Source organism: Cryptomeria japonica, chromosome 6, assembly GCF_030272615.1.
Source record: "Cryptomeria japonica chromosome 6, Sugi_1.0, whole genome shotgun sequence".
Lineage (NCBI taxonomy): Eukaryota > Viridiplantae > Streptophyta > Pinopsida > Cupressales > Cupressaceae > Cryptomeria > Cryptomeria japonica.
Genome location: NC_081410.1, coordinates 40,872,984 through 41,017,162, shown reverse-complemented (window position 1 = coordinate 41,017,162; position 144,179 = coordinate 40,872,984). Strand labels below are relative to the sequence as shown.

The window sequence follows — 144,179 nt, the reverse complement described above, 5'->3', positions numbered from 1 at the left end:
TACAATGACCACATAGGTCTACAAATACCAATAATCTTCAAAACATGAGATGAAGCATGAGCCACGAACCACAGGAACACATGTGAAGCCAATCCTCACATGAAGGTACAAATCTGAACATCCGATGGGAAGTGGCACTACCACCCGACCATGTAATTCCCCAAATGGAATCACCCCACCATGCTAGGAGATAGTTAAGGACCCTTAAACAAGCATAAGCATGACATGGTCGACAAAACAATACAACTCCACGACAGCACAGAAGACTCCACAAGAATCCAGGTGACTTAACTTCACAAACACAAGCGAACTGACATCACAAAACACAAGTGAACCAAATGAGAGAGTTTCATCGCATAGCTTAAGATGGATACCATGGTACAGCCTCCATAGGTAACCTCTCCTGACCTCTAGCTCTAACTAAGTCTTATGCGCACCCTACTAGCCTTCCGTGAAGGCAAGGTGGTTGGTTTGCCATTCCATGCCTTCTCGCCACATTATGAGCCCTGTACTAGCACTCACCTATGCATGAGGTACAATTATCTTTATTAATGTTATGATACTACCCATCTAATCAATTCATTAGATTACCATTTATTATCTAACTTTCGTTGGGTCGTAATACCTACCACTTTGGGTGCAACCCCCAAGCAAAAGCCACTCTCTCAAAGGACACTACACAAGCATGGTCACTCCCCGAGGACCCTATGGTGAAGCAGACAACCATAACACCACTATCAGAAACAAGTGGTCAAACAAGGACATACTAACTCTTGACTAACCATAAGGCAAAGACACTACATGGTTAAGACAACGGAGCCAACATATATCTCTTGGTCAAAGGTACCAATTACACCACCACAGGATGACTGAACCACAAACCAAAATATCACAATAAACACTTGTAAGGATAGCTAAATACATCAAGTCCGCACTCAGACAATATTTGAGAATATCAACATCATAAGCATTGGCAACATCATTGATTGAAAAAAAAATGAAATAAAACACTCTTGCAGCAGTCACATTATTCAATTTCCAAATCAATGTTCCATAAGAAATGAAGTCCACATTATATATTCAACTAGTTATAACATGAATTCCAACAGGCATTTAAATCATTTTCAGAGTATATCCAAAACTACCAATTTGAATCTCTAATTCATCCCTTAATTTTCATTGATAAATTTACTAACCACATAATAAAAATCACATGAAAATCACATTACATCACGCAATACCACTTTAAACATTCCATTTGTAAAATTTAAGTTCTTAGCACTAACCAGTTTGGAGACCAGTGAGGGCTCAAAGCTAAGCGGGGGTCAAACCAACCCGCGGTTGTGCTGTTGTCGGGGGCAATAGACACTACCTACCGGTAGTCCTACTACCACTGGTAACAGCCCTACCAACCGGTGGCTGCCGCTACCAACCGATAGTGGTACTGTCGACCAGTAGTGCCCACTGTCGACCGGTAGTGGTACTGTCGACCGGTAGTGCCCACTACCAACCGGTAGTGGTACTGTCGACCGGTAGTTCTGCTACCTGCGGGTAGCAGACACTACCGACCCACATGATGAGGCAAGCCCATCACGGGAGCAGTAAAGTCCACAAGAGAGGCACAAGAAACATGCCTCCATGCATTTAAAAACCAAAAAGATACAAAATCAATAACCACAAGGGATATTCCATTTCCAGAATTATTTCACGGGCACACACATACAGTGCCAATTTCCAAAATTTCAAGGAGTTTACCAGCAAGGTAGACGGTGAAATAAACACACTGGAAAGGATAGCTAGCCAATTCTTGATAGTATAGAAACAAGGATGCACCCAGCAAACCCAAACTAAAATTCTTTCTTTCAAAAAAAGAGGTAAATCAAGAAGTTGTTTGCTATGAACAAATAACACACAGCAAGAAGAAACGCCTTTCCTGAATGCAACCATATGCTAATAGCATCACAAAATCAACTATATCAGGCAATCTTTCTCCCATTTCAACATTCCAAAAAGAATCTACAGGTAGATTGCATAAATTTCCACACACAGGAAACAAACTGAAATTTTCAAAAATAAATTCAAAACAAGAAGGAAACCTCCAACCTTGAAGCAATTAGCAAGGAAAGAGATGAAGAAAATCCAGTCTTGCAACCAAGTCGAATCTCCAGCTCCTCCAGAAAGTTTTCCAGAATTTTCTCTCCAAAATCTTCTTCTTCTCCTGCCATCAATGCCCAGAATGGATGCCCAAAACTATCTTTTAACTCGAGTTTCTAGGTTAAAGTTCTCATCCAATCAAATTTAAATATTTTAAAACTAAAAGGCAATCAAATTTATTTCTTTCCCCCAAAATAATAATTCTTTCCAATGATTAAATTAAAAAAGCAAAAATGGAAAAATAAAAAGGGAAGCTTTTATTTATTTGTTTTTCCATAAATACTTCCTTCAACATAAGTATTTAATGTTTTTAAATGGCTACGCAATTTATTTATTTCACAAAAATATCAATGCAACTTTACACAATAAATTAAGCCATTTAACCATTTAATCTAGCAATTCATCAATTTAATAAATCAATAATCATAGAGCATAATAATTAAATGATTGCGCCAACACAGGATAGCATCATCCATTTAAATTAAATAATCATTCAAATAAATGGAAACACGCAAAACCAAGATAGATCAAATAACGACTCTCAAATGACCAAACCAAGGCACCATGACACACATAACAGCCAGACGGGGAAATACAACCGACTGACAACACTCACACAAGTGTAACTGCGGTCAAGCTAGGGTACAACAACTATCTCCTCCACTCCCATCAGATATATATAAGGCATGCTTAGACCTGTGAAACTAGGTGGAGTCGATACCTCGTACCTACTTGGTACTTGTACCTGCAATGTCCTGCACCAAAGAACCACAAGTGCATATAGACAATATACATACAGACACGGTAAACACACCGATGAAGGAGAATCGTGGTGTTCCATGTCTCACCGGAGTGAGTGAAGTAAAATCATCCCCTCGCATCCCAATACACTTGCAATCATGCAACATATAAATAACGCATCGCAATATAAGGGAAAAGTGTCAGTCCATGATAATGATCCATAAAAAATAACATTACTCATAAGCACTGAAATACTGCATAAAATCATACACCATAAATCCAGATAAAGTATGAAATAACATCGCATAATATCTGAATCAAAATACAAGAATGTTCCACAGAACAGTCACTGAAGTAACTCCAAACATACAAAAGAGGTTGATCGAGGAGGGGTACTACACTCTTGGTCTTCCATAGGTTGATTCTAGTGTGGTTGCTCGAAATGAGCTAATGGTGGTTTCTAATAAGTGGATTCTAATTTGTGACTCTTGGTCTTCCACAAGTTTATTCTAGTGTGGTTGCTCGAAATGAGCTAGTTTTAGTTTCATGGTTCTGGTTGCTCAATATGAGCAAATATTATTTAAATGTAATGGTCTTAAATCGATGCTCATATAAGCATAATATTTGTAAACGATCTGGAATATAAAAAAAAACCCATAGAAATCAAATATGATTCCATCCTCATTTTCCCGAAGGAGTAATTTGTACGATCAAACTTGGGATTCTTGTAAGATCCATCTTGTTGTTGAGACATGGACCAGCTAGGACTCGAACCTAGGATCTTCCATACGCTACTGGAGTACTCTACGACTGAGCTACTGGCCCCTCTTGGAACAATCCATTGTCAGTCCGGGAGTGGCTTATTTCCAACACCAATAACCCCCCCTTAAGCCACACCTCTCGTGTGCTTGGGGCTCCTACCCTAGACCTAGCTCTGATACCATGTTGAGACGTGGACCAGCTAGGACTCGAACCTAGGACCTTCCATACACTGTTGGAGTGCTCTACCATTGAACTATTGGCCCCTCTTGGACCAGTCCATCATTGGTCCGAGTGCGACTTATTTCCAACACCAACACTTGTGCCATCCCAAACCTTCCCCAAGAGGTTAAGATTCTTCTAGAGGAACTTGTCTTTGATGTCAATTGTTAAACATATCCCAAGACTAAGAAGGTGGGGTGAATCATTCTTGATCAAACACTTGAACTTTATACCACAATTTAACACCAACTTAACCTTAATCTTATGATCAGCAATAAAAGATAAAACAATGAACACCATGCACAAGAGAATACCATATTTACGTGGAAACCCCAAATAGGCAAAAACCATAGTGAGAGTCATCTCACAATATATGAATTAGATTACAATATTTTTTAGGCTCACTACCAAGGAAGTGCATTGCTCCGTAAAGGACTCTCAGGGTGAGGTGCACTACCCAAGGGAAAGATATAAAACTTGCGAAGGAGACCCACTATCTTCAAACGAGGTACATGAACATATGAAACAATCTTGATGAATGGCCATTCAACAATACTACCTCCAGCAATATTCAAGTATGAAGTTGTCCTTGAACCTTTATCTCAAGCAGTCAACTTCAAATCAACCACCACACGCTTATTTTGCCTCAACTTCACATCAATAACTCTTCAAATGATATAATCATATAAGTGTAGCACACATTTATTTACACACTCAACATTGATTTGATCTTCTATATATACCATCTTCTTCATTGCAAACATCAATTAGGTTATCCAGAGTAGAGGCCGAACATAGGCCCTATTAATTTGGACACCAAAAGATAGTTATGGTAAGTGGTCCAATATAGAAGATAGAGATGACCTCAAGGCATCATATCACTTCATTACAAGTTTTTCAAACAATTCACATTCTATTACACATCCTCCAAAGTCAATAACAAGGGAAAGTGTAGATAAGCAATGTAGCACATCACTAGTCGGCCCAAAACATATCTTCCAAATGAATAAGCCTAATGTGGATTCTCACACGCCAAGATAGGACCCAAACATAATCTCCAATCCAAGTGAAGACACCCAGGGATACACCACAAGGAAGACAACAAAATTTGTTGGCCAAACCACATCAATTACCTTGAATCACTAACACCAAGATAATGCAACATCAAACAAATAATCTAGCATCATGATATACTTCTTCCTCACTATCACATCAATAACAAATGGCATAGCATGAACAATACAAAGCACTTCATTCTGGATGGCCAAGAAGACCAATCATAAACAAATCACCAATATCAACTCTTTTAGACAATGCCAACACCTAAAACTTGAAATGAAATACAAAACTAACGTTATGAAGATGCCCTCCAAGCCACAACACCTAAAACATCAGGGTAGAGAACTGTGGTGCATTTTCTAGAACAATTTTCACAAAGCCAGATTATCAACAAACCGCAATCACCAACCACATCAACTACAACACTAGGGACCTAAAAAGATAGGAGTGCAATGTCCACAAAGCATAAACATTATGTTCAAAATTGCAACACCATATCATCAAATGTGGAGGAATAATGAGAATTATTCCAACTTGTCTTCAACATATATTCCTACAACAACATACCTCACCAAAATTTCCACAGACCAAAATGTCCCAAAAACATCAACTTCTCACTCAGGAACAACCAAGAGATATAACCACCATACTATAGCATATACACGATTAACCCAAACATCTTCATTCTATTGCTATATTTCTAATCCTTATCTTAACATTCTTGATCTTCATTCCAATTTATCTAATCCCTGTCTTAATAATTCTAGTCCTCTTCTAAATAAAATAATATCATGATGTTATCTTTGTTCTCAATCAAGAGCATCAACATCATCATTATCATAGAAAAAAAAAATTACTATGACTAACACTCGAGGCAACATTAGAATCATCATTATTAGCATCAACATATCAAATTGAATGTAGACATCAAACACCAAGAAGGTGGACATCCACAACACATAGCAACTACAATGATCAATGATCTTCACTGCATTATTATCATCATATATGGTGAGACATCAACACAAAATTGATCGTGGATACCAATATCATAGCATGTTGGATGTCATCACCAAAAAGGGTATACATCAAATATGAAATGTCCACTTAAATATTCTCTAAGATTCTTCATTAATGTCAACATAATCTGCAACATCTCTACAAAAGAACATCAATCTTATATGCATTCATTTGAATTCACCATATCAGTACCTAGGATATCAATTGGCTCAATCCACTAATGTCAATGCATTATGGAGGGTATTATATTGTTCATGCTAATTCTTCCTTGGTTTCTCTTAGAGTGATTTACGAGACACTCTTGTATTCCTAATTTGGAGGCAACCTTTCATCCTCAATTGATCCTGATTCTTTAGAATATTGCACATGTATTTTCAACTCAAATTGGTTGAACAATAATAGTTGAGGTCACTCATGTGGACTCATGTACCATTTGTATCAACAAATGATAGATATTATTACCTTTATTTGTCATCTGTTCATTGTTCAAGTACGTCTGTCATTGGGGGAACTCATGCAGATTGTTGTCTTCTTGATCTTGATCATCACCCTATTTTTAGAGGAGCTTTTTCATTTACAACTCCATATCAATCATCATTTGACCATTTTCTACAGCTTCTTCATTCTTCAATGATTTTCTTCATGTTTTTTCTATTGTTGGGACATTGTTTTGGAGACTTCTTAATCCTTCATCTTGTTTGAGTTTATTCTCATTTTATCTAGTTGTGAGAGATTGTTTGTATATAGATATAATAATCAAGCCTTCTTGTTAGGACCCATCTTTGCATTGGTTTTGTTCCTCTTTAAGTCACACTTAAGTGGGGGTATTTGTGTAAATAAGGTTATTGTAGTGGAGGAAATTTATTACCTCAAGGATGATGAATCCTAGAGAGCAAATTAACCCTCCAATACATCTTCTATACTGGCGCTAAGGGTGAGCAAGGGGATGAAAATGAAAAATCTAAGCTAACAAACTGCAAATGAGACTCTCAGATGACTTTGTTGAGTCTTTGTCCTCAAGACGAGCACATGTAACTAGGAGACCAACGCAGCGTGCTGTCGTCCTATACAGATGAAACTCAAAAGATGTACGAAAGCGACATGTATGATAAAACTACTACATGAGTGATACAATAACAAAATAAATCAATAGTAACAAATACAAAGTACTAAAATAAAGTAAGAAAAGATGAGGGAATCTTACAACTGGTCCATAGTTGAAGCCTCCTACAATATGATTGTCTTTCCATGACTATAAACCTGCACACAATCAAGAAGGAAAATGTTAAAGGTTGTGTTTTGGAGTTTGCCTCAGTCAGACCCTCGTTTTGGTGTTTCCACCTCCATGGACAAACCGGATAATAGCAACGGTGAAATGGGATGATAAAGATGAAAGAAGCACAATTGAAATAATAGATCGACTAAAATAAAGGATTGTGAATATGCAAACAAATCAAGGAAAGTAAGTGTGCTCCCCTTCCAAGACTTGTGAAGACAACATTGTCAGTTGTTCGAGAGAGCGCAACAATGGTGGTCTTATGAAAGCTGGTGAATATTGCTCAAGAATATCACCAAGAGATTCAACCTACAAGAAAATGATCAAGAATCCTCTAAAACTCCTTCAAATGGGAGAGATATAGCCCCTAAAAGGAAAACCGACATCGGTGAGTGCATGCAGAGGCATTAGAATTCCTTCCAAGCACAAGATTAATGCTCAAACAACCACCTGTGGACTGTTAGATTTGCGGGATGCTAGCACATCGTGCGAACATCTCTGTGTCAAGCTAGTGTCCCAGGGATGACAAGTTGACAGAGTTGGTAAGATTCTAGTTTGGAGTTGACGAAACGATCTAGGTGGGAAAAAAGACAAAAGCGATAGTACATGACCTCCAATGATGTAGAGGAAGGCACCATTTGTTGCGTTGAATTGTACAAGGTGTGATTTTCTATATTACATTTTGCCCATAATTTAGTGAGCATGTCTTTGCTGAGAGATGTGAAGCTAAAGTAGAGGAAGATAAAGAAAAAAAGTCATGATAGGGAGGCAAAAAAAATTTGATTAGACGAGATTCCCCCCAGCGAGATGAAGCTGAAGTTTGGAATAGATATTGCTAACTGATACATCTCAAAAATGCTAGTTTCAGACTAACATATCAGATGATAGATAAGATAGCGTAACAAAAATGAACCTCGCCTTGAAGGAAAGCCCCTTATCACGAAAAGATATGAGATAAGCAACCATTGTGATATGAGATACATCAGCATGGATAACCATGTTGGTATTTTGGTATGGTTTTGTCATTGATGTTAACACCTACTAACACTTATCAACTCTGGCACTTTGAAGAATTGGAAATGTTCACTGGCAAGCGACTTATGCACAGTCACCGGTATCTGGTACACCAACAGGATATAATGTTCACCAGCACTTGGAATGATATGGAGAACACTTGGTTATGTCTAAGACATCGTTTGGACACTTTGTCTTGGAGATTTGTTCATTGGCACATTTGTATTTGCATATTTGTTGTTACCGACAAATGGGTCCAGAATAAGCACCGATAGGCTTATCTATTCCAGATCAGCACGACAAACTATGGAGAGGATTTATTAATGTTGTAATTGCATTGAGCCGACATGTTGAATCGGTTATTGCATCGAACATTGTTTTATTTGTAAAATGTTTTTATTGTAATATCCTTTAGAGCCGACCTACTAAAATTGGTCTTAGGTTATGGTATAAATGTAAGATCTTATTTGTAAGGTCGAATGTGGAATGTTAAAAGGAATTGTGTGAAGGTATATGCGAGAATAAGAAGAGCTATACATGCAGACATCATTTGAAGGTTGAAGGAGGGTTTTTGTGAAGACAATCATAACTACACCGGTACTGAATCCAGCATAGAAAGATGCTAATTTGAGCAGTACATCCTTATTGGATTTAACCATCCAATTGTAGTCAGTGTGACTCCTATTTGTGTTTGAGCAGTGAGCTCTAGGCTCTGATACCAATTGTTAGGTCCCAGGGACAACTGAGAAGGGGGGGGGGGTGAATCAGTTGTCAAATAAATTCAAACCAAAACAGCTTAACCAACTTTAATGCTTAATACCAGTAAACCAGTCTTTTATGCCGGTAGACAGTTTTATCAGTTAATTACAGTATCGGTAAAGATTAATGCATGAAATAGAAACACAATAACATCCACAACACATAACACCAATATTTGTACGTGGAAACCTTGTAAGGGGAAAAACCACGGTGGGAAATCTTACCCACAATCAAATGATACTACTGCAGATAGTAAAGAGAAGATTGCAGATATTTTCACTAAACCTCTGCCTAAGGAGACTTTTGAATATCTCAGAGATCAGCTTGGGGTTATACCCCCACCGATAGAGACTTAGACAATTGATGTTTGTCATCAACCGGCAGAATTAACAGAGAAACCTTTTATTCCGGCTTTGATGAGGAGAGCCACTTCTCAGGGAGAGTAGTTAGTATACTAAATTGGTTGGCATTTTGTATCTGAAAAATGGTTTTTATATTGCTTTGGCATTTGATGTCAAAGGGGGAAAGATTGATATGGAAAAACACATTATCTCTTGGGGAGAGATTATTCATTTGGGGAGATTGCTATTTTGGGAGAGACCGATTACTCTCTGTATCTATATTTTGATTTCTGGTTATGATCTTTTTGGGGAGATTGATTGGTTTTTGGTATTTGGCATTTCTGTTTTGGCACTTTGATGGTTTTTCCATCTTGTGTTACCATCAATGCCAAAGGGGGAGATTGTTGGTATTTTGGTATGGTTTTTTCATTGATGTCAACACCTACTAACACTTATCAACTCGCACTTTGAAAAATTGGAAATGTTCACCGGCAAGCAAGTGACTTATGCACAGTCACCGGTATCTGGTACACCGGCAGGATATAATGTTCACCGGCACTTGGAATGATATGGAGAACACTTGGTTATGTCTAAGACATCATTTGGACACTTTGTCTTGGAGATTTGTTCATTGGCACATTCGTATTTGCATATTTGTTGTTACCGACAAATAGGTCTAGAATAAGCATCGGCAGGCTTATCTATTCTAGATCAGCACGTCACACTATGGAGAGGATTTATTAATGTTGTAATTGCATTGAGCCAACATGTTGAATCAGTTATTGCATCGGACATTGTTTTATTTGTAAAAAAAAATTATTGTAATATCCTTTAGAGCCGACCTACTAAAATTGGTCTTAGGTTATGGTATAAATGTAAGATCTTATTTGTAAGGTCGAATGTGGAATGCGAAAAGGAATTGTGTGAAGGTATATGTGAGAATAAGCAGAGCTATACACGCAGACATCATTTGAACGTTGCAGGAGGCTTTTTGTGAAGACAATCAGAACTACACCGGTACTGAATCCAGCATAGAAAGATGCTAATTTGAGCAGTACATCCTTATTGGATTTAACCATCAAATTGTAGTCAGTGTGACTCCTATTTGTGTTTGAGCAGTGAGCTCTAGGCGCTTGGCCTTTCTGCATGTGCAGACCCCATTTGTATACACATACTATCTGCAGTAGTATCATCTGATTGTGGGTAAGGTTTCCCACCTTGGCTTTTCCCCTTACAGGGTTTCCACGTACAAATATTGATGTTATGTGTTGTGGATATTATTGTGTTTCTATTTCATGCATTAATCTTTACCGGTATTGTAATTAACTAATAAAACTATCTACCGGCATAAAAGACTAGTTTACCGGTATTAAGCATTAAAGTTGGTTAAGTTGTTTTGGTTTGAATTTATTTGACAACTGATTCACCCCCCCCCCCCCTCTCAGTTGTCCCCGGGACCTAACAACCCATACAATAGGGTGAGAGTATGCCGGTATGGATAACCATATGATAGGGCGATATTTTTGTCGGCATGGGTAGCAATATGCTAGGTAGCCATGGGATTGGGCAATCAAAGATAGATTTGATAATTAGTAGATTGGCCCTTACAAAGGCAAAACATGATAAAGATCAAGATCAAGCAGTTTGGCCCCCACCGAGGCCAGCATAATAAAGAAAAAGATCAAGTGGTTTGGCCCCCACCCTGGCAAACATGACAAACTTGTCAACAAGAAACATAATGCAAGAGGCTAAATAACGAATGCATATCATGCAGATATGATGCCCCCCCTTAGAATGATATGCCTGAAAGGCATGTTATTGTAAGGAGAAGAGCAGTTGTGGCACGTCAACATAACAAGATGTTTTCATGGAATGCCACCATTAGCTGGTGACACATAAATGTCCACAACATCAATGATGAATGCAAGAGGACGGGGGGATCCGATAGTTTGGTGTCAGAACCCAAAGTAGTGAGAATATGTAATAGAGTTGCGAGATGGGTATATCGGCATAGTGCAAAATTTATCGGACTTGAAGAAGAGCACATGAAGACAAAGATAAAATAAAAATTTAGGTCAACATGGAAGAAGGTCAAAGATGTCCCCAATGCTTTACATCATTCCTGAATATCACAAAGCAACATATGACAAATAGAAGAAGTAGAGAGGCAAATAGAAGAAGGTGTATGACATAAAAAATCTCCTATATCTAAGCACCTATAGAGTAACTTGGGTCCTCTGGAAGAGAAACATAGATAAAGGAAATCAACCTCCCATATCTAAGAACCCAAGGAGTAACCTGGGTCCTCCAAGAGGGAACAGACATATAAATCAAGCATGAGGGAACACAATCAAGCTCACATGAAAAAGATGTAGATAAAAGATAAACATCCTAAAGGATATCCCTTAGGAGATCATCGTCCTCCCAATCTAGACCATGGAGAGAAGGAGGACGAGCTCAGAGAGGGACTACTGCAGAGCTTCATCAGGAACCTCACTAGCAGCGAGGGCGAGGGACAAAGTAGTAGCAACATCTGCTTCCACAAGCTCGGAGGAGGTAAGGTTAAACAATCATGAAAATATTGTGGACAATGTCAAGATGTCCTCCAAGGAGCCAAACATGAAAGCCTCCATAGAGGAAGTAGGTGACTCAGTTGGAGGAGATGAAACAAGAATAAGGCTGTCGACCTCCAGAAGAGGAGCAGTGACAAACTCAGGAGAAGGCGAAGCCTTCTCAACTACACACACAAAAACAGGCAAAGTAGCAAGCACTAAAAGAGGAAAATAAAGGGACGAGGAAGATACCTGTGAATATTTTCGTCGTCGTAATTTTGGGACGAGGATTTTCTCAAACTTGCATTTGGTATGGATTGGAGTAATATGTCTCTTGTCAATGGTAGCAGGCTAAAGGACCCCAAGAAAAATCTAATGTAGGATTGGCTATGAAATAGGGATCTGAGAAGACAAAGTTGTGCTAGACACCACTAGCATATGCAACATATCAATAGGTCAAGACAATGGAGGTACATCCGACAAGGAGGTAATAAGGGGTGGCTCCAAAGAAGAAGCAATGAAAACCTGCACCCATTTAGAGGGGGTTCATCAATGGACCTCGAAGCCATTGGAAGTAAAACCAAAGATGATGTAGAAACAAAAGCAGCCGATGAAATAGGATCTAATGTGACACAACTTAGTGTTGCAGATACACCAACAGATTCTAGAGTAGAATTGAGCTCTCGGGCCATGACCCGTCGATAGTGCTTACACTCACACGCACGCTGATTGCAATGAAGATGAGGGCCACCAACTAAAGCCCGAGAGGACTCGGGAGCATCATGCTCCATAGGAGAGGCCTCTGAAACCTTGTTGGGGCTAGGAGAAGGCCCAACTGATGGAATGAGAGGTGCATTCGAGATAGGTACTACTTTCACATCAATGGGCATCCTACCTTGCTTAGCTTGAGGAGCAGTTGGAAGAACAAATGGTGCCGACATGGGATGTGAAACAAGAGCAAGTGATGAAAAATGAACATGAGAGGAATGCTTCCCTTTTTTCATATTTAGAGGGTTGAGGTATATTGGCCATGATTGGGAGCTCGAAGGGAGAGTGGTCCGTAGACTTAGACAACATGAGTGCATTTCCCTTGTCTGCACTGGGTGTAGTCGCACGAACAGAAGACACCCCTGGACGCTACGCAATCCTAGCTGGAGAGGGAGGTCTATTCAAAGGGACAAGCTTAACCTTAGCCCCCGACGATCAAGGGACATGAGGCACTACCTGCTCCAACACAAGAATAGACGGGGCAGAGGTTGATGTAGGAAGAGGCAACAAATAACTAGGTTAAGCTGATTTAGGGGCCAAATCCTCCATCTTGTACTTATAATATGGGTGGTACATTAAGTCACCACAAGGAAGCATGGGGCCCACTGAAGTAGGCCAAAAATGATCCAGCAAAAAATCGCCACAGGCTACTAGGGGTTGATATCCATTATCATCGATGACATGCACCAAACCCTCATGAGGAAACTTGAGGAACTTATGAATCATTGAAGGGACCGCGTCCATGGAAATCAACCAGGGAATGCCTAGTTTAACCTGAAATAGGTCGGATTCAAGAATGATTCACAAACGTAGAAGACACAACCTTGGGTCTAACAAGGACCGTCAAGGTGATGCTACCCAAAGGATGGATAGAGAAACCTTCATGTGTCCCCAGGGTTGCTCGATATTCATCATATGCAAGCCTATGCCAATTGTTCATGAATAGAGTCTCCTGCATGATGGCATTGACTCTGCATGATGGTTCAACCATCACACCTATGACAGTTTGACCATTCAACTTAGCAAGGATGTACAAAGGAGCTTGCTCTCCACAATATGGGGCATCCAGAGGGGTGAATCACAATGATGTGTCAGACACCTTCCTCTTCTGACTATGAGGCGAAAAAAATAAGAGTGATGGTGACCATGTTCACAAATGAACCATCATTCTAAGAAGGATCTAATGTAGAGATAAATTTTGTCGAATGTGGAGGAAACAAATCAATGTATATCTGCAAATCCTTGTTGGTCTTATCAACAGACTTGTTTGACTTATGCTTCCGCTCATCAACTTCAATTGTGCCACAGTGGATGTGGTCTTGGACAATATTCTAAAGACGATAACATCGCTCAATGTCATGATCAAGTACATGATGGTAATGACAAAATTTTGATCCATCATACCAACGCGGACAGGGTCTATTATGAAACAGTGGTCTAACCTCAAGAAGGGTAATCAAATTATCTTTTAACAATCACTACATTATGCTTAGGTAGGTCGATTCATTCAATTTAGTGAAGACTCTATTCTGTTGTGATCCTTGTGTAGCATCCATCGAAGGAACAACCATAACATTAGCTTACAACTCTGTTCATTCTAGACCCTTTTGTGGATGTGCCTGCGAAAGACCCATCACGAGGGTTCGAAGTAGAATCTTTGAACTACATCATGGTGTGTTGGTAGTCCATGAGTGCGGAACACATATTGGCAAAGTTTTGATAATGAATAAGAGAACTTCTCCCTCAATGCCGGTTGCAGGTTGCCACTGAACATCCTTTGCAAATCGCTATTTGGTAGGGCAAAGGGGATCCTGGGAGAAATCGATTGATATCTCAAGATAAAGTCTATGACTTTCTCGTTGGGTTTTTGCTTACAATGAACAAGGTCAGTGGTAGTGACCCTGCTGCCAATGTTAGCCTAAAATCGCTTAAGAAATAGATCCAAAAGCTGGTCGAAGGTACAAATGGAATGATCTGGCAAGGAGCTATACCACTCTAACTTAGTTCCCTTAAGGGACCATGAGAACTGTTGAAGAAACACAAATTCCAAGCTATGGTAATCGCTACACATGGTCATAAAAGAGTCATTGTGCACATTAGCATCCTCATCACTGTTGAACCTGTCGATCTTCAATGATTTAGCCATAAGTAGAAGGATGGTGTTCAGGATAGTGATGTCAAGGGGACTCTTCTTATAATATGCAGGCATAGACGATTGACTAAAAGTGGAGGCTAGGTTTGTAAGTTGTAACTATAGCTGCCCCATGTTATGTAAGATAGTGTTCAAGGCAGGATTAGAAGGTGGAGGAGGTGAGGCGCGCCAGATGTGCCACCACCTCCACCAACACCTCCAAGAGAACTAGTGCTACCAACAAATGAAGTACTAGTGTTGACCATAGAGATATGAGCTACAATAGAGGCAAAGGTTGAGCTAGTAGACATAACTGTGTAACCTAAGGGAGTGGATAAGCCATCGATGCTAGGAATAGTAGAATGCACCATATGCACGTTCAACCCCCGTATATCAATGTCGATTTGGATAACTAGAGGCATCAAATTAGTTATCTTGAGGGGGTGCATTTGCCTAGCGTACATGGTTTTTAACAATCATGGACAATGCTCTCAGCATCTCTAAACCTTTCGTATTTGAGATGAGCATGTCTCTTAGAGTGTTAACCACATTCCCAGCCTGAGGGAGGATATTTTCCCAATTAAGGAACCCTTCGAAATCTCTCAGGTTCTCTTCTAGAGATTGAATTTGGTCAAAGTCAATAGTGATAGCAGAGTCGTAGTCAACGATAGGAGGAGAAGGCGACGAAGAGTTTGTCGAGGAGTTATTCTAAGAACTAGCAGCTGACGAGCCTCCCATGAAAGCTATCTAGAGAATATGAGAGGGGAAAGGCTCGTTTGAGTCAAGCAAAGGATTTCTGATCATCATGTTGAGTAGAGGAGGACTATAACGATCAGGAGGGAAACTCTGTCTAGGTGTCCTCCTAACTACAACTCCTATGGCAGTCTGGGTTGTAAAGCTCATAGACAAGCCTCACAATGTTGACACAACACTACAAGTGCACGAAGGGTTTGGTCTAAACCTTTCTAAATGGAAAGATACAGAAAAACATATGCAAATGCTAAAATGGAAATGCAAACTATGTTCTTTTTTTATAATTTTATTATATATATATATATATAATTTAAATTTAAGATTTTAAATGTATGCAATGAAAACCCTCTAATACCTCTTCTATATTGGCGCTAAGGGTGAGCCAGGGGATAAAAATGAAAATATAAGCTAACAGACTGCAAATGAGACTCCCAGACGACTATGTTGAGTCTTTATCATCAAGACGAGCATACGAAACTAGGACACCAGTGCGACACATTGTCATCCTATACGGATGAAACACAGAAGCCATACAAAAGTGCCATGTATGATAAAACTACTACACAAGCAATACAATAACAAACTAAATCAACAGTACAGAATATGAAGTACTAAAATAAAGTGAGAAAACACAAGGGAAGCTTACAACTGGTCCACAATTTTTTCCCACAAGATGATTGCCTTTCCATGACTATACACCTACACACAAGCAAGAAGGAAAATGTTGGTAGTTTTAATTTGGAGTCTACCTCAGTCAAACCCTTGTTTTGGTGTTTCCACCTCCACGGACAACCCAGATAATAGCAATAGTGAAATGGGATGATAAAGATGAAAGAAATGTGATTGAAATAATAGATAGACTAAAATAAAGGATTATGAATATGCAAACAAAGCAAGGAAAGTAAGTGAACTCCTCTTCCAAGACTTGTGAAGACAACACAATGAGTTGTTCGAGAGAGTGCAACAATGGTGGTCTTGTGAAAACCTATGAATATTGCACAAGAAGATCACCAAGAGCTTCAACCCTCAATAAAACGATCAAGAATACTCTAAAATGCCTTCAAACGGGAGAGATATATCCCCTAGAAGGAAAACTGATGTTAGTGAGTGCATGCAGAGGCATTAAGATTCCTTCCAGGTGTAAGGTAACGCTCAAATGACCACCTATGGACTGCCAGATTCGCAGGATGCTAGTGCATCATGCAGACATCTCTATGTCGTGCTAGTGTCCTAGGGATAACAAGTCGACAAAGCTGGTAAGATTCCAGTCTAGAGCTGACGAAGTGATCTAGGTAGACAAAAAGGCAAAAGTGGTGGTACACAACCTTCGATGATGTGTACGAAGGCACCATTTGTTGCCATGAATTGTACAAGGTGTGATTTTTGAAATTAAAGTCATATACTTAGCTAGTTCATTAATTAGGACATATTCATGTGTTAAATTTACTTAGGGCCTAGGAATCTTTTTTGAAGTCGTAGTTGTCTAGATAAGATCTTATCTTATTTACTTCTCAATACCTCGACATTTAATATTTATTGTGTTAGTTGTCTCATGTCATAGGATTAAGATAGGTGTCATGATCTTGTCACAGTTGAAAGGATGTGGTCATGTTAAATCTCATGATGGAAGTATCTTCTTGATTTTGTTTAAGCTAACAAGTCCCCACTAACAAATTATTTAGGTATAACCTTATTCACAGCAACACATACATCATGTACCATCCATTTTGATGACAAAAATTACTTAAAAGTGCAACTTCTAAGAAGTGAGGTCCAAATGGCCTCTTAATCTAGCATGTTTAACCTAATTATGGGACCAAGAGTCCCTTGCCTTCTATTTAATTTGATTAAATATGTAACTATGTAGGGAAAATAAAGAACAAAATTTATCATGAATTGTGGAGCCCCTATACAGCATTTAGTTTATGTTGCACTAATTGGTGTTTAATTTTAAATAAGTGTATTATTAGTTTTCCTCCTACAAATGCCCTAAATAAACCAATGATTCTTTTCATTCACATTTCTTTAGATTACATAGCATTTGTTCTTTTAATACATCTAAGACTTATCTGATGTGGACAATTATGTTCTTTCGAAGTTGCACTAAAAATTAAGATATCATCTTAGACAAATTATCATAAAACTATCTTTTAAACCCCTTAAAATATCATTCATCAATCTCATAAAAGTTGCAAGCGCGTTACCCAAACCAAAAGGAAGTATTAACCATCCATAGACCTTGCTTCCCTTTGCAAGAATTATTCTAAGTATCTTCTTTCATTCACACTTAATTATAACCATACTTAAGTTCTCATTTAGTTAAATACTTCTATGCTTTAGTTGGTCTAAAAATCATCTATCATCAAAAGGGCATACCTATTAATGGGAATTTTATTAAGAGCCATATAATTGATAAACACTCTATAAGAAACATATTTCTTTGACTTCATCAATATAGGTGACTCACAAGGTGAGGTGATAGGGAGAATAAACCCTTGTTCCAATAGCTCCTAAAGTTGTCTATTTATCTCATCTCTCTAATAGTGATTGTTGATACAAGTAAATATTAGGTAGAGGATATTTTGGTAGAAATTGAATATAATTTTCCACCTCTCTTCTTAGTGGCAGTCTCCTTGATTCTATGAGCACTTTTGAAAACATGACAAGAATTCATCAAAGCCTTTTAATTTAGACTTAGTCATGGTAAAAAATAATAGTCCATCCTCTATCTAACTTTAAGTAAAAGAAGATAATTGCATGGTTTCTTGAAATAAGTTAATGATGTGATTAGAAGTTATAGCTATTTATTCTTTCCCCTCAATTATGTACTTAATCATAAGCTTAACACATCAATAATTGTTAGCCCTTCTCATTAAAATAACATCCCTAACATATAGATAAGCAATATGAAGAACAATATCAAAAGAGTTAAGGAATTAAATGCTTCAATCTCATCTTTGTGTTATTTATTAACCCCAAATTTAACCTTGCACCTATTTGTTACTTGTCTTTAGGCCAAGCTCTTTTATCATTTTTTAAATGATATTACATTGTGAATAAAGATCCACAAACGTGTCCACTCCAATCTTTTAAATTTTTCAAACTTCAAAACAAAAAAAATCTTCTTTCTCTAGTGGTTGTGCATCCAATTTTATCATCTATATTTGAACTATTATTTATTTGGATACGGTCATCTTAGATGGTTAACATGGATTTCCTATTTTCATCTTTGCATTTGAAAGAGTTGCCTTCCTTTTCCTCCTCCACATCCAAGCATGGGCACATGTCTTGCCATGTCCCTTGGATTGGTAGTGACTATCCTCATTTGGATGTAGTAATGGATCCTACCTAGATACTTTGTCATCATGTCCTCATCTAAATTTATATTATTTACCTTGACTTGCTGATAGAATTTCAAAGTATACTCTTGCACACTTTGACCTCTTTGTTTTTTTATTTTACATCCATTTAGTTTTTAGATCCACCTTCTACCCAATGGGATTAAAATTTATTTGGATTAATTCCTTAATTTTTTCCTATTGCTTAACAATACAATTCTTTCTCTTTTAATAGTTATTAACATAACTTGTCCACCATACACAAGCATGATCCAAATTAACGCATGGAAAGTTAATTATTTGTGTCCCACTCATTTTATGCACACTAAAATACACTTCAATTTGTCTGACTCATACATCACATTTATTTGTTCACTAAAAAATTTAATTTCTACATTTGTATCTACTTCAAATAGACTTTTGTTTTCTACTTTATCCTCTCCCATAGCTTCTTTCTCACCATTCCAATTTTTTTGCCAGTATTTTTACTAAGCCACGTATAGAAGATTGTTCTTGCAATATTTTACCTTGATTATTTTTCATTAATAAAAGCAACAAACTAAGGTGTCGACCCTTTAAAAAGAAACTTTGACAAAAAAATAGGCCACTTACAACTTTGCATAGGCCATTAACAGACCATTTACACTACATAGGACATTAACATACCACCTACAACTTTACGTAGGCCATTAACAAACCACAAACAACCCACATCAAGCGTGGGTAGCATTCAAGCCCACAACTCGAGGAAGAGTTTGGAAAGAGGAGAAAGAAGGAACTTTCCTTTGTCGGATAATAATAGTCTAAGAAATACTCATTAGAAACGCCAATACAAGGGAAAGCATGAGGACATTCCTCCACAGACAACCTGTTTGCATACGAAGCAAAAGGATGGGGCTAAACAGGGGCAACAAAACTAACAAGAGATGAAAGGAAAGAAGTTCACAACAATCCCATATTTGAAGCCTCCAACTAGCTCACGAGCCTCCTTCGATAACCTACATACAAGACAGATGAAGATGAAATGTTCAGGATATGTTTTAGAGGTCTACCACAATCAGACCCCTGCATTGGTGTTTTTGCCTCTACAAACAGCCAAGACAATAGATAATGGATAAAGAAGATTCTATGTGATAACACAAAATAAATGAGATGACTAAAATGTTATTGGAGATATGATACTATAATGAAAACAAATAGGAAGAGACTCCCCTTCAATACCAAGAGAACAAGAGCCTATCAGAGTGAAGGTGAGCACCAAGAATCCTCCAACACACAATTGCGACAATGGTGACAAGATCAATGAAATGCAACAATAGCGGAATGCAAGACCAATGATCAAGAAATTGCAGGTTGTGTAGAAATCTCAAAGAGTGTCCAAGAGGTTTGAATGAGTTGCTAGAGAGCCAAAATGAAGCTAGCGAGGGAAGATATGCATGTTGGGAGCTAAATTTATGTTGATGGCCAAAGGAAGAGCATTACAAATCTTGCTAGTTGTAGTTGTAATGCTCAAATGGCCACCTGTAGACTGCAAATTTGTGGCACGCTAGCACAGGGCACAAACATCTCTACGATGCATAGACATTAGCGAGCCATATAGTCGATAAGGTCAAGAAAAGGACAAACTAAAGGTTGACGAAGGGAACCAAGCAAACCAAAGAAAAAAAAAGGGAATGGAGTTCTCCAATTATCGTTAAGCAAATGCACTTATGTAGCATGGAATTACACGGGGTGCAATTTATGTACTACGTTTTGCCCCACTTGAGTGAGCATATCATTATCAAAGTAGAGATAAAAAGTTCAAATAATTTTACCAAGATGTGAAGGGGAAGTAGAATCCTCTAATTGTGCAGAGTTTTCAGGGCAAGGAAGAGACATGAGCCTTTGTAAGTAATTGTTAAGTTGTTTCATCATAAAAATAGTTGCAGACAAACATGTTAGACAAAAAAGCAAAGACTGAGACATTGAGATAACAAGATAGTGATCACTAAGATAAAAATATTTCACCAATATGGGTAGCAAGTTGTGTTATGCTAGATAGTCATACGATAGGGCGATCGTAGATTGATTTGATAGATAGTGGATTGGCCCCCACAAAGGCAATAAAATAATATGATCAAGTGGATTGGCTCTCACAAAGGCAAAAGATAATAAGATCAAGCCGATTGGCCCCCACAAAGGTAATGCAAAGATATAATAGCCCCACCTTAGAATGGTATGCATGGAACACATGTCATTCTAAGGAGAAGAGCTATTGTGCCACTTCAACATAGTGAGATGTTTCCATGGAATTTTGCCTTACAAAAAATGACACATAAGACCCACAACATCAACAAGACACAAAGAGATAGGTGGATCCACTGATTCAACGTCAGAAGAAATCGCAACAGTGAAATTTAGATAATGTATATGGTTGCATATGAGTTTCTCATCATGGTTCTAAAGAGTACAAAATTGAAGAAGGCATGTGAAAACAAAGAAAAAAAATTGGGTTAACATGGAAGAGATCCTAAATGCTCCCAATGCTTTGCATTGTCCTCAAATGTTGAAAATCAAGATACAACAAATAGAAGAAGGGTGATTAACAAATAGAAGAAAGTTACAACAGATAATTCCTTGTTTTTAAGTGCCTACGGAACAACTTGGGTCCTCCAAGAGAGCACAAAACACGTAAAGACAGGCATCACCCCCTATTTCCAAGCATCAACAGAGTAACTTGGGTTGTTCAAGGAGGCACAAAACATAAAAAACAAAGCACGGGGGAACAAAAACAAGCACAACCTAATCTATAAGATAAATAAAAAGAGGTATTGTCCTACAGGTTTTGCACCAACAAGTCATAGTCCTCCCAATTTTGATCATATGGGGAGGGAGGCTGAGACCGTAGAGGGACAACCATGAGGGCAACACAAGGCGCAACAACAACAACAAGCACCAAGAATGATGCAACTTCCAAATTCTCATCCAAAAGTTCCTAAGATGCAAGGGTCAACGATTGTGTGAAGATTGTAGATAGTCTCAGGATATTCTCTAAAGAGTCAAGCAAATGCTCCTCAATAAAAGAGGTAGATGAATTGAGTGGCCCGAGGCAACGAAGAAGGAGTCAGATCATTGACCTTTGGAAGAGGGGAGGAGACAGACTCTAGAGAAGGTGGACCCTTCTTAACAATGCAAATGGATGCAAACAAAGAAACAAGCATCGAAATAGACAAAGAAACCAAAACAAAGGTCATTGGAGCTTGCTTTCGATGACAAAATTTAGGCAAAAGGCCCTACTCAAACTTTCGCTTAGGTTTTTGTAGAGTTGAAGGCCTCCAATCAACCGCAACAAGCTCTAGTACCCTCGAGAAATATTTGATGTAAAGAAGGTTGTGAGGCAAACAAAGTAGACAAGGCCACACTACACCACCTATGTATGTAGCATGTCAACAAGTTGGGAGAATAGAGGAACATTAGGCAAGGTGTAATAAGGGTTGGCTCCAAGGAGGGACTGATAAAGACCTGTACCTTTTAGGATGAGTTTCATCGGTAGTCCTTGGAGCGATTGTCAATAGAACGAAAGATGAAGGTGCAAAGGCAACACGAGCAGGAGGAAGCACGAAAACAGCAAAAGCAGGGGCGAACACCAATGACTTGTGTATAGCCTTTAGGGTGGCCTCACACTCTCCAACCATCATCCATCAACGATGCTTACGCTCACGCACAAGCTATTTTCAATGTAAATGAGGACTAGGTACAAAATCTTGAGAAAATTCAACAACATCATGCTCCATGGGAGAGACCTCCGGAGCCATTGTCAACAAAGGAGAAGGCCCAACTAATGGAGTAGGAGGTGCTATTGAAATAGGTTCTGGAGACACAGTCATAGGTGCCCTTATTTGTTTTGATTGAGGAACAGTTTGAGGAATAGGAGATGCCTTCGAAGGCTATGAAGCAGGAGCCAAAGGTAAAAAACGAGCTCGAGGTGAACGCCTGCCCTTAATGTACCAAGCAAGACAAGGGATATCAGCCATAGTTGGAAGCTTGAAGGGAAGGGGAATAGAGAACTTGGAAAACATGAGTGTCTTTAATTTGCCTACACTAGGTGCAATCGTAGGAATAGAACACACTGTCAAAAGTTGCATACTCCTAAGCGAGTGAGGAGGTCTACCTTAAGGAATGAGTCTATCCTTAGCCCCAATGAAGAAGGAGGAGCGAAAACTAACGTGGGGGGAGATAAAGAAACTTCAAGTTGGACCGATGTAGAGGCCAACTCCCTGGTTTTATACTTATAATAGGCTTTGTACAATAGATCTCCATGAGGAAGCATAGGCCCAATCAGAGCAAGCCAGAAGTGATCCAATGAAAAGCCTCCATAGGCAATCAATGGTTGAAATCCAATGTCTTGTATAACATGCACATGCCTTTGTGAGGGAATTTTAAACACTTATGAACAACTGAAGGAATTGCTTCCAACACAATCAGCCAAGGGATACCCAGCTTAACCCAAAACAAGTCTAATTTGAGAATAATGATAAAACTAGTCGACACCACCTTAGATCCCATGAGGACTGTCAAAGTGATGTTTCCTAGAAGAGGAACATAGAGCTTATCATGTGTGCGAACAAAGGAATGACACTTCTCATATATCGCCCTATGTTGACCATTGATGAATAATGCCTCTTTTGTGATGATATTGAAATGACATGTCGGATCTACTATCACACCTATGACAGAGTGACTATTTATCTTAGCCAAAATGTATAATGGGGCAGGCTCTGCACTATAAGGAGCATCCAAATGTGTAAAAGATATGTCATTATTTTTCAACCTTTGGCTAGGGGGTAAGATCGGAGTGATGGTGACCATGTGAACAAACGGGCCAGCACTCAGCTCAGGGTTTACTGATGCAAAAATGAACTTTAATGAGTGAGGAGGGAAAGGATAAGTATAGATTTAAAGCTCATTGTTAGTTTTATTAATAAAATTGTTAGATTTCTATTTACACTCACTAACTCAGATGGCATCGATGTCTTTATGATCTTGGACTAAATGTCTTAGATGAATACATCACTCGGTATCATGTCCAAGCACACGGTGATAATGACACAATTTGGAACCATCATACACTGAAGGTATGGTTTGTTTTCGAGCAGCGGTCTAATCTCGGGGAGGGTTATAAGATTATCTTTCAACAGTTTTTGCATAATAATCAAGTAGAAATTAGATAACTTCGTAAATACCTGATTCTGTTGTGGGTCTTGCACAAACCTCTCAGTAGTCTAAGGGATAGTAATAACATTTGCCACATCCTTAATCTTTTTAAGCCCCCTCATGGAAGACGCACCTCCAAATGTGTCACCACGAGAGCTTGAAGAAGATTCCCCAAACTAATTCATCATGTGATGATAGTCAGTGAGTGGAGAACATAGATTGGTAAAGAGTGAAAAACAATTAAGAGACACTTTCTCTCATAGTGTCTTGATTAAAATAAGCAACAAAACAAGGGTGATGGCCCATTATACAAACAACCTATAGGCAACAAAAAAGAAGGGTCCAAAACAAAGGTCCAGACCCTTAATAAACCTAGGTATGGCAGGCCTTAAACAACAAGCCAAAAGACCACTGTTGAAATCTTGCCAAACCAACAACAACCCAAAAACCCGATTCAAGGGTGGGAAGGAACGCATAAAACTTGACACAAAGGAGTTTGGGGCGGGGAGAGGCTTACCCTTCCGCCTACGATAAACTATAGTCCAAACAATATTATTATTAGGAACATCATAAGAAGCATCAAGCGGGGGAATCTCCACAAAATTTATATCTGTGGCAGGAGTAGACTATTGTTGCAAAACAATAGTTGGAGTAGAATCACCAGGGGCAAATCGATGTTGCAAAACATGAACAACATGTGTAGGAGCCTCAAGGCCAAAAAAGGCCATAATAGTAGCTACAAGAGGGCCAATAGAGTCCTCAACAACACTAAGAGGCATAACCTCAACTTAGGAGGAGCCATCATCCTCCTATGAAGAGTCATCAAAAACATTAGAATCAAAAGCTTTGGCAGTCAAGTGATCAACAGTAGCATCTTTCCACTAAGTAGTGACACCTTTATTGTGTGAGAGACACCAATCCAAAGCTAAGTGACCCATTGAGAAACATCTTTGACAGCAAAAGGGGAGGCCCTCATAATCCAACGATTGAGTCCATGGCCTATCCCCAACCATAAGAATCACATCCCCAAGGAAAGGCAAGGAGATGTCAATATCAATAAAGATGCAAGGAAAGGTAGAATGACCCATGGTAGTTGTGGAATCATCAACCTTCAAGAATCATCCAATAAAGTTACCAATGACCTCATAACAAGAATGCTCCTAGAAATGAAGGGGAAGATTAGGAAGGTGAACCCATACCGGACACACATTGAGTGGTCCAGTAAGAAGCTTAAAAGAAGTTGTCCAGGGTTTGACGGAGAGAGAGTTAACTCCCCAAACCCACAACTTGCCCAGCACCAAATCATGATCTTGAGAAGAAGCAAAAAAAGAAATGAAAAAGCCTTTAGCACAAGAGTAAAGCTCAATGCTACCAGCAACCAAGCATGGGGGATTCACTTAGTGAACTTGGGTTATATCACGTGCATTCATGGCATACTAAAGAATCCCCTATTTTCAAAAAATATTGTCCTAAACTTTGTTTTTGTCACCCCCTCCCAAATTAAAAACCCCACTATTTTTACTATATATTGCATTTTTTCATAGCCCAAATTAAAAACCCCCCTATTTGATAGGCAATATATTGAGCTCATTTTTTGAGATATTAAACCCCCCAATATGAATACCTGCAATAGGACCACCGTCAACAATGGCAGCAACAACATCACCGGGAGCAGCCATTACACCATCACCCATGAGAGGGGGGCAAAACTAGGCATCCCCCAGACCCACATTAGATGCAAGGAGGGGAACATCGCTAGACGACAGAGTAGGAGATGCAACGACGACATTCAAATTCCCCTAAGCGAGAAGAGATTCGTTGGGAGCGATGGAAGCTCGCGGAACAAACATTGTGAAAGTTGGTTTTTTTAGTAGGATAGTATTTTTACCAATTTCTCTCTTAGTGTCAGCTATAAATTTTTGATGATCATTCTTTGTAAATCACTATCAAACATCACAAAATGAATCTCTATAAAAATTGACTGGTAGCGAGAGATACTTTGTAATCCACTTAGGTTTTTGTTTGCAATGAACAAGGTTCGCTATAATGACCTTGCTTTCATTGTTAGCCTAAAACCGTATATGAAAGGCATCTATAAGTTGATTGAATGACTTGACTGAGCAATCATGCAATGAACTTATACCATTCTATCACGGTTCCATTAAGGGATCAAGAGAATAAATTTAGCAACACAAAATCTAAATTGTGATATTCACTACAAATAGTCATGAAAGAATTGATATGAATGTTTGGATCCCCTTCTCCATTACATTGATCAAACTTTAATGATTCCACCCCTTGAGGGGTGATTGTGTTCAGGATGCTTAGATCGAGATGACTACGACAATAATAAGCAGGTGAAGAAGATTAATTAGCAACATATTAAAGTAGTAAGTTGGTACTATAACTATCTCATATTCTGCAGAATTGCATCAATGGATTGTTAGGCGAGGGTGGTGCAGGTGGAGTAGTAGAGCCACGACAGTTCGTACCACCTCCAAAACCGCCACCAGTACCACCTCCAAATCGCATACCAGCACCAACAAAGGCATGAAAGGTTGTCAAAGTGGTAGCCATACCAGTATACCCTAAAGGTATTTGTGAAACATTAACACTAGGTATAGCACTACCAACATTCAGATTGATAGTAGGCCCAGTTAGACCATGTGGACCAATGCCCCAAGGATATCAACACTAATCTATGGGCCAATAGCACCAGATTTGTCATATTGGGCAAGGATCTCAGCGAGTGATACATGACTTCTAACGATCATAGTTGTAGCTCTCAACACCTTCAAACCATTTATGTCTGAGATAATCATATCTCTCAGATTATGAATAATAGAGACAGCCTAGGGGAGGACATTTTCTTGTTCAAGGAAACCCTCAAAGTCTCTCAAATTCTCCTCTAAAGAGTGTACTTGGTCAAATGGAACCTCAATAGCAAATTCAAGATCGACAACAGGAGGAGACCCTAAGGGGCTATTTGTCTGAGTATTTATTCTGAGAGTTATTCTATGAAAACCCTTAAGGGGCAAGAGGGAAAGGGATCACTCGAATCCATCGTACCTACAAACATCAAACGCAATCAGGTAGGACTATAGCAGTTTGGTAGAATGCTCGGTCTTAAAGTTCTTCTTACAACAACCCTAGAGGCAGTTTGGGTCGTAAAGCTCATAGACAAGCCTTAAAACACTTCAACAATTTAGAAGAAGGTGTGAAGAAGGCACCCAACACAAACACTTAAATATTTTAAAGTTAACGCACAAGATAAGATTCACATCAGGTTCACCAAAATGTAGGAGGGGATTTGCTACCCTCGAAGTGATGAAACCTCAAGGAGAAAACCTTCATTTGCTACCTCGCTAAATTGGCGCTCTAGTGAGCCAAGAAGATACAAACAACTAACTATATAAACATATGAATGAAAAATACTAGATGGAAGCATATATAATATTAAAACTATATTAGCCACCAAATCCAAAAGAACAAGTCACAGAAACCCTTTGGTGATCTCTTCTTGCTCTTTGCCTAAGGACTCATGCACAGGTTGTGGACGACAACATGACGCATTGGCGTTCTATATGGATAGAGTACAAAGTCTCACACAGAGATTACAAAACGACCAGACTTCGAGATTCTCTTATATTCTTAATGATACGATAGTAAACAAAATAACAAAACTAATAAGGAATGAAAGGAAAGAAGCTTAAAGAAAAGAATCTCACAATAGTCCCATATTTGAATCCTTTAGCTAACTCACGAACCTCCTTTGATAACCTACACACAAGACAAACGGAGATGAAATGTTGAGGTTGTGTTTTAGAGCTTTGCCACAATCAAACCCCCACTTTGGTGTTTCCACCTCCATGTACAACCAAGATAATAGATAATGGATAAAGAAGATGCTATGCGATAACACAAAGTAAACAAGAAGAATAATATGCTATTGGAGATATGAAGCTACAATGAAAACAAAGAGGAAAAGACTCCCCTACAACACCAAGAGAACAAGAGCATGTCAGAGTTAAGGTGAGCACCAAGAATCCTCCAACACACAACTGCAACAATGGTGACACGATGAATTAAATGCAACAATGACGAAATGTAAGACCAATGATCAAGAAGTTGCAAGTTCTGTAGAAAGCTCAAAGAGTGTCTGAGAGGTTTGAATGAGTTGCTAGAGAGCCAAAATGAAGCCAGAGAGGAAAGATATGCATGTTGGGAGTGAAACCGATGTCCATGGCCATAGGAAGAGGCATTACGAATCCTACTAGTCACAGGCATAACACTCAAACGACCACCTGTGGACTGTAGATTCATGGAACACTAGTGCAACATGTAAACGTCTTCACAGCACACAAGCGTTTGTGAGCCATACAGTCGACAAGGTTAGGAAAAGGACAAACTAAAGGGTGATAGAATGAGCCAAGCAAACAAAAGGACACAAGGGGTAAGATTTATGAAGTGCTTATATAGCATGGAATTACACTGGGTAAGATTTATGACACTACACCACCAAGTAGCAACACCTTCACGACATGAGAGAGAAAAAACCATGGCCAAATGTCCCATTGAAGAGCATCAACGACATCAAAAGGGGAGACCCTCACAATCTAGCAGTTGAGTCCATGATCTATCCCTTACCATTAGAACCACATCCCTAGAAAGAGGCGTGGAGATGTAAATATTAATAAAAATGCATGCAAAATTAGAATGACCCATGAAGGAAGTGCTATCATCAACCTTCAAGAAGCGGCCAATAAGGTTGCCAATGGCCTCATAACAAGAGTTTTCCCAAAAATGAAGTGGAAGATTGGAAAGACAATCCCACACCAAACACACATTAAATGTTTTAATTAAAGGGTTAAAGGAAGTTTTTAAATGTTTGGCGAAAAGAGAGTGTACTCCCCAAGCCCACAACTTGCTCAACACCAAGTCACAATCATCAAAAGAAGCAAAGGAATCAATGAAAAAAACCCTTAACGCAAGAGAAGAGCTCAATGTTACCAAAAAATAAGAGCTTCAAAGAATTCATCACCCAACAATGAAGATCTAGGAGAGAAGGCCAAAGACCAAAAAATCCACACACCAACCCCCAGTGTTGGTGGAAATCCGCATTTTCCACCCCATCTTGGCCACAAACCACAATAGGGGATGTCTTGGCACAAGGAAGAGGACAAGATTTCCCCTTGGGAGGATGGGCAGTAGCAAATCTAACAACAAAAGCAAAGCTACACCTACCAATAGTAGGAAAAGGCCTTGGACGGGGGACCCCACCACCCAAAGCACCAACCACAGCAACGACAAGAGGCAAAACCCCCTCACTAGCAACAACGCGAACTATAGTGATAGTATCACCAAGGAGAGAAGGCTTAGCCACCACCAAATTTACAAGATTCTAGGGCACCACAGTCATAGAGGAACTGATAGGGGTAGACCCAAAGAGAGACAACTGTAGTAGAGCAAGGAGCAATTACGCCCAAAGCAAGTGTATCTACAGAGGGAGGCAGGGGAGGCAAAGGAAGACCTGTAACTGGGGTAGATGACCCAATCCCCACCAAATCATGACAAACCCCCACACAAAAGAGAGGGGCATCAACTAGAATAGGTACGATCTTCACAAGAGCAAGAGCCATCACAAGGAATTTTTAGTGTATATAGTCAGATTATTTTGTTGTTGCCTTATCCATTATTGATTTTCCAAATTACCCTTCGTATGAGTTTCAAGTGTAGTCACTCTTGCATTCAATTCTTCAACTATCAACTCCTATTAAAATTATCACACAAAACCCTTCACAAGCCTACAGAATTAAACTACTCTAATACCAAAATTGAATTGTAAAATCTTAAAGTTCAAAATGTCAAAACCAACAAATTTTAAAATTACTTGCTACATACTTATGCAAATGAAGTTTTTGTAAAAGGAGAATACTTTGATCAAAACATAAATTAAACTTACAACTCACAAACCAAATTTCTTTTATCTAGAAAACTATTGATAGGGAGGAACCCGGGCATTGTTACCTTCTTTATTAACTTAGGAAGATAATTAAATTAGGTGGGACTTCATTTCTATTTTCTATTTTTGTTTACCTCCTCACAATGAATGAATGATTTCTACAACACTTGTCTGATTCTCCAATCTCAAAAAAAAACATAATGTTTAACAAACTACAATTCCCTTTATATAGATTTCTAATGACAGTTCTCCTGGGCCCTAGAAGAAATTTTACAATTAAAATGTAGAAAATATACAATTCACATTCCAAATATTACAATGTTCACTATCGTTGGACAATAATGAAGTCGTGGTGTCGGCTGATTGCTACTGTTGTGAGCATAAAGTTCACACTGCTCAAGAGCTAAACCTATCCGTGAATCCAAATTCAGTTTACAATTCAAGTTTTTACATCTAAATACATTTTCCAGATCCATTTAAATCCGAGAAATTTATTTTCAAAATTGTTGTTAGTTGCAATCACCCTCGAACCTCCACTATAGGGTTTGGCCACTTTAGCAGATCCTTCTCTTGGGTCATCAGTGAATAGCGTTCAACGGTACGCACAAACTTATTGAGAAAGTGCTAAGCGAAAATTTTACTTGGTCAACTTTAGCATTAGTATTAACACCACTGAAGATGTTAAAGTTGTGTTAACAGATTAAACAGTGGAAATGTGTGCATTGCAAATATATTAATCTGTATGGATATTTTCTTAATATAATAGCATACAAGGTGATTCGCGGGAAGAAATATTTAATATTAACTTGTGTATTGAGTGCAAGTTCTTCCTTTAACTTAATGGTGGTGTGTTCTATAAAATAGTGCTTATGAACTAAAAAGCAGTCAGTCGACCACAATTAAAGAAGAAAACGAAAAAAGCGTCTGCTAAGTGTTAAAACCATCTGAAATATTCACCTGACTTCGGTTTAATTTATATGCTCTCGAACTATAAATAGTAACACAATAAAATTCACCCCCTACCTCCCAACAAACTCTTCTTTTAGGTTGAGGGTGAAATTTCTTCTCACTTTTGAGTTGGGTTCCTAGCTGTTTTGTTAGTGTGCTGTTAAAGGACTGTTTTGGCCTTTGTTTTGCTTACAATGGTTTTGTGACCTGTTGTTAATGACCTGTTCTTTTTTAAAGCTGTTTACGGACTATTTATATAAAGGGTCAGCATCCTTGTTTTACTTGTTTTACTGCTTTAATGATTAAAAACACAATAAAATTAAAAAAATTGAAGATACATATAAATGAACAAAATGACTGCAATCCAATCTTTTAATGTTCAATCAATGTAATAGCTCATTACCGAGAAAACCATTCAGCCATTCCACCTTTTGGAACCACTCTTCATTTAGATTCTCATGGAGAATTCATGTAATCAACCATAATGCATTGGTAAATAAATTCAATGGTCTAATCATTCAATGGTGATGAAAATTAGGAAAGGAAATGATATACACATTCGGTCAAGGTATCTGAAACATTGTATATGACCTACAGATGGTGTTCAAGCAATGTATAGGTGATCAATATAGTTCTATGTTCACCAGTAAATTATTAAGAAAATTGGTTTAATATTTGATTGATCTACATATTTTCTTAAAATATTAATGATGCCATTAAAATCTCAAAGGTGATAAATTTTTTATTTAATAAATAAAATTTCTACATTTATATTTATCCCCTGTATGAGAAGATCTTATTGATAATGTGGTTATATTTGTTGTACCAAGGAAACATAGTATAAGACTTTTAATATCAAAGTTTTAACATTATTAAAAATTATACTTGTTTTTTAAAATTGAATGGAGATTTACCAATGGATTTTTAATTCCAGTGTACCACAGGGATGTATCCCCCTGGGTCAAGGTGGTGTCCCTGATGTCTTGAGGACTTGAAGACTGCATCTCCCTTTTCTGAACAGGATAGGATAGCCCACACCATTTGATGCATAAAAATAGAAAGAGCTAACTTTTAAGGAGAAAAATGGTCAGGGAAGGGTTCAGTTACAGCTCATGTTTCAATAACCAGTCATTTATTGTTCACCCAACCTCCCAATTACTAATTTTAAAAAAATAAAAATAAAAAGATAATTAAAAACCCACTAAAATATTTCACATGTACCAATAGCCACCCACTTGTACCCCTGATTATTAAAATTTTAACATTTAATTAGAAGAATTGTGCAACTTTATTGGTACCCATAGCACAGTTATTGAGGCATTTGTGCATAAGTATTGGTCAAAACAGTTATTAGAGGAATATGTATTGAAATAGTAGTCCAGATCTTTTTGAGGTGGTTGCAGTACATGATTATTGGGGCATCTATAAGTAGATACCAGGCATCACCTCTAAATGACTACATTTTGACCTTTGTGCACATAACAAATCATCTCACATTCTTTGTAACTACCCAGAAGCTGAAACAATAGTTTTAAGTTAATAAGTTACACATGAAGGCAACCAAAAAAATCATCAAAATCTGATGCACCATTTAGAATCTTAGGGTGCGCAAAGTTAGCTACAACAGCTATTGGTACCCTTCTAAAGCTTTCTAAAAACAGAAATATCGCATTTACTTTTTATTATTTTAACTCTTTTAAATTTGCTTCAGTTATTTAAATAGCCAGCCTCGAAACTGTGTCCCAGCATTCCCATCTCAGCAACTCAGGGAAACATTGATTAATTCTCAAGCACTTCTCCCCAAAAGATGTCTGGGAATGTCATGAATTTTAAACTTCAATGTGGCAATCCAAGAAGCACACCACCATCAACAAAACGGACAAGTAGCAAACAAATGACGGACTAGCCACCCACATTAACACTATTCTCAAATACTTCAAACAAATTCAATGTCAGGTCATATTTCATAGCTGGCAAACTAAACGTGGCACAATTTAACAGATATTTTTCAGGGAAAGAAAGCGTACTTAGATAAAAAGTGAATAAGAGCCCTTGAACTTATGAGAGTTGCCATTCACACGTTGAACTACTTTTATAGTGTCAGTTCTCTCTGGAATTATTTTCTGTGAACTTGCTTTCTTATAAATACCTCAACTCTGAAACCAAAAACAAAATTTCCCATTGGCATGCAAGCATTCTTGTTTTCCAACGATTGATGGCAACATATGTTGGGCCTTCATATCCAAAAGATTCTGAAAATCCCAGCAGAAAAATTGCATAAATAATACCCTTGCGACTAGATGTTGCAGCTATTGACAGATAAACAAATTTACAACAATCCTTTCGCCTAGACTCCAACCCTGCAAGCAATGAGAAAATATAATAATCTTAATGCAATTCATATTATAAGTAAAAAAAGTACCCATTATATGTGTGTGCCTGTAGGTTTGTGCTTATGAGAGAGAAAATGTACTTCATACCAAAGTAGACAGATTTAACTATTATTCCCTGGGGCAGCTTCTAATGCTTTTTTCTCTTTCTGCTTCTCTCTTTTCTTCTTGTTTTTAAGAGCACTCTTACTCATCTCTCTGCAGAAGAAAATTGATTATAAATGTATAAGCTTACCATAACCTTCAAGCCTAGGTTTTCGTTAATATTCAGCAAGAATTACTTTTACACAACTAATGGTTTTTTCCTCTTCTAGAATCATTTTAAATAGAAAAGTTAAAACAAATGTACAAATTCCCATTGTATGGTTAAGTCACGTACTCGGAAGATTTCTCCTCGCCAAAGAGCTGTCATGCAAAAGCATTGCTTACTATTAGCAACAAGCAGTTATGTTTAGACCAAAACTGGTTACCAATTCCTCACAAATATCAATGGAATCAAGTCATAAAACATCCTACCTGAGCATTTATAGCAGCAGCATTCTTTGTGTGTGGTGGCCGATATGCTGCAGGTTTTGCTGGGGCTGCAGGTTTCACTGGAGCTGCAGCTTTACTTGAAGCTGCAGGTTTTCCAAGATTGGCAGACAAGTTTGGCTGTGGATTCGAAGTCTTGGATTCTGTGGCAAACCAAAAAAATGATACAGATATTGATAATTAAAAAATTGCCAAGTTTCACAAAGATTAGTTTTCTGCATAACTTTGTAAAAAGTGTGCAAGATTATACTGAATCTTCATTGTGCAGATATTACCTGCAATGCTTTTGTCAATTGTCAGACTTTCCTTCACTTGTTCAACTAACTCTGGAAGATCTCCATACAAACTAGCTTCTGCTGGTCTCCAATCTGCCTATATTAATGAACAAATAAATTCAGAACAACTAAAGACATAATTACATGATGGTAAATATGTTGTTTACATCAAAAAATCTACAGAAACATCCAAACCTGGTATAGTTTATCAAACATCTTCTTATAATATAGGGATCCATTATAAGAGAAAATTTTGATCCTGCAGTACACAGACAAGAATATTCAGCCTTACTTCCCTTGGTTTTCTCTACATACCAATGGCGGCAAACTAGACAATTGGAAGTTAATTATATATTCATGATGCATACCCATTATCTATCTGTAACCGTGGAGCTGTTGTCGCTGTCATAAAATATTTTCCATCAGGAGACCATTCACTAGTTACTGACCATTCAGCCCTTGTACTCCCCAGCAACTTTTTGGCAGAACAATCCCAAAAGGCCTACAATTTTTAAAAAGATTGACACATCACATAGAAAGCAAGTACGATTACGACAGTCTGAAGCTTGCAGTTCACTTTGCCCCAATTGCTCACAACTTTCTCAGAAACATTAGGTATAACAATACCTCTCATAATATTATCCTGGCCAGCAGATGGTGGCATGATGAGCATATAATATATTGGATTACAGAATATCATCTCCATAAGACAGTTATAATCTTCAAAAATAAATTTGTAAGAAGTTCCAAGGTCTATCTATGGCTGAAATTCCCTATGTATTTCCATGGTTTGTTTAGATAAGTAGCAGTTCAAACTCTTCAGAGTATAGTATAGGATACATATATACTTGAGGTACAATTTAATTTACTAGTTCTACAGCTAGAATTTAATGTGAAAGATTTCCATGAATTTACTAAGCTATTATTAAGCCAAAATCATCAATTGGTTAAAATGCACAAGGAAACCAAAAAGATGTACATTCAAACAACAGTAAAGTCATAATGCTGAATTCTATTTGAGCTAGAACTTTAGTAGCATATGCTAGAACTTTAACAGCACATGCTAGAACTTTAGCAGCATATAAAGTTTATCTTTCCACATTTTCTCCAAAGTGACTTTCAGACCTGCCTCCCAAGAGAACATCATTTTGGTGAGCAAGACAGAAGACTACAGATATTTGAACAGAATAGGAGGGACCAACCAAAATTTTAAGAATTCCAAACATGGTGTCTGGCTCTATGAATTGCCTAAATTAAATTTTCCAAGCTGCTAATCCATACTATTTTTAAAGACGCTTTTGGAATAAATTGCAGACAGCTTTTTACCAAAAGTATTTTTTCTGAACTTAACTACTCTTATGGATAAAATAAGAGTTGATTTATCAAGTTCAAGTGCATCTTGCAAGACACTGCAAACTGACAACCCTCCAAATAGGAAAACCTATAACTAATAAAGCTGGTGCCATAGAAACAGGAAGATGTGAACAAATATACATCAATGGGGACTGGAACATTCCAGAACAAAGCTTGTGCAGCCAAAAAACGACACTTCAAAATCAAATGTATAGATAGAAGACAAAAAATGGTCCCATGTTAATAGACACTAATCAATTCCAGGAACACAATTATAGCAAGATCAAAAGGAACGCACTTCAAAAACAAATGTATAGAAAGAAGACGAGAACTGGTCCCATGTTAATAGACACTAAACAATTCCAGGGACACAATTATAGCAAGATCAAAAGGAAAGCATTTCATACTAATGGTAGCCATATTAATGAACCCCTTTCATTCGCACTATGATTTTTCCTCGTAACCAAATGAAAAGGAAAGGCATATTTGTTATACCTTGTTTACTTTGAATTTCTAACGGTTTTTCTACATTAGTTTTACACATTGAATGTTCAATATAGCTGAAAGGTTTATTAGATAGATCCCTCAGTTACTCTATAATTTGTCCCCTGTGTAAACACTTGTGCTTCACATGGATTGTTGGCATAAGTGCAAAATCTTGCTAACCTTCCTTGCCAATCATGCAACATACCTTCGCACTGATAGAGTATTCCTTCTTGCTCAAAGTAGCACAAAGAAGGTATACAACCCACTTCTATTTTAAAATATAAATAACAGTGACAACATAAGGCCAAAATGTCAGTTCTTCTACCAGAGCTCTGAAACATGAGCATCCATTCAAGGTGCCAGTCCATCTCAACATCTCAATGTTACAAGGAAAAATCAATGTTGAGGCACCGAATGAATGGTTTCAACTTTCAAAAAATGGAGACTACATCTTTAATAAGTTAACAAATTTCAAAAAGATAATTTCACAACATTATATAGATCCAAATGAGTGTTCAGCTTTGTTGTCTAATGTTTTGAAACAAACACAGTAAGGGGTTTAAAAATCTCCTGTTTTAATGCCTCATTAATTGGGTACAGGTTACCAACATCTAGAAAAGACCAATTAACAAAAAATAAGAATGAAATTCTTCACCAAAAAAGTTCAAAAAGAAAAACGAGAAATTGGGAGTGGCAACAGAATATAAACTAGAAACAAATATTTAATATGCTTTTAGAGATGAATCATTAATGAGATTTATTCACACTTGGAAGCTACTGAAAACATCTTCTGGAACTGTCAATAATTGAAATAAAGAAGGTTCAATCTAATTATCTAGTGCCAAATTTAAATTTAAATTGATTAGCTTAGCACCCTGAATAGCAGATGCTCAAACAAAGCACTTTACTAACCAAAGAAATGAATTCAAATTAATTTCTCAAAAACACCGAAGTTGCAGATGTAAATAAGTACCAGAGCCTCGAAACAAATATTTTTCAAATCCCTAATTATGGAAGCATAGCCATGGCAGAGGCTTGAATCTATGCTAATAATTAAGAGTAACACACAGAATGTTGAAAAGAATTTTCTCTCCTACTCATTGCACAGCCATCGCAGAGACTCTCAAGTCTATGCCAATAAGCAAAAGAAGCATAAAGAATTATTAACCAAAGGTTGCAGAGTGATGAAGCTCCTTTGAATTAAAATCTGAAAATAATTTGGTGTCCTTCCACAAAAATGTCTCGTTCCAAGCCATTCTATCCTCCTATTCAATATCTTCCATTCTCTCTTATCTCTATCCATCCATCTATTTCTATCAGATATTGATAACCCCCAAGTGCAATATAGAATAAGGAATGTGAACCAATGGTTGCAGGCTACAGCCATGTCTCTTGAACATCCTCAAATAGTTTTGAAAGTCTCTTAAACTTACTCTTGCTTTCTTGGTCATTTCATTATTTTATGATATGAAATGCAAGAAATTAATCAAAAATTTATTTGTTCTTGGAGTTTTCTCCAGACTTTTGTCTTTGTCTTTCTTTCCCATCTTCTTCCTGTCTGAACAAATCTTCTTTCAACCAAACTTGGGTTGAATGAAACAAATTGTGGAAAACATTAAATATTAAAAAAATCGAAGAATGGTAACATACAATCCCGTCAAATAAAATCTTACAAAAAATATTAATCAGAAATGTAACAAATTTCACTTCCTTAATTACTTAGATATGAAGATGCCCCAAGGAACATAAAATATAGGGATATCCACTTGGGAAACAATACAATGAGATTATGACACATCTCGCATCCTTGTGCACTACTTTATCTTTTCCTATGTAAGTGTATGAGGATATGAGACATTACATTCTCATTGTGTCATTTGTGGTCTCCTCTATTTTATGTTCCCTGGGGCATCTTCATTTTCCACTATCAAAACATGGGGATAAAACAACTTCAAAATCTTTTGTAAAAGGCTGTGAGGAGGCACACAAGATCATGACAAGTGTCACGATCTCCTTGTTGTCACATTTTTACAATTCGCCCCATTGCACATGGGGACTCCACTTTTTGCTTAATAGCATAGTGTTTTAGCTTAGTCATCTAGTTTGGCAATAATTTTGGTATCTTGAACCTTTTGCTTGTGAGAAGATGCAGTGCCTTGATTGTCAAAAGGTGGTCAAGTCAAGGAGTTGTGTTTCATGTCCGGAGTCCATGGTAGAGCGACAGGACTGAGTTTTAGTGTTGAGGTAGTGAAAAGTGTAAAATGTTGTTGTCAAGTTAGGAAAGTTGTCAACAGTGTCAATATTGCAAGGTTGTCAAGGAATAAACTCAATGAAGTCATGATCATATAGAGCTTAAGTGGAGCAATCAATCAAGGAATGTGAAGTATTCCTAAAGGTGGATTTCAAGAAAAAGACAAGTGAGGATGTGTTGTGACCTTTTCACACATCGCCCCATTGCTAACGGGGACCCCCTCTTTTCCTGTTTTCTGCGTTGATAGGTTAGGGTTTTGGCAGCTTAGTGGGCAATTTTGTGTTTCCCGTGCCCGAGTCTCGGAGTTTTGATCATGCCTAGTGTCATTTAGGGTTTTGAAGTTATAGGATCAAGTGCGTGAAAAATGAGATTTTAATGATCCTAGTTTTTTCTAAGTGTTGACTTTTTGGAGCGTTGACATGTTTTTAAATGTCCTCGTCAGTGATTTTAAGTGCTAAGGCGTTTTCAGGCCTTTTGGAGTTGTTTTCTCGCTCCTAGGGAGTTATTCGAGTTGATTTTGCAATTTTTCCCGATAGATTTCCTTGTGTTACGCTCCAATTTTTGATGAATTTGCCTAGGTCCAGTTGAGTTTTATTGAGTTTCAAAGTTTCTAAGTGATTTCTGAGTGGAAAAATCATCATTTTCTGGATGAAAATCCATATTTTAAGGGTTAAAAGGTCAGAAATCCATACTAGAGGTGCTTTTCCCCTCATATTCCTGACTACCCATGGTTTTCCCCATTTCAAAATCCAAACTGGACATGGATTTCCCTTGAAATCCATACTTGCTTCATTTTTCCACCACTGTGAATCCATACTAGGGTCGTTTTTCCCCTGGAAGCATTAAATTTTGACGTGTCAAGATTTATCCTGACTACCCACATTTTTCCACCAGGGAGTATGGATAGGATTGCGGATGACATTTGTCTTGATTCCACACCTGGGTCGATTTTCCACCAGGTCTTTTGTGACGAGTTTTGAGGATTTTTGTGCAGACTCTCAATCCAGACTAAAGGCAATTTTCCACTGAGAGCATTTTTAATGATTTTGAGTCCGGATTTTCATCCAAACTGAGGTCGAGTTTCCACCAAGGGGTAGTTTGAGTGAATGAAGTGCATTTTGAGTCTGGATTTTCATCCAGACTAAGGTCGATTTTCCCCTAGCCCCATTTTGTGTGCATTTTGATGGATTTTGTTTGGAAATTTTGTCCATACTTAGATCGATTTTCCCTTATGGGGAATATTTTGACATTTTAAATGATTTTGATGGGATTTTTAAATCCCTACTTGGATTGATTTTCCTAAGTGGCTCAAATTTTGATTTAAATTGCAATATTTTAATAAAGTGAGACTTCTTTTAATTGTTTTTTAAAAAAGCAACAATTATTTAATAAACTTAAAAAACAATTAAATGATTTGCAATAAGCATTTAATGTTTTCAACCTTCTAGAAGCAAATCAGTTTCACCAAAGCAAGTATAAGAACAAGTGTTTTATTCCACATTGCTTGTGTGGTGAGATTTGATGATGAAAGTGAGTTCAAATAGAGAGAAGTCCAACATTATTTTATTGTTAAGTTTGCGAAGTGTCTCCATGCAATGACGATTTTCTCTCTTATTGGCGATTTTCGATGAAGTGTTTTGGTGGAGTGGTTGATTGAAGACTTCCATTTTTTCAGCTTGGCAATTCACTTGATTGCTGCCATTGAAGTTCCTTGACTCCATTGTTTTCAGATTTTCGATTTTTTGGGAGATAGCAATTTTTCCTAGTTTGGCAACTTTGATGATTTTAGAGGACTCTTACCTCTAAGTTGACGATTTTCCTTGGGGCTGCCATTTTTGCATGCTGTTATCAGACTGATTTGGCTGCCATTGAAGACCCTTCATGCCACGATTTTTGGTCAAAGTCCACCATTTTTAGGTGAAATTCATGATTTTGGTGAAGGGGCAATTTGTTGTGATGGGGTTTTGACTACAAACCTTGATGATTTTTCTTGATGCCACCATCCTCCCTTGCTGTTCTCAGACCATTGTTGGCAGATTGTATGCAGATTGAAGACATTTTCCAGATTTGAAGGTGACGCCATAGTTGGGAAAATACGATTTTTATTTGGCAAGTGTTTTGGGGGCATATTTTGATGGATTCCATACATGCTTGATACTCCCATTGCTCCTTACTTGCTGTCATTCCTCAGATCTGAACTTTGACGCCATTGTTGCAGCAGGGGTGACCTCCATTGTTGGCTGTCCATCTATTTTCAGATTTAAACTTTCATTGCCAGCCAACTCTAAACTTCGATTTACCTTTGGGAGAATTTTCAAGTCATTTTCAGTCAATCACTTGACCATTTGAGGGCTGTTACAGGTCTGCAACTTCGCAATGGCTGCTTGTCCTCAGAAAATTTAACTCTTACCAGCCATACTATTTTTCCCGGATCTGATTTGCTTTCATTGTCTAAGTTGTTTTCCATCAAATTTATGCACGTTGAGGTGATTGCAACTTATTTTCAAAGGCTAATTTGTACAGTTGCAAGTTGTCTTCAGACTTTGTTGACCTCCATTGTTGACTTCGGAAGGTGTCCTCAGACATAATTTTGTGTGAAAACATCATCTTTCACGCCTTTCCTTAGTCACTCTTGATCCGGTATACTCCTTTTCACTATAATTTGCACAAAATTTCTAAGTATAAGGAGGTGTTGATTTCATGAGGGTTTCATGCCCTAATCTTGTCACATTTCGAATTTAAATTGTTAAAATCTACCTAGAGTGTGGACTATTTTCCTGATTTCCATACCCTAATTAGCCTAAAATCATTAAGAAGTCGGGAATTTTATTAAGAATATTATATTTTTCGTAAGTTCTAACTTCAAGCTTCGTACAGGTGCGATGTCGAACTCCGGACTTAAGGAAAGAAGAGAACAAGAGAGGATTGTGGAGACTGGATTCTATCCAGAATCCAAGATGTCATCCAGATGGAAGGAGATTACGGATACGAACATGCATTTCCTGAGCCTAAACCTGATGCGACGGAATCAGATTCCTTCCCTAGCGTATGTAAACATTATGAAGAGTGGTATTTTTCAAGCCGTTGGATTCCCACAGTCCATACAGTGCAGTGAGCTTATGTTGGAGTGTGCAGGATGTTATGATCCTCGCTAGCGAATGATCAAGACTCCTAAGGGCGTCGTCATTGCCTACCTTGTTGAGGATGCGATTGCTGAAGTGTTTGAAATTCCACGTGGAGCAGACATGAAGAATGTAACTAAGGATGAATATGAAGATCGATACACGAAGAAGATGGATGCGTGTAAAAATGTGGTGAACAAGGAGTGGATGATTGAGCCTAGGCTTCATCATTCCAAAGCTCCCAAGACACTCATGTGCACAGACTTCAAAGAGGAATATAGTGACTTAGTATTCCTGCTTAACCGAGTGATGGGGGTGCCGCAGGGTGCAATATACGATGGATAGATGTTCTATTTCATCCAAGATTGTCTTAGAAATCAATCTAGAATCATAAGTGACAATCTGGACTTTTAGCTGAGGAATGTAGAGCGGTCTAAGTCATTCGCCATGACATCCTACTTGGTATCCCTACTTGCACGGTTTGTTACATACAAAGGATTGATATGTAGAGGTGAAGTCGAGAATGGGCAAGGACAATTCAGGAGTTATGAGTGCTATCCCTAGCTGAGCATGTATAGAATTGAAGATTATAAGAGAGTGAATGATGTATTCACAATGCACATCACGCGGATGCTGCAAGGCGGAATCCACATGAGGTTGTCCAAGGAGGCAACAAAGCTAATAGAGAAATAAGGATCGTGGTATATTCAATTTCCCACTTTCACGTACCTTAGGATTCATGGGTTTCAATCCGAACCCTACAGGCTTCCTAGGTATCCTTCCGATAGAATGATCTTGTTGGAAATGGTGAGACAACTTCTAGAGTTTGATTCCATTCAGAAAGAGAAGCATAGGACAGGCATGACATTCCCTATTTAAGTTGGGAAGACGTTGGAGGTTTGCCAGTCTACCTTAGCTGCCAGCACTACGAGTGAGGAGCTTGCATTCTATCGATTTGCAACCTTCAAGAAAAGAAAAAGATTTGATCCAGATAAGAAAGTTGGAAGGATCGGGGGAGAGAAGTTCATCCACAAGACAGACAGAGGATTATTGGGCCAACCTGGTGGACGAGTAGACAGTGAAGAGACGAATGTGGTCCAAAATGTCAGTAGATTTCATGAGGAAGTGTGGACTTTTCCTCATTCCTGATCAGGTGTTAAATGACAGAGATCATACGCATCCACGGTATGAAAATGAAATGAATAAGGCGATCTTATTGCCTAATAGGTCAGAATCAAATGAGATAGATTTAAAGATATTGATGAGAGAGGTCTGAGTTTCTCTCGTGCATGGGTGGATATTCAGATGAATAAGTTAGTCGATATGGGCGTTTCCTTCACTTATGAAAAGATGAAGCCAGAAGAATCTACTTCCAAAGATGATCAGAGGACTATCAGTGATGTCAAGATTCATGCAATTGAAGAGAGTCAAGCTCCCAAGAGAAGGAAAAACACACCAAGAAGAGTCAAGGCCAGAGGGAAGAAGATTGAGGAGGTCAAGAAGAAGAAGCAAAAGACCATCATTCCTTCAACCCCTCTCAATGTCTCATCAATTAAGGAAGTTGAAATAACAGAACAAAATAAGGAGACCCAGCAATGTTCCAACATAGTGATACTACCAGAGAATATTCAAGATTTACATGCCACAGCGACATCTGCTCCACTAAATGAGAATGATGATCAGTCAAGATCCCCTATTGTCCTTTTGGAGGTAAGTTTGGGAAATGAGATATATGATTTGACTAGGAGTAATCCTGATGATGATGATGATGTTATCTCGACATTGAGAGGACTTGACCGAGATATGTGTCTCGATGATGGTATGGAGATATCCGCTATTCCTGATTGGCTGATGAAAAGTAAGGAAAAGAGTAAGAAAATGATAGAGGTACAGTCTATTGATAACATTGATGACTACCTAGCTAGGAGCAATAACGAGAAAGAACCCCAGAGAGCTGAGATTTTGTCTCACAAAGCTAGAGATGAGACAGGAATGCGGATTGTGCAGGTGGTTGTTCCTATTGGAGGTGTGACGGCGAACACTGCTACTCCTATGGATTTCCAGATTACTTTAGTTGCCCTCGGCCGTACTACAAGAGAGCAAGAGTTTTAGGAGGTTGGCGATAACCTTAGGGCGATCAGTGCAAGGTTGGATAGAGAAATTGAAGAGAAGGAGAAGTACATAGAAGAGAATATCAAACTTAGAGAGTATATTGCGGGGATAAGGTGTGAGAATCCCACCCTTATTTCCCCTATTGCGGTTGATCATGGACTACATTCACACTATGAGGCAGCGAGATATACACTCTCAGAGGTGGAGAAGTGGATTGAAAGTGCAAGAAAACAGGCGGATTATTTCCTTGCTCAGTTTGTCTAGGCATATGATAGGACAACAGGGCTCATGTTTAGAATCCAGTATTTGGAGGGAGTTTGGGAAAAATTTTGGCCCATCCAGGAGAAAACTATTCCACGCCTTAGAGCTTTGAAGAAGATTCCCAAGTCCATGGTGATCAGCGAGAATATTGTGCACAGTGGAGACAGATACGATTTCCATGGCTGGTATTGTTCATTGGCCATGAAGAACTCAACTTATGGGAACACCCAGCTGAGTTGTACAAAGATGGAAGGATTGATTCAGGACATTCAGATGAAGATCCTTGCCTCAATTGAGGAGTTATTGGGTGTTGATGTTAGTGATGCTAGTGGTTTACACTTAGCCGAATTAAGAGACAAGATGATACTTATGTACTTTTGTCAGTTAGACTCTTTGAAGAAGAATTAGATGGATGATTTGGTCTCTTTGTTGATTCATGTTCATAGTTCGCAAAAGCTCATGCCAGATTGGGAGAACACTTTGGACGCTTGCTCGGATTCATTGGACGTGATTGTTTTGCAACAAGATACCTTACCTAGCATTTCCATGGAAGAGTTAGATTCTGTATTGGCTAGATTCTTGGAGTATGCTAGGAGAGGAAGAGAGAGATCAAGGGAGGAATCTTCTAGAAGATTCCCTATTTGATGACTAGGTATCTTTTTATTGGTCCATATGTTAGTGGCTCCATTTTTTATGTAAGCCCTAATTAGGGCAATTCTAGGGTTTTGTTGGCATGATCTTGGCCCTTGATTTAGTTTTAATCTCGGCCATCTATTTTGTAAGAGACTCTATATATACCTCCTTTTCTCTCATTTGTAAGGGAGAGTTTTTGTAGAATTGTCGGTATATGCTGCAGCTATTTGAATCTAAATCATTGTTCAATTGTTGGTGATTTTGCTCTTCAAATGTTGTCTTTGCATTTCATGGTTCTCGATTCCTCCAAGTTAGATTAGAATTTGTTTTCATGTTTATTAGATTGAGTGAAAGATTTGTTGAATATATTTGTGTGGAATCCTTAATCCATACCACTAGCCTCTTGTTGTCGGTAAGTGCGCCTTGTGTGGTCGACTAGAAATTTCAGTAAGCTTAACTTCAACTATTACGCATCCCTTGACAAGCATCAACTTGGATGGTGTCAACATTTGATGGTAATAGTCTAAAAATCCTTGAGTATACCTTAGATGATTGCACTAAGCTTGTGTCAATACCTGTTTGTGAGACTATGCCTAGTTTGATTCCACTAAATTTGTTCATCATTTCCTACATTCCTAGGCCTAGAATAGATTTCCTGAACCCTATTCCTTTTGACCATTTTTTAGTAAGAATTAAGTCTGGAACTACATTGCTAAATCCTAAGTTGTCAGCACACCTATTCTGCATATTTCATGATTGAAGAAGATAATCCGAACATTTGTGTAAGTCCCCAAGTGAACACAGCAATTCACATCGACCATTGAGTTACCCACTCGTCAAGACCTGACATTTAGAAACCTTGGAATCATTTTAGTTGATCTTACCCTTAGCATCTGAGGTGATTTTGTTCAAGAGAGGGTAAATTACTTTGGTATTTTATTCTGAAATGTTATGTGCATAAAACACACATTAACAGGATGAAAGATGAATGAAGGATATAAGTGAAGAATGGGTTAGTTTTCCTTGGATTTCCAGAAGGAAAATCAAAGGTAAAACCCTTACCAAAGATAAGAGATCACCTTCAATCAACCTAGCAACAACTTTTTCCCTTGGTGAAATTATCCATGACTTGGAGAGGAATGATCAAATTTGTCCATGACCTCAAGAAATCCAAGCCTTGGAGGTCTTGAAGGCTACATGGGATGAGAGCTGCATTAATCGAATTTATCCCTGGATCTTGAAAATTTGCAAACAAAGGGCTTTTAAATATGAAAATAAGTGAGAGCTGAAGAGATCAACCTTTTCCTTGACTTGAGATGAAGATTGACACTTTTCCATAAGTCCACAAAATCCACGACTCAAGCAAATCCAAGACCTTGGGATGACATCTCCAAGTTGTCCTTGACTGCAAGAAATCCACAACTTAGAGGTCTTGAGGGGTATGTTGGAGGAGAGTTGCAATGAACAAATCCGTCCTTGAACCTTTAAATTTCACAAATAAGGTGTTTTTAATGATCAAAGATAAGTGAAAGCTCAAATGATCAATGTTATCCATGACTTGAGGAGGGGTGAATGAATTTGTCCATGAGATCAAAAAATCCATGACCTCCTATTATCCACGCCCAAGTGAAATCCACAACCTTGGCAAATCCACGACTTTTGGGTGACAATGCATTCAACTTGTCCTTCACCTCTCAAAATCCACGAAATTAGCTGATCCTTGCAATTTCCATGACGTGACAAAATCCTTGCAATGCTTTTCATGTTCAATGCATAGGTGAAGGATGAAGAAAAGGCAACAAACTTGAAGAGGACCTCACAAGGTTTGCAAGTGGATAGAAAGGAAAGACTTCACTAAATTGAGCGAGGGGTCAAGTGATCCAAGAAGGTTGATTGGCGTAAAGAAGAACAATCTAACATTCATCAACATTGTAAGCAAAGAATGAGGATTCATCATCACAAAATCAACAATCCAAGGGATGAAGGAACTCAAGGACATACATCTCCAAGAGGGAAGATAGTGAGACATGAAGGCTGCAATTGCAAGGACTTCATAACCTCAACAATGCAATTACAATGTGGAAGATTCATCAAAAATGCTAGGAAGATTGACATCAAGTCTCAACAACATGAAGAACTCTACACGATGAAGAAAGTGCAATCACAACATCAAAGGTATAAGTATCAGGACAAGGACTTGGGCATTACCTCAAAGGTATAACAACCACATGGAGATATTTCTACAACCTCAAGGATTCAAGACATTTGAGGTGAATCAGGCAACACAGCAATGAAGATGAGGATACTTTCCCATACCTTGATTTTCCTTCGGAAATCCAAGGTTACAATTAGTACAACATGGAGGAGTTCAAGTCTAAGACAAGTGAGATAGGATGTGCAAGGGGCTGATATCACAACATGAAGAAAGACTTCATCACATGAGAGAAGGTCGAGGCAGTGTAAAAAACATAAGGAACACTTCAGCAAGGCAAGGAAGATCAATCACCAATGCAAGGAGAAGTTCAAGTACATCAAGCATAGACGTCACAAGGTCTATATCAAATGTAACCAAAAGGTGGAATTCCCAAGTACAAGAAGATGAAGAGTGAAGTGTGATCAAGGAATGAAGATAGTTTCAGAAGAGTTAATCAAAGTTCGAAGCTTGATCACTTAGATGATGCAATTTGGAAAAAAGTCCCATCTTCATCACATTGAGCAACCGGAAATGTCAAATATCAAGAGATATTGCTCAAGATGGAGGATTTCCTTGCGATGATTCACAAGATATACATTACTTGCCACCAACCAATCCATTAATTCCAAGTCAACGTGTCCAAGTTTGATATAACTGACTCATCAACAATCATGGATGTGGTGGCACAAACTTTGATGTACCTAGCCTCATTTCCTATTGGTACAAATTCAAAAGATGGACATGTGTCCCATGTATTATAACTATTTCATTGGTTAAGGAGTTTGTTGTAACAACCCTAATTAGGGTTTTCTCCTATAAGCCATTGATTTGGATTTGATCCTGGTCGTTCATTTGTAAAGAGAAGTCTATAAAAGGGCTTGCTCTCCTCATTTGTAAAGGTTGAGTTTAGCAATAGTTGATAGTCAATAATTAGTGAGTAGGAGATTACCAGTATTAGCAATTAGAGGATAGTAGGAGGAGAAGGAAGATATTGTTGCAAAGGCATGTAAATAAACATACTTTTCATTGAATTTATGGTGAATAGTGTTGTTTCTTCTACATATTGCATGGTTTCTTGTTATATCCTCAAATTAGATGAAGTTCATTAATTGTGGAGTAATGTATGGATGTTGATAATTCCTTGGTTCATACTATTTGTGCTTGGATGATTTCTAATTGCAGTTCATAGTTAGCCTAAACCTCAAATTGTGCTAAGTTCGATTGTGGAGATATGTTCAAGCTGCGCCATATTTGGGTATTTGAATGAATGTTCATGATATGAAAACCTTCTATCATCCTTAGAATATTACTGGTTTTGTGGAGTTGTTCCTAGCATGGCAAAGCAAAACTTGGTTTAAGGAATGTATTCATCCAAACATCATCCATTGTTGTCATTGACCTTAAGAATTAGATTAGTCTTCCTAAGCCCCTCCTCTTTTATCTTTTTTTCAATTAAGTCAGTTTAGGAGAAAGCATCATAATATTGCAATATCGGATGATCAAGTTCCAATCATATTGAAGGAATTCTAATTGTAGTTCAAGTATAAACGTAAGTCCCCTTGTGATTCCAACAATATCACATCAACCATTGAACCTATCCACACGTCAAGACCTGACATTTGGAAACCTTGGAATCACCTTGTTTGATCACGAAGTTTAGCATTTGAGGAGATCTTGTTTAGGAGAGGATAAGATACCTTGGTATTTTATTTTGTGTTCAAGGTGCATAAAAACACATCAACACTCCTGATTCATAACAGACACTGGTAGACAAAGAAATGATATGATGCCTAGGAAAATGAAAACAAAGATGCACTTTGGCACATTATCACTTAATCAAACTAAGAGAAATGAGGCAAAAGCAATCTTTTAAGCTTAAAAGAGAGAATTCCAGGAAGTATAGAATGAGATGGCAAGAAATGTCACCATCTCATAAACTCTAATAGGAATAAAAATTAAATACACACAAAAATTAACTTTGAAAAAAATAAGAATACACAGAAGTAAATACAATGAAGCCAAAAAACAGAAAAAGATTGCATTCTGAGCACAAATACAGAAACCAATCAAAGAAAGCATGCATCACCACCTCCTCATCTGATTCTGTCTCCTCACTGTCATCATCTCCAACTTCATGAATTTCTATCTCAGGCTTCTGGGTGGAACCTTGTTGTGATGATACTCTTGTAATATTTGAGGGCCCCTCCGTCTGATCTTGTGATCCTTCTCTAGGAGTCAACCCTATAGCCACCCTGGGACCCTTGCCATTAATTCAAAGTGTTAATTAAAAAGCTTAAAATCAGTGGCCCCAAATTTTGCAAGAAATTTATGTGTGTCGTTGACAACAACATGCTGGTGGATACCTTATACTGCAAAGAAAGAAAGAGAATTTTAACTTGCTGACACATTGTTCGAAATCACAGCAGAGATATGCGCAGCCATCTCACCATCTCAAATACTAGCCTGACATGTACATTAGATCCTGATTGTTGAAACAAAAGAAGGATCATTGTCTGTCACTACATACAAAGTCTTGAAGTACACTTACATTCTCTGTCCCTACATACAAACTGTAATGGAGTTCCCACCTAAAAACATGCCATCAAATTCAAGCACAAATTGTCTAGCAAACATATATTGGGCAACTTACCCACCCTATATAGAGAGGAGATACTCATATTGCAACATACTTGATTTTGGCAAACAACCAATGGTACATGTATTTGATGTGGCATCAAAATATTCATTAAAGACATGGGCACAATAGTTCCAGCAATTGAGAAAAGTTTGCCCGTCTCTGGGATGTCCCGAAAGCCTCCAGTTGCTTTGTCTTTAATCCCTTTATAAGACAACCAAGGAGCCCATTTCCATCTATAATTGATGAAAAAAATATTAACCTAAAGAGAGAGAAAGTAAGCCCCAGTCCAGTGTGTCGCCTTGAATCAATAAATATTAATCATTGACAGGGTGAATATTTTAGATAATTACATTACACAATGCATGCACTGATGACATTCTCCTACAAATCTTTATCAATGGAACAATTTTGAAGTGTTCTGATTTGTTGTCAAATTTGAGATTCACAAACTAGGTTCAAATTATTTAAATTATAAAATATATGTCTCTTTCCTAATCCTCTAATGCTATGGAGTAAGAGTAGTAATGCTGCATATTACATTTTCCAGTATTCACATAGTGTGATGGTTAAGTAGCAGTGATGTTGTTCTTGCCATCAAGGTTCAAACCCCGCTGGGTGTTATTGTTAAGTGTTCATATTGGGGATGAGGTTCCCCGTTTCTGATCACGCTCGGGATCAAAAGCATTTACCCCTTCAAAAAAAATTGCTGCATATGAGATTTATCAAGTAGCAACATATATGTAAAGAGATTATTAAAACAAATGGAATACTGGACCACAAAAGAATGCTGGGAAATTCCAAATCAAATTTCTTGAACTATGGTTCTAATTAATTCATTATCACATCATGCACCAATAAATAGGCAACCTAGTGAAAATTTCAATCTAAAAGCTACACAACCATATCAACTGCACTCCACAATCATGAGAACATTTTTGCAATAACCATTAAAAAACCAGCATCAGATGCTATTAAAATACACTTCAAAAGAATTTCAAAATATGAATTCCTTCTAAATGCTTACCATGTCACCAGGCAAATTACCGAAACCTGCTATACATAAAACTACACAAAAAGGAAAGAGTTAAGGAAAAAGACACTAATAACAATTTGGGAAATAAACAAGCATGATATAAGAAAACAGTTGCTTTGAAAAAAAAAAAAAATTTGTTAAAAACTGCTGAAATTGTTGCTAAATGCTCTTCTTAATGGGACTGTTTGAACTAAGTCAAAAGGGTTCCTCCCTCCCACAGCTCCTTCAAGTTGAATTTGATGCAGCATCCAGGGGCGATCCAGGTGTGTTGAGTGCTGGGTGAGTCATTCATTATTGCTTGGGATCTTTAATCAGAGCAGATTCTAAGAAATTGCTGGAGGGTACAAAAAAATGAAGCAGAGGCTCAAGCTTTGGTTTTAAGACTCCAAGTAGCTGTAAAGTGTGGAGATTTGAAGATTCGCATTGAAGGCAATTCCATAGTAATTTTGTAGTCAATTAAAAATAGAGGCTTGCCTAGTTTAAATTGGAGAATATTCTAAGAATAACTTGGCTGTTAATAGAATCATTCAAATCTTTCTCCTTTGGTCATTGCTTCAAAGAGATAAATACAATCACAGATTTCTTGGCCAGCCATAGTATTAAATCAAATTAAGAATTAATAATTGATAACATTATTCGATGGGACAGCCTTGTGGGGGAAATGGGAATTGGGATCCCAATGTTCTGAATTTTTAATGATTATATCTTTCTTCCAGCAAGACAAACTGTTAGATTAATTAGGACAATTATGATATTATCTAATTATTTATTAGGTCCCTCAATTACTTTTTCAATTAAGCCAAACTTAGGTGTTTTTTCTCATCTAGAGTTATGCTTTTCTATCTTTAGTTCAGCTTTAGTTGAGCTTTATTTAGCTCCTCTTTGCTTTTCTTTAGTTCTCCTAATTTTAGGATTAGAGCATCTCTTGCTTTCTATAAAACAAGCCTTCGTTCATTCATTGTAATCATCAATATTGTGTGCAATAATACAGAATTCTCAAGCTGTTATTGAGCATATTATCTTTGTTTGATCTCTTTTGTGTGACAAGTGTTTTGCTTACAAATGATTCTTGGTTCATGTGGTTGTATCATCACCTTCTACATGGTATTAGAGCATCAAATCTATCAAGTTCTTGTCCACATGCTTGAGAGATCCAACCTTGAGTGATTTTTCTATGCACATTGGGCTCAAATGGAGATCACCATTGTGTTCGCAACATCCAAAAACCCTAAGATTGACTATAGTTTTATCAAAATTTGTGCAGTTGAAGTTTTGGGTCAATTTGGCTGAGGGCACAAAATCGAGGCAAAATTCGGATGTCGCTGAAAAATATGGGCTCTTTGGAGCGAAACAGAGATCACTCTTAGAAGGTTCGAGAACCCTAAAATCACTTGGCAAATCACAAAAAACAGTGTAATTGATTTTTTCAAAAAAAAATTACTGGGCTTGGATTTCCATACCATTGAACGGATCAATATAGCATACAATTTGTATGCAATCCTAGTTCAAAAATTGACGGCCAATAAAAAACTCAGCACTAAAGTTTTTATTAAATAATTTTTGTCAAAAATTTGCTAAAAGAGAGTTCGACTTTTTTTTTAAAAAGGCGACTTAAAACTTCTTGCGCAGTTTGTACAACAAGTACAAGCTTGCACATGCATAGTGCTAATGTCAACCTGAACTAGAACCACATCAGCAACCACCTTGCCTGTATCAACATATTCTGACAAAATATTCTCTTTTCCAACATAATCTTGAAAGAATATTTCAGAGCATCTTTTTTTAGGTCATCGAACTTTTTTGCAGCCAAACAGAATATTCCAACAAATATTCTACTAACAGCAGCAGTACGGTTAGCTTGCATGCACCCTTCAAGCCCTAAATTTTGATTTTGACCTAGCCTTGGTTTTTTGGCCATAACTTTGTCATATAGGCTCAAAATCATATAAACAAGACATCGTCGGAAAGCTAGTTTTGGCATCAACCCAAATCTGTGGGTGGTTTTGTCAAATTCTGCTCCAATTTTCAGTACAACACCTCCAAAGTCAACCTTCAATTTTTCACTTATGGGGCCATAACTTGCACATCCAAACTCCATTTTTTGAAAACCAAATGTTGTCGGAAAGCTCTCAAAGTCCATCCTAATCTGTAGTCATTTTTTCCAGAATATTCACTAGGTACTCAATGATCTCATTTTTTGTCATTTCTTGATTTTGTGATTTCTCAGCTTATAAGTGCAAAAGGGTTCGTTTTTCTTGTTGTATGGGGGTAGAATCATCTTTCAAATTCCTATATTGACCTAACCCTAGCCTAATGGCAGATCATTCTATTGAGAAACTCACACCACGTAACTATCATAGCTGGAAGACCACAATGACCAAATTGCTTAGGTCTAGGGGTTTATGGTCTTGTTTAGATGAGACCCAGCCAATTTGACTTGTCACTTTGAGATCATTCAGCGTAGGGATAAGATGGACGAGGCTATGGGTTTGATTTGTTTGCATGTTTCAGACAGTCTCCAGTTCCATATTGATTCCTGCAAAAATCCTAGGGCTATATGGTTCAAATTTGAGGACATTTTTGGGGGTATTAATGGGTTTCGTGCACTTCAACTTGAGACAAATTTGACATCATTGGTACCTAATTCATTTCCTCCCATTGAGGACCTTCTAGAGAATTTCAAATCCATCAAATCACAGTTACAAGGTTGTGGTAAGGAGAAGACTAACAAAGAGTGCATCTTACTGATTCTGTCAAAACTTGAAGGCCAATTTCAATTGTTTGCTTCCTCTTCTTATTCTAGCATGGATGCTTTGGGCACTGCATTCACTATGCCCTTTATTTGAGGTGTTTTGTGAGTGCCTAACACGAGAGTAGGCCAAGCTATCATAACTTGATTCAGTTTCTAGTTCCAAATCTTAGGCCTTAGTTGATAAAACTCCTACATCTACAGGGAAACAAAAAAAGTAGCAAAAGAACAGAGGTACACAGTCTACTCAGCTAGCTTCAGAGCCACATGCACGTGATTCAGATTCTTCCACCTCTTCCAAGAGGTCTTCATCCAGGAAAGGCAAGCCTAAGTGTGCTTATTGCACCAAGTCGGGATGTGATGAGCATCATTGTTATGCAAAGCAGATTGATGAGCTGAAAGAACTTCTTTGAAAGAATCATATTCAGCCACCTTCATCTAACACATCCTCTTCCACCACTTCAAGACCTACACATTCCGAGTCCTCTTCTATGGCACATGGTGAAGACAAGATGAAAGGCCATGCTCTCTTTGTATCCACACATCAATCCTCCAAGTGGCTTCTTGATTCAAGAGCCTCACATCATAAGGCATCATCAGTGGGTATCTTCTCTTCTTTTGAGCATAGTCCTTTTCCACCAATTTTGATGGGTAATAACACTTACATGAGTGTTAATGGGACTGCTTCTATTGAGGTTGATGGTGGCACATTCAATAATGTTCTTTGTGTCCCTTCATTATCTTCTAACCTCCTTTCCATTTAAGATTACTCATAGTGGGACAAGCAATACAGTTGAGTTCACCCTTGATTCAATGCTCATCAGAGATCTTCACAGTAGAGAGATTATGGCAATTGGCAGTGTTGATCATGCATCATGGTTGTATGAGTTCTCTCATTTTGCTCCCATTGAGCATGCAATTCCATTGACTAGTCTTATCTCTCATGCATCGGGAGTGGATCAAGTATCTGAGGAGAGGAGAGGTCACTTGAACCTATGTGTGCTTCAGTCATCCACAATGATTCCTAAGACTTATGTTGATCCTCCACCTCCTACTTCTTTAGAGATCAGTTCAATTCACCAAGTTGATTGTTCCCTTCCAATTTCAACAAAATGGGATGAGTACTTGCCAAATATTGCAAATTTGTTTAATACATCACACACTCCAAACAATGGGGGGCATGATTGAGGATAATCCATTCCTCCCTGATGGCAGTTTGAGCATTCATGTCATTCTGTCTTTAGTGCCTTTAGAGGTTGTTTATCAAGTATCTTCATAGTTGTTTGGACTTGCTTCAGTCGATTTGGCATCTTTTGATTCAAATAGTTGAGGAGTCTTCCATGGCACGCATCATTAGACATTTCCTTCCATCTACATTCATGGAGTTGCTTCTGCCTTGGCCATTTGATTTGTTTCTTCCCAAGGGGAGGAACGTGGTTTGTAGCTCTTGGAGTTTCATCAACATTCTCTCTCAAGCCTTCATCTTCGACATTGGATTCATTTTGGGGGAGATAGATTGTCTCTTCTTTTCTCTCCTATGGGGGGGATCTTGATTGTACTTTTGTGATTGATTCAGTTCTTAGGGGGGCATCTTGAGTCCTTCATGCTTGTCACGTGTACTTTCTTTTTCATTTCTTTTTCTCTCTTTTGGAGAGGAGTTTTTCCCCATTGGGTTTTTCTCCTTTTCCCCGTTTGTGAGAGTTGCATTGTTTTGCTCTAGTTTGTACACGAGTAACTAATCAGGCCTTCATTGTCAAGACTCATACATGCATGCATTTTGAATTCATCTTTAGCTTTTTAGCTACTCCCTAAGTTAATCTTAAAGGGGGGTGTTGGAGTAATTAGGACAATTATCTAATTATTTATTAGGTCCTTAAATAACTTCTTCACTTAAGCTAAACTTAGGTATTTTTTTCATCTAGAGTTATGCTTTTCAAGCTTTAGTTGAGCTTTATTTAGCTCTTCTTTGCTTTTCTTTAGTTCTCCTAATTTGAGGATTAGAGCATCTCTTGCTTTCTATAAAGAAAGCCTTCATTCATTCATTGTAATCATCAATATTGTGTGTAAAATAATACAAAATTCTCAGGTTGTTATTGAGCATATTATCTTTGCTTGATCTTGTTTGTGTGACAGGTGTTTTGCTTGCAAATGATTCTTCGCTCATGTGGTTGTATCATCAACTTCTACACAAACCATCTAAATGATGGGAGATCTTTCAAGTTAATAATGGTTGGGGGTGTTAGTAAGATCACAATAGTGGCACATAGTGAGTTGGGCCATTTATACCCCAGATGTCTGCCATTAAAACATGTGGCAGTGGTTTCCTGTGGGATTTGGGTTTTGAGTTGTCAATGGAGCCCAAGTTCTTTTTGTATTCAGGAGAGAGAGATGGAATTTAGGGGGGCAGTCTCTGTACTAGTCTGGCAATCATCTTGGTGGTAGGAGGTCTTGGGCACAGATTTTTTGTGGGCAGATTGCCTTAGCAGAGTAAATTCTGAAATTGCATAAATGTTTATCTCAAGAAGCAGTGAAAGATTTCGCATAGTTCTTTGCGAGAAAATAATTTACAGGTCAATTAGAGGTAGCATTGGAATTTGCCACCTCTGATTCCAAGTTGATAGTTTTGAGGTCTTGTTTCTATGTCATGATTCAGAGTGTTGGAAGCCCCTTGCATTGAAAGGAACAGTGGAGCAGTTGCAAACGTTTGTAGTAGAAGGTGGTGGGGAGGGCTCTGTCCCTACATTTGATTTTTCAAGATTGCAGTGCACTTTTTGTTTGCATTATCTAAATTTAGATAATGCATGCACGTAAAGGGTACAAAGGGCTATAATGTTTCTGCCAAAGATGGTGAGCATGATTGAAGTTGGTAGAAATACTAGATAGTTAGGAAAGTTGCCAATAAAAGGAAAGTGTCCTAAGGAAGGATAAGCCAATTGAACTGTGATGAAGTTTTTATTCTGGTATTTAGCAGTCTCCTTTTGGTACTTTTTGGTTTTAAGCTCCTCAATTTAGGTTTAGCAGCCATATGGACTCTGGAGTTTCTGGTTTTCAAGCAAGACTCCTGTAGATTTTGTGTTCAGCAGTTCTATAAGGTTTTATAACCATTAAATGGCAGCATACACACTTGAACTGTACTTACTTTTTCAAAGTTAATTCAATGAGTGAAGGACCCTACTCCCTCGATATATGCATCAAAAAAGACAACATTATTGTCAATTACTTTAAAGTGATGAAATGATTTCAACCGCCTGCACAAGCAATGGATTATATTGTAAGAGCATTCTCAAGGATACGTCTTCCATGAGGATTCCATCTAAGTGTATTATAAGGACCCGTGCCAAAATCCAACAGAGGATTGCACTTCTTGTCAAATAATGTTGCGCTCGCCGGCATAACTGAAGTCTGTCAAGGAATGTATCAAGCATCAACAGTAATATATGGCTTAAATAGAACAAGAACATATGCACACCCACTAACTTTATTTCCTGTTTAACTGAAGATATGAAAAGAAGGATACATCCGTACACCACAGCAAATTCAGATCCCGAAGGAGACCACTGGACATCATGGACAGGTCCCTCCTTGCCTAAAGAGTCAAAGAATTTAACAATCAAAATACTAGTACATTGTATCAAATCTTCTTGTATTATGTATCCAATATATCCTCAAACCATCTACATAAAAAAATAAAATACTAAAATAAGAGGAGAAAGAATCTTGTTCAGAAGATGACACATACGAAGAGGCACCATCCCTTCATGACTCCCATCGGTTGTCAAGTAATGCAATCTGGATTCCCCATAGTAACTTTGGTTGCTTTTGTCAACATCAGAGTGTGCTAAAACCAAAAGTCCAGTTGATCCATGGTTCCAAATTAATTGTGCTGTAGAACATTTGAAAAAGCTCCGCCGAGCCACAGGCTGTGCCTGGTCAAGTTTCTCTCGTTCAAATATCCGAACACTAGCTGGTATTCCCTGGATCCATAAGAAAAGAACAAATTTTCAGAATTATTCTTAAAACAAAGCTACAATTATTCCAAAATTCAATGGAAGCTATGCTTAAATATTGAGGCCTTTGCCCACACTAACAGTGACACAAAAGACAAATATGAAATTTGTAATACCTCTGATGGCAATAGTTCTAGGATGTGAAGTGATATAACCACTCTCTTCCTAGTCTGAGACATAAGCTACTTAACATAGGCTAACAGAAAGGAATCAAGGATATCTTATTATTTCAGGAAACATTGCCCTTTCTTGGAGACATAAGCCACTTCACATGAGCTCCGGCTGACAGCAAGGAATCAAGAATTAAAGTGAGGCTTCATAACCTGTGTGAAATCATGAAACTTTTAATACAGTTCATCTTTTCTTGCTGAGTTCTCTTGTTTTTTGAATAGTGCTCAAATTTTCTTTTCGGTTATCATTTTCCTGACCCTTAGTCTTGTAAGTCATCAGTAACAGCAGATGCATCACAACCTTCTCGAGAGGAGCTGCAGCAATTTTTGCATCAGTATAGTAGGAGGAAAACAGTATGGTCATATTTTTCATATAAGCTTTTCAAAGGCTACTACTAATAATCTGAGGCATTTCCCGGGTTAGAATCTCTGATAGAAGATGTGAAATTCTCTTTGGCAACAGAATGAGAGGATTAGATAGTCCATTTCTGAGCTTATTCTGCATTATTGGAAATTTTCTTCTCCTGTTGAGATCATGATCATGTCTACCTTTCAGAAGCTAGCATTGAGGTGAATTTTCAAGATAGCCAATGTCTCATGAATTATAGATGCTTTGAAAAATCAGGTTCCTGGTTTAATCCAAAAGACCCCTCAATGGTGGTATCCAGCACAGCGAGTCCCTCATTTAATCCGGCAGGCTCAAAGATAGCAAGGGGTTGGCAAATTTTACATGTAGTTATAGCTTCTAAATGTATAAATTATAATCAAGCTGCTAAACTTCATTGAACAATATATATAGTTGGAATTCAAATAACAATAACATCCATGGCATTCAACATTGATCAGTGAAAGCTGAAATCCAAAATTGAGTGGAACACCTAATTATGACTATGAAATTGTCCATTTAAGTAATTAATAGCTCCTTAAATAGGGGTCCCCAAGGAGACTTGAAAGGTCAGAATCAAAAATCATTACACAGTTGTATCAAATAGATCATATTATGTTTACTTATAAAAATTTCCACCTACATTTAATTGTCGTATGATCAATGACCATGAAAATAAATGTTCTAAAATATTTCTTTCTTTTTTTAAATGATTTTACAAAATTGTTTCTCTGTTTTAAGACAACAATTGACAGGGGTATGTTAGGATGTCCCTGGTACATCTCAAATAGATGAGGCTTGCCTCAAGGATGTTTGGGCATCCCCATGTATCCCTCATAAAACAGGATGCATCCCAATGGTACTAAATAAGCCTGAAATGTCCTCTGATCGTGACTAAATATACAGAAAAAAGGATACAGGGTGGTGGCATGGGTGGGAAGGGGGGATGAACAAAACATCCAAGAGCACAAGAGAGACATCCCCATGAGACACTGCCCATAAACAATGCTTTTGGAACTGCCTTTTTTGAGATTGACTAGCAACAAAGTACAAAAGTTTAGAGATGCTTTCAAAGCAACTCTCCCAAAACTCAACAGTATTGTAAGAAATACCAGTAAATTGGGATTAAAACATTTTCTATGGCAATCTGATTAAATAACAGATGCAATACAAAAGAAACACCATCTAGCATCAACCCAATAAATAGAAAGTCCAGCACACTGAATATGCTACAAGATCAGACCTTTGATTCAGAAACATATGCAGCTAGATATGTTGGAGGAGATGTAGCAAGTTGCAACCCAGCTAATCCAGGAAGACGTAACTTATTTACAATTCCTCTGGCAAAGTTTTGTGTATCAAAAATATGTATCTCATTGGTTGCCATTCGACAGGCAATTGCATCATCTTCACTGAATTGGAAAGAAGGCCTGGAAGAGAGATACAATCTGTGAGCACATGAAAATAAAAAGGCTATGCATTTTTAGATCACATATTAGTTGAAACAAAAATCAACTGAGAAAAACAACTCCAACACAATTCAACCATTTTTATCATCAAACTCTTGCACGTGGTAATGTACCAAAGCAAACACCAATTTATCATAGTTTTCTTGGAATTAACTGAATGTCATTGAAAGTTCCAAAGCAGTTAATTCAGGAAAAAAAGTAAACCTCAAGAGCAGTACAGCATCCAGGCAAATAGTTCAAAGAAAATTGCAGGAAAAAAAGTAAACCTCGAGAGCAGTACAGCATCCAGGCAAATAATTCAAAGAAAATGAAATAAGGTAGAAACCATCTACCATTGAGGATGTTTCTTGCTGGAAACACATTTTATGAAATGGACCACGGTTGTTAAAATGATGAATTTAGCTTCCCGTTAAATGGTTAGCAGTCTCTAAGAATAATCAAAGCCAGGAAAAGTGGAAAGCCTCTTTATAAGGGGGGAAGCATCCTTTGATGAAGTTCCTTGTGGAATCCTGGTCTAGCAAGTGCTGGATACATGTTACAGGATGCCTCAGGTGCTTTTGTGATTGGTGGATCACAGAATTTAGATTTCAACTTCTTCTGGAAGTTTCCATAATATCACAATGGACGGAATCTCTTTAATTTTTGTCAATGATTTGAGGAAAGCGCACTACTCCAATTGGAAGCTTCATGCTATATTGGAAGAAATGTTGCTATAGTATTTTAGTGTAGGGTGTTGTTTATAAATCCAGGTTTAGTAAGTTGTGCAATTTTTGTAGAGGTTATTAAAGTGGCAGCAGAACTATCATCCTGCCACCCTCCGGGGTATGGCAAAAAACTAAAAATCCAAGTTGGAGGAGGAAAGAGCAGACCTGTTTTGAGACACCATGATAGGAAATCAGGCAATAAAGGACTGAGTTGCTGTAGATCTAGGAAAATATGCCCACCATCATCCCATTACAAATCAAGAAAATACCAAAATGTCATAAAATGGAGAAAAATCATATGCAAATCGCCGCCCAATAAGTTCTATTCCAAAACCCTCAAAGCCCATGTTCTTACAAAGGGAAGAAAGAGCAGAACTAGAAACTACTTATATGGAGAAGCTAGATAGACAATTCAGAAATTCTCAAGGAAAGACTGATAATTTCAAGGTAGCTATAACATTGACAAGTATTTGGACTTAGTGGGAAAAGGTGTGCAAAGAAGTTAAGGAAATAATCAAGGTGACAATAGAAAGGACTTGAAGCATGATAAACAAATTAACCACACCCACGTTTGATGGCACAAACAAGATCCGCATAAGGGCTTTGTTTCACAAACCGCAAACATATTTTTAATTTTACACAGAGTCAAAATGAAAGAAGATGCAATTCAGTTTGCTACCTTGCACTTGGAAGGTTTAGCACATGATTGGTGGCATCATTGCCTCATCACACAAGGGCAGACTTCTAAAAATTTCTGCCAGAGGTTGCTGGACAAGCTTGAGCAGAAGAATGAGAAGGGTATTTCAGAGAGCTAGCCAAAATAAAACAAAAAACCTCAATGAATGCGTGTCTAGTAGAATTCTAAAGAGTTGCAGTCATGGTACCTTATATTCCAGAGAAAGGGTCATTTTCCTCTTTGTCGAGGGCTTATTTAGACCTCTTATGGGCCTAAATAAGGCCTTTGCACTGCCATCTATGTTAAGGAATAAGTTTACATCATAGTCTAAACTGCCTACTACTAGATTCCAAAAATGAAACTTTCAAAGGAGTGGATTGAGCTCACAACCACAAAAGACTAAAACAACATTCATTTACTATGAAGATGGATGATATTATCAAAAATGCACTTAGGAAAAAATTATGTTTCATTTGTAAAGAGCTAAGGGAATGTGGCTATAGATGCCTTGGAAAAAGCCAAGTACATTACATAGAGGTGGTGTCTAATAAAGAGAATATGTCTAAAGAACCAAAACCACAAACAACCACAGAGGAGAAAAGCATAGTAGATAGCAGCAGTGTGGAAGATGGTAGTGGCACCCTTGTAGCTCTTTCAAGAGCACCATGATACCCGCCCATTCAAAGTTTTTGGGAATAAATCTGGGCCACAGATTACTGTGTTGATAAATAACCCACAATTTCATTGATGAGAGGTTGTTGACTAAGAGGGATTGAAAACAGAGGATTTTTCAGGATTCGCTATCATTATTATACAGGATTCACAACCCTTCCACAAAGATCATGTATCAACTCAAACTAACCATTGGTGACTACACGTATGTGATGATTTTTATGTTGTAGGGTTAGGGGAAACAAATGTGGTTGTGGGAGTGTAAAGGTTGCATTTTCTTGGAGAATTCTCTAAGAATTATCAATCCATAGAGTTGAAGTTTAAATCTTAACAAAAAATGTGACTTCTGAGGTGTCTCTGAGTGGTGACAAAAAGTGATAACCGCTAAAAGTATGAAAAGAATATTCTAGAAGGAAAAGATATGATTCTTACGAGGTATGCCTAATGGGTCACTAGAAATAATAAAAGCTAGAAGTTTGGAAAGAACATCGCACAAAGGACAAGAAGTATGGGCAGCAAATTGTTGGTGATAGAAGGCATGCACGCTATTTTATCTTCTAGCAAGCAGCATAGTTATCATGCTGATTTTCAAACTTTTTTGGAAGCGCATAGTATTGTATTTAGCAATACACCTCTAGGATTGCAACCAAATAGAGGATTCCAACATATCATATAGTTGGAACCAAGCTCTAAACCTATCTTGATTGCTCCTTATTGCAACTTGAGGATACATAAAGAGCAAATAGAGAAGGCTATTAAGGAATTGCTTAAAATGTGCCACATCAAAAGTGGTACTAGCCCCTTAGTCCTTGTGAAAAAAAAGGCATCATGAGAATGTGCATAGATTATAAAGCCTTGAACAAAAGGACAATCAAAAAAATATACCTGCTAAGACCGATGGCCCATTGATGATTTGCATAGTACAATTTATTTCTCAAACATTGATTTGAGATCAAGCTATAATTAGATTCATGTCCACAAGGAGCATGTGAACAAAACAGCTATCAGATGTCATTATGGACACTTTGAGTTTCTAATCATGCCATTTGATTTGACTAACACTCCAGTCACTTTCCTATCCATAGTGATTCAAGAATTCAATGGTCAATCGAAAAAATTTGCTTCAGTATTTTTTCATGATATTTTGATATATAGCAAGACATGGGAAGATCATTTGAGGCACCTAGATATGGTCCTTGAAATTCTAGAGCGGCAAGCTCTATTTGCAAGAGAATCTGATTGGGAATTTGGGGCCACGTAGATTTGATACTTGGGCCATGTCATTAGTGCTCAAAGCATGCAAGTGAATCAATAGAAAATTCAAGCCATTGTAGATTGGCCCCCACCACACAAACAAATTTGAGAGGATTTTTTGGTCTATGCAACTACTACTGAATTTCTGTTAAGGGGTTTTCATAGCTAGTAGCGACCTTGACTAACATGACAAAGAAAAAAGTTTTTGCATGAATGGATACAAAACAAGAAGCTTTTGATAAGCTTAAGGAGGTAATCAGCTCAAGCCCTATAATTGTCATAACAAATTTTTTATAACCCTTCATTGTAGAATGTGATGCTTCAGAAAAGGAAATTGGAGTTGTTATGATGCAAAAGGGGCACCCTGTAGCGTTTGAGAGCAGAAAGTTGGAAGATTCAGAAAGGGGTTTTTCTATTTATGACAAGGAGATGCTTGCCATTAGCATGCTTTGGAAAAGTTTAAATAGTATCTAGTTTGTGGTAGAATTGTGGTTAAATGTAATGTCCCATACCTGATCTTTCAATATACTAAAATTAATTAATATTTTTCAATTAGTTATTAACAAGTGCTTATTTATTTTCCTCATTAGATGATTAATTTCATTATTCATAGTTCTTAATATAGATATCAGACACTGCTACTACTTCAGTTTTAAGGGAGAAGGGTTTATGTATGTTACCAAAGTGCTTAGAGACCAAATACAATAGATTCCCTCAAGGTTTACAGATCCAATCCCTTACCTATCTTGTGTCTATACCCTCAAGGCTTATGGGTCACTGATCCCCACCCTATCTTGGGACTTAACCTATTGCTTGGATTTAAACTGCCCCTCTTTGGAACATCTCATTCCCATCTTCTCAAGTATTGACAGTAATAACATGATTTAGACTATAAGTATACCAATTTCTTATGTATTATTAATATATATGATATTAAGTATGACTGTCATACATATTGCACTCCATATTAATATTACTATTAATTCTGCATAAGAATATTACCAGGCTTCATATATTAAGCATACTTATTAAACACATCCCCATGCATACCACCAAGAACAAGGGTGTTACTGCCTGTAACTTAATAACAGTTCTGATCTGATCTGATCAATGGTGATGTCACTGGATGCTTTTGATTCCTTTCCTTTATATCTCTCAATGTGAGGGAGAGGTCACACCTCTTCATGATGTATGCCCTTTAGCAAGAGACACGCCCTTTGAAAGACTGCAAATCTTCATTATTTCTGCCCTTTGAAAGGGACACAACCTTTCACAATCAGATCTGCACTTCTTATTTAAATCAGATCTGCACTTCTCATTTTCCAAATTCTCCCCCCCTCAAATGAGGTTCTCTTCTCCCTTTTATACCTCACATTCGAGGGAGTCACAACTTATCATTTCATGCCTTTTGACCATTAATTAACTTTAATCAAATTTTAATTATATTCTTTATATTTTTATTTTTATTTTTATTCTTTTGTATTTTAATTTTATTATTATCATTTATTATTAAATTATATCTCAAAGTGGGGACATTACATTAAAACAAACCACAACAACTTGAAGTTCTTCTTGGGTCAGTGAGACATAAATGACAAGCAACAAAAATGGCTAAGTAAGCTCCAAGCTTATAATTTTGTTATAGAATATACTAAAGGTAAAAAGAATATGCTTGTTAATGCCCTTTCTGGAATACCTACTCTATTCTATTTCTACCATTTCTAGTGAATGGAAGTTTTTATCATGGTTGAAAAGGCTAAGAACACATTTGCCACTAATATCTTTGGAGTATGAAAGATGATAGATATGTGACACGAAATGGTCTCATTTTGCATTAGGATATAATCTTTTTAGTACCCAAATCTACTATGAAAATGAAGATTTTAAAAGCCCTGCATGATGAATCTATGGTTGGTCACACTATATTCAACAACACATACAAGCAAATTAGGGAAAGGTTCACTCAGAAAGGCCTTAAAGATGATGTACTTTGATACATCAAGGAGTGCACAACCTATCAACAAAACAGAGATAAACATGTTTTTTCAACAGAAGCATTGCAGCTATTACCTATTCCCAATCAGAAGTGGACGAGCATTCCCACGGAATTCATCAAAGGTCTTCCAAGGTAAATGGCAAAAATTGTATTTATGTGATTGTGGACGGATTAATCGAAGTATACAAAATTCTTGTCCATTCTTGCAAATTTCATGTCATGTCCCCAGTTTGAAATAGAATTTAATAATAAATGATAATAATAAAATTTAAATATTAAAAATTAAATTAAAATATAAAAGAATATAATTAAATATAATTAATTAACATTTAATTAAGTTAATGAATGGTCAAAAGACATGGAAGGAAAAGTTGTGACTCCCTCACCAATGAGATATAAAAGGGAGAAGAGAGGCTCATTTGAGAGGGGGATAATTTGGGAATCAGAAGTGCAGATCTGATTGTGAAAGGTTGTGCTCCTTTCAAAGGGCAGAAACAATGGAGAGTTGCACTCTTTCAAATGGTGCTAATGGTGAAAGGGTATGTCTCTTGTCAAAGGGCATACATGATGAAGAGGTGTGACCTCTCCCTCACATTGAGAGCTATAAAGGAAAGGAATCAAAAGTATCTAGTGACATCACCATCGATCAGATCAGATCAGAACTGTTACTATGTTACAGGCAGTAGCATCCTTGTTCTTGGTGGTATGCATGGGGATGTGCTTAATATATGAAGCCTGATAATGTTCTCCTGCAGAATTTAATAGTAATATTAATATAGGCTGCAATATGTATGACAGTCATAATATAAATCCACAGTACAAAGTGATATTGCCATAACTTTGTCCTAAGTCATAAATCTATTCTAATCCTTCTATTCCCCAAGGGAGATGGGTGCTGTTAGGGAGAGGTAGAGTAAAACCACTCCAAGATGAAGAGCCCCAAGGACAAAACGACTGATGTTCCTGACATCTAGGCTGAAATAGGGAGGTGGTGTCAAGCGCCCTAGACAAGCCAATGCCCTCTTCTAGGAGTGAGGATTAGAAAGATTTGGGATAAGGACTAGGGAAATGACAATATTAAGTTGTATTTTTAACAACTTTTTAACTATTTAATCTGGATTAATGTAATGTAATAGGTAGTAGTATATGTTGCTCTTTGGGAATTGACAACCTCCTAATTGGGGACATTACATTTCAAGGTGTTGGTAAACAGATTTGTCACTGTGACTGTTTACCCAAAGAGCAATGACAACCGTGCCAACAGTTGGAGAAATTGTGGTGAGGCCACAATCTTCCTCTGCCTTTGAGAGGGGCAGCTCCCTCATATGATGGGGGTATTTAGTATTTTTGTGAACTTTTAACTTGAAAGTACAAAAAGGAGAGAAAACTAAACTAAAACAAGATGACTAACAGAAACCCCAATGGCAGACATACGAATACACACTGAGATTTCACAATAGATAATGATTACAAAGGGGTTTTAAGCACAAGATAAGTTTGATATGCAATGACAAAAGAAGGATAACGAATCTCAACATACGAGGAAACAAGTTATCTTATCACATTCAAACCAAGATACCAGGGTATGATTGTATTTCATCATTTACATATATCATTGAACTAAAAACCAATGGATCACACAGATACACAAGGGATTATCAATTTAACATACAATAAATCGATAATAATAATTGAGAAACATTCAAGACATACGAATCAAATGCATTATTTATTATCTTTTGAAAATATACAAGTTCAAAAGCTTTGAGTACAAAGTGTGAAAACCAAGAGTTCTCCAAAATCTCCCCTCTGTAAGAGTCTCCCTTACCATTACAAAAGCCTTGTATTATAGGCTCACCTTGATAGCCAACCCATAAACACTTTGAATAACCACCTTAGGTAACCACTTAGGATAACTACCCAATTACCCACTTAGAATAACTGCCTAAGTGACTACTTCCAGTAACTACCTTTTTAGGAACAAGTTAGGATTTACCTAACTTTTTCAAAAATCAAATCCAAAAGCTAACTTTAGTTACAACAAGTGACTTAAGTCACTTTTACAAGAAAGACAAAGACTTTGCAAGTTTTCTTGAGTCATGAATTTTGCCGAAGTACTTTTCCATTTTTTTCAGCATCATCTCTAGTGCTTGTAACCATCTTGTCATCCAACCAATTGAGAACATAAAACTTACATATTTCCATCGAAAAAGAGCAAACAAATCTTGAAGATATCCATAACAATGAAAAGTTATTTGTTTGCATAATAAAGTATCTTCACATATTGAAACATATAGGCCAACAATACCAAGGTATTAATGAAAATTTAATGCTCGTCTTATCACCAAAGATTTGAATCTAACTGGGCCTTGAATCAAGATTGCCAATAAAAATTTCCAAATGATCTTCAAGTGACACAACAACCTTGACTTCGTCATCGCTTCATTTATGGCACTTGCAAAGTTTGTGGCTTCCTCTAAATGGGATACAACTATTCCCTAATGGATATTTCCTTTCCATCTCTAAGGATTGAATTGGTAAGGATTTTCATTGAGCTCTTCATCTAGGTAAATGGATCTGAAGTATGTGAGCACATTCCCTCAATTGGGAAACAAGTACCATTTTATCTTAATATCCTCTTAACACTTTTTGCAATGATATTGTCCACCCTAAAGTCTCTGTTATGAAATTCTATGTAAACGATAATGACATATAGCCACTCCAAATCACTAGCTCTTTCTTCATATCTTTAGACTTCTCGAGCATCATGTTTTCTTCCCATATTTGTTGTACTTCGATGGACATCGATTCTTTGTTTCAAAACTCTCGTTTTGTCACCAGCGATGAGGATTCTCTCAAAGATTTTTGAATCTTGCCCTTATAGTTGTCAATTGCATTTGCTTGAAAATTTCTAAAGCTTTTTCAACATTCCAATTTTGTGCTTGATCTTGTAATCATGTCACGTACGAGTTCAATTTTATATCTGCCAATTGTCTTTACTTATGTTCCTAAAGCTTCATCAACATATATTTTCTTCTGTACATTCGGCAACCATATCATTCCATTCCTTGTGATGATATCTCTTTGAGCCATCGTTGTTTCTAAGCTCCCATTTTGGCATGAGGGAAGATGTTGGTGTAGGCTGTAAAATTTAGCTTTACACTTGCCTATCACATTTGCTATAAAGTTTCTAAAACTTTTTCAACAAATTTCCTTTCTTCCAAAGCTGTCGTTTTGGCAAAGACATAGAGGATGCCGCGAAAGCTTGTAGAATTCAGCTATACACCTACCAATCACATTTGCTTAAAAGTTTCGAGTCTGCATATCGAGCAATCATCGCATGTCATAAGATGACATCAAATTGAGGTGTTTTGTCAAACAATTCAGTGCGCCTATGATTCCATATTTTACATGCATGGCCCCAATCCATCGAACAAAATCCATTTTGTGCACATTCTGCAATCATTTGATTTGATGTGATAACATTTTTTTTGGCAGCATTCTATCAAACATTTGACTTGACTTGTCAATGCTTCGATATTTTGCATGTATGTTTGTGCAAGCAAAGGCATTCATTTGAAAGTTTCTATCGCCTCTCTACGCGTCCATCTTGTGCTTATGCTTCTATCATGGCATGCGTGGAATAGCATTTATTTAAGGGCATCTTGCCAAATCATTCACAAGCCTCGTATCTATTCTTTTGATCATTCCATGTTGTGATGTCTTCCATACTTCCATGTTATACACACGTCTGCCAATACATTTCTCACTATGACGCCTATCAAAAATCCATACTATCATGTGTTCCAAGAGATGAGATCCCTTTGTGGAATTCCATCTAAACAATTAACTGCTAGCTATGCAGGGTATGAATGAGAGAGGTCGCAGGGGAAGGACATTGGCAAAGGTTGTGAAGTTGGGCATTACAATTGTTAATTGCATTTGCTTGAAAGTTTTTGAAGCCTTTTCATCAAATCCGCTCACTATGAATTTCGAGAATCACACTGTTACATGGGACAATCTCTCTTATGATGCGATTGTCAAACATTTCTCGTGTCGTGTCTATGCTTCCACATATGCATGCATGTCTACAAGAGGTTCAAAAACATTTCAAATATAATCTACAAGCTCGAAGAAAACACATCCACACGATCACCACATTTCTGCATGGCACAGCGTGTCCTAAAGACCACCACCACGATTACGAAGGTCGACCATGGATGCCTATCGATCAACATATATGCAACACGATCAAAGAATGCATAAACTTTCATCCACTAACCAAAATGCAGAAAAGCTTACGATAATGAGAATGTGTTCAAGGGTGTTTCATCAATTCATAAATCTTGTGAGCTTCCTTGCAAAATCCGTTTTGTGTACATTCGACAACCATTTCATTTCACTCCTTGAAACATCTCTTTGAAGCACTATGTCAAATAGTTCACGTGATGCTTTGATGGATGTCTATTCGCTGCTCCAAAACTCATATTTTGGCACGGGCAAGAAGGATGCTAGCAAAGGTTGTGGAATTCAGTTATAAGCCTGCGAACTGCATTTGCTTGAAGTTTCTAAAACCTTTTCAACAAATCCATTTGGTGTACATTCTGCAATCTCATTTAAATGCTCAAGATGACATTTTGTGAGGCATTCAGTTGAACATTTAGCTTGCCTTTTCTATGCTTTCCAACTTTGATACCTTGTCATTCTTTCTTTGCTCCCACTTTGCATTATTTTTTGGTGAATGCGCATGTCTTAACATTCTTTGGTAGCTATAATAACTACCTCGCATATTTGTTTGGGTTTCGGTCTCTTCAACAACTTGGACAAGTTACCGATATGGCCGAATCCTTCAACAAATTTCTCACAGGTTGATGCATCGGGTTCTCAAAAACTAAAACAACTTCACCGATATTTACTATTATAACTCCACACATCTTTTTCGTTATCATTGTTGTCCTCATTTTTGGATTGTTGGTGTAAATAAATATTCATCATGGATATTATTACACTTTACTTAAGTTAACTTAGGATAAGGCATCTCATCGTAGTATGGATATGAGACACTTAGGGAAGTGTGCACATAGGGATATAGCTTGTAGGAGAAATTCCACCTTTTGTGATCTTATTTTGCTGTTACACTCCACATTCGGTGGGTCATCCACCTCTTGTGGCATATTATATTATTTCTCCTACCTACCCCTAGTATTTATTACCTACCCTTGTTTCTCATTGAGCCACATGTCATGATTGTGTTCTCGTATATCCATATGGCTTTGCCTATATAAGTAAGCCCATATTCATTGTATTGGTTAATCCAATTGATCATTTGTACATTGATGAGAATATAGTTTGTTCTTGTCATTCTATTGTCTCTCTTTATGCTTTTCATTGTGCCCTTAACCTTGGCTAAATCTCACATGGTATCAGAGCTATTGGGGTTTCATTGATTGGTTTTGGGAGACATCTTGGAAGGCTAATTTTCGGATCTAAGGTTCTGCGCGTTTGGAGGCATCCTAGAGCGTTTTCGACCTCACCATTGTGTCCGAGAGGCCATTTCCATAAAAATCGAGTATAAACTCAACCTATTTTGGCAAAAGTCGAATTTTGGGTGGAGGAATTTTTTGCCAATTTGGGCGGTAAGGTACGGAATTTTCGGATTTAAAAAAAATAATAATATTATTTCTAAAAAAAAAAAAAGAGGGCATATTTTTTTTTTTTTATTTTTTTTTAAGAGTGGTTTGTTTTTTTTTTTAAAAACCTTGTTTGGGGGTCCGTAGACCCCCCTGCCCCGTCGTACTGTGTTTTTTGAAGGCTTCTTGCAGGTCACCGTACCTCCTCGACAACGCCGCCACCATCCGCTTTTTGACAAATCCTCCCGTCCGCTTTCCGGCAGATCCTCCCGTCCGCTGGTCCGTCGCCGGCAAACCTCCCACCGCCCTCCAGCAGATAGCAACCAGCGACCCGGCTCCGCCTCCGGCCTGGTCCGTCGTCGACAGACCTCCCATTGCCCTCCGACAAACAGCAGTCGCCGACCCGGCTCCGCTTCTGGCCCCGACGCCTCCCACCGGCCCCGCCCCGCCCCGCCACCAACAGACCACCCGCTGGGCCCACCTTCGCCTGCCACATCGACACCCACGGGCCCACCTGCCTGCCATGTCACCCACAAGCCCAGTCGCCTACCACATCACCGGCAGGCCCAGTCAGCTGCCACGTCAGCACTTTCTGCCCAATCAACAGTGCACAATCAGCCGCTCAGTCATGGCACAATCAGTTAGCACCCAATCAGCATTTTTTGAAAAATTTTAGACCCCTCTCCATTGAGCAATTTGGATTTTTGGGTCAACTTTGGAGGCTCATAACTTGCTCAATTTTGCTCCTTTTTGGGTGCAATTTTTTTTATTTGGGCTAATTTTTCGTGCTCTTCGTAGTGGTGTGGTTATTTTCTGATTTTGGTGCACAAGTTTTTTAGAATTTTCAGATTTTCTCAGTTGTACCTATCCAATACTCAATTTTGCAACTTCAAAGGCTTCGTTTGAGCTCATACGACCTCCTTTTCAGGTGCTGTTTTTTTTTAAAGTGCATATTTTTTCGTCTACTTTCATAATCTATGATCAGTTTTCAGAAATTTTGAGTGGATATTGTATTTTCAAATATTGGTCTTTTTTTGGCGTACTTGGTACTTGTAATTTGCTTGGATCTTAGTTTAGATCTCTTGCATTATTAGTTTGAATCTCCCTTGGCCTCATTGAGGCAGTTGCAAAGTTGAAATCAGAAGTCCACTTTGCCATTTTTTGCAAGTGGCCCATTGTACACGCACTAACTATAAAGTGTCAAATCATCATTTTGGGGGGGGGTTCTTTGATTGAGTGAATTTGGGGGGGTGTCTTGTGTGATTGTGTTTCTCTTTCCTTGTGCTCTTTCATCTTTGTTGCAATGAGTCCTCATAAATTTCCACCTTTAACTCCACATAATAATGCATCTTGGAAAATTAAAGTATGGAGCAAATTAATGGGAAAAGGTCTCACGCGTTACATAGATGGAACAATAGCAGCACCACCTGATCCTAAGGATGATCCTAATGCTCAGTTAGAATGGCTCACTAAGAATTGCATGGCTCTTGGAACTTTGCGTAAGTATGTATCAGATGACCTCATTTTTCACATTGAGAAGTGTACTACAATCAAAGAGGCTTGGGATATGTTTCAGAAATTGTATGGTCAAGTTGATGAAATCAGAAGTTACAAGACTAACAATGAGCTCACCAACTTGGATCCCAAGAATTTTGATACAATCCAAGATTATGTCACCAAAGCAAATGAGCTAAGAGCAAAGCTTAAGGATTGTGGAATTGACAAAAAGGATGCTCAGTTGATATTCAACTTATTGGACAAGCTTGCACCAAAATATGCAGCATTTGTTTCAAGCTTCCAAACTCATCGTTTGACAGTGGGGAGTTCCTACATTATGCCTTCATTTGATGCTTTCACAGAAATGTTAATATTGGAACAATCTAAGTTGTTGAACATGGGGCTTCTCAAGTCTTCAAAGTCCAAGGCTTTGGTGGCTAATCAAGGGAGTCAAGGAGTCAAGGCAAAGATTCCAACAAGAAGAAGAAGCAATCTAAGTCAAAGCCACAGCAAGAAAAAGGGCAATCATCCTCTCCATCACAAGTCGATTTTTCATCCTCTTCCAAGAAGGGGACTCCACCTAAGAAGGATAAACCAACTTGTGCATATTGCAAGAAGTATGGTCATGATTAGCATCGATGCCACACCAAGCAAGTTGATGAGTTGACAAATCTTCTTAAGAAAAACAACATCAACTTGCCATTCGCCTACACAACAAAGGATTCATCTCCTTCCTCTTCCTCACTGTCTAAGGGAAAAGGGCAAGCATTTGTGGCAACAACAGGTTCTTCACAGCAGTGGATACTTGACTCGGGTGCCTCTTATCACATGGGTTCTACAAAGGAGCAGTTTTCTTCAATGGAGCCATCAAAGGTACCTCACATTTACATAGGTGATGATACACAAGTTGAGGTTGAAGGGAAAGATTTAGTTGACATGGATGATGCAACATTTGAGAATGTTCTCTATGTTCCTAACTTGTCTACCAATCTTCTCTCTATCTACCAAATCACTCACTATGGGAATTGGAAAAAGGCTGAGTTTACACCTGATTAAGTTGTGGTAAAGGAACTTGATGATGATGCCTTGGTAGCAGTGGGACAAGTCAATGACAACTCAAGGCTTTATTCATTCTCCCACTTTGTGCCAAGTTCTCCTTCTAGGGCCTTGCTTACTCATTCAAATTCAGAAAGTAAGCTATGGCATGAACGGTTTGGTCACCTCAACTACCGCTATCTTCAGCAGCTCGGCACTAAAGACATGGTCACAGGTCTACCTCGAATCAGTTTTTCAAAGGGTGTATGTTCAGGTTGTTCCATGGGCAAGCATCCCGAGGACAAGTTTGATAAGGGGAAAGCTTGGAGAGCTTTGGAAGTTCTTCGACTTGTTCACAGCGATGTAGCAGGTTCATTTCCAGCACCTCATTTAGTAAGGCCCGCTATGTCCTCACCTTCATTGATGACTAGTCCCGCTTCACTTGGGTCTACTTTCTTATTCATAACAATGAAGTATTTGAAAGATTTCAGGACTTCAAGAATCGTGTGGAAAAGCAATCCAGGAAAGTGGTCAAGATTCTTCGTACAGATAATGGAAGGGAATATGTGAACAAAAGACTTGAGGATTTTTGTACATTTGAGGGGATTGATCTTCAACATTTTGTTGCATACACTCCACAGTAGAACGGAGTTGCAGAGCGCAAGAATAGAACTCTCAAAGAAATGGCTAGATGTATGATACATGCACATTCTCTTGATCCTGCCTTTTGGGCAGAGGCTATCAGTTGTGCCACACACATCCAAAATCGGGTTCCTCACAAAGCTTTGCAGGGTATTACTCCTTTTGAGGCTTGGGCTGGTAGGAAACCGATTGTGAGACATTTCAGAGTCTTTGGGTGTCCAGCATGGGCTCGCATCCCTCTACAGAAACGCAAGGGATTGGAACCTCAGAGTAGGCCTTGCATATTTGTTGGATATTCTAAGGGTGTTAAGGCATATCGATTGATGGATCCTGAGAAACATGAGGTGTTCATTGAGAGGAGTGTTCATTTTGATGAGCTCTCCTAGCTTAGCCTCTCTACCTCCTCCACCTTCCTCCATTGTGGATAGTGATGCTAGTGATTCAGATGATAAGACTCCTTCAACTCCGACTCGCAGGATCCACTTGCAGTTGAGGAGCCTCGTTCTCCACCTCCACCTAGACCTCGTTGGGCTCGACAAACACTTGAGTCAGTAGGTTCTCTTGTTGGGGATCCTTCAAATACACGGAGGACTCAATCACAACATCAGGACCTTCCACGTGCTTTCATTGCTACTGCTTCCGATCCACAAACATTTCGGGAAGCATCAGGGGTTCCTGAGTGGGACCACGCTATGGACGAAGAGTATAGTTCCTTGATGAGGAACAACACATGGGAGTTGTCCCTCTCCCTAAGGGGAGAAAGATGGTTCGATGTAAGTGGATCTACCGGACCAAGTTTGCAGCAGATGGTAGTGTGGATAAGTATAAGGCTCGGCTTGTTGTGAAAGGTTTCTCTCAGGTTCCCGGTGTTGACTATACTGAGACCTTTGCGCCCGTAGCCAAGATGAACTCCATTCGCTTGACATGTGCTATTGCCACAACTCATGGTTGGGTTGTACATCAGATGGATGTGAAGAGTGCTTTTCTTCATGGGGATCTTGATGAGGAGATTTCAATGCAGCAGCCACAGGGTTTCATCCAGGATACTTCCTTGGTTTGCAGACTAAGGAAATCTCTCTATGGCCTTAAGCAGGCCCCCAGGGCTTGGTACGCCAAGATGGATTCCTTTCTTCTCTCAGCAGGGTTCACCAGGTGTCATTCTAATCTGAATGTCTACATTTTGTGACAGGATGACTCTCACTTGATACTTGTGCTCTATGTTGATGATTTGATCATTACAGGGAGCACCGTATCCATCATTAGTAGAGTCAAATCTGCTTTGCATGACAGATTTGCTATGACTGACTTGGGTCTTTTGCACTACTTTCTTGGGATAGAGATTTCATAGTCACCTTCCGGGATTACACTATCGCAGCCCAAGTATGCTCTTGATCTACTTGCACACTTTCATATGGCTGATTGTAAGCTTGCACCGACTCCCTTTCTTTCAGGAGTCAAGCTTGAGGCTCAGTGCTCTTCTCCACCAGTTGATGCTACATTGTATCGTCAGCTTGTGGGTACTCTCATCTACTTGACTCACACACGCCCTGATATTTCATTTGCGGTTGGCATGGTTTCCCACTTCATGCAGGAACCACATGAGCTTCATTGGAAAGCCGCCAAACGCATCCTTCATTACATCCAGGGTACACATCACTATGGGATTCACTATGCAGCAGGCACAGGACTTCGCTTGGTTGGTTACACATGGAATAGTTTTAGTTATGCATTTGTAATTTTGTTTTGACAAGTTACATGTAAAAAAATTACTTTGTAATTGCAAGTTAACTCATCATCTCTTGCATTTTTGTGATTACATGTAAAGTAACTACAAGTTGAGTTCAATTAGGACTGTAGTTGGAATAAGTCATACTTAGTTGTTGAATAAGTCTTGGTGGTTGAGAGAATTTTTCAAGTTAGTTAGGATCCTCCCACCATTTTCTCATGGCTCGTCTCCTATAAATACTTGAGGGGGTCTATTGTAATTGATATCGTTTGGCAATGCAACAAAATTATGTCAGTTTGTATGTGCACTCTAAGACTTTGAGCTTAGATGTAAATCATATTGCTTTCAATAAAAGAGGCAAGTTGTGTTGAGACTTTGTGCCAATTCAAGTTGTTATGTGACGACATTTTCTAGAGTTGATTGTGAGTTTTGTTCTATTGTGAAAGAGGGATTTAAATTCAATCTTGCAGACTTTGAGCTGCTAATTGTATTTAGAGTTATATGTTTGGTTTTCAGATTTGATCTTGCAGACTTTGAGTTGCTTATCATATCTGAAACTAGTGTGGAAAGCTAAAGTGGGAAGATAGCTTGTAGACTTTGTGCTACTTCTATTTTTAAGACTTGTGAATGTAAGGTGAAGTGCATCATGTAGTTAGACTTTGAGCTGCTACATATTGTGCTTAGTTAGCATAAAATCATCTAAAAAGGTTGATAGGAGAATAGATAGTTGAAGACTTTGAACTTTTTTTCTGTTTTCCCGTCCCAAGGAAGTGACGGAGGTCTTTGTGTCTTCATGGAAACTTTGCTTCCCTTTATGTTCCAAAAATCCTACAAAAAGGTCTCATTTCCGTATTTACTGTTTTAAGTTAACTTGCTATCACTTTTCTGTGAAGAGAAAAGGATATTGGCTTTCTTGAAGAAAGAAAAAAGATTGTTGTTTCATCCTGTTTAGTTTTAGATTAGATATAGATAGGGGGAGCCTTCCATTAATTAGGAGAGTTTTACTCACACACTGTGGTTGAAGCCACAATTTTGTATATTTCCCCAAGTGTACAAAATTTTCAACCAACAATCATCCCATCAGTGATTTGTAAAAGTGCCACAACTTGCCAATAAGAATCATTTATTACACTTCAAATACTTTCGGTGACTTGGCCAAAAGCCACAACTTACCAACATGAGAAAGAACAAGGTAAGTTGTCGATAAATGTGGCTGATGGAGTGACTTAGATTTTGAATTGGTTTTTAACTTATCGGCAATTTGTGAAAGTGCTGCAACTTGCCAATACCAATCTATCAGTCTCTGTAATAGGTTGTTAACCAATCTAAAGGTTTGAATAACAGTTTCACTAAACAAGTGGTTTTTATTCTTCATCGCTTGCATGAACTCACTTACCAACCATTCTAAACCACCAATAAACTTGAGCTTTTACTTCATCGGCCTTTCAATAAACTTATAGAAGTTAATGAAATGGCTAATCTGCTTTGTATTTTCCTCTTGGCATTTTGGTATATTTCAGCATATTGGACTGCTTTAGTGGTCACGCGAAGAGGCTGAACAATACACTTCCTTCAATCATTTTGAATAGCTTCATAACTCCCTACCAAATCAGCAACCTTACCTTGCAATTTTTGTCCTCCATGAGGTTGACATCCCCTTAAACAACATGCATGCACCTCAATATGATAAGCTAGACATGCTTCCTGCCTTGTGATAGGCATACATTGCTCAATAGTAAATTGCTTTATCAAATTGCACTTTAAGGCATGCTCTAGTACCCGAATAAAATTTTCAATTTTGAATCATTCATGTAGACCAGTTTGCCCTTGTGAGTGTATTTTGAATCTTGAACTTTCCTTGATCGGATTCACACACCTTTTCATTGGATCTTTGACTCTGTTTTGCTTGGTTGGTTACCTAATAAGGGGATTTTGACTTTGGATTTACCTAACTGTTTTGCTTGGTTGCTTACCTAAGTCAGATAGTACATTTCTGACTTGTTATAGGTTATAATGTCTCACAACACTCATTGTTTTGACACTAAAAGTTTAAATTTTGTTGTGTCAAAACTAGGCTAACACAAGGCACACTAAGTAGCTGATTTATTTTTCAAAGAAAATTTTAGGTTACATGAGTTGCCTAAAAGCATTGCCAATGACAAGGATAGTAGATTTCTCAACTCCTTTTGGCAAGAATTGTTTTGTTTGACTAATAATGATCTCACTCCCAGTATTAGCTATTAGAATAATATCTTTCTCTTTGTGCTATTAATGGTCATTTAAGTTGTTTCTAATTTAGCCTCTGGTTAACGATTGTTTCTTTTAGAAACATCGTCTTTGTAACTCTATATAAAGGAGCTTTGTCTCCTTGATTAATTGAACAACATCAATTCTTTGAAATCCATTGCGTGTCTCGCATTGTTTTATGGTATCAGAGCCTTGGTTATTTTCGAAATAATTTTTCAATTAAAAATTCGTCATGAATTTTTAACAGTTTTTTTTGAAAAATTTCTTTGTTTATTCGAAATTGCTACTTTGGCAGTTCGTTTTGGCTGCAGCTACTAGGGTTTTCTGGCTATTTGCTGCCCTCTCCCGCGACCCATCTCTCCTACATTTCGCGCAACCACGCGACTTTCCCCCTTGTAGATTTATTTATTTTCTGTCATTTTTGGACGAAAATTTGCATTTTCGGCTAGGGTTTTGACCCTCCAGATTCAGTCGAAATTTTTGAGCACAGATTCGTGGTGGGTTTGTCGAGATCTCAACTGGGTCATCATCAAAAAATTTTGGGTGCCTCGATTTTCGAGCCAGCGGATCCAAATTCCGACAGCAGATTCTTTCTGGGTGTTTCGCAAGGATTTCTGGGTTGTCTTCGGATTTTTCTGGGTCAGCCGGAATTTTTTTCTTGAAATTCGTCCCCGTCATACTTCATTTTTTAAGTCTGTACCTGCATCTGCCTCTGTTTCTGCATTGGGATTCGATTTTTTTTAATTCCGTGCCAATGCCTCTTCTCAGTTTTTTCGTTTTCCATGCATTGGGAAATGTGCAAGATGGCGTCATTGACCAACTTGATGTTGGAAGGTAGTAAGGTTTTGTGTACTTAGCATCTTCTTAGTACCTCGTTTTTCGTGCCTCAAAAAGCGTGAAGATGGCTTATGGGCATCGATGTTTGTTTCGGTTTTTAATATTTTTTTACCTAAAAAAAATTCTGATGGGTTTTAATATTTTTTTCCTTGAAAAAATCTGTGGGTTTTAATAATTTTGTCCTAAAAAATTATCTGTGGGTTTTTAAATATTTTTTGTCCCTATAAAAAAAAAAAAAAATCACGAGGGTTTATGATTTTTTCCTCAAAAATTGTACTTTGCTGTAGTCTGTTTTTAGTCGCACCTGGAGTTGTGCGAACATCTACACTAGTCTCTTATTTGGAGTCTATTTTCGGGCATCTTGCTCATCTACAATAGTTTGGAGGGTTTGCCGATTTTTTCCTCAAAATCATGACAGTTGTTCTTGGTGTGTCTCTGGTTACAGGGAGGGACAGTTCTCCAACATCAAGTTGGACGGTTGGTGTTGTTTTGGGTATCTCCAGAAGTTCTGCAGTTTTTGGGAGGGTTGGTGGCAGACTCTTCTCAAGTGGCAAAGTTAGTGGCAGGCTCTTGTCTTTTGTTGCAGCATGTTCTGAAAAGAAGGGGGCAACCTTCTCTGTTATTTCTGTTGGTAGTTAGAACGATGACCATTAAGGGAGGGTATTAGAATAATATCTTTCTCTTTGTGCTATTAATGGTCATTTAAGTTGTTTCTAATTTAGCCTCTGGTTAACGATTGTTTCTTTTAGAAACATCGTCTTTGTAACTCTATATAAAGGAGCTTTGTCTCCTTGATTAATTGAACAACATCAATTCTTTGAAATCCATTGCGTGTCTCGCATTGTTTTATTAGCTATCAACCACAAACCAAAAGCCAAACAAAGATAGTGAATAAGTAGGTTAAGGCTATTTGATAAACTATGTCCCAAATCAGCAGGCAGCATGGGTCAAGTGGTTGCACCTTGAAGAGTATTACTACAATACCACCTATCATATGTCAATTGGCATGACTCGCGTCATGGCATTGTGTGGATTCGATGCACTAACTTTTATTGATTTAGTGCGCTAACAACAAGGTAATGCAGCTACTTACTTGGTAGCACAAAACCGAGACGTTTTGATATCACTTGCAGCAGGCTCAAATCAACATCACTTCAATGCAGACCAACACCATATTGGGAGATCATTTGAGTTTGGAGATATAATTTTTCTACACTTGGAGTCTTATAGGCAAACCTCTATTAAGCAAGGAGGGGCTAGAAAGCACAAATGCTACTTCTATGGACCATACAAAGTTTTGAAGAGTGGTTGAAGTGGAGTTGCAAATATGCAACCGAAATCATAATGTTTTCCACATATCATGCCTCAAAAGGATATTGGTCCTACATATAGTCCCAATAGTTGATCTACCACCCTTGGATTATTGTAAAACTTAATAGGACCAATATTTTAATATCCTACTAAAAAACTAGATTGATTATTACAAAGAGTTTCATCTCCTTATATAGAGACTGGAGAAGAAACCACCCAAATGGCTAAACATGACATGACTCACTTAAGCTAAAAAGCAAACTAAAATAATAGAAAGAAAACATTGCCACTAAGGTGGCTTTATTACAACTATAAGCCTTATCTTTTAATAATTTAATATTATTCTAATAACCCCTCTCAAGGCTTACTTCACTAAAAAACATAACAAACTAAAAACACCCCAAACCATGAATATGCCATTCTTCAAAAGCTTTTCTTTGAAAATAGACCATACACCAAGTAGAACTCCATCAAGCTGCCTCAAAACTTCATAAAGATGAAGCTGAGCTAAATTCTTGAGTTCCCATATTACCACCTCCTTGAACTCCTAAATCACAAATCTCTCGAACCATTGGACAACAATCCATGTTGAGCTACTTAACTAAGCTCCATTAATTTGTACCATAACCCTTGTAAGGTTTTGATTCCCAAGACCACAAACTCCAAAGCTAACTAGGTGTAATGTCCCCTTTTTAGCTCGTTCCTGTCTTGATGGTTTAGCCTATTATTTTGGCCCACGTAGGCCAAAGCAAATGGTTGGAGGGTCCAGGTGGGCAGTTGGCAAAGTGTTCTCTTCTCCGGAACTCAGTTTGGTTCAGAATTGGCCTTCGTTTGACTTGGTTTCACACACTTACTATTTATAGTAAGTCAGTGGTTGATCGAGAAGGGACCCTTACTATTTTTAGTAAGGTAGATGGATGCTTAGTGGATGCAATGGTTGACTCCCTGGTTCAAACGGAATCAAGAAATAATGAGTATTTATGGAGTTATGTTATTTTAATTATTAATAAAGTAATACTTTATTAATAATTAATCATGAAAGGCATATTATAAAGTTAAAAAGTCACTTTATATTCAATGGGGCCATGACCCTTCATTTAAGTGACTTAAAGTGCAATTAATGGATTATATTTTGGAGGCAAAATATTAAAGTATTTCATAAAGTTAATGTGCACACAAGTTATATTATTTTAAATGATATTAAAGTGCATTTATTATCCATGAATATGAGAGCCCAAGTTTGAAGACTTATTATTAAGTTTTTAAACACCTAAAAGTGGATTTAAATGCTAAGGAGATTGAGGGTATACAAGGACTAAAAAAGAAAATTCTTTTTCATTTTTTATGTTATTTGACTTGTGCTTTTAGATATGAGAGCTGAGTGCAGAAATATGCAAGGGTTTCAGTCATCTATAGCATTGGAGAACGAAAACTCTTCAGTGTTTGTGCAATTTTGAGGCTGTGCGATACCAGCTGATATTATTGCTTGATAGGGCTTCATCCAGGAGTTCTATTTGTGCTTAAAAGTGAAGAATTTCATCTAGGGTTTGAATTTTTTTGGAGGTTTATCTACAGCAAACCCACCCAGGTATTCACCATTGGCAGCCATTAAAGAGCAGATTGCAAGCTTTTATCAGCTGCTACAGTAACACGTGAACAGTAAAACGCTACAATACCTTGCAAATTTCATGGTCTTTGTGGAGACCAAAATGGAGATGTTTGTTCAGAGTTATGATGAAGATTGAATAAGGGGCCTTTGGCTGCTTCTTCTACATTCTGCAAACCCCTATAGCCGCCTTCATCACCTTCAGATTGGGGTCAATTGATATTCCAGGTCTGTGCCCTTAAAAATATATTTTGTTGCCTGTGAAATAACATGTTGTATTTGCAAAAAAACTGTTTAGTAATGAGTCTAAGACTTGCTGTTGTTATTTGAGGCTGCTACATAGGGATCCCAGTCATTGTATGTTCAGAAAAATGCATATCTTATTTCTGTTACAGTCCCAATTCATATTTCTGGGTAATATTCAGATTGCCTCTGTGAGTCTTAACAAAAAAAGGGTATTGAATAGATGGCTGTCATAGTCTATGATGCATAGAAATGTTCCTTACATGCATTTCTGTGTGTATAAATGCCTTGTTGGGTCATCAATGCAAGCTACAGGAATGTAAAGGTCTGACATCAAAATCTGAGGCTCACTGTCATTGCAATCAGTCCAAATTTTATTCAGAAATTAGTATATTTTATGCTGATAAAATCTTGTATATGTGTATACATTCATTCTATCTTGGCAAAGTATTCAAATATCTATCAAACAAACGTTGATTTGTAAGCCCAAGTACTCAAACAAAGGCAGAAAATTGGTTTTGGTTATATCCCACCTGGGGGAATCCTACACTAGGTAACCATCCATTTTGAGTTTAATCTATATTAAATTCCTTCATGTCTTCCAAGTGTGGGCTTCTTAAAATATATGAAATTCATTTGACATAGTAATCTTTCCAGGCTCTCCTGAAAATGCATATGGAAGATTTTTCAACATGGTGACAATGTGTGTCAGCATTAGCTTCAGAAAGTACCTTAGCATATTTTAATTCAAGATACCCATAGACAAAGTGCATGGTTAGTCTACTCCATCTTCATTGAGCTGGTCATTTAGAGCAACTCCAACAAAAAATTTCATTTCCAAAAAATATTAATAAAACTGAATATTTTCAAACCTTAGTACCTCCTTACCAAAAATTTTAATAACTTTAGGACATTGATCTACATAAAAGCATCACACATAGCATCCATTGCAATCCGCAAGCCTTTAACAATATGCAATTCCTTTTAATAGATTCCCACAAGCCAACCAAGCTTAAAAATTATAAAAGAAGAAATACTCAACTTTAAACATCATGAATCCTTCACATGCAAGTGCATGCAAGCAACATGGAAGTTATTTTGCATGAAAATTCATACACAATTCTTTGAAAAACAAATCAAAAAGTCAACCTGTGATTTAACCTTGAAACCCTCCCGAGTTTTTCCAAAAAAGCAGGTCATGTTGGTATGTGGTGATTGATCATATTGTCGGACTTAAATTTTGCTGACTTTGTTAGCCGCATTTTCTCGTCAAATGAAATTGCTTATTATTAAATAATGGAGTCAAACCATTATTTTGGTATGTAAAATGACCTTTGTAAAAGTGGTTGAGGCATACGAAAAAAATATCTAATCATAATTTGCTTTTCATGGGATAATAAAAGGGAAGTGGACAATTGTTTCGCTGTGGATATAGCTCGTATTGGGTGAACCATGTTAAATCTTTGATTTATTGTGGATTGTTATTTTTGCCTCTTTTATTATGCATTATATTCAATATTGTTTATTACTCCAGTCTGCCTAAACTCTAACGACTGGTATTAGAGCTGTGTATTTTGGTCATTTGGTAGGAGATTTCAAAGTCAAGTGGGAGTAATGGCAGAAGAAGGCAAGTTTAAGGTTGAAAAGTTCAACGGCCAAAACTGTTAATTTTAGCAATCAGATTAATCAATAAATAACAGAAAATCAGAATGCAATGAAGAACAAACACATAACACAGATACCCTGGGAAAACCTCCCTCTTGGAGAAAAAACACACCATCAAAAGGTCTCAGATCTGATTGTATTAGGGCAGAAATAAACAATTACAAATTTGCTCAGCTAGGGCTAGATAGGAGCAGACTTATCTGAATGTTAAACTCAGATCTGAACTTAGCTGAATTCCAATGTAATAATGAGCAGACCCTAGGGCAGAGTAGAATCAGATTTCTTCAGCCTGAAGATGCACGCACAGCATGAAGGGAAGTCACCACCTTTGAGATGATTCGCATGACAAGGAGACCTCCCAAACAAGTTCGCTATGCAAGGAATTAGATTCGCTGTTCTCCAAAGTGAATTCGCTAGTCTTGAATGCTAGCAGATCAGAATTCGTATGGCAGAAGATATTAGCTCAACAGAAGTAGATTTTTGTTAAAGGAGTGAATGTGTTCTAACTTCTAAGGCTTTATCTTGCCTTACATATATATGAGTTACAAATGGTCTAATAGTCTTAGTCGGCCACAAGGAGTTTGGCGCCAAGATGTAATTTGAATTTACAATTACAAGTTACATACACTTTGAGTCTTGCCCTATAACAAGTTACACTTTACATTTTGCTTATGCACCCAAATAGGGCCTGCCCTTTTAATATTACAAGTTACAATTTTGTGCCCAGCCCCAATTACATTAAGTGACCGCATAAGTCATCACAATATACAATAAAATTTAATGGCCAAGGGCCACATTAAAATTTAATACGCTAGGAATCCGACCTAGCTATTTTCAACAAAACTACCAGCTATGGAAAATGCAAATGGAAGCCTATCTACATCAAAAGGATCTTTTCTTCCAATTGGGTGGAAAAGCAAAGAAGCCGACAAATATGACAGATCCAAAATGGGAGATTCTTGATAGAAAAGGCTGAAAAGCACTAGGTGTTGAAATTTGATAGCTAGAATCGGATTATGTGGATTAAATTTTTTAATGTTGCCTAAGTGGCAATTAAAAATTTAAATATATATTGTAATTATCATAATATTATCATGAGCAAATTACTTGTAAAGTATTGGGCTGGGCCCAATTGGAAAACAATGTAACGTGTAATCAATTTATCATCCCAAGGTTGGGTGCCAATATAGAAAAAGGAAATATGAATTTGAGTCAGCCAAATTAGGCCAGCCAACTTGAGCAAAGGATTGATTGAGTCTTGTATATATCAAGACTCAATCTTGTCAACCAAATACAATTCATCATCAGCAAATATTTGCTTTGTTACCCATGGTCTTCTACTAGCGAATTTGTCATCCTAATTAATGCGAATCTGTTCTTGTGGCTGGGAGAATTAGTGTGGAATTTGAGTTGTGAATCTACCTTATATCTGAGCGAACTATTGATCATTCTGAGCTCCATTCCAAACCCGAATCTGATCACCATTGTGGAGCAGACTTGTGCAAATTATGGGCGACTATGTTGGGCGATATTGAGTTGTCTAACTCACTAATTTAGAGCAGCGATCATCCTCTTCTGTGGTGCCGAAACCCTACTTGTGGGATCAGCGAATTAGGGCCTGCACATCAGTGTTTTAGATTGGGCAAAGCTCTGCCCTAGGTTGGTGACTTAATCAAATAAGTAATCTGATCTTCATTGTACTTGTAATTTGCTCATGATTAAAGGATTTTGATCTGGATCTTTGATGCTGGGTTTTTCCTCCAAGAGGAAGGTTTTCCCAGGGTATTTTGGTGTTTTGTGTCTCTTGTGTGTTTACATTTTAGTTAAATTTTGAGTATAACTAATTCTGATCACTAAAATTAACATGGTATCAGAGCTTGGTTCGTAAAATAGTTGTGATCAAATTTGTCAATTTTATTGTCTTTCAGTCTAACCTATTGTTCAAAGTTTAGACAACATGGCTTCTTCTCTTAAGGCTAAAGACAAGTTGGAAGGTTCTGCAAATTATACCTCATGGAAGGTCAGAATGATGATGGCCTTGAATGATCTTGCTGAATATGTTAGCAAGGATGCTAAAGAACCTACTAATGAAAAGGAAAAGGAAAAATGGAAGAAGAAAAACTTTCAGGCTCGAAGGTTGATCATTGATTCCATCAAAGATCATATTGTGTCATCTATCTCCAAGATGAAGTCCGCTAGAGAGATGCTCAGCACATTGGAGAAGATGTACGAAGTCAACAACACTAGTCGCATTCTTGGTGTGAGGAATCAGCTCACTCACATCCGATTGGAGAAAGGGGAATCCATCACCTCCTACTTCATGAGGATGACTGATCTAAAGGATCAACTTTCAGCAATTGGGAAAGAAGTTGAAGACAGCGATCTTACCTTGACTACCCTCAATGGTCTTCCTCTAGCTTGGGAACCATTCATTCAAGGAATCAGTGCTAGGATCGAGCTTCCCAAGTTTGAACGATTGAGGGGAGATTGCATTCAAGAAGAATCTTGACTGGCTGCCAAGGTAGCAATTAGAAGCTCTCATGGAAGAGATCATCACATGCTTGCAACCCAATCAGTCAAGAAGAAAGATGGAAATTGGAAGAAGGGCAACTTCAAGAGGAATAGAGATTTCAAACCTTCAGCAAGTCATGATTCAAGAAAGAAGCCAAGAGATCTTTCACGCATTCGTTGCTTCAGATGTGACAAGTTTGGTCACTATGCGAAGGAATGTCAAAATCAGCCTAAGCAAGGAGAAGCAAACCTGAATGAAGTTGCAGAACCAAAGGATAATGAAGACTTCCTCTTCATTTCTGCCTTATCAAGCAATGTGCTGAGTGACAGCAACACTTGGTTAATAGATAGTGGCGCTTCTAGGCACATCACGGGATATCGAGAACACCTCTCAAATTTGATAGAGAAAGAGTCTAACCTTCATGTGGTAATTGGTGATGATGCTCAGTATTCGGTAAGAGGTTTCGGTAATACTTCCTTAAATTTAGATTCTGGCTTCTCTATACATCTCAATGATATCTTATTTGTACCTGGAATTAAAAGGAATCTTATCTCCATTTCTACATTAGATGATAAGGGTTATCAAGTAGCATTTTCTGAGGGTAGAGTACTTGCATGGCATAAGAAAGCTAATTTTAAATCTGCTCATATCATTGGGTAATAGATATGATAGTTTATATAAGCTTTCAGCTCGTCCAGTTCAAGCCCTCGTTCATGAGACTCCTGAGTCCAACGAACTATGACACAAAAGGCTTGGTCATCTACACTTCCAAGCACTTCCCTCACTTGAGAAGATGGTCAAAGGTATGCCTAAACTTAGTCACCTTCATGATGATACTTGCAAAGGTTGTGCTTTAGGTAAGAATACTAAAAGTCCATTTCATAAAAGTGAAAGTAGAGCTAAAGAAAAGTTAGCACTTGTTCATTCTAATTTATGTGGACCTATGTCTATTGCTTCACCTAGTGAATTCTTATACTATGTAATCTTCATAGATGATTTCTCTAGAAAGACTTGGATTTACTTTCTAAAAACTAAAGAATCTGATGAAGTATTAAGTAGGTTCAAAGAATTTAAGGCTTTAGCTGAAAATCTATCTGGAAAAAGAATTAAAGTGTTAAGATCTGATAATGGAGGTGAATACACCTCAAGTAGTTTTCATGACTTTTGTGAAGAGACGAGAATTAAGAGGGAGTTATGTGTTCCCTAAAATCCTCAGCAAAATGGGGTGGCTGAAAGGAAGAATAGATCCATTGTTGAAGCTGCTAAAGCAATGATTCATGATCAGGATCTGCAAACTTTCTTATGGGCCAAGGCATCTAAGACTGCAGTGTATATTCAAAATAGATGCCCTCATCGAGTGTTGAAGAACATGACTCCTGAAGAAGCCTTCACTGGAGTCAAACCTGACATCAGTCACCTAAGGATTTTTGGAAGTCCTGTCTATGTTCATGTGCCAAAGGAAAAGAGAACTAGGCTAGAGCCATCCGGAAAGAAAGGTATTCTTGTTGGATACGGTGAATCCTCCAAAGCATTTTGTGTCTACGTTCCAAGAGAAAGGTATATTGAGGTAAGTAGAGATGTTACTTTTGAGGAAAATATTGTTTTTAAGAAATCTAAAGGTTCCCTTACTGAAAATGATAAAGAAGTTAATGGTAATCAAGATATGGATGTTGATACTAACCCTGAGATTCAAAGGGAGTCTATTGAGCTTCTTGAACCTATTGAGCATGGTGATCCTTCTGAGCCTCTAGATCCAACTGATGGACCCAGAGATATTGCAATTAGCAAGAAGAGACCACTTTGGGTCAGGAACACAATTCAAGAAGCTGAAAAGTTTTCAGCTCCCCAAGGAACATTTAGAGAAAGCAGGAGACCTCAGACGTTTTCAAACTATGTTGCAATGATGTGCAACATTATTGAGACTGAAACATCAAGTGTAGAAGAAGCTATGAACCAGCAAGCATGGAAGCTAGCCATGGACGAAGAATATCAATCCATCATCAAGAATGATGTATGGGATATTGTGCCTAGACCTGAAGGTAAGTCTGTCTTTTCCTCTAAATGGTTGTTTAAAATTAAACATACTACTGATGAAAGTATTGAGAAATATAAAGGTAGATTTGTAGCTCGTGGTTTTTTCTCAAAAGGAAGGCATAGATTATGAGCAAACATTTGCACCTGTTGCTAGATATACTTCTATTAGAACTATTATAGCTATTGTTGCAGCTAAGGACTGGAAATTACATCAGATGGATGTAAAGACTGCTTTTCTTAATGGTGTCATTGAGGAAGAAGTCTATATTGAGCAACCAGAAGGATATGAGATTCATAATAGAGAATCTCATGTGTGCAGATTGAAGAAATCTTTTTACGGCCTCAAATAGGCTCCTCGAGCTTGGTATGAAAAAATTGATAAGTATTTAGTTAACTTAGGATTTTGTAAGAATGATGTTGATTCTAACCTTTACTTTAAAGTATTTGATGGTAAAATGCTAATTCTGGTTTTGTATGTGGATGATTTATTTCTAACTGCTGAAGATAATCTCATCATTAAATGTAAGAAAGAATTAGCTATAGAATTTGAAATGAAGGATCTACGCCTAATGCATTACTTTCTAGGTTTAGAAGTATGGCAAAGATCTAATGAAATTATCCTTAGTCAAGGAAAATATAATATTGATATATTGAAGAGATTTGGAATGATGGATGGCAAACCTATGTCTAATCCTATGGAAACTAATTTGAAGAAATTGAGTTTATCTGCAACTAACTCTGATTTTGCAGATCCATCGGAGTACAGGCAATTCATTGGATTCTTGATGTATCTAGTTAACACTAGACCGGATATTTGTTATGCAGTGAGTGCCCTCAGCCAGTTCATGAACAAACCGAAGCGTGTTCACCTTGTTGCATCCAAGCATATCCTGAGATATTTGCAAGGCACAAGATTCTCGAGACAACAAACTGTCCTCAAGGGTAGCAAACTTCATCTTGTGGACAGCGAGCTTCATTTGAAGGCTCCGAACTATCATTGATGACAGCGATCTTCATTCTAGAGACAACGAACTATTCTCAAGGGTAGCGAACTTCATCTTGTGGCCAGCGAACTCCATTTGAAGGCTCTAAACTATCATTGATGACAGCGATCTTCATCCTAAAGCAGCGAACACTATCTCTGGGGCAGCGAACCTCCTTAACAGCAGATACCCTATGCTTAGAAATAAGTTTATCATTTGTATATCCTTGGTTGAAGGCATTATCCTATTGTACATAGTTTGTTGGTTCTGATTGCTTCAAGTGTTGAAGCCATATTGTAAGATACTTCTGATTATTGCATAATAAGATCTGAGATCTATAGCTGGGTTTTTCACCTCCAAGAGGGAGGTTTTCCCAAAGTATTCTCGGTGTTCCTTGTGCACATTGTTTTGCTTTCTGTTATTGCTATTTTTTGCTACAGTCTGATCCTAAAATTAACATGATATCAGAGCAAGTTCCTTCTATAAAGCCTAACAGCTTGAAGGTAGATCTTGTATTACTTCTTTTGCAGGACTAGGGCTAGCATGAATCAGCAACAAATCTGGACAATATACCTGCTGGCAAATTGAGGGCATCGATGGGATGATAGCAAGAATAAGATTTCAGGTGTTCTCATTCCTCTATTCTCAATTGTAGGGTCCACTTTGTTTGGAGATTTGCATTTGATTGCCTTATTGCCATTGGTATCTTATCTAGTGCACAAAGTTCTCTTGCTTGTTAACTACTTCATCTGAGGGTGCTTTCATATGGCAGTTTGTCCACTTGTTTTCAGATCTCAGTATTCCTTTAAGGGCTGCATAGCTATCTTCCTAGGGTTTGTAACAATCACCCTAGTTCGAGCTTTGTTCTTGTGTTAAGAATTTGTTCTAATCCACTTTGAATTATTGAAGTTAGTTATGCCCTACTCTCTATTTTGAGTATGTTTATCTCTCAACCTATTTGATGTGGTTTATGCATTGATCTAAATACATCCTTGGCACTTAAGACTTCAGCATGTGTATTCAGATATAAATCTAGGAGTATTATGATGGATATAATAGCAAGCACAAATAGGAAGATGAATACATTTATAGGAGATTCAAAAACATGGAACCTTAATCATTGGTATGGTAGGCATGTAAAGGTAAAATGTCTTAGTCGCCCTATTTAGTATCTATGCCCAATGATGACCTTACTATCTTCATATTATGATCTGATCCCCTATGATACTTGTTGAATAGTTCTAATGCACCGTATTCTATCTAAGTCTTGAAATGATCAATAGTCTTGCGGCTCTGGAATTATATACTCTTATGGTGTGTCTCTTGATTTGCATCAAATCTTTTATGGGTTGTATCTTTTGTTCTATGAGTGTTTTATGTTTGGATAAAGTGGTCATGTAGGGTTGTGACTGTGCAACTCTTGGTTCTCATCAGCTCTTTGTAAAAGCTATCATGATCCTTGTTATATTTTTATTTTAACCTTTCTCTGCTCCTCTTGTGTAGAGGATTGCCGTTAGCTCTAATGCATTTTTTGTCATGGCTTTCATCATCCTCACATAATATTCATTGTGACATTATCTCTTCAATTTAAGCATACTGCCTATTACATTCTTTGAAGTAAGTATTCTCTTGATGATGAAACCTAAGATGAATGAGATATCTAACTTATTGAAGTTGGCTTTCGATCATACGCTTGTGCTCAACTACAATGTGTATCCTTTTTTGAGTGGTTGATACTCATATCTGATTTTACGCATTGGCTGGAAGGACAATTTGGCTTATATACCTTGCTTATGGATTTTGTAAAATGTTTTCTGAAGTCATACACTTGCCTTAGTTTTTTGATATAGCTAACTCTCTGTTATTCAAATATGGAAAACAATTTTAGAATGTTGTGTAGGTTTACACTATGGTTGAAGTTGATCATAGACTGGCAATATCCATTTGAGCAATCTTGGCATATGTTGTCAATGGTGGAAGTCTAGTCAATAAGGAGATAAGTTACTCATGTTGATGCTTCTCTTCAAGAGATTCTTGAATTACCATGCCTACAAGCTTAAGAGGGAGCTTGGTTTCTTCACTTGAAGGTATGCCTTGATCATAATGATTGTGCTATGGGTCCATTACCATGCCTACAAGCTTAAGAGGGAGCTTGGTTTCTTCACTTGAAGGTATGCCTTGATCATAATGATTGTGCTATGGGTCCATTTCGTAAAAGTGAAGTAAGGAAAAGATTGGCATTTCTCATCTTTGATTTATGGCTGCCTTCCTTGATTGATTCTTATATTATGCAATCTTCATGAGACTTGATTACCACAATTTTATATTAAGAATCAAGAGGGAGTTCCATATGGAAGTTTTTGAAAATATGAAGCTAGATGTGTAGCTCATAGTTAGAAGGAAACATTTGCTCTTGCTGCTAGACATACTAATATTAGAACCACTTTAGCTAATGCTACAGGCTGGAAGTTAGATATAAAGACTGTTTTCTTAATGTTGTCTATATTGAATAACTAGAAGGTTATGAGAATCAAGATAGAGAATCTCATGTGTGCAGATTAAAGAAAAGCTTTTTACGGCCTTAAGCAAGCTTCTTGAGATTGGTATGAAAATATTGTCAAGTATTTGATTAGTTTAGGATCTTGCAAGAATGATGCTGATTCTAATCTTCACTTTAAAAGTATTCAATAGTGAACTGCTAATTCTGTTTCTTATATATATGTGAATGATTTATTTCTAACTATTGGAGATAGTCTCATCATTACATGTAAGAAAGAATTAGCCACTGAATTTGGAATGAAAAATCTAGGCCTAATGCATTACTGTCTAGAACTAGAAGTATGGCAAAGATCTTATCCTTAGTCAAGAAAATATGTCATTGATATGATGGATTGTAAATCTATGTCTACTCCTATGGAAACTAACTTAAAGAATTTGAGTATTTCTGCAGCTAATTCTGATTTTGCAGATCCTTCAGAGTACAAGCAGTTGATTGAATTCTTGATGTATCTAGTTAACACTAGACCATATATTTGCTATGGAGTGAGTGCACTTAGCCAATTCATGAACCAACCAAAGCATGTTCACTTGGTGGTAGCCAAGCACATCCTGAGATACTTGCGTGGAACAGTTGGCTATGGGCTGAAGTATCCAATCAACACAGTGATCAATTTGGAAGGCTACTCTGATTCTGATTGGGCTGGAAGTGTTATTGACAAGAAAAGCACTTCAGGAATTTGTTTCAACTTGGGTTCCACTATGATCTCTTGGGTCAATAGGAAACAGTCCTCAAGTTGAATACATTGCTTCAAGTGTGGCAACTAGAGAAGCAGTTTGGCTTTGCAAACTTCTTGTTGGGTTGTTTGGACAACCTTGGGAATCCACTGTTATTTATTGCGATAATCAGAGTTGTATTAAAATGTCTAATAATCCCGTGTTTCATGACAAGTTAAAACACGTGCAAACTCGTTATCACTATGTTCGTGATATGGCACAAAGAGGTGCCATCCAGCTGAAATATATCAGCACTGATGAACAAGTTTCAGATGTTCTCACCAAGCCTCTAGCTCAAGTGAAGGTTGAGTACTTCAGAGAGAAACTTGGAATTGTCAAGAACACAGTATTGATTGAGAGGGAGTCTCAATCCTAGTGATGCAATTTAGTTTGCATCTTCCACCCTCTGCAAGCAATGCAAGGTGACATTGTATTCTTCTCTGGGAGAAGGCTGAGGTGTAAGACCTCTTCCACCCTTTGCGGGCAATGCAAGGTGACATTGTATTCTTCTCTGGGAGAAGGCTGAGGTGTAAGACCTCTTCCATCCTCTGCGGGCAATGCAAGATGGACATCACAAAATGAGTTCATGATATTTATGTGTTTTATTGCAGGTATACTCTATGGAGCTTATACATTCATCCTTGTGGTCAATGCAAGATGAAGGTCATGAATGGATCATGATAAATGGCAGCTATCCTCCCTAGCTAAGAGGGAATGTTAAAAATTGTAGCTAGCTCGGATACCTGACTATTGAATTTTAATGTTGTCAATGACAATTAAAATTCCTATGTATTACCTCTCATGCAATCTGAACCACTTGGGGCTGGGCCCAAATACATGTACATGTAATTATGTCTTGCTATGAATATTGGGCAAGACCTATATATAATGTAACTTGTGGATAGGACAGGCCCTATAAATGTAACTTGTAATTTGGTCTGACCTTGATTGGGCGATGTAACTTGTGGTCCTATATTGAATGTAACTTGTAACTTGTGAATAGGGCAGGCCCTATCTTTTGTATCTTGTAATCTTAACCCTATGCTTTGGCGCCAAGTTGAAAGGGCCGACCTAGAGTGAATTGGGAGGCTGAGTCACATATATATACAAAGGCTTAGTCATTGAATCCAGATACACATAGCGAATTGTCTTCAATCAGAAATTATTTCCTTCATTCGGCAAATTGTTTCTCTGAGTCAGTGAACTATAATTTAAGGATAGCGAACCATCTTGCAATGACAATGAACAAGGTTCTAGAGACAGTGAACTGTCCTCAAGGGTAGCGAACTTCATCTTGTGCACAGCGAGCTTCATTTGAAGGCTCCGAACTATCATTGATGACAGCGATCTTCATTCTAGAGACAGCGAGCTATTCTCAAGGGTAGCGAACTTCATCTTGTGGACAGCAAGCTCCATTTGAAGGCTCCGAACTATCATTGATGACAGCAATCTTCATCCTAGAGCAGCGAACACTATCTCTGGGGCAGCGAACCTCCTTAACAGCAGATACCCTATGCTTAGAGATAAGTTTATCATTTGTATATCCTTGGTTGAAGGCGTTATCCTATTGTGCATAGTTTGTTGGTTCTGATTGCTTCAAGTGTTGAAGCCATATTGTAAGATACTTCTGATTATTGCATAATAAGATCTGAGATCTATAGATGGGTTTTTCACCTCCAAGAGAGAGGTTTTCCCAGGGTATTCTTGGTGTTCCTTGTGCACATTGTTTTGCTTTCTGTTATTGCTATTTTTTGCTATAGTCTGATCCTAAAATTAACACTCTTGATTTTGTACTCATTGCCAGCAAGTTGGAATATCTTGGTCAAAGATGTAAATAACTATCTCCAGTTCAAACACTTTAAAGTTTAATAATGTTGTTTATGTTATCCTTTGCAAGGAAATGCGACCAAAAAAGCACAAGTGAGACATCAAGTAATGCGTTAACTATGGAGAACAGAGAAAGACAAAGGAAGAGATAAAAAGCCAAACAAATCGTGGGAATCAAAGAAGGGAAAATCCAAATCTAGAGTAAGACTAGAGCATTGGTATTGTGCGAAGAAAGGACCCTGAAGAAAGATTATTGGTCTCGAAACGGAAAACAAGGAGGACAACAAGAAAATAACAACGAAGCAAATGTGGCAGGTGATGTGTTGCAAGATGATTTGATTCTTTCTTTAGATAATATTAATAATTCTTGGTTGTAAGATTCAAGATCTTCATTTCATGCCACACCCCATAGGATATATTTTCTAAATTATGTTCAAGGTGATTTTGGACAAGTTTTTGGGTGATGATGAATTGCAAAATTGTTGGAAATGGTAAAATATAGATAAAATTGCCAAACAGAAATTAATGATTGTTAAGAGAAGTGAGGCATGTTCCTGATTTGAGAAGAAATCTAATTTTAGCGAGACAATTAGGAAGTGAAGGTTGCATAGTTACATTTACAAACTAATCCATGGAACGTCACTAAAGGCTCGTTGATAATAGCAAAATGAGAAAAGGTAGGTACATTGTATCTATGTACTGGTAATTCTAATTTTTATATTTCTTTAGCTTCCGCAGTAATAGATACAACATTATGGCACTATAGGCTTCGGTACATGAGTAAGAAGGGGATGAGGATTCTCCATTCTAAGAATTTATTGTCAGGTTTGAAGCAAGTTGATTCGGATTTTTGTGAAACTATGTTTATGGAAAACAAAAGAGAGTCAAATTTCTAGAAGTTGGGAAGGAAAAGAAGAGTGAAAACTTAGAGCTTGTGCACTTAGATGTATGGGGATCGACTTTATCATCTCTTGATGTCTCTTATTTTTATGTTACTTTAATTGATGACACTAGTTAAACTTGGGTTCATTTCATTCCGAAAAAAATTGTGTATTTAATACTCTTAAGAAATGGAAAGCTTTAGTTGAGAATGAGACAAGAAATAAGTTGAAGTGTCTCAAATTAGATAATGAAGTGAAGATTACAGCAAAGATTTTGATAGTTATTGTTCAAACCTAATCAGTTAGGTCCCGAGTTGGTATAAATATATGTAAGATCTCATTGTAGATCACAGGCAAGGAGCGAATAATGTAATTATCATTTGTGCAGAGGATTTGGTCGATCATAGGTGATCGAGTTGGGTTTATGTAAGAGGTCTTAGACCTCCGGTATTGAGCTTAACCGGAACTGTAATCTGGCATGTTTGATGCTATCATAGGCAGTTCTTTCCGGATTGTTGTCCAAATATTTTGAGGTGGATGACCTCTCTGTAGCCAGTGAGACTCCATTGTGATGAGCAGTGCGCTCTAGGCAGTGTGCCTTCCTGCATGTGCAGGCCCCTATTGTAATCATATACTTTCTGCAGAAGTATCATCTGACTGCGGGTAGGGTTTCCCACCGTAGTTTTTCCCTTTACCGGGTTTTCCACGTATAAATCATGGTGTTATGTGTTATGGTTGCATGGTATTGATTCTCTGGTTTTCAATTATGCTTTAATGATTTATCGGTTATTCTGGTAAAAGGTTTTAAGTGCTTTAATTCACACCCCCCCCCCTCTCAGTTGTTCACCGGTTATCCAATCAATTGGTATCCGAGCTATCTTTTGCTCCAAATTGATGAAATAATGCTACTACTCAGGGGGAGTGGTCAGCCTTGAGATTTAGAGTTTTCATATTCTGTTTGATATCTATGTCATATCTTTGGCATTGCTTTCAAAGGGGGAGGAATATATGTGAAAAAACATTGCTATCTATTTTTCAGATTGATTGCACTCCTTAGGGGCAGTTTGGCCGTATTTGGTCTTTTGAATCAGATTTGGTTCAAAGCTTCATTGCTATATCATTTTATGGGAGATTGTTGGCTGTCTTCCATAGGGGGAGACTTGTTTGGCATTTCTTGGCACTTTGTTGTTTTTCACATCTAGTGTTGTCATCAATGCCAAAGGGGGAGATTGTTGGCAATATGAAGGAATTGATTATGTGTTGCATTGATGTTTTGTCATTGATGTCAACAGTAGATGTTATGATTGTTTACCGGCTTCCGATAGAAGGATTGGATTGGGAAGATTATCAGTTGATTGTCACCGGTATGATCTGGATGATGGAATAAGTTTGTATGAATGGTTCATATGCTTCTAAAGTATGTTTCAGTCAGTTGGTATTGACTTGATCGGATGCTATCTTATGTTCTAGTAAGCCTGCTTTATAGGTCTGGTAAGGGTTTCACCGGCAGAGCTTTATTGAAGATCTTTGATGAAATGCATAAGTGGTGTTGGTGCAGCTTCTAGAAGGGATTCGGGATGCTGATGGTGATTGTGTTCGTGCCTCGACTGATTGGTGTCATTGCTTTGGCGTGTGGGGATCTAATTTAGGTCCGGTGCTATCTAGGTTATGGACTAGTTTCATGTAACGTGTTGGTGGATCCTCTAATGCGCTTTTGGGATATTTATTGATTGCATGATGTTTGTTTGGCCTTAGGCCGACATGTTTTATGATTTTATTTCAGGATTATGTAATGGATCTATTGAATTATCATTTGGGTGGCCAACCTAATCGGTTAGGTCCTGGGTTGGTATAAATAATTGTAAGATCTCATTGGATCATAGGCAAGGAGCAAATAACGTAATAATCATTTGTGCAGAGGATTTGGTCGATCATAGGTGATCGAGTTGGGTTTATGTAAGAGGTTTTAGACTTCCGGTATTGAGCTTAACCGGAACTGTAATCTGGCATGTTTGATGCTATCACAAGCAGTTCTTCTTTCCGGATTGTTGTCCAAATATTTTAAGGTGGTTGACCTCTCTGTAGTCAGTGAGACTCCATTGTGATGAGCAGTGCTCTCTAGGCAGTGTGCCTTCCTGCATGTGCAGACCCCTATTGTAATCATATACTTTCTGCAGAAGTATCATCTGACTGTGGGTAGGGTTTCCCACCGTGGTTTTTCCCTTTACAGGGTTTTCCACGTATAAATCATGGTGTTATGTGTTATGGTTGCATGGTATTGATTCTCTGGTTTTCAATTATGCTTTAATGCTTTATCAGTTATTCCGGTAAAAGGTTTTAAGTGCTTTAATTCACATAATGTGACCTAAGACACAAGAGGAGATGGACTACATGTCAAAGGTTTCGTACTCTTCAGCAATTGGCAGCTTGATGTATGCCATGGTGTGCACAAGGCCAAATTTTGCACATGCAATGGGAGTTGTGAGCAAGTATATGAACAATTCTGGCAAAGAGCATTGGAATGCAGTAATGTAAATTCTCGAGTATTTGAGAGGTACTACTACTTAGGCAATATGTTTTGGAGGCTCACATGTTGATTCAAAATTAACAAGTGATATTGATGGCAGGGGGAGCACCACAAGATATGTGTTTACAGCAGGTAGAAAAACAATTAGTTGGATTTCATGATTGCAAAAGGTTGTTGCACTTTCCACAACAAAAATGGAATGCATTGTTGCTACAAAAGATATTAAAGAGATGATTTGGTTACAATGGTTTATGTTGGAATTGGGAAAGCAGTAAGAGAATAGCATATTGTATGATGATAGTCAAAATGCCATTCATCTTGCAAAGAACTCATCCCTTCATTCTAAGACTAAACGTATACAACTCAAGTACCATTTCATACAAGCAATTTTAGAAGATGGACAGTTGAAGCTAGAATCTTGCAAAAATGTTAACAAAGGCAGTAAGTCAAGAGAAACTGATTTCCTACTCAGTTTTTGTTGGCCTTCATGAATGATAATGTTAGAAATGAGAAACAAGCCAAGTCCAAGTGCGTCAATCCAATGGGAGCTACAAGTGCAGCAACATTACTACAAGATTAGTCTCCAAGTAGGAGATTGTTTGGTGTGGAGACTAATCAATGTCCATGTGGGAGATTGTTGGTATGTGGCGACTGATCATGTTGTTAGGCTTAATTTTTGGTGATTTTGTCAACCGCAGTATCCACCCAAATCAAATAACCCATTATTTAATAAAGGAGTCAGCCATTATTTTGGTATGTAAACTGACCTTTGTTAACCGCCAAAAAGACTTAATGAATAAGTGGTTGTGGAGTAAAAAATTATCAAATTGTAATTTGTTCTTCACAAGATAATAAAAAGGAAGTGGACAGTCGTTTCTCTATGGATGTAGCTTGCATTAGGTGAACCACGTTAAATCTTTGTGTTATTGTGAATTGTTATTTTTGCCTCTTTAATTCTGCATTATATTTAATATTATTTATTGCTCCAATTTGCCTAAACCTTAACAGGCTGCAAATTATACCAAGACTAGCTCACGATTTTCACCCTTTGATACAACTAGTAAATTCATGTGAGCCCCCACTTTGATACCATATTGTAAAGATTAATAGAACATGATATTTTACTATTCTATTAAATAACTAGATTGATAATTACAAAGAGTTTCATCTACTTATAGAGATTGGAGAAGAAACCACCCAAATGGATAAACATTACATGACTCACTTAAAGCTAAAAACTGAACTATAAAAATGGAATGAAAAAACCTGCCACTAAGGTGGCTTTATTACAACTGTAAGCCTTATCTTTTAATAATTTAATATTATTCTAACATAGATGATGACGAGAAACTTATATTGCTGTCAAATGCCATCATTGGCATACAAGAGGAAAAACCAAGGAGCGAGACCATCACTAAGTACTTGGGTACATTGGAAGGGCATACCTGCAAAGGATGCCACTTCAAGGGGCAAAAAATCTTTGAACATCCAACACTGCATTGCTTGTGAGCAAGCAATCCTAGGAAATGTTCCCTTACATTAATTCATCCTCCAGAATCCCATAGGACCATTTCTATATTTTTCCTAATAGGCTAGAGAAAAAAGTCTCCTTAAAGAGAGGTTTATAATTTGCAAAAAACTAGCAATAAAAAATGAAAAATATTTAATGCCATTTTTGTTTGATTTCATCAATTTCTAACAATGCATTATGAGAGTTACAAATTGACTTTTCAAAGAGAATGGTTATGCTGTCAAAGTAGGGGCACTAAGTTGTGGTGGCATTTGACTTTAAGGGCATTTGCTATTCTGGGAATGCACGGAATTGGACCCTTTTGCACCACTAAATGAGGCATTTTGCTCTTAGAAGTCCCTCCACTTCGGTGGTTATAACTGTATAGTGTTATGTAGCTGATTTGAGGACGAAATCCCTTGAATCTCTAAACCAAAGAGTGAAACCCCTTTGGCTCCATTCAGCAGTCTAATCCAGGAGCTGCAACAGTCTGACGATGATCTCTTTCTTCATTTTTGACAAGCGTCTGGTAGTCTATCACAGCTGTATACAGTACACAGTGAATCAGTTATGGAGAATTGTTTGTAGGTCATTGCATGTGGTGCAAGTTTGGCATGGTCATATGCTGTCATCTATCTGTGTAATCCAATTTTATGTTGTCTATAAAAAACAATATTTCAGTGTAGTGTGGCTCACAAATTCATGTGCAGTAAGTTATAGAATTTTTGTAGAGGTTATTACAGATACTTGCATTAGTGTGTGTTGGGATTAAGGTATCTCAACCTTAGAGTCTCAACATTGATTAATTCTTGATTATTTTATTACTTATTTCCTAAGTATAAACTTACTATGTTGCTATATCACTTTGTGGAACCCTATTGTGAGTTGGCTTCCTACATGTGAAGTGAGGAACATGAAATTGTGCCACTTATCACCTAGGCACTCATCTTGGACAAAGGAATTTGTAAAATTCCTCGGAGGTGCACTTTGGTGACATGTGTCCTTGTATGTTAACTCTTGCCAAGATTGGGAAATCGCTATGTCAAGACTAAAGAATCATGGGGAGTTAATGTTTGGCAGCTGGTATTTATTGTTGAGTTTTGTTTAGCAGGTTTCTATGTGCGTTGGGTATGCCCATAATTGAACTACTCACCAAGGCCCAAAAAAAAAACTTGGGAAAAACTTGGCCAATACTCAGCAAAAACTTGGCAAATAACTCAGGAACTTAAAAAATTGCTTAAATTTAATTAGAAATGCATTTTTTTGCAAAATTCAATGAGAAGATGCATCGAATGAGTCAATAAATGAGAACACAAAAGAAATAAGCTAAGTCTAGATATATTTAAACGCAAAGTGGGTACAAAATCGCATCCTCATGAGGAATGTTGATGGCTGGAAGCAAAATAGTAAATAGTTTTTGTAGAACTAAAAGTAAATATATCAATACAATTATATCTTTCTCTTGCCAACTCTAGTAAAAACTAGGGGAGAGGAAGAACTAGAGGGTCTAGTTCTAGAATTTTTGTTGTGGGAGTGACTGTGCCTACTCGCTCAGTATGATTGGCTCAAGCTATGGCTCATCCTCCATCTTGGATGTAGCTTTGCCTCTAGTTGCACTTGGCACTGGCAATGGCTCCTCATCCTCCTCAATGTCATCCAGTGTGAAACCAAATCCACCCCCTCCTCCTCCGTAGCTTGCATCTCCAAGTCATTGATGTCATCCTCTATAAACAACAGAGGTTGCTCCTGCGATGTCCAATCACTGTAGGGATCTATATCATCCAAATCAATTGGACCAGCCAGTGCTTCCTCTACCTTCCTTATGTGCAACTGAAGATTATATTACACAAAGACAAGCTCATTGAGAAGCTTTTGAGCTAGCTTGCTCCTCTTCTTCGTGTGGATGGCCTCACACAAGCTCCAATTGCGCTTACAATTGGATGAACTAGAAGGAAGACATAAGATTTTGAGAGCAAATTTTTTGAGATTTGGGGTATTTCCACCCCAACTTTGCCACCAAGCATCTACAAAATAAAATTAGGTTGAAGGTAGCACCCCTTGCGGGGTCTAAAGGTGAGAAAGAGAGGGGTAGAGAGATAGGTCTAGATCTTGGGGGAGAGAGGAGAGAGTGAGATGGAGAGTGGTAGAGAGGGGGATAGAGGAAGAGTGAATAGGGAGATAGATAGGTCTAAAATTCGAGGCAAATAAAGTGAGTGAAATAGAGAGAGCGAGAGAATGTTGATGGGAGCCTACTGATTACTGAAATTTGACTATCTGAAAATTTAAAAGATCTAAAACCTAGAATTTGCATTATAACTCCTAGAGATCTGAAACCACTCTCAAACATCTTGTCAATATATACATGAAATATAACTTAAAGTATAAGACTTATACTTAAATGTTATATTTCATGTATATATTCTGATGAAGAGAATGAGACTGACTTGAAAAAAAAACCATTGGATAATTTTTGACATGTTTGGGCCTTTTTTTTAATGCAGCTGAATTTTTTCTGGAAACTCACCGAGTTTTTGTGAAAAACTCGCCAAAAAACTCAACAAGTTTTTCCCAAGAACTCGGCAAGTTTCTTCTGCAAGTCAATGGCGTAAATCCTCGCCAAGCAAAAAAACTCGTGAGTTTTTGAAAACTCGCAGAGTTTTCGGCGAGTAGTCCTTCTATGGGTATGCCTAATTATGGCTTTGGCAGTTTCTATGCAGTGGGTGTGGTGTATATGGAAAGTTACCATTATGGAAGGACAGGTGTTAGTGCTTTGAAAGTTACTATTTGCAATGTGTCATGGTTATGACAAGTTGCTATTTTAAACAACACTTGACTACATAGGCATGGAAGATGGTTTTGGAAACCATCGGAACCTACCTTTCATATGTGAGCTCTATAAATATGTCAGTGCCTTAGTTGTTTTTGTTCAAACACTTTGTTTATTTTCTGAGACGTCGTTATGCTGCCAGAATTGCTCTAGAATTCTCTGTTGTTGTAACTACTCCTGAAGAGCATTGGCTCTATTCATTGTATTGTAATCTTTGTTACTGTAATACAACTGAGTTCTCTGTTTTGGAGTGTAGGCTTTTTCCAGTAAGGGTTTTCCCACGTAAGTTTGGTGTTATGCTTCTATGTGTTTACTTGTTTGAACTTGATATTGCTTATGAGTATCTACTCTGTAACTGATTAAAGGGTTTGTAAGAAAGTTTTGCATTCACTCTCGTGTTAGATTTAGCATTGGAAGCATTATTCCACACTTAGCTTCCTTTAAGTGTGCTGGTTATGCAGACATTTGGCTAGGTCTTCTATCTGTTTTTATATATGATTTATGGTTTGGCTCATGTTAAGTTCTCTGCCTGCATACACATTCTGGGTTTTGAATGCAGGATTTTGGTAGTTATCTTTGTATATATCTTTTTTTTAAATGATATAGGGTTGGGGCCCCTTAATAGAACACTGGATCTTCCATTTTTTTTTTTAAAAAGATAGATTTAGTACATATTTCTTCCCTTCAATTTCAAGAAATTTCCAAAATAACTACTTGGAGTCCAAGCCAACCTCGTCAAACAAATGGTTAGCATTTGACTAGATGCAAAATAATGTGTAAAAACTAGATGAAAAGTAAGAGACCATGCATTCGGTACTTCAGAAGTTTAAAGCTTATATGAAACAAAACCAATTAATTTTGTACGTTATAAACAAAACCTAGTGAATCAGGTTTACCATATCCGTCAGTGTAGCCCAGAAATATAATAGACTTGGCCACGTTGACAAAATTAGTCTGTTTAATTTAGAAAACTAACCTACCCATATTATTATATGAAAAAAATCAGATGTGTGATTATATAACCCCTAATGCCTTCTGATTATTCTACAAAGTACGTGAGATAAAAAGGTCAAAGAAGAAATGACTAGCTAAGGAAAATAATCATGAAAGTGATGAACTGAGCATTGACGAGCGAAAACACTCTTAACACAATGATAACACAAAATAACATACAGTACCAAACTATCGAAGCTGCAATTGCACAATCTTGTCAGGCAGAAATCATTGGCTTACCAAGTAGTTTTCGATATATTTTTTTGATACAATTGATAGACGGCAGCTCCAGATTGAACATCCCATAATACAAGATTCTTGTCCTGGTTGTTAGATGGTCGACGGAATGTCTGCAAAAGCTTCCCTTGAGGAGAAAAGGCTACAGCAATGATACCAGGAACCCCAATAGAACAAATCTGAGTGGCTCCGTCACAATCATAGACGACGACACTGCTTTCTGTGATAACTAGAAGTTTACTCCCATCATCACTAAACTTTGCAGAAGTGCATGTCACCCTGCAACCATTCAGTAGATTAAAAACAGTACTCTACATATCATAAACACAGCACCCTGCCACATTCAATGTATTAGAAAATACTGAGATAAACTTGCCAATAAATTCATGTTATGATGCCGACCAATGTTGGAAGCATGTTGTATGCTTTCCATGTTGTATAGTTGGTTAAGGCTATGGAGACTAATGATCAGAAAAAATTTAAGCATTTTGGAGCTAGTGAAATCAGGAAATTACAATTTTCTGATTCTGAAAAAAAATTGGGTGCATGTATATGTTTTTAATTTTTTCCCATGGTTTTTAAGCATTAATGCAAATTGTGAAACCAATTTTTGATTGTCTCTATTAATATCCACACAAGTATAAGGGTTGAGAAGAGCTTTATTATTGTATTGAATAGTAAAGAGGATTATTGTGCTGGGTTTTTAACCCGAATGGATTTTACCAAGTGAAATACTATATACTGTGTGTGTTCTGTTTTTTATTTACTTTAGATTCTATGTGCATTGTTTCTTGAACAAGTTTATCAGGTTTCATCTTCCTACAACCAAATAATAATTAAGATCTCAGCTCAACTCACTGCCAAAGCATTAGATTAAAACAATCAATCATAGCAGGTATTGGAACCAGTAAAGCTTACATTGCATTCTGCAAAGCATAGTTTTTTACTATTGAAAACCACACCTCCACACACACATATAGATAATATTATTTATATTGGTATTGGAAGTTAACCTAAAGCCCTAAGGGCATTTAATTCCAGACTGCCTTATAATTTTATTTAAAAAGTGCAGCTTAAATTCCACATATTTTTTTCTCTATTGCCAATAAAAATTAACAAAATTTAACCCCAAAGGCAACTTAATCAAGACCGCCTAATCAGTTTTCAAAGAAAATCACTATGAACCAACTAAAGTCTTAACTTGAAATGAAATCTATAGTTGAAAATTATAGAAACATTCCACATCAATTACATCACAACTACAAGAATTTGCAATACTTAATTTCAATCTGCTCCTATAAAGGATTTTGAATCACTGTGATCCTCAATAGTATCTATTCTGGCTATCCTTTCGAGTCCAATTGATCAACTTTGGTGATCTGCTTGCACTAACATAACCCATTGCTTCTGTATTCCAATAATGTTTCCCAAAACAGATATGTCATCCTTTTAGCACTGATTAAAGAAAACATTCACTTCCGAAACGCGGTCAACCATATTAAAACAATATTGAGTCTCACAAATTTCCTTCAACATTCTCTCCAATCTCTATGAAGCAATATCATACAACAATTTAAATAAAGATTATATTTTGAGAGGTTTACAGACTCATACTTTTCAAGTTTTACGGCTGGCTCTCCGTCTTTGAAAGGCGGGCCAACAAGAAGGGATACGCCTTCTGGCCCTCGAACTGCAAATCAAAAAGTTTATGGAGAAAAAATAAAGCATAAATTTTACGCTCATTTCAATGACTGTGACAATCAAGTAAAACACTGAATAAAGGTTACCAATATAGTTCAACGGGGCTGAAGAAGGCTCCATTTCTTCAGGTTCTGAGGACGTCTAAGCACCTCGGCCTCTATCTATTATGGAAAACTGGTTTCCTTTTCGCCAAATCTTGAATTAAAGCAGCTGTGATTCGAAAAAGATTCGACGGAGGAGATTGGGAAGCTTTTAATCTTTTAGAATGGATTCGAACCCGCGGCCATTTGATTTTTTTTAACATTAAGAGAGAATTAAAATTTGTGAATTAATATTATATTTTTTAGTTTATAGGTTATTTTATGAGAACTTTCTTCTAAATGGATTTATATTATAGGCATATTTCTTTTTAAGTATTTGCATGGTATTTTTTGTTTAATAAAAGTATTGGTGAATGCTATGAATTTAGGGGAATTGGAATGGACACTCAATAGGTGAGGGGCGTCAATACGGGTGCATCCTAACTTCAGGGGTCCACGTGGATCCGGAGACCAACTTTGACCCTCGCCCAGCTAAACCGGTGAGTTGGCAACCCGGAATCGTGAGGTGGAAGGTCAGTCAATTTTTTAGCCACGTGTCTGGTGCGCATTGGTTTGAGGTGGTGAAATAGTGTTGTTTTGTACCCCTGACCGGAACGTTGGCAGACCCACCCCGGTAGCTGTCGACATCTTTCGTCAATCTCGAACGCGGTTTATGCATGGCAAATTTGTAGACGGCAACCCATTTCACCGAGCTCTCCCTCCAAAAATGATGCCGCCACTTTCAAACTTGCCAACCTGTCGCATTAACTCTGCATCCACTCGCCCTACGTCCAACTGGCCCATCACATTTTTCGAGCAGAGAGGCATTCATGGCATTCATCTCCTCACATTTCGCTCCTGCGAAAGGTCATCCATTTCACGCACTTTCTCATTGAAGGGTTTACATTACCTCACCTCCTACTCGCCATGGCATGCAACCAAATCGGCAAGGACCCAAAACGTGTGCACCTTTGACCAAGTAAAGGATTTGTTTTTCTCCTTCGAATTTTGGACTGTGCTCGATTTTTTTGCCCTCCTTTGACTGTTTGATGTTTCCTTTGGTTTTTGCAGGGTTCGGCTGTGACGAGTATGCATTGCAGTGGCTATGGCAGACCAACGACAGCTCCCCCTTCGACCCAGGTGAGGAAATTTCCTCACTAAGGCATGTCGATTCCAGTTTTTTGTTTGAAGGCTACTTCCCTTTTCTATTTCGGTATTTTTTTTTTCATTCTTTGTCTTTCCGCAAGTCTTTGTGTTTCTGAGCACAACACGATGTGTTTTTTACCACAATTACATGCCAAAAGGGAATCATAATCCTATGTTCAAGGTCTGTTGTTCTTTTTTTTGCTCACTGCTGCGAGAAGATGGGTTTACATTTATTGCATCTCTGTATGTATTGATGGCTTCTAATCGATGTACAACTGAATTTTGTTTGAGGGTTCAAGGATTTGAATTGATATATGTTGGAATTTTGTTTGAGGGTTTGAGGGTTCGAGGATTTAAATTGATATATTTGTTACATGGTTTCAATGCTCGAATGCTTTGGAGAGTTCAATGCCTTCGGTTTCCAAGGGTTTCACTATTTCACTTTTCAAGAGATTGATTAGGATTTCAATGGTGCAAATAATTGAATTTGTTGAATGTTTCAGTGGTGCAAATGTTTCAATTTGTCAAATGTTGGAATTTTTGAGGGTTTATGGGTTTCTTGGTTTCAATGGTTCAAGTGTATATTTGAATATTCGAATATTTGAGTCTTTGTGAGTATGTGGGTTTGTGGGTTTGAGGGTTTGAATGCTTTCACTGCAATACATTGCTTCAATGATTAAATGTGCATAGCTTCAATGCTTAAATGTACATTCAATGCTTGAATGGTTACATGTCTGAGGGTTTACACTCAATAAAATGAAGTTTATCAATTGATTGTGAATTAATGGTTGTCATGTTTCAATAGTTTCAATGTTGTCAAGTTTCAATAGTTTTGAAGAAGTTGAGAAAATACAACTTCAAAGATCCCAAGAACACCTACAAACAAAATACCTGTCACAAGAGAAGAATGGAGGCAAAAAACAATAATGGCTCTGAAGAAGAAAATTATCATTCAAAGAGGGAGTCTATAATGAAAAAAAGTACAATACAATCCTTATAAAAAGATATTAGCAACCCTAAAGGTGTGCAACCCTACATGTGTGCAACCCTAAAGAAACCCTAAAGGGATAATGTGTATTTAATAATTAGAATAAATAATTATTAGCTAATACAAGATAACTCTAACACCCCCCTTAAGATGAACTTAGGGAGTAGCTAAAAAACTAAATGCATGAAGCAAAAAATGCAACTACATGATGAAGGCAAATTTGGGTCCCGGCAACAAAGCCTGATGAGGTACCCAAGTACAAACCATCTTTGTAAAGCGAAGAAATAGAGAAAACCTCATGTGAAAAAACTCTACTCCAAAAAGAATAACTGTCGATCTGAAGAACCTCCACTGAAATAGAAGATGATCAGGTAGAGAAGACTGTAATCTGGATGAGTACCCTCAAATAACACTACTCGAATCGGATGGCAAACAAAGGCAAACAACTGAACTCGAACATATAGATGACAAAAAACACTAAAGTCTGAAGAGCTGATCAATAGAAGATGGAAGGTTGCCTCCAAAAATAGGAATGAAAGAGTGTACTCCAACAAACCAAGGAAGCATTAGAACCAACAACCAACAGGAGAAACCCCCCATAATGCTGACAAGGGAGAGGTGACAGGTACACTGAAACTGGATGCCAAGAAAAACTGTATCACAAAGAACCAGGAACATCAAGAGTGCAACAAAAAGTACAAACACATATAAAGGCTAGTGTCGTGGAAGGAACACTCACTTGACACACATCATGAGGCTAATGTCATGGAAGGAACACTCACTTGACAAAGGTAGATGACAAACAAAGGCAAACATCAAACCCCCCATGGCACTTTATAATGTAGTGCGAGTACAATAAGGCACAAGATGTGCAAGATCCCAAGCATGCAAGGCATAGTGGCACTTTATCTCAATGTGTTTGCAAAAAGGAAAATGCTTACAAAAATGATGTATACAATGCTCAAAAAAGACAAAAGGCTAGAAATACATGAAGAACAACCAACAACAAGTCATTCCACCCAAACGAGAAGTTTCCATGAGCTCAAATGTCAAAGTAATTCACCAGAGTGTGAAACACACAAAAAACAGAATAAAATGTACCTGGAGGAAAAACTGGAAAAAGTGCATGGATGGCTATGAAGGACTCTGAAACACCGTCCCAACGCCGTTGGAATCGCGAAAAATGGAGAAACTAGCGAAAAGAAATGAGCTCAGGACTTAAAACAACACCTTTGACTTCAAATGGCTATAGAATGTACCAATAGAAAAACCAGGTGATAAAACCCACAAATCTAGAAAGTAAACAAAACTAACTTTCCAAGGATATCTCGTTTGCCAAAAAATGATATCGTATGCCCAATTTATGGTCAGAACAAACAAAAAAACCCTTTTAGGGCACAAAGAGGGTCTAAAGGGGCCATTGTGCAGTCCGTACTACTCACGTCAACATGATGTCATGCTGATGTCAGCAGCCAAAAATCAAAAATCTCTTACAAAAAAATTATTTATTTTTGACGAAAAAAATTCTAACGCAAGTCAAGTACGGTCGTATGAATTTTCGTGCCTCGAAAAGCATGCCATTTTTTTCTCGAAATTCATGCCCAAAAAGGGCATAAAACCAAAAAAACAAATCCCAGAGCCAAAGTTGTCCAAATTGGACACATTTTATATGAAAATGGGGATTTTGGGGTGTTCTGAGCTCAACGGTGAGGTTCGTTTGAGCCCAAAATGCCCAGAAAAAAAGATCCCCAGATGCAAATAAAAAATTCTGAAAAACTTAAAACCCTAGCCTCCAAAAAATCTTCTGAAAAATTAGGAAAAAGTAGCAGCAGATGTAGCCTCTACCATTAGGAAGTTGAGAAAATACAATTTCAGAGATCCCAAGAACATCTGCAAGTAAAATACATGTCACAAGAGAAGAATGGAGGCAAAAAACAATAATGCATCTGAAGAAGAAAATTATCATTTAGAGAGGGAATCCGTAATGAAAAAAAGTACAATACAATCCTTATAAAAGGATATTAGCAACCCTAAAGGTGTAACCCTAAATATGTGCAACCCTAAAGGGATAATGTGTATTTAATAATTAGAATAATTATTAAATACCTACAATATTATTAAATGCCTAAGTTTAGCTTAAGCGTAGAGTATAACAAACTAATAATTAAATAAATAATTATTAGCTAATACAAGATAACTCTAACAAGTTTCAATATTTGTCATGTTTCAATAGTTTCGATAGTTTCAATAGTTTTTATGTTTGAATAGTTTCAATGTTTTGATGTCCCCAATGCTTTAAATTATTCAAAGGTACAAATGTTTCAATGGTGCAAATGTTTGAATTTGTCGAATGTTGGAATTTTTTATGGTTTCTGGGTTTCTGGGTTTCTGGGTTCAAGTGAATATATGAATATTCTAATGTTTGAGTCTTTGTGAGTTTTCAGGGTTTGAGGGTTTGAGGGTTTGAATGCTTTCAATGGTTTGAAGGGTTTCAATGTTTGAATGGTTTCATTGTCTCGATTTTTACCAAATTTCAATTGATTGCTTCGTTGCTTAAATGTACATTCAATGCTTCAATGGTTACATGTCTGAGGGCTTACACTCAATTAAATGAAGTTTATTTGGTTGATTGTGAGTTAGTTGTCAAGATACTTTTATTGTTCTTTTAATGAACTCATTAATGGTTGTCATGTTTCAATAGTTTCAATGTTGTCATGTTTCAATAGTTTCAATACTTGTCAAGTTTCAATAGTTTCAATGTTTCTTTCAAATAATGTATAAATAGTAAATTAGAAACCCTCAAACCCTTAGACATGAACAATGGCATGTATGTGCAAATGTGTATGCACATGTGTATGTATATACTCATGTGTATTCACATGTGTATGTATTTACACATCCATGCACATGTCTATGTATGTACACATGTGTATGCACATGTGTATGAATCTAATTAAATGAAGTTTGTTTGGTTGAATATAAGTTAGTTGTCAAGATACTTTTACTGTTCTTTCAATGAATTCATTAATGGTTGTCATGTTTCAATAGTTGTTGTGTTTCAATAGTTTCAATGTTGTCATGTTTCAACAATTTCAATACTTGTCAAATTTTAGTAGTTTCAATGTTTCTTTCAAATAAAGCATAAACAGTAAATTAGAAACCCTCAAACCCTTAGCCATGAACAGTGGCATGTATGTGCAAATGTCTATGTATTTACACATAGACATGTGTATGTATTTACACATGTCCATGCACATGTCTATGTATGTACATGTATGCATCTACATGACTTGCAACTCAAATTTCAAGACATTCACTCTATAGACATGTACATTTATGTATGTATGTACATGTATATACATATGTGCATGTACATATATATACGAAGGTGCATGTACATGTATATACATTTGTTAGTCCCATGTCCATGCACATGTCTATGTATTTGCACATGTCTATGTATTTACACACGTGTATGAACATGTATATTTATGTACACATGTGTATGTACATGTATGAATCTACATGACTTACAACTCAAATTTCAAGACATTCACTCTATAGACATGTACATTTATGTATGTGTGTACATGTATATACATATGTGCATGTATACATATATGAAGGGGCATGTACATCAATATACATTTGTTAGTCCCAACTGATGCTGAGAGGGGAGGGGTGAATCAACACTTTACCGGTTATATTAGATTTAACCTTAATCAAGTTTTTTATTCAAACTTAATACTTATCAGAATAAGCAGCATTAATAAACTACATGCACACACATGACCATTCACACGAGAACACCAAGATTTATCTCGTGGAAACCCAAATGGGAGAAAACCACGGTGTGAGAAGAAACTCACAAAATTTGAACTCTGCTGGAGTACACCCGGTGAGGAGCCAGACACTGTTAGGTGCCACCCAGTTAAGGGATTTTCTTTAAGCCCTGTAAGTGCATTTACCTTGTTAGAGGTAGCCTTGTTAAAGAACTTAGGATAATCAATTAAGATGTCACCCGATTAAGGGATTTTACAAAGGGACCTGTTAAATTCCACCCAGTTAAGGGATTTTGAGTTGCAGTGGTTAGAAAGAAATAGGAAATTGATCTGTTGGAATAGATATTGATAGCTTGATCAGATCACAATGAATCTCATATTATGTCTGCACCGGTTGTGTCTGCTCAGCACTACATCGGTTCTCTGCTCATACCCTCGACTCTGCACTCTATCGGTCTACTTCACACACACTCTGCCCTGCTAAATCACTTATCACTTTCTCACTCTTCACTCTGCACTTTGGATTTCCCCTCACATGATTTGCACTTTACAAATTTTTCGATCAAACTTTTTAGTTTCGCCAAAAGCCTTTATACCATATTTTACAAACACATACCCATTGATTCCTCAATCAGTTTACACCTTACACTTGGTAGATTTGAAATTCAAATCTTTCCAAATCTTCCTGTATTCTCTGTGCGCTCTTCATCATTCTCACCAACAACTCATCCTTATTTGCCACCTCAACTCACAATTTTTGTAACTTTAGAGTCATTTTCTATCCTTTTAATGCAAACCGGCAAATCACCACAAATCTCACCTTAACAGACTATTAACTGTTGTAAACTTGACCAACAGATTGATTGTCAATATCTCTCTCTGACTAACTCACCTTCGCTCATCGCATCCATCATACTGCTCACCGCTCCGAGATTCTCAATGGAAAGTATCCTTCAACCTGTACCACCGGTTCACCAGTGTATCTCTTTATCTTCTGCCACCAATCACTGATCACTAAGAAGACTAATCACTTGTCTATCCAGAGAGCTCTGGTCATGCATAAGACTACTAAACTTCAAACTGAGTCAACTCTTGTGATTGCATCATCATGTCAACTACTTCATATGGTGATTGTTTCTTTATTCAGTGGGAGTCCTGTTGTTTCTTATCCAAACATCATACATCATATCGGTTGTCGATTGACACTTCTACACTAACTCACTTGTCAGTTGGAAACAATGCACTACCACATATCACTTACCAGTTTGCAGTCCTTGCACAAGTCAATCACTAACTTGTGTACTAGTGACTTCAAAGGACTTTGTGCTGAAAGACATTGCCTCACTTACAAGTGAATATCAAAGATATCTCATTAGGTATGCAACAATAATAGTACTGCACAAACATCTCTTACACCGATAACCACCCTATACCGGTTGACATCAATGACAATCACAATGCCAACAATCTCTCCCTTTGGCATTGATGGCAACACTTTTGACTCCTCTTTAGCAATCACTCACTTTTGCTTCTACTGAACCGATCGATCTTTGAGTAATGATCTTACTCCCCCTTTCAGCTGGCTTCTATTCATATTACTTCCAACTTCATTGTCACATTTGTCTTCATCTTCCTTCATGTTACATCATATGTATTCAAACTTCTCCCCCTTTGACAACAATGCCAAAGGTGTAGTCTAGACACCCTATTTCACAAACTGCATTGACTGCTCCCCCTAACAGGAGTAGTCCATAATCATCAATCCAAATACATAGATTTTTCAGGAAAAATCATACCGGATTGATGTTGTTTTGATCTTTACTCACCTTAGAGTATGCAGGGGAATTACCCGTAGCTTACCTCTGAGATACTTGAAAGTATCCTTAGGTAGCGGCTTGGCGAATATGTCTACAACCTGTTCCTTAAGATAATGATATTTTATTGCAATATGCTTGGTTTTAGAGTGCATTACTGAATTTTTTGATATGTTGATGGCACTTGTATTGTCACAGTGTGTCACCACAGGTTCAGTCACCTTTTCTTGGATACCTTCCAATATCTACTTGATCCATACTACCTGTGTATAGTTGATTGTAGCAACCACATACTCTGCCTCAGCTGTGGATTGAGAGATGCAATTTTGTTTCTTGCTTGTCCATGACACAATCTTGTCTCCAAGAAAAATGCACCTCCACTAATGCTCTTTCTGTCATCAATGTTCCCTGCCCAATCTGCATCGGTGAAGACACTTAAGTTGAAATATCCCTTATGCGTATACCAGAGACCATACTCATCAGTCCCCTTAAGGTATCTAAATATTCTCTTAACCACCACCATGTGAGTCTCTTTTGGATTTGCAGCAAATCTAGCAACCAAGCCAACTGCTTGTGTTATATCCGGTCTACTGTGTACTGCATACTACAACTTACTGATCATGGATAAATAAAGTGTCTCATTTACTTTATTAGACTCGTCATTTTTGGAGAGCTTACAACTTGTAACCATTGGAGTTCCAATAGGTTTGGAATCTTCCATTCCAAAAGTCTTCAATATTTCCCTTATGTACTTGGTTTGGCTAATAAATATACCATTCTTTAGCTGAGATACTTGCAGACCGATGAAAATTTTTATTTCAGCGATCATGGACATTTCAAATTCTCGATTCATTTCATGTGCAAAACCTTTGCTCATCTCATCGTCTCCCCCAAAGATGATGTCATCTACAAAAATCTCTACAATCGGATGTTTTTCTTTTTCTCCGATTTTCAAATACAAGTTGTTGTTGTCACTGGTTCTCATGAACCCTATACTCATCAGATATGAGTGCAACCTCTCATACCAAGCTCTTGGTGCTTGTTTTATCCCATACAAAGCCTTATTTAGCTTGCATACCATGTCTCTTCCATCTTCTGATACAAATCCTTCCGGTTGCTCAATGTTCACTTCTTCCTGTAAAATACCATTCAAGAATGTTGATTTGACATCCATTTGTTAAACTTTGAACTTCTTGTAAGTAGCATAAGCAAGCAATATTCTGACCCCTTCTAGCCTGGCCACCGATGCAAAGGTTTCTCCATAATCCAAACCTTCTTCTTGAGCATACCCTTTGCAGACTGTGTGGGGGAAAAAGTGACACTAAGCAAACATGCCCAAATCTCACTTTCGACCACACACTTGTGGAATACGAAAGAGCCTAGAGGTATCACACAATTGGCTACTTCTTTTTGTGGAAGAGAGAGCCACGGGATACCTATTAGGATTTATATTCCCTTGTTGTAATTGAAAGATAAAATGATGCAAGTTCAATCCCTAACCCCAAAGTGCAAGTATGAACTAATAACAAGATTACAGAATTGAACTTAAATGATGGAAAGCTGTAAACACAAGGATAAGACAAGAATGAAAATGCATACCCAGAGTTAAAATCTGACTAAAAATGTTCGGGACGGGGGCGCGGGCGCCACTGTCCTGATTCTGCCCCTGAAACTGCTCCGGAAACTGCTGTTTTGCACTTTGGAAAAAGCTGTCAAAAATGCTGAAAATGCTGTCTGTCAGGAGGACCAGGGCACCCAACGCCCCTGTCCCAGGGACCAGGGCGCCCAGCGCCCCTGTCCTGGCAGGACCAGGGCGCTCCATGCCCCTGTCCTGGTCTTTTGCTCTGAAACTTGGTGTGTTGTTTGGTCTCCGTCTGCTTCTTCAGGATCTGTAACTTGCGGCGTCGTCCGAGTCCCGAAACCTGCACTTATATCTGAAAAGGTGTTGTGGGCGGCTATATAGGGTTTTGTCTTAGTCAAACCCCCGCTTCGGTGATTTCCACCTCCACGAATAGCCAAGTTGTATTGTAAAATGTATTGTGTGTGCAGACCTAGTGTGTGTGCAAGGTCCTTAAATGCAAGAAAGCAAACTAGAGAAACCTAGAAAGTAAACCCTAATTGCTTGTAAATGATAATGTAAATGCTCTAAATCAAGATGCAAAGTGATCTAAAGCATGAATAAAGGATATATTGAAGCTCATGCAAAGACATGAAAACAACATGAAATCATACCCAACCCTCAAGGGAGGAGTACAAGCCAATCTTCAGTCGGTAATCTCCTATTGTTCTTCAATGTCTTCCAAGCCCTAAATGGATGAATGAATTTGATAAGTGCTTGATAGAGGAATGTTGAATGTTGTCGAAGTCTTCAAAGATCTTCTCTTTCGCTGCATAGAAGGTCCTCGAAAGCCAAAATTCGGATCCTTTCAAATGAAGAAAGAGAGCTCTTATGTATGAAACCCTAGGTCGTAATTCCATCTTTTGGCCGACCTAGAGATTGAATATCCCACCAATTTCTTGGGGTTAAGCTTTATTTTATGATTGGATCGCGCTCCTAAAATTTCGCGAAAAATGTCCGGGACCATGTTGCACTCCGGGCGCCACGGTCCCGACAACTTTTCACCAAATTTTCAGGGCCGTCGGATATGATGATTTTAGAGAGAATCCCGAAGTTATAGGTGATTTCGAGATGTTTTGACCCTCGAAACCAAGCCCCCAAGTTCAAAATAGGACCTAATTAGGGTTTTTGATTAAATGATGTATTGGAGGAATAAAATGGAAAGAGCACACTTTAATGAAAGGGGCCCAACTTTATGATGTGGGAGATGATAAAATAGAACCTTAGACCTAATTAATTTAATTAATTAAGTGCTAAAGGGGAAATGCAATGCAAAATGCAAAATGCGCCAAGGCGGGTGCTAAACTAGGTGTGAAATTGTACCACCCTAGCAAGTGCGTACAATTTACGACACTACACAGACTAACCTTTCTTTGTTTCGTACTACTTGACTGGTTTCATCCATTTTGTTTCTAAACACCCATTTGGTGCCTATCACATTTTTGTTCTTCGGTCTAGGCACAAGAGTCCAAGTTTCATTTTTCTCAATCTGCTCCAGTTCTTCCTCCATGGCTTTGATCCAGTCTTCATATTTTAGAGCCTCCTTTGTTGTTTTGGGCTCAATTTTGGAGAGTAGACATGTATTCTCTCTTACTCTTCTTCTAGTCAATACTCTAGCATCTTTGTCACCAATGATATTGTTAGCAGAGTGATTGTTTCTGACATACCTTACTAGTACCAGTTTGTTTCTTGGAGCTTCTTCTACCGGTTGTGCAGGTTCTACTTCACATGCTTCCTCATTTGCCACTACAACAAGATTCTCTTCAGCAGGTTTGACCGGTACAATGTACTTGAATCCTTGATAATCCTCTGGTTCACTCTTGCTATCCTGTTCATTTTTCTCAGAGAACTCATCTACTCTAACATTGGCACTCTCCACAATCTTATCGGTCCTTTTTGTTAAAATATCGATATGCTTTACTCTTTGTGTAGTAACCTAAGAAGGTTCCTTCATCACTCTTGGGATTGAACTTTCCAAAATACTCATCCCTCTTGATATAGCATCTGCTTCAAATACCTTGAAATAGCTCACATTGGGTGAGTATCCACACCATAATTCATAGGGAGTCTTATTTGTCCCCTTCTTCACTTGTATCATGTTCAAGATATACACAACGCTACTTACTGCTTCTCTCCAGAAGACATGTGAAATATTCTTTTGTATCATCAGAATCCTCGCACAATCAATCAAAGTTATGTTTCTTCTTTCATCAACCCCATTCTACTGAGGTGTTTTGGGTGCAAACATTTGTCTCATAATCCCCTGTACTTCATAGTAATTTATGAACTCTTGAGAGGTGAACTCTCCTCCTCCGTCTGATCTCAAACATTTTAGACTCTTACCAGTTCCTCTCTCCACTCGAGCCTTGAAGACCTTAAACATGTGAAAGGCTTCAAATTTTTCTTTCAAGAACACAACCCACATCATTCTTGAGAAATCATCTACAAACAACACGAAGTATCGGTCCCCATAGAAACTCTTAGTTCTCAGAGGACCACACAAATTTGTATGCACTAAGTCTATCACATTCTCAGATGAATAAGATTTGTTGTTGAAGCTAGATTCAGTCAACTTTCCTAGTTGACATTCTTTACACATAGCATTCTCATGTTTCATAATGTCAGGCATACCTTTAACAGACTTCATTTTACTAACCTTTGCTATACTATCAAAATTTACATGACACAATCTTTTGTGCCACAACCAACTATCTTCTACCTTTTCCATTAGGCAACTTCCTATAGTGGAGTCTAGGAAGAACAAATTTCCTCTAGTTTGTTTACCGGTAGCAATTAGACCTCCTGATTTATCACTTATTTTGCATATTCCTTCATCAAATTCTAACCGGTAACCCTTATTGTTAATTTGTGCAACACTTTACAGACTTTATTTTAGTCCTTCTACCCAATAAATATCTTCATAATTTGTTTTATCATTTAGGACTATAGATCCCTTACCTTTTACTGCACAAGGAGCATCATTGTTGAATCTTATCGTTCCTCCATTACAGTCCTCCATGCTGAGGAATTTGTTTCTATCACCGGTCATGTGGTGAGTGCAACCATTGTCAATTACCCAGTCTCCACACCAGTTTGAACTAGAGATCAGTGCCATATCACTTTCCTCCATGTTATCTTCCTTTACCACTACAAATGCAATTCCATCTCCATCAGATCCTTCTGATTCTTCATCGATAATTCCTTCTTCTGCAAGATAGCACTCCTTCTTGCTCTTGTCTTTGTAGCTTCTAAAATTATCCTTCCTATCATTATCAGGACATCTGGATGCAATGTGACCTATTCTATTGCAAGAGAAACACTTCAAGGGAAGTTTACCTTTATACTTTCCTTTTCCTCTTGGCAGCCTTCTTGCTAATAGAGCTTCAATCTCATCATGTTCACATTCTTTAGATAACAGGTTGTCACATTCATGAGAATGATCGGTTCTTGTAGTAGAATTGTTTCCAGTTTCTTTTCTTCTCCTTGTTGGTGCAGGTATCATGGAAGCTTTGAAGGCAACATCAATCTTTGGCATACTGTTATCATAGTTTCTTAGTTCAAAGGCAGTTAAATTACTGATCAGTGAGTCAAGTGAAACACTAACTATTCCCAAGGATTTGAGTTCTTGAATTGCAGAAACCCTTATGGCATATTGTGGTAGAAAGGTTCTCAAGATTTTGTTGACCACATCATCTTCTTCAAGCTTTCCTCCAACACTTCTGATAGAATTTACCACATCCTTTATTCTTTTGCTATAATGTTCTATATATTCTCCTTCTTGCATCCTCATCTCATCAAATTTGCCTCTTAAGTTGTCCACCTTAGCCTTTTGTACATGAGGATCTCCTCCATAAACAATCTTCAGCTTATTCCACATCTCATTGGTTGTTTTTAGATCTTGAACTTCAACATACTCATTATCAGATATAGTGCTAGCAATCACATCCATAGTTGCAATGTTGTCTTGCATTTCTTTGATCTGATCTGCAGTGAGAACCCTCGTAGGTTCATTTTACTCTATGCTCATATGATTCCAGTATTGATCTCTTAGGGTTCTTAGGTAGAGCTTCATTCTACCACACCATAAAGTGTAATTATCCTTAGAGAACTTAGGGCCCTCCTTTCGCATCATCTTGGATCTTTCCTTAAGTTGTTAAGCTCTTCTAAATCTAAGGACCAGAGCTTTGATACCAATTGTTAGTCCCAACAGGTGTTGAGAGGGGAGGGGTGAATCAACACTTTACCGGTTATATCAGATTTAACCTTAATCAAGTTTTCTATTCAAACTTAATACTTCTAATAATAAGCAGCATTAAAAAAACTACATGCACACACATGACCATTCACACAAGAACACCAAGATTTATCTCGTGGAAACCCAAATGGGAGAAAACCACGGTGTGAGTAGAAACTTACAAAATCTACACTCTTCTGGAGTACGCCCGGTGAGGAGCCATCCCTATTAGGAGATTAAAAAGACACTGTTAGGTGCCACCCGGTTAAAGGATTTTCTTTAAGGCCTATTAGTGCCTTTACCCTATTAGAGGTAGCCTTGGTAAAGGACTTAGGATCATCAATTAAGATGTCATGTACATATATATACAAAGGTGCATGTACATGTATATACATATGTGCTTGAACATGTATATACATTATTGTGAGGATCCACTACGTGCGAACCCCGACTTTGGGGACACGTCATGCCACGTGGACTGAGAGACCAACTTTGAACTCTGCCCAAGTACTTCGTTGATCTCCATTCACATGTAATGTGATGATTGAGCCAATATGTCAACAATTGGAACAAGGAGCCTCCAACCTAGCAAAAATTGTACAAGAACCCAGGGACCTTACTCAATTTGAAATAGTTCTTAGGCAGATTGAACAATTAAGTTCAAACAACTTTGATCCTCTATGTGTTGCATTCACAAAAAGCACCTTTACCTTATTTTGCACTTCTCTTACTCCCAAAAAATGAGGACATGCAATTGTTTGAAAACCTTCATGCTCTTCAATTATCAAAGTGGTCGGAGGAAGTATGGAGGGAGAGCTTGGTGGATTGGGTGCATCACAATTGAAAAGTATTAAGATTTTCAAACAGTTGTGTGTCGTCATTGGAGTACCTGCATGCATGTAAGGTGAGGTGAGGTGTAGTTAATGGCACTGCAAGGAAATTTTCAAAGTGGGCGGAGGAAGTATGGAGGGAGAACTTCGTGGATTGGGTGGCCGTGTAGAAAAATTTCACGCAGCGAACTCGTTCGATGGTACAAAATGGCACAATTTTGACACCTCACACCAATGGCAAGGTTTTTGAGGTGTTCAATTGGCAAGGTTTCGAGTTGGGCACCCAACTCAATTGTGCTAAATTGATACATCAAAACTATTTCCATAAACATCATTCAATAGATGGAAATTGTAGCATGTAGTTGTTCACACCTTTGCTCAATCATCCCATTACATGTGAATTGTACCAACATATCAAACTTCCCTTTCCAACCTGAAACAATTGGACTCTACAAACCATTCAAGCATTTAATATAAACGTAACATATGAAAACATCAATAGAGTCACTGGTACTCAATTCACACTAGTACATTTGGGGCTGATTTATGACGACCTATAGTCAGAATTTTGACTATTTTTCGTCGGACTGCCAACAAATGAAGTCATCGATAATTTCGATGGTGCCTTATGACATCTGAATTCCAACAACATCTTGAACTCTTCCGATGGTGGCCATGTTTTCTCATCCGACCAAAGAATGTTGTCGGGCATAAAGCTTCCTCGTCGGATAGACATCGAAATTCCAACACCTACCAGGAACTTGCAGTGACGACGATTATGACGAGCTTCCGACAATAAAGTGTCATAGACATACAACATCCTCATCGGATGTTTCTTCAATTGGTGTCAAAATTCCATTGCCTGCCAGGAACTATGCACCGACCAGGATGTTGTTTGTTCGACAGTCTTGTCGTCGGTGCAAAGTTGGGACAATGTCGGAATTCCGACGGTGATTTTTTTATTTTTTTTTTAAAAGCATGCCAATTACAATGGTGCTAGTTGGTTCCCTTTTAGCATGTCCTACTAGATGGACCCAAGTAGTTCAATTTCAAGTATACTGGGATGAATTTCAATGCCATTTGGAATCCCACATGAAGCCACATTGATATTTTATCCATAAGACTTCCTATGCACTACTTCATACAATACAAAATTGACTTGATTCTCAAATCTCTTATTCCAAATATATCTTTAACATATCATTTAAGAAGAACAAAATCAACACAAAGTCCAAAAATTAGTAAATTCAAAAAGTGTCAAGTCAATTTCATCCTTGTGGTAGTTTGATTATGCTTGCACCCAAGAAAGATGATATATGGTGACTATTGACTCTTATGTCTCAACAAGATCTCAATGAAGAACATGTATCTCTTTCTACATATCAACAATCACTTGAGTCATCTCTAGGCACACTAAACCAAATCAACATATCATCAAGTTTCGATCCAATAATTATTTTTTGGAAAACTATATTCAAAATGCGAGGACTCTATGAATGAATGGTTATGCCTTTTGACAGTTTCTAATTCTCTTGTGACACTCATGCTTGATAAAAAATGTTATCATTGTCTGCATGGATGACATCCTAATCTTTAACAAGATCTTAAAAGAATACATGCTACATGTTGCACAAGTACTAAATACACTACATCAACACAAGTTGCAAGCTAACCTTGATAAATGCATTTTGGCACCACACAAAATTAACACCTTGGTTACATAATCAACCACACTTGCATTCATGTTGATCTAGAGAAAATCAAGGTGATTAAATACTAGCCTATCCCATACAATATTGGAAGAACATATGTTACACATTGCACATGTACCACATATGCTATGCCAACACAAGTTGCAAACCAACCTCAACAAATGAAATTTTGGCACCATGCAAATTAAGTTACATTATCAACCACTCTCCCATTCAAGTTGATCTTGAAAAAATCAAGGTGACATGATACTAGCATACCCATGCAAACTCAAATAATTGCACAACTTTCTCAAACTTGAGAACTTCTATAAAAGGTCAGTCCTTGGATTTTCACATGTTCCTTGATCACTCAACAAGGTTATATGCAGCAAGGCAACATTGCTATGGACTCCACAAAAAAACATGCCTTTAATGGCCTCAAACAACACCTCTACTTTGTGATAGCATTTACTCTAGTGAATATTGCAAAATCATTTGATATTTAGATTGATGCAATTGATTATGTACTAGGCATCATGGTAATTTAGCATGGCCAACCTATTTCCCATCACTCAAACTCTATTAATGATACCTTGTGGAACTATTCAACTTATGAAAAGAGCCTTTCACCCTCATACAATTCGTCAAACAATGGTGCCACTATATTCTTAACAAAGAGACTACCATTCAATTGATCATCACCCACTTCAATTACTACACACAAAGTAAATTGGAAAATGTGTGGCATGTGAAATGGATGATCTATCTACAAAAATTCTCTTTGGCCACTAAGCATTTGAAGGAGCACAACAAAGCTACAAATTAATGTGGTCATTAATGGTATTCATAATGCCAAGGGTGGTAGGTTGAGAGGGGTAATAAAAAATGATAGGAATGCGGTTTGAAGGTAGGGGTTGGCAAAAGGGATCGATGATGGCATGTACAACTCTAAAGTACCAATGAAGAGATGAGTGAAAAAGAAAGTAATGTTGCAACCCTTTGGCAGAATGAGAGAGAAGAACAATATCATCAACAAGTAGATTAGCAATAACCCCTCATGTAATAGTGAAGGCACCCAACAAAGAGCTAAAAATAGAAAGAGAAGTATGAAAAGAAAACTCATCTGACACCCAAACAATGAAGGCATAAAACTGCCTTCAGAATGAGAAGCTCTATTCTCATTTCAAACAGATCTAAGCATAAAAGCTTCTCATTAGCTTGGCTATTTGAAAGCCATGGCTAATGCAAATGGCTATGATGTGAACATTACAAAGACCAGTAGTTATATAGAAGTTTGTGGGGAATCTGACCTCCCTCGAATGCCACCTACATTCTGCAACTTGGTATGAATTTTTTTTTTTAATGGTGTACTTCTTGAACTTGCAACAACATTTACTTTTTCTATAAGTGTAGGCCATGGCTGTCAAATGATACGTAGTTAAAACATGACACATACTAAGTAAATGATACACTACTTGATTCTCATTACCTAGTTATAGTAAGCATGAGTGAATGATATAGGAAATTATGTAGGGCAACTATGACTTAAAGCCAATAGGAAGCATTTAGACAAAAGGAGGACTATTGTGACAATACTATTCTTAAGCAAATCTTGAAAACATAACACACATACTAGTTTCCATAAAAGGGGTCTACTCTGCAAGTAGCCCACAAAAGAAAAGCATTCAACTAACATCAAGATCAAGATGAAAAAATCTAGTGTTTTCCTTGGTTTTAGTGAAACTTGTGATAGACGTCAAGATCACACACAAGATGCATGTATCTAAAGGTTGTTTAATGTCATTTATAACCCACAATTTGACATGGTATGGAAAGTCGTTCTTACACTAAGGATTAGAATGGTCGTCTTCTTCACTTAGAGATTGTTTCTAATTCTTTGTGATTAGAATACTACTCATATTATGTGAGACTATGAAGCACCCTTTCTTTTGGATTTGTGCTCATTTCTTATTGGGTGAGATAGATTTCTAATTATTTGATACTATTGTATGTAATATATGAAAATAAGATTATTGGTAATTATTTTTTCATAATTAACAAGAATATGGTTTTTTAATGTTATTAGATAGATATAAGTTGAAAAATGAATCTAAAGTTTGAATGCCTCAAGAATATCAGGGGTCTTTTGGAAAATGCTTTACATTCAATCAATCATATATATTTGAAATACTAGTGAAGGCATATGAGTATGTAGTCAAAGAAGCTCCACCAATTTGTCAATGTAGATGTTACAGAGGGTTGGAGATAGGAAACCCTTGTTTGACCCCAATTGTTCTCCTCATAAAGTTGAAGATATTGTAAGTATTAAGCTTCCCAATAAATTTCATAAAGCCTACAAGCAATGCTAATGAGAGAATCCAAAATGTCGACATCATGTTTTTGTTGGAAAAACAAGTGTCTCCCAATTGAGTCAAAGTCCTTTGAAAAGTCTATAAACAACAAAAGACTATGGAAGGGCGGTGGTGAGCCTTCTCAACAATAGCCTAGAGTATAAATATGTGGTCAATGGTTTGATAATCTCCCTTGAAGCTAGCTTTCCCACAAGCTCGAACATTACCTTTCTCTAGGTACTCATAAAAAAATTGCATGTCTAACATTGTGGCAAAAAGTTTGACAATTGTATGACCAATCATTATAGTCCTATAGTTGCTAGGATTGGAGAGATTCATAGAGCCATGAATAGAATGAATTTATGTTGAAGAAGGGCTTGAGGGAGTAAGATTTTGTGATTTGGTGTGATTCAAGGGTCGGAAGACCTCAAGATAGATTTGGGCAAGGTGAGAATGCCCTATGTGATGTATGTCAATGGTTGTATGGGACTAAGGAGTAGGAGTGAATCTTTGGGGTGTTGAAGCAACTTGATGGTTTATTAGGCCAGTGAGGGCTTAGGGTTTGTTCCCTATTTAATAGGTGAGTTGGGAGAAAGATCTCCCTAAATGTTTGAGACTGGTGGATGCTCTGCATCACAATGCTCCAATGTTGACCTTACCTAATTCTTTGTTGTTCATTGAAGCTTACACAAATGCTACGCAGGATGTCATGGGGGCCATCTTGTTATAATATCGTAAAATAGTATGCTACTATTCAAAGGATTTCTTTTCAACAATGAGGGACAATCTAGCTTATGATAGAACTTTATGCATTAGTCTAGGCGATGAGAAAGCGTATAAAAAATAGTATGAGAAAGACTCAAATTATAGGGAATACAAATAACAAGAAAATAAACGATCATCGAGGGAAAATCTAAGATTGGTTGACAAATATAAGATAGCAACCATGCATATCATATAACCATGATAAGGAGAATGCCTAAATAATAGTCCATATGAATCACCAAGTAATAGCAACATATAGTCATAATAATCCTCACACAGAGCAACTATGGAGTCAAAGAACAATGTCCAATGTACAATTATAGAAGGATAAGAACTTTATATCCATCTATTCTATTGATACATTATCACTATTATCATGGGTCTGAGACAATATAAAATGATCAAAATATATAGTTATTAGTAGTCATAAACTGTCTTAGAGGATTGGCAAAGAAAAACATAGGTGTTCTCCTCATAGAACATAGAGATATGAAGCAATAATGAGATATGAGGTAACAGTTATAAAATTTGGATAAGCTCAAAGAGACATTTACAAATACAACCTACCCTTTATAATACCTAATTGAAAAAATGGATGCAATGTAAGTCCTTGTATCAATAATGTCTGGCAGATAGTAAAAAAATAGAACAATAAATTCCATATAAAAGTGGTTAGACTTAAGATGATAAGAAAAATTTAAAAATGCTAAAGAAAATGTCAAGTAATAAAAAAACTTACAAGGATGAGGCATATTCATAACTTTTGCAGTCCCACCATGGATATCAACACTAGAAGCAACTCATATTGTTAGTGTACATACAAGACAATATGGGGAGTTCATTATACCCAGCAACTTGTGTTGTTGTTGTTCGTGTTGGCTCTGTTGGACCCTGCAATTAAGATTCAATATACATTATTCAATAAGATTAACTATGCAACATAATGAAATATTGAAAAGTGTGTTATTTTATTGAGCTTCGCTTGGTTTCAAGAATTGTTTAATATTCTCTACTTAACAGGGCCAACCACGTGAAGGTGGAAGCTCATTTGGCCCCTCCCCCCCTAACATCACTCTAAATTCTCGGTTAACATCTAACATTCATTCGTTCTTTCTACCATTAATAAAATATAACATTCATTCATTAATATCACATAACGTTCATTAACACATAACATTGATTATTCTTTTTAAGGAGGGACATGAGCGAGATGGACATCATGTTTATTTAGCCAAAATGTCGCCTTTTGTGGGTCTGAGTTGTTTCAACTGTGGAAAATCCTTGGAGCGACAATGTCTCAACCTGTTTGTGCTGGAGGAAGAAATTTGTGGGGCAGTTATCACCCTGGTGGACTATTCTTTGAGTTTGGAGCGTCCTTGGTGTGATGGACTTGTATATGAAGTGGTAATCACTCCCATAGTAGATATCCTAGAGTCTCGAGTGGAAGGTGTCGGCTTGATACAAGGATTTGTTAACCCTGTGAATATCCATGTCGTGGTAGATGATATTTTTGAACTGCGGGAAGGGGCTAGGGAGAGCATCCTGAAGTTGTATTTCAAGCCTGCAAAGAGCATTTCTTCCGCATCTGACACAGAGGACTCGTCGGGCAGTGGTTAAGAGGAGTCAAATAGTGATGACGTCAAGGAGATGGATGCAGAAGGAGATGAAGAGGAGGAGGATGATGAGGGAGAGGAGCTGGATGAGGGCATGTTAGAGATGACAGACTCAGACCATGGCGAGGAGGAGGAGGCTGATGGTGAGGCGGATCATGGAGCAGAGCAGAGAAGAAAAGCTTGGTTCATGAGAGAGGCCTGGTGCACGTTCAAAGCTGGTGTGTTGAGCGGCAACCTCAAGAATATCAGGAGGCTCCTGGAATCTAATGATTTGTGGCTATCGGAGGGGTCAACTGACAATCTCCTCAGCATAGGGGATGCAATGGTGGATATCCTTTGCTTTATTAGACACAATTAGGGAATAGGACTCTGATGGTCGGGTTGGTTAGGGTGTATTGTAACTATGCTCCTTCCTTAGGTGAAGAGATTTTGGTATGTGATAACATAACTATGTAGCTATGCTCCTTCCTTAGGTGAAGAGATTTTGGATATGTGATAACGTGACTATGTATTTATTTTCTTTTATTAATATAGGGTGCTATCCCCACAGCTGATAGCACTTACCATTAAAAAAAAAATACATAACATTGATTAACATTAATTAACATGCAACATTCATCAATATTAATTAACACATATCATTCATAACCATTCATTAGCACATAATTGCATTCATTAACACATAAAAATCAGTCATTATCAGATAAGGTAGATTACGATCATTTGTTTTTTTGTTTTTTTTCTTTGAAACTATGAAAAGACTAAGTGGAGCATCATTTTCTTCATCATTTCCCCCCTCTTCAGTTGTTTTTCCCTCTGCTCGTGATCTCGATGTATGCCTAGTCCTATACTGAGGAGGAGGACATTGAAGCGAAGGGGGCCCCTCTGCAATAACAAAGAAATGGGTTAAATTCAAAACATTTTTTTATTATTGTTACAAGTATTTCATTAATTTAGAGAACATAATTGTTGCGCTCTTTACCTAATGGGGCCACATCATTTTGTCTAGCCTCAACCTCAACATGTTGAACACCCTCTAGATCCTCTAGAGTTGAAATACTAAAGGTTACATTAATGTTGAACAACAATTGCAATTAAATTTATTTAAAGCAATAACAGTGGTCCTCTTTACCTGATTAGGGAACATCGCGTTCCTGATGTTGTGTACCCGGATCATGCTCCACTTGGTCACCACCGACTACATGCTCTAAAATATTAACAAAAAAGGTTGCATTAATTACTACTCTAATTACAAATTAAGATGTTTAATTATGTTAATAATTACATAAATAAATTTGAATAGCAAATGAATACCTCCACTACTGGGATGCGCATCCGGACCTTCATGTGCAGGTGGTGTTTCATGATTAGCAGGTTGCATTCCAATGTCATGCACATTGTTATCATTGCTTGCTTATTTAAAACAAATATAGTCACTTAATGTTGGAACTCAACATCAATTAGATTATTGGTAAAGTATTCAATTTGAAACAATTTTCATTTAGCTTATTTACCTGTGTGACGAATGCACGAGAATCTTGTGTTTGCCCACTCAATTCTCTTAGTCGCTCAACCATGGCTGTATAGCCTTCCTGGTAGGCAATTCTCTTGTCATCTTTTGTGGGCGCTCTATTGAAGTCAAAGCCCTGCATTTTTGCTTGGTATTGTGAATTTTGCTTGCATTGTTTGATAAAAAAATCATTTGTTATAAATATTTTGATGCGATATTTCATTTACTGATACTTACAATTCGTGCAGCAAGCTTCATATAACCACCAGAGTCAAGTTTGTGTTGCTCGTGCTTTTCTTGTCTTGCCTTGGTTGCCTTTGACGTGTCACTCAGTCTATGAAAAATTTGAAATATGTTAGATTATATAAATATAAAGAGTAATTAATTAGTACATTATTACATTCTTAATAGTATCCCATACCTTCTATTGGCGTCTTGTGGTGTATTTCCTTTTTTCCTTTCAATTCTCTCCTTGGCATCTAAAATCAGGTCCTTCCACTCCCTCTCTAGAATCATGGGGGGACGCTCATACTTTATGTTCTTCTCTAAATGGGTCTTGTATTGGTCCCTCACATACTTTAGATATGTGCCATCTTTTTCAAGGAGCTTGGTTTTGTCAAATGTGTCATTTCCAAACCACTCAACCATACAGTTTGGCAATTCATCTTTTAACCTTTTTTCTTGGTCATTCCACCTTTTAAAGCAAAAACAAACCTGTTAGATTCATAAATGAACTGAAGCTACATTTATTATAGTTCAAGAAATGGATCAAAGGAAAACTATTCTAGCAATGATATGAAATCAAAATAGTCAATTAGGGTTAGTTCACATATGATGTTCCACCTTTTACGTATGGTGGGCCCAAATATCTACAATGCAATGTCATTAGGATTTTTATAAAAAATATCATTTCCTCCAAAAAATTCATGGGATCATTAGTCCAAAATGAGTGATCAAAAAGTAAATTACAATTAGACTATATATAATAATAATAATTTTAAAGTACTTGGAACCTTCTGTATCTTTAAGGGAATCATTTCTTCGTCACTCACCACCAATGTGGCCTGCAACGTTCCCGTACTAGCAATACGAGAAGATCTAGGAAATGAGGGTATGTTATCAGCAGTAGTCACCTTTGGCGCATCCTCATGTGCATCTCCTGTTGCAGAAAATGAATCCACTATGAAATGCCCCTAAGAAAGAATGCTTGAAGGGAAATAAACACATAACAAAAGATAGAGCAAAAGAGTGATCTACCAACAGTGGGCGAGCCAATACGACATGCAGTAGAGGATGTCTGCATGTTGGGTGTTGTCAACATTGTAGTCAGCAATACAGGTGGGGCTAACCTCTGATGAGGTGCCAACGACATTTGCACAGGAACATTGACAACACCTGAAAAATAATACATTAAATATATGAAAAGTGCAAGAATTGTAAATAAGGATGAACCTTTATTATGAACATTGATAGTATCAAGTATGTAGGTACTCAAAGTGATAAGCCAAGCAAGTGATAAGCCAAGAAAATTGTCATCACCTGAACTACCTGCAATACCCTGATCATGGCCACCAGGTTGATGAGGACGCATAAATTGTTGTAAAAACAACACATACATATTTTAGTCAATGACATAAAAGAGTATAAAATATAAATCATTATTGAACTTTTGTTATAATTAAAGCTTTCATTACTACTTACTTGCAAGTTTTCTGTTGTCCGAATCAATTTTTGCACCCTCTCTCGTATCTCATCAGTCTGAGGCTCCATGGATGCCAAAGCAACAATCTCTCTACTATTTTTTTCTAATAGATTTTTTTATCAATTCTATAGGGTTTGTGAAATTTGTGATGTCATCGCTTAATCCTGTTGAGTCCACATCCCTAGAGAAGTGCTTAGGTACTGTAGCCCCCTTTCCCTTTCCCCGAACATCCATCTGTGACAAGAATATCATTAACAATTACAAAATTACTCTAAAACACTCAAGAAAAGAACATAATAATGTAACAGTTTGCTTCTATCGAATTTGTATAATTACAATGAGGTTTACTTGCTAGGTAGAAGTGTCGCGGCCTACATCCCTATCTGTGCTATGTCATGGATCCATGTCGCCCTGTGACAAAGAAAAAATATAAAAATGTTAACGAAATGAAACCAATAGACTTTGCCTCAAAAAAACTTCATAATAAAATGGTATATTGGAGTCATTAATTGGAGGTTGGTTAATTTAAATGGTATATAGTACGTACCACCCCCATGATAGTAACTTTGTTTGTATCTATACGATTCAAATTGTAATCCATTAACAACTCTTCCCTTGCACTTATTGATTTTATCGCACATACGAATACATGAATTCCCTCGCGCGCCTCAAATATGCAATTGGGTTGTTTATTACAGGTCGCATACTATTTATAAAACCTTCAATATTCCTTGTTGATTTTAGCCTTCCATCAATGTATATAGTCACTCGTTTACTTTGATCATTATCTTTCTATTGTATATAATTTGCTGACAGTGCATACCTACGCATACTTTTTTAATATCGAACAATCTACATCCAATTATGTTAATTGTAACAAGCTCTGACAAACTCCATCAATTCAGCAACTTTGTTGTAACGGGCCTTTATGCCGTCCATGGAAAATAGGCCCAAACCATGTAACGACGAAGGTGCTATGCGATATATCCTATTGTTAACACAAAATCGATGTTTATTGGAGGAAGTTCCTTGGGTACCCATTGTTTCTATAGATGTTTGTACCTCAAGGGCACCTCAATGTCGCCTTTGGTCTCATCATCATAAGAACATGACCCCCCTTGAGCAAGGAAAAATTTCATGCGTTTATTGAATTTTCTTCTAATCTTTTGACCTCTAGTTGATCTCCCTATTGTAGACCTACTATATGTCTCACTTTCGTTTTCTATTCCTGCATTTCCCTCACTTGAGGAAGACACATCTGACAAATACCTATTTGGTGGTACCTGCACTCCATCAAATGAGAGAGTTAGTTGGTAATGAGAGAGATATTTTGCAAATGAGGGTAATGTTGATGAAGAAGTTGGCCCTAAAGTTTATGTTGAGATTAAAATTTGAATAAGTCAAACTGGGGCCTCAAATGTTGATAACTATATTAGATTTGCTGCTAATGTTGAGGTTTGAAAAACTGAGGAAGTTTGTTTTCCTAGTAATTTTTTAAAAATAAATTGTTTCTATAGGGTGTATTGAATTATAACTGTCGATCCATCAAGATCCTCGTCAAAGGGGTTCAGGTTCCTGCACATGTAATTCAATTATCTTATGTTAGCTAAAAATTACATAGTACACAACATGAACAACATGAACTTTGTAGACAAAAAGAGTATTAAATAAATAAAAAATATGTTGTCATCATAATCATTGTAAAAAATTTAATTGCTTACCTTTACTTTATGTAGACTATGCAAGATCCCCAACTAAAGGGTTGACGATGTCTGTAGTCAATGACATGTTCCCACCAAGGGTGATGACATCACACAAAATATATATATGAAATCAACACCATCAATTGAGCATCATAAGCATTACATTTGTAAGTTGATAAACAATAAATACATATGTATCATAAGCATCATAAGCATCACATATGTATCATAATATATGTAATTGAGCATCATAAGCATCACATATGTGTTATCATAAACATGTAATCCATCACATATGTATCATAAATCACCATCCATCACATAGGTAATAAACAATCCACATTCTATAAATAAACACAAGTTCAAAAAATGTCACATGTATCATCTTAAACATGTAATCCATCACATATGTATTTTAAATCAACATCCATCACATAGCTAATAAACAATCCAAATTCCATAAATAAACACAAAGTCTAAAAAATGTCACATAAATAATCACTCTCCCTATGTCCATCTCCTCGGGGTGGCATAGTTCTACTATTAGGACCTGCTAGAGGTGGAACATGAATTAAAAACATAAAAAGGTGCATCATGAATTAATTATGTAATGACATTAGAATTCAAAACATAATGAATTAATTATGTAACCATATAAGTCAAATAAATTTCTATCAAGAAATTAATATTAAATAGATAATATACTAATCACATACCTCATACATTTCATTCATGTCATTGATCTTCTTCTTCATCCAACTCATCATCATCGTCATCGTCATCGTCATCGTCATCGTCGTCGTCGTCGTCGTCGTCGTCGTCGTCGTCATCGTCATCGTCATCGTCATCGTCATCGTCATCGTCATCGTCGTCGTCGTCATCGTCATCGTCATCGTCATCAACTTCTTCTTCTTCTTCATCATTGAGTAACTGTCGATTGTGATCATCATCTACATCATCTTCTACTTCTTCGGTATCTTCTTCTTCCATCACATTATTCTTTATCGGCCTTCCTCTTGGATCATGTCTAACAACAAATGACCAACCCGGTTTATGTGGAACCTCTGAGTAAAATACATGCTCACATTGGCTTGGAAGAACATAGGGATCATCCCCAACTAGTTCAAACGACCTTGAATTAACCATTGTAAAACCATTATCGTGTTCAATAACAGTTCTATCAAGATCATTTTTATTCAATCGTACCCTATACCATTTGACGATGAACAAAATTAATTTGAAGGAATTAAAGTCACACTCAAGTATATCATCCAAAATGCCATAGTATCGATTTTGAGACTCTTGAGGATGTATGTCATTTCTCAATGAAATATTTGTCACCTCAAAGACTGCAGTTATCCCAGAATCACAAGTTTTCTTTGTGTCATCCAACTTTTTGATGCGAAATTTATGACCATAGTAGCACATAACGTTGTGGTGTTTGACCTGCAATATGTCAAACATGTAAAAATTATTGCATCATGAGTTGATAAACATATGGACGATTAATAAATTTATACGTACATGTTTATCTCTTAAACCATATGCTAAATCAATTTCCCTTTGCGTAATATTGGAATCTCCATTATGACGAGCTTCTTTAACCAATGAAGCCACACCTTCCCATGTTAATGTGCGACCAGAATGTTGACAACATTCAATCCATACCGTCACCCAATCAAGATTATTTGCAATATACAAATGTAGTGCATTCCAATCTCGACCAACTGTACAAAAAATTAATAGACGTCTTACAACCGATTTATTTTGAAGATTAAGAATTAATTAACTACAATAACATCTTATAATTACCTCTCAACTTCCTCAATCTACCTTTCCCCTTTCAAGTACTCCCCTTCGAATTTGTTAATGGGGTTGGGATCCCAAATGTGATCCACGTGGATCTTTGTTGCAAACTTAGGCAGATATTCAGAAATGTACACCATAGTTTGGTATACCATATATCCCTCCACCATAGAACCCTCAAGATGTGCTCTTTGTTGAACCAAAGCCTTCAAAAATTTCAAGTGCCTCTCAACCATCCACATTGACCTAGTGTGTACAAGTCCACACAATTCAATCTCCTCAACTTTGTGTATGAGGTAGTGTTCTTGTGCATTGAAAAAAGCTGAAGGTAGACACTTTTGTATTTCACACATTAGATGAGGAATTTTTCTCTTCCAATATTTTATGTCTTCTTTATGGATTTCTTTACATGACAACCACCTACAAGATATTCAAGACACAAAAATATATACTACATAACAAGTAAAACAAATCACAAATATAATATCTATACATCGAACTAAACAAATATCACTACTTACATCATGTAGTTTCCAAGATCATATATGGCTTACTTGACATTATTGTCGAAGTGGTCTGAGAGAGATAGAGGTAGAACGTACTACAACAATTATAAAATTATCTTTTCATTTTTTTCTAACATAATACAATGAAAAGTACATACACAATATACAAATATATAGTAAATACACAAGAACATAAATGACCTTAATGAAGGTATGTCAATCGTGCGTTTTCATCCCTGGCCCAAATTCACTTTTCTTTTATATGAGATTGTTTATGTTCGCAGCAAATCCTGTGGGAAATCAAATTTTTTGTATGACTTCTTTTATAGCATTGCTTTGCTGGTTCGTTAATAACCAAGGAAGGTCACTTATATTAATCTGGTCTCCATGGCTATTTGATTGAATGACATTTTTCATTGCATGATTGGATTACTGAATGTCACTACAAATTTTGACATTTTTTCTTTGTCACGCCTTCCATCCAATATTTTCCATAATGTCTTTAATATATTCTTTCCAATATGCATAGTATCAAACAAATGCACAATTTGTAATTGCTTGTAGTAGGGCAACCTACTAAATTGTCGGGGATAACTTTTTAGTCCCTTATGAAGGTGGTCATTAATGCCTTGACGACCTTCACGATCATCAATCACATCATCAGTAAACAAAACACAATAGAAAAGATGTTTTATGACATAAACCATTAGATGGAATGGCATTACCTTGACAATTAATTCTATTATATTCCAACTTCCACAGGTGAGGTGTCATTCTTCGTGGCTTTGATGTATTCTCTTCTTTCCCATTGAAAAGATGTTTTTTTCAGTATTTCAATACTTATGATTTTTGTGGAGAAAGTGCCTATACTCATCAAACACCTGCTTTCCTAAACTTTTTGAATGACGAGATTTCATCTTTGGACCACAAACTGGACATGCAAATTTTCCCTTTGTTTGAAGACCTACAAGATAATGTATAATTGCATTAAATATGTTAATTTTTTTAATTATAATTATCATGAGCAACTTGAACACTATAACATACCACAAAAATTGTCTTTGTCCTATTGGTCTAGAGACGTCATACATAGTGACACCATTCCATAACTCCAACAACTCGTCGATAAGAGGCTCAATATATCTATTCATATCTTTAACTTGGTACTTACCTAATCAAATGGACAAAAACATTACATAATTATTATGACCATTTTACTGCAATATTTATAATTAAATATAGACGACTATTAAATGATAAAATACCTGGAACAATCATTGCCAACATTATGTGCTCCCTCTTTATTGACATCCATGGAGGAATGTTATTATTGATAACAAAAACAGGCCACATTGAGTAAACAGATCTCATCTCTCCAAATGGATTGACACCATCTGTTGCCAATGAAAGCTTGATATTACGAGGTTCTTCTTTAAAGTGTGTCCACTTTTCCTCTATGTCCATAAATGCTGAACCATCCGCAGGCATTCAAATAATGTCATCTCAACTTCTATTGTGTGCATGGTAATCCATAAATTATGCCAAGCTAGTGCACTTGAATAATCGTTGCATACGTGGAATAATGGGAATATAATGAAGAACCTTGTGAGGCACCTTTTTTTTTATTTGATCTGTTCGATATCTACTGATATGACATTCAGGGAATTCAGTTCAAAATTCATGTTGTTTGTGATATATAATATGATCATTGGGACAAGTGTCTATTGCTTGATACTCCATTCCAATATCTTTCATAATGGCAGATAATTTTTTGGTATGAACAAGGTAGAATATTTGATGGTGGTAATAAAAACTCACCTATCAATCTACAACAAAAAATATAATTTGTTAATATAAACAATATTAATGGTACATGATTCCCCATTTATTAACTATAATGACATATATGACATACCTTAACATACGTGAGATTGTTATGTTGGATAAACCATTTATAACCTTCAAGTTCACCAACAACAATACAACAGAGAGAAGAGTTGTCTAGGAGCCTTCATAAAGGGCCTCAGATGCCTTCTCAAATAGAGGTAAATCATGAACAACATCAAGGTCATCTTCATCATCATGACCAGCTGCACCAGTACTAAATGTGTTATGGATCAATGTATTTGTACCATCATCTTCAATTGTGTTTTGTGGCTCATGATCGTCATCTTCCATGGAATCATTATCTTAAGCTTCGATATTCACATCTCCATCTCCCTCCACTTTGAAAACCATATTATTCGGGTTGTGTTGATCCATATCATGTGCTTCGGGGTGCTCAACCTATATAAAATTGATAAAAATAAATAAACCATGATCATGATCTCATCATCAAGTTATTTCTTATGTATATAAATTGTTAAAACGATGTAATGAAAAAATTACCAATGGATGATAATCATGTCCCCCTTCAATGTGACCATGCAACCTACAATGTTTCTTAGTTGTTTTGATTAGAAGTCTTCTAGTCTTTAACCCCTTACAAATTTTGTAGGGACAATAAAATTTTCCATCACCTTTTTTTTTCAAGTTAGAACACAATCTAGCAATTGTCTCCTTATTTTGTTGTTTGTTGATATTGTCTGACATGGTCTTTCTTCACAGGCAAAAAAATCGGGCTATAGAACTAGTTATATAGAAGTTGAAATGTTAGTTATGAAATCACGTTTCAATATAATATACCAAATTAAATTACTTGAACATAGAAATTATGCAAATTGAACCAAAACCATTTAACTCTTCTTTTTCATCTCAAAACATATCTAATGGCTTTGTCGTGATTTAGAGAAAGTGATATGCTAATGGCTTTGTGGTATGAAATCCTTGTATCATATCTTAAGTTGACTAATGTCTAATTGGGGTAATCCATGAGTGTCTAATGTGAATTCATTATCAATGTTGTGAAGTCATTGAGAGTATGGTGATAGTCATCCTTATAGGATCCTCTCAATACTGTCCAAATTAGTCTAAAAGGAAAGTAACTAGCCATTCCCATGCTCATGCATACTTACATGACTAATGCTGCCCTTGTGTATCCTAAACATTGGAGAGACCTTATTTGACTTTCCTAATCAATGTGGTTGATGTCCTAATATGAAATACTGAGTTCTACCCTTGCCTCTACATCAAACTTCTCACATCATGTTTCTCCAACAAAACACACTATTTTGATCCCAATCTTCCTCGATACCCTCAATGGAGGGGCATGCATAATGGTTTCAACATACAAAGTCAATGATCATGCAGTCCATTCTTCTAGACACCCTTAGCTACATTACTTGGCTTCTAGGCTTGGGAAAACTAATATGAATTGAGCCAACACCATGAGGATAGGGTCAAGTATCATAAAAACTAATCATAATATGTGAAGACGGGGTTCACACCTAAGTGTTGGCTCTCAACAATGCCACACTTCCAAAATTGTCAGTCTCAAGACTTATCCTATTGGGTCAACACTCATTCATGGCCACAAGACAATGTATCTAGGCTTCAAACTCCTTACTCTAGGCTTGGAGGACCCTACACAAGGTCTATGAACACTCACTTGGTATTACAATAGAAAGAGCCTTCCTCTAGAACTTTGTTTACAACGTACACATCATTGGTAATCACTGTTATGATGGATGGTCTATTGGGATAGTAAATAAAATGCTTATTCTTTTTCCACCCTTTGAAACTACAACAAGGTATTTGACTTGGCAGGGTCCCCACACATCACTTCAACACCAAACATTAGGCAATTCAACCTTTTTCCTTCTCAATGCATTTTTTTTTGTCTTTCACTGGTTTTCTTAGTCTGATACATAGGGATATCAGACCTTTCATGGCATCATCACATGCGCAAACTTCCCCATATGTCCCAGTAAGTCTAATATATTAAATACATTTAACCTAGCACTATCTGGTACAGATTATCATGTCCTATCCATATAGGATGTTTGCAAACCACACTATCATGCTTGACTCGTGTATGATGCAAAGGTAGGGGCATGTATAATAGTTTCAACATACAAAGTCGATGATCATACATCCCATTCTTCTAGACACCCTTGGATACATTAATTGGCTTCTAGGCTTGGGAAAACTAATATGAATTGAGCCAACACCATGAGGATAGGGTCAAGTATCATAGCAACTGATCTTAATTTGTGAAGACATGGTTCACACTCATTGATGGTCATTTTGCAACTCACCTTGAGTCTACATGAGCTGCAGAAACTTGTGATAAGTATGGATAACTATCTCCTTCCAATATGTAATCCTTTCATATTTTAGGTGCCTACACACTATGTTGTTGTTAAGTATTGATGTAGTCTTAAGACATATCATGACTCCATTACATGTCCACACTTGGGTTTACAAACACAACTTTGTCAAAACAAAAACAATATCACTAGTAAAACTATGACTGTGACAATTAATACCCTTAGGACAGTCATAAAAATTTAATCTATTTCATTTGGTTTTGATCCACAAACTTACATTCTTGGGTATCATGATTTTATGTGTCTCTGACATGACTCCCAGTAACTATATAAGGATCTTACTAGTCCTAGATCTATGCCTTGTCTTTTTGATATGGTTCCTAGTGAGAATATATGAATCTTACTAGTTCTAAATATCATAACTTTGTATTTTGCATGCTCCATGTGTGTTACCAATGTTACTCATATTACTCACTTTGTACTTCCCTTTTATCTCAATATTGTAGATTGACAATATCATAAGTCTTGGGAGCTACCACCTTTCCAAACTTGTAGTCATCTTGACTCTTCAATATCTTGGTGAAAGAATACCTAGTTTCTCCATATTTTCCCAAGAGTACATGAGCATAATTTCATACTCTTTCTAAGAGGGGGATAAATATTACATCATAAGTTGTATCTCTTTATAAATATACATTAGGTTTAGACTCAATTTAGTGGTTGTGCCTTATTCATGCCTAATTGTACTTAGGTTTGAGAATGTTTCCATACATTTGGTTCATTCCCTTATTCATGATGTTCCTCATGGCTCAATTTTCTAGGACTAGGGTTTTGGGAACCCTTATTCCTGGAAATTGGACCTAAAATTTGAAAGATGAATGTTGGATTCACAAATAGTAGGATTTTCCTCTCCAAATTTGGACTTTTGCAAAAGTGCAATTTGAAAAGGTGCAAGTTGCATATAGATACAAGTCTATTTCTCATTTAAAACCCCTATCAACTCCAACCCACATCTACCAATTTTTCAATCAAGAAATTCAAATCAATTGAGAATAGATCTATAATCAAGAAACAAGGCATTCAAAGATACAACTTTGTTACATGACTTATGATCAACTACATTATGTTTTTCCATGATGAAAGCATACAATAAGATGTTCTAGAAACATTAAGGCTTGTGTGGAACTTCATGCCAAGCATCAAAATTGAGGTATATTTGTCAATTTTTTATTTACATTTATGCACCATTTTTTACAACTTTTCACATGATTGTCTTGACAATGACATGGTTGTCACTTTATCTGAAAATATGCTTATCATCATTTTAAGAAATAACTCTTCTTTTAGCTATTCTTATACCCTACAATGCATTGAATTGGCCTTGGTATATTAGAAATCATCTTGCAATTCTTGCATAATGTTTTTAACCATTGGTAAAAATAGTCCATTACATTCTAGGATCTCTTCAAATTTTGGTCTGAAACTGTTTCTTGAGCTAAGGATAGCTTTTTTATGAATTGAATATTCCATAAGGCCTGCATAACAACTTTCTCTGCTAACTCTTGGCCAAGATATAAGACAACTTATTTTAGCTTCCAACTGGTTGAAAATAGATTTACAAAATGGTCTTTATCATGTTATGTTATCTTTGTTCTTTCTCATTGTTGCTGTTTAGTTCACCACAAACTTCATACCTTAACATATAATGGTAGGAATAAACCTGTCTATTTATATAAAATATATATCCCAATGGATTGCATCTTGACCATCACAAAATTAGGTCTCTATGACTACCACAATGTCCACATCCCTTTTTAAACTGTCATGTTTGCTCTTCTTGGTTTCAAATTTGCCTTATTGTTGTAATATTCTATAAGACTATCAATTTGTTTTGGGAATCGCCTTCATCAATGTATCAATGCTCAAGTTGAACATCCTTTTTCAGGATTTATTCTCTATATCATGCTAGGGATTGTTATTGCTACTTGGAATGTGATGTCTTCCCATTTGATTGGATTGTCAATCATTGCATTTTTCTCCATATCATCATGGACTAACTTGTGCTCCCTATTATACTTATTTGTCTAATTCATTTAGACCACAAATATCACATCCTAGCATGCTTTTTGAAAGGATCTAAATGACCATTGTTTCCCATTTATTGAGATCCTTAAGTCTATTGCTGACAATTTGTCTCTTGGTAAACAAAACTTTCTACCAAAATTGACTATCTTAAAAACTTTATGTTCTTTGTACTGCTGCTCTACTTTGCGTATTTAGACCGAGTAATAAAATCTTTTGATATACTCTTTTTAAAACAAAACCTATGCACTCACTGCTAGTTTCACATATGATTCCACAACCTCATCATATTTTGTCCATTCATCCTCTCAACCTAAACAATCATGTATTTTATGCTCATTCTTGTCTATTTGACTAAGCCAAGATCACACTTCACATTGTGTATAGGGCTATTGTTTGATTCCTTGTGTCACAACCATCTTTGTCACTATTATTAGTGACTTTTCTCTTTAACCTTTCATTTTTTCAAACCATTTACATAGTCATTACTAAATAATTATAGCATTGTCATGTTTGCATGTTGTCACGGACCTATAACAATCTCTTCTTGTTGTATCACTATCACTTTTGGTCACTAGGTTAATTATTTAAAGGACTTGGTCTTGTAATGGAGCTACCCTTAATTATAAATAGATGAAATTTTTAATTCAAAAACAAATGTTGGAGCCTCAAATGGTGACTAAGATTGCAAATCACAATGAACAATGACAAATCAACCCAAGAGTGTATGCATTCTCTTCAAACTGTTGTAGAATGGTATAATACTTCAGATCAACAAGATCACAGTATCAAATGATGTTGACCAATAGTCAAAAACCTTCTAAAAAAATTATTCCTCGGTATGAGAGATATCAGTAGGCAATGACATGGTATGACTATGTTCTTCTTTGAGAGCAAATTGTGGCTTCTCATAAAATGAAATAAACTCCTTCAAATGCAATTAAGAAATCTAAAGTCGATTAGAATTCTAAGTTTTCTCTATCAATCCTATAAGATAATAAGGTACCAACAAGTGTTTAAGATCTACTTCACCGATGTCCTTCTCTTCCCCATTTGATGAGAAAGCTTTAAATTTTAAGCAATGAAATCTATGACTAGCCTGTTATTATGGAAGAAGCCTCACAAAACTTGCAACGTGAACAAGCTTTCTCCTATTCTTTTGTAATGTGGGAAAAACGTAACACCAACAACTGAGGCATGGGGGAAACATTAAAAGACTTCCGATGATGTTGACCTAGGAATGGCAAAGCACGGGACTTATGAAATGGAGTGGATAACTCAAGAAATGGGTGTGATGCAAGCAATTCCTCATATATGCAAATCAATGAATGAAGGTGAAGATTCAACTACCTTGAATTGTGAAGATTCTACCCAATCAATTCCTCATATTATGCAAATATTATGCAAATCCGAAATTCTTCATGCAAATATTATGCAAATTCGAAGATTCAATGAATGAAGGTGAAGATTTAGCAATTCCTCATATTATGTAAATCCAAAATGAAGGTGAAGATTCTACCTTGAATGGTGAGTGTGTGAAAGTACCTCGAATGGTGAGTGTGTCGTTTGATCTTGCCAAGGGTTGAGGTCAACGCGGAAGCCTGCGCGGGATTGAATGCACAAATGACTTGCCCTCTTTTGTTTGTTTTTTAAGTAATGCCAGTTGTCATCGAAATTTCAACGAACATGGGCACTTTTTTGAAAAAAAAAAACAAATTTCATTGTCAATGCCTTCTCTGTTGAAACCAAATGTGAAATTACCGGCGGAATTCCGACGAATTCGGACATTTAAAAAAAAAAAATCAAATTTGGTCACAATATACCTTCTCTGTCGGAAACCTCCATCGGAATTCTAGATCAAATATATGTGTCAAGTGCCATTGGGTTGCAATATCCGGGGCTGACACCCTTGCAATATATTTTGATGTACCAGGAAAAGTAGGTGAGGGGGAAGTAGGTGAATAATTCATGCCTATTGGAAAGTTGGGCAACATTGTGTTAATTAGATCCTGCATAATAGGGTGTCAGTCGGGCAAAGGCATGGATGGATTGGACTCACTGTTCAACAACTTCTTTCTTGCCAACTCATGGACCTACTCTGAGATTGCCCTTACCTCAGCCTCGTGTTCCTTCCTTGCTTTATCTCACTACAGTTTTCAGCCTTTTCCTTCTTCTCTAATTCCTTCAGCCTTTCCTTTTCTTGCGGCAAGATCACCTTCTCCTTTCTCAACAATGCATTAGTTTCTTTGGCCAACAAACTTGTTGTCTTGTTTTCTTTTATCTCCTTTCTCTTTCTTTGTTTCCCCTCCTCTATTTCTCTACTCCTTGTCTTTGCAAACTCGACAAACACATCAGAAGTTATCAACTGCCCTTCCTACGCCAAATAGATGCTAGTTGAAGCCCCCCTACCACTTCTTTGGTTCACAATGTAAAAAAGCAACTTTAAGAATCATAAAAGTGTATTTTGTTGTTGTGATTGAGGTGTCTCACTTACTTGTGACATCAGGCTCTCCTCTTCCACATTACAATCTTGTGTTGCTTCTTGCGTCAAACCTGCATCATTTTCATTGTCAGAGTAACCACAATCTGCATAGTAATGCACCATTTCCGGAATGGCATATTTTGATGGTGAAGGCAAGATAGATGTCCCCCATTCGTCTTCACCTTCCAATTCAACATTGAGAATTGTCGCCCCCTCCACCACCCAGGGTGGTGCAATTCGCTCGGATGGAAGGCCAAGACTCTCATCCAAAGTGTCAATTGCAGCTTCATCAATGTTGGTGGTTGTCTGTTCCATGCCCACTTGTGTAGTTGAATCCATTTGATAGCTAGTTGCAATGTTTTTCGCAACCACTTCTGGGGAGACATGGACTCTCAAAAGGCTGAGCATGTTTTGCACTGCAGATGCATCTTCCTCATCATTAATGTGGAATGTGGTGTTGGGCTGCATGTCTTGGGTGAGGGCATCAGGATTGAGAGGCCATATCCCCGTCCTTTTGAATCTCGCAGTAATATTTGAAACAGTCAATTCACCCCTCCTAATTTCTAGATTGGGGAACCTTTCTATCCATGCGGCTCTTTCCGATTTGAAGTATGTTTTGAATGGAGAGAATACACTCACATCAAGTGGCTGCAATTTGTGAGATGTGTGAGTTGGCAATGTCAGCAAGTCTATGCCCAACATCCTTGCCTCTTGGATGGTTGGAAATGCAACACGACTGTCATGGCCATCGAATATCAACAAGCATCTGTTCGTTGGTGATACTCCCCTAGGGATGGAGTGCTTGAAGTGGTTCAACCAACTCATGAATAGTTTTTTGGTCATCCACGAATGTTTTTGCGCTGCCATGCAAGCACCAGGTTCACATTTAGCTATGTAATTATGTGTCTGCCTCTTGCCATTGAACAGGTAGAACCTTGGAATGCTTTGTTTGGAAGCATTCATGGAGCAAAGAACTGTGATCAACTCATGCCTCTTCACAAGTATATAAGACATGTTTCGGCTTCCTTTCTTCGCAAGCACCCTCATTGCTCCATTTTTGTTGGTCATAACTCTTGTTTCATCATAGTTCCAAATACGAGCAGGACCATATGGATTGGCAGCATGTGCTTTTGACAATGTCTCGTAAAAAGCATAAACAACTATTGGTATAAGACACAGTGCCTGGTCTTTGTCGAGGCCTTCGGTCATCCGCAAGCTAAGTTCATGATATTTGGCCTTGAATCCAAACCACCATGAGTTTCCAGGCATGCCATCCTTGAAAGGGGTTGGTCTACCCTCACAAATTTGAGAGACAATTTCCTTCAAGTTTATGATTTCAAGGCCATGACCACAACCAACCATCTCTTGTCACCACTACACAATCTCCTCTTCTTCTTGATATGTGAGGATGGTTGGTGGACCTTTCTTGGACGTGGTGGTTAGACCACCAAACCATTTTGACAGTGTTGCAGTTGGGATGCCCCACTTCCTTGAAGCACCCCGTATGGACATGTCATTGCCCTCAACATCTTGGAGTGCACCTTCCATGTCAGTTGTCGACCACAACTTTTGTTGCATTGTTACTTTTCTTGTAGTTGAAGGTGAACTAGGTTGGTCCACCGTGACTGGGATAGGACATTCACTTGGATGGTCTACTGCTAGGGGTAAAGGGTCTGCCTGGGTTTGAACAAGAGGTGGGGCTTCTGCTTGAACATTGAAAGTGACACCCCTTTTTTCTAAACACACCCTTGTGCATGCTGATCTCTTTGAAGCATGATAAGGCATCTTGTCTGCACATAACAACATGAACATGAATGTTACCCATGGAAATAGTGTTTAATAAATATAGGCCACAATGACTAATATGAATAATTTTATGTTAGCCATTCAATATTTTCTGAAGATTAATATCAACTATACTCTTTTGATTCTGAATACTCTAAGATCGAGCCAACTAACCATGTCATTTTGTAAATCGATGTGTTTTGATCAGTGCCAATAGTCATGCTTGATATGGAATGAATATGCAATTACATATTGAATGACAACAAGGTGCAACAAGTCAGTGAGGCTTGAACAGTAGGACTATGGTTCCCTTTTACTAAACTCAAAATTTCAGCACTTGTTTGATTGTTTTGTGTATTGGACACTTGTTTTATTATTATTTTTATTGGACACTTATTCCGATATGGATTCATTGTTGAAACCTTCTAGGTCTTCTAGATGTGAGGGTGTATCTAGATTGTGTTCTTTCCAAAGAATGACTTGACAGTATAGACGGGAAGGGGTGCTTGGCTTACAATTAGGTTGGATGTATATTTTGGTAAAAATCCACGATGGGAATTGTTCATCCACTACTGTATGAAGCAGGTGTTGCTAGGACAGGTTTTGAGAGCACTCTCGGACCCGAGGACCATAGTTTTCTAAGAAAAATGTATTGATATAGTTGGTTTGCTACGATAGGAGGCTGAGTTTGAATAATTTTGAAAAGAAACAAGATCTTATGGGGAAGACAAGATCATCACAGGGGTATGGACAAAGAAAGAATTGGTCAAAATGATGACCATGCCTAGCTAACCACTCTTGTTGTGCTTGGATTTGGAGATATGGGATGTTAACAGGGCATTCTGTTAGTGCAATAATAGAGTGTGAGGTGGGGAAATTTTCACAGAGATAGTTCAGGATTTCATAATCAACATCCTCTGAAAATAGGGTTTTGATAAGACCTTCACTTGTTAGAATCTCATGGACCTTGAGATAGTTTTGCCTCTCATATTGATATTTTTTTACAATCTGATAGCATTGATCTGTGTTTGACATTTCCACGCTCTGTTGTATCCACGTGCATTGTCTAGAATGTATCATTGTCAATCTACACCATGCTATATATTGCAATCTCTGCATGTGACCTCAAAACATTACTTTAATCTATATATACATACATGCACATTATCATATTTATATACATACATGTAGACTAATTGGCATGCATTTCTACATGTTCTTTGAATTCAGAGATTAGATTGGTATGGAATTGCTAAACACTTGTACATGTCTATGAATGCAAATGTTGAATTGGTCTGCAATTGCACAATAAGTCGTATACCATTATACGAATTGATAGACATATATATATGTATGAATAGTGATGCATGCAGTCACACACAGACACA

General features: G+C 37.4%; 2 protein-coding genes across 2 annotated transcripts; both read right to left on the bottom strand.

The window, feature by feature from the left end:
* Positions 1 to 32,874: 32,874 nt before the first annotated feature.
* LOC131072135 (uncharacterized) lies at positions 32,875 to 104,366 on the bottom strand. The gene is made up of 15 exons (XM_058008202.2): positions 104,182 to 104,366; positions 104,009 to 104,084; positions 102,398 to 102,673; positions 58,824 to 59,010; positions 56,758 to 56,992; positions 56,536 to 56,604; positions 56,312 to 56,413; positions 50,261 to 50,301; positions 34,555 to 34,688; positions 34,382 to 34,445; positions 34,187 to 34,283; positions 33,897 to 34,054; positions 33,760 to 33,785; positions 33,471 to 33,578; positions 32,875 to 33,350 (listed from the first exon to the last, which is right to left on the bottom strand). The coding sequence occupies exons 1-14, from the start codon at positions 104,213 to 104,215 to the stop codon at positions 33,485 to 33,487; spliced, it is 1,593 nt and encodes a 530-aa protein (XP_057864185.1). The 5' UTR covers positions 104,216 to 104,366; the 3' UTR covers positions 32,875 to 33,350; positions 33,471 to 33,484.
* Positions 104,367 to 140,973: 36,607 nt separating this feature from the next.
* Positions 140,974 to 142,368, bottom strand: LOC131072165 (uncharacterized). Its single transcript, XM_058008243.2, has one exon. It carries the CDS (start codon positions 142,366 to 142,368, stop codon positions 140,974 to 140,976), a length of 1,395 nt encoding a protein of 464 aa, XP_057864226.2.
* Positions 142,369 to 144,179: the final 1,811 nt, after the last annotated feature.

Bases quoted from the DNA above. Each gene is read 5' to 3' on its own strand.
- LOC131072135 (XM_058008202.2), bottom strand. From the start codon at position 104,215: ATGGAGCCTTCTTCAGCCCCGTTGAACTATATTG. The intron at 34,055-34,186 runs GTAATATCTGCA...GGTTTGCCACAG, and splicing joins AATTGACAAAAGCATTGCAG to AATCCAAGACTTCGAATCCA. The intron at 33,786-33,896 runs GTAGGATGTTTT...TTTGCATGACAG, and splicing joins CTGCTGCTATAAATGCTCAG to CTCTTTGGCGAGGAGAAATC.
- LOC131072165 (XM_058008243.2), bottom strand. From the start codon at position 142,368: ATGGTTGGTTGTGGTCATGGCCTTGAAATCATAAACTTGAAGGAAATT.